Raw genomic sequence first — 123494 nt, forward strand, 5'->3', positions numbered from 1 at the left:
TTTGTTAGCCAACATTAAAAATGACAGTCTACAAACGTACAATTACATGTATTCAAAGGAAAAGTTATAAATACTCAAAGTCCATCACTGCCTAGTCATGTTACATTTTTCTGTCTTTGTGCACTTGAGGTTATTTATGCCTATTGTGCATGTATGACACAAATTCTGAGTAACAGTCTGCATGCCTCCAACCCCACACTCAGCAGTGTCACATTGGGCTTGACGTTGGTCATGGCAGCACCATTTACACCAGAGGAATTGGCAAATGCTACTAATCAGACCTTGGTTTATTGTTTTGTTGACCGTCCAGACTTAACAAAGTGATGGAGAAAATGTCATTAATGCAAACTAAATTAGGAGTGTGTGTCATTGTTACCTTGTGAATCACACACACACACACACACAAACCCTGAGTATTTGAAAATTATTTTCCAACTCAACAATGAAGCCTCTCAAGTCATTGAGCAAGTGAGATTGTGACCTGCCTTTGTTGTTTCACTTTTATTTTTTTCATTAAAATGTCAACCAGCATTCACACCAGAACAACATGTTTGTCAATTGCAATCATAGGTTCGCTACAGATACAAGACTCTGGCAAACATCAGTGAAAGTGTTTTGTGAACATGGGCTATGTAGAATTTACAATAAAGAGTATTATGTATTTTATTATTACTTGTAAATTGTGCACTACCCATTCTTTATATCAGTAAAATTTATAATCAACTCATGTGTGTATATGAATGTACTTAGCGACCCCTCTGGAGAGTTTGTTCTTAAATGTCTACTAGCATATCACTGGATTCAGAGAGGGGAGGCTTCAGAAAGGACTGAAGTAGTCAAGAAGAGCACGTTTATGGAGGAGGTGGGGCTTCCGGGGTGGGGGCAGGGAAGCAGCACGATATTCGCATCTGCAGTCAAATGCTCTGCCCCTGAGCTACACTCCCGACAATATTCCCGTCTGGAAGAGCAGCAGGAGCAAAAGCACAGAGGTAGGGAAGGCTGGGTCTGTGCATGAAGCAGTAAGGAGCCTGCTAGAAGGAGAGGGCCATGGGGAGATCAGGCTGGAAGGGCTGGGAAAGGCTGAGTCCTGGGAGCCAATGCAAGTGAGGCAGAGAAGCTGGCTTTATTTAGCAGGCAACAGAGAGCCCCCTCCGACTCCTTACAAGGCGAGTGATGAGAAGTGAGCAGTGATTTAGGAGGACGAATTGGGCCATGGTGCTCAGGATAGCTTAGAAGATGGACAGCCTGGCCCCATCCCTCTGGAAAGCAGAACAGAGACTGCAAAGGAATTCAGGACCAAAGGGATGAGGTAATGCTGCCCTCAGCCTCCTTCTCCACCCATTTTCTCACCTCCTTCCTCTCTGCCAAGCTCAGCCACATCCGCCTCCCCCAAGCTTCCCCTCCAGCTGCCTGTTTTCTCTGGGGTCTATGATTAATTCTCTCTTAAAAGTATCTGGTGTTAGATCCAAGGGGGCATTTCATAAATTCTGCCTCATTATGTGAAGCCTAGTTTAAAAACTTCCTTTTGTCTAGATCAATTACGAAATAATAAAATCTGACCTGAACCTAAGCCTTCATCTTTCCTTTCTCTGAGAAAAGGATTCAACGATGATCAAAAAATACAAAGAAGGAGAGTATTTGATCCTGTAGTCATGGGAGCCCAAGAAGTAAGTAGCTAAATCAGCATTATTGAATGTTCTTCAAGATCAATTGTATAGATTTCTTCTCTATTCACTCTCTGTATTTGTGTGTCTGGTCCTCACACACATACACACAATGACACATGCACACAGACTCCCACTATTTAGCAATATGTCAGTTGGCTGTCTAGAGCATTACCATTCCTATAAGCTTGGGCTACTTAGAACAAGAATGCTCAAAAAGGGTGATAAAACAAAAAAATAAAATATCTGCCATTTACAAACTCCTCAAGGATGCTGGTTGGTTTTAAGACCATGGTGTGGCATCTAAAGCATGATCTTGTTCAGGAATTATACTTGCTCTGCTGTTTAGATGGCCCAATACTACCCATCATGCCCTCTGAGGTGGGAACAATGTCTGGCTAGGAATTCCATGGTGCCATATTGGGCCAAGCTTTGATTTCATGGTCTTTGGGTCTTGAGGTTGGAGTGGTGCCACTGGTGTCAGTGAGGTACCCGTGGCTCCTTTGACTTGATGGTGTCTTATCTCAGCTTTGACCTGCCTGTTGTCCAAGGACATGGTCGGGCAGGTACAGAAAAAATGCTCCCACTACTGAAAAAGAAAAAAATACCCAAAGTGAGTAGTATTCTCATATCTTTTTCCTTTAGAAATATGACCTATTGCAAAAAAATTAGGTGCCCCAGTATTTTATTTTCTTTCCACATTTTCTTGTCTAGAAGTCATCAGCATAGGCCCTTAAACACATTCTTGCTGGTGCCCACACGTACACACAATATTTCTATCCTTCCTTCAAAATACCATTCCTGCAAAGATGTCTACCCAAATTCCTCAGACACTTACACCTGCTGTTTTCATGCCCCATTCCTCCTAGTTCCCTGTTGACAGCCCAATGGGCCTGACTCCCTAATATTTCTCCCTACAAAGGACAAAAATAAGAAGTCATAAATGCTAGACATTTCAAGGGCCTAAGTCAGCTCCTTCTCATGGGTGACTTTTATGCTGGGCCCTGGCTGCCATCTGATACTCAGCTGCATGGTAGGTCTAAGGCCTACTCATGCCCACACCTAGGGAATGAAAGTCTGGCAGTCCATGGCAATCGGTAAGCCCTTGTTTTTTACACTGAGCTAGGCATATGGAGAGATTCAAAGAGTATAGGTGTGTTTTCTGCTTTCAAAGGGAAGGGAACTAACGTGCAGAAGCATTCAAGAATAATCCAGTGCTAAATTGGGTGGCCCTGGCTGGAGGAGATAGTGCAGTATTGTCAGCAAGTGTTAGATTCAAGGGCTCTTTCTGCCAACTTCCTTCCCCTCAACACACAGACCTCGCAGACCCTCTCTCTTTCACAACTCCAATCCAGTTCACTCCTTGACCCATACTAGAATTTCCTGAACTGGGAATCAATAAGATTCAACATAAGTGTAGGAACAAAGGAAGTAGGGTTGTATTTAACAAGTAACAGAATACAGGCTATTCTGGGTTCCATTTTCGCAGCTCCATCTGTTAGGGTGGTGCCTCTACTCTGACCAGATGAATAAACTGAGGACCCAGGACCCTGACTGCCAACAGGACCTAACACTGAAGCACAGGATTTTGACTGGGTTGTCTTACTCTGGGTTGAGTGGTTGGCTTGTTGTTTGTTTGTTTTGGTTGGCTTGTTTTAGTTTGCGACACAAATAACTTTTGAAGACACCCAATTCTCAGTAGTTCTTCAATATCAAAGATTCTCATCAATGAGTCTTCAAAGTCCAAGGACTATATGAGGTTAGAAAGCTAATTTATTTCTTCCCCGCTTCTGAATTCATCCTTTTTTTTTTTCTTTTTTTCCAGAAAAAAGAGGCTTACAGTCTCTCTCAATGCTTTCCTAGTCTGTCATTTGTTGGGAACTCATTGCTTGTGGTTCATCCGTATTTCACTTCTAAGAAATCAAGCTCATTTTCTTTTTTCAAATATTTATTTATTTTTTAATTTTATTGAAGTATAGTTGATTTACAAGGTTGTGTTAATTTCTGCTGTACAGCAAAGTGACTCGGTTATAACGATATATATATATATATATTTATTCTTTTTCATACTCTTTTCCATTATGGTTTATTACAGGATATTGAATATGGTTTCCTGTGCTATATAGTAGGATCTTGTTGTTTTCATTTTCCTTTAAGTTCTTTTTTTTTTTTTTTTCGGTCTAGCTGTGCGTCATGTGGGATCTTAGTTCCCCGACCAGGGATCAAACCCGAACCCCCTGCAGTGGAAGTGTGGAGTCTTAACCACTGGACCTCCAGGGAAGTCCCTTAAGATATTTTTAAGAAGAGATTTGCTCATTCATTTACGTTCATTCAACAAATATGCACTGCTGGCCAACGCTGGGTGAGTCCTGTTCCGCACACCTCTGCAGGTACCCTACTGTCTATAACCCAACAAAATAGATGAAGTCCCTCCAGGTGCCCAGTCCCTGGAGACAAAATGAAGAGGTTCAGTCCCAGTTTTCCCTACATGAGGACCACGGTCACAACTTGGAGGATGATGATACAGCTCCTTAGTCGTGTGTGCGCATGTGTGTGTACCAGCATCCCATGAGCTGTATTAAGTAGTAAACGAACACAACTGTAAGAAAATAACATTAACAGATTTCATTTACTGAGTCCTGACTTTTTTTCCAGGCAATACACCAGGCACCCTACAAACACGGATCCTGACAACAGAACCATGTGGAGCTACTATTATCCTGCCCACCTCACAGACAAGGAAACCAATGCTTAAAGAGCCCACGGAGACAGATGTGCATCCTCGTAGACCCACTGTGCTCTTGCATTCTGTTCTGCTGCCTTGGTGCTTTTAGCCTGTGTTTTTCTGCAGTGACTGTGGCAGGCCTGCTGCATGGATTTTGAAAGATGTGCTTTTTTGTATCTAATATTTCATGAGGTCACGAATGCTCCTTTGATCTTCACACCACGCAGAGGTCACTGACTGGACCAGAGGGTCCCCATGCTCCTGCCGTCCTGCAAACATTCTTCATTGGTTGAGAGAAGTACCCAGGGCCGACGTAAGCTTTCAGAGGCCTCAGGAAACTCCAAGCACTGACCCCACCCATGGCCAGGCCTGGGTTAAGCATTAGGCATAGCTCATTACCTGGAAAATCTCACTGTCTACCACAAAATATGGTGGAGAGAAACGTAGGCAGAAAAACCAGTGGGTTTCTTACGTTCAGGAGGCATCATCCTAGCTCTACCAGGAATGGTAAGATCCTGTCCTTCTGTCTTAGATCACAGTTCTGCCTATGGCCTTGTGTGACCTTCATAATAAGGTCTGTAGAAAACAATGAAAGGAAATGTGGTAAACCAAGACAACTCCTTAATAATGCCATCTAATTCCCAGGCAGACACTTAGAACAATAAATCAGAAGTCCACACTGGTGTGAAGGCAAAGATGGCATCCTGTCCCCAAATTGTTATCAATGCCACATTTATATTTATAAATATATCATTTATATTTATAAAACAAGCAGTTTTATAAATAGCACTGGACAGTGCGCATGGTAACCCACGGCCCCAGGATGATCACCCGTCACATTCCGCACAGCTTCACTGAGGGCTGTCCATGCCGTGTGGTCCAGCACCCATCCTACCCAATAAGTCACCATTTGGAGCACACATCACGTGCCAAGCATCTTGCATACAGCATCCCTAATCCACACCACAGTTCTGCAGGACTCGGGAGGGAAGAGGGAGAAGATCAGTTCTGACTGTCCAGAGCTTCACAGTTTACTGGAATGTTATCACACCTTCAGTAACAAATGATGGTAAGCCCAAACTGGCCTAAGATTATGAATTGATTGGCTCACACAACTAAAACCCTGGGGCAGTTGGCTTCAGGTTCAGTTGGCTCCAGGAGCTCAAACAGTATCTTTCTCTATCTTTAGGCTCTGATTTCTTCTGTGTAGCCTCCATTCTCAGACAAATTGCCCCCTCATTGTGGAGGCAAGAAGGTTGGCTGCTGGTAGTACAGGCCTACATCTACACAGTTCTAAGTCCAGCAGAAAGATAAAGACTTTATTCCCAACGATTCCATCAAAAGTCCTAAAACTATGTCTGTGGATCTGTTTCTGTTTTGTAAATAAGTTCATTTGTATCATATTTTAGATTCCACATATAAGTGATATACGGTATTTGTCCTTCTCTGTCTGACTGACTTCACTTAGTATGATAATCTTTAGGTCCATCTGTGTTGCTGCAAATGGCATTATTTCATTCTTTTTTTTAAGGCTGAGTAATATTCCATTGTGTATATACACCACATCTTCTTTATCCATTCATCTGTCAGTGGACATTTATGTTGCTTCCATGCCTTGGCTATTGTAAATAACGCCTCTATGAGCTTTGGGGTGCATGTATCTTTTCAAAGGTACACCTGAAACTAACACAACATTGTAAATCAACTATACTTCAATTTGTTTTTTTGTTTGTTTTGTTTTTGTTATTTTCTTTTAACTATACTTCAATTAAAAAATGTTCTAGAACTGAGTCTCTTTAGATCTGATCCAATCACGTGCCCATCATTGAACAAAGCCCGGTGGCCAGGAGGGTTTAATGCTCTATTATCCAGGGTTGAACCACAGTCCACAAGCAGGTAGGGTCAGCTCTACTCATGGTATAGAATGTGAGAGTGGCTAAGGGGGTTTACCTTAAGAAAACGGAGGTGTTAAAAGAAGGAGGGGAAACAGATGTTGGAAAAGCAAAAATAATACAGGTCCACTAGGGAATTCCCTAGTGGTCCAGTGGTTAGGACTCCGTGCTTTCACTGCTGAGGGCGCAGTTTCAATCCCTGGCCAGGGAACTAAGATCCCCACAAGCCATGCAGCCTGGCCAAAAAAACAACACCAAAAAAAAATACAGGTCCACTACATTGAAGTCTAGGATGTACACAACACACTCATGGATACATACTTCCTCATGCACTTAAAGCAGTAACATATAATGAAGTGAACATTAACGTGATACAAACCAGTGACCCAAGACTTAAGAGAAAGGGTGAAAAGGACCATCATTAAGATGGAAAGGATCATACCACCTCGTTTCCACGTGCTCACCATGACCACTGTCGTTATCACCATTAATAGAACAAGTCAAGCCTCTTTTGCCACAAGAGCACTGCAATGGGCACCATGCTGATAGAAGGAACTAGAAAAAGTTTCTTCCTTTTAACAGCTCACCTTATAAAATAGTCAGAGCGTGAAAGATCTGTATAAACAAATCGAGAGCAGATTTAAAGACATGGAGCTGTCGACTGAAAAAAATTGCACAACCTAAAAGTTGAGAATTAGGTTTTATTTGGCGGACTTCAAGCCCAGGAGACAGCCTCTCAGGTAGCTCTGTTAGGAGTTTTTGCAACAAAGACCAGGTAGTTGGAACATCGAAAGATTACTGTTAGTTAAAGAAAACCAGATATCTCACGTAGATGAATATAGCACCTTTCTATGTATGGGAAGATGCAAGAGCCTGGGTTCCTTGAAATCCTTCCTTTGACGTGCACATTACCTCTCTATGACCAGTATCCTGTGCTTTCCCACCGCGAGTCCTGTCAGGGTGCACCGTCGGGGTGGCTGCAGGGGCTGACGGCTTGATGGTGGGCATCCTGTTTCCATCCTGAGTTTCGTCAGCGCTCACCGTCGGGGCAGCTGTAATGTGGTGGCTTGGTGGCTGCAACATCCTTTGCTGACTGACATGGTGGCAACGTTTCTCATTCGCAGAGCTCATATAAGAATGGACATTCATAGAATAGTGGAACATTAGTTCATTCTCTCTAGGCGCTCACGTCGTATCGACTAAGTGCCAGGTGGCACTCCATACCCTGGGGACACAGTCCCTGCCCCTAGGGAGCCAGAGGTCAACTTTTCCAAAACTGCATCTTACAAAGGAGGAAACCGAAGGCCAGAGAGGATAAGTAACATAACCAAGGTCATGAAACTAATTAGGGGCAGAGTTAGAACCAGAACGACTATCACCCAGTCATGTACACTTGGGGGCCGTGAATAGAACGTGAACTTAGGGTTCAGTAGATCTGGGTTGCAATCTTGGCTCTGTTGCCAGCTGTCTCTAAGAAGCCCACCCACCTCCACCTTCTCCGGATCGCGTGCTTGGTGCCACCTGCAGGAGTGAACCAGGTGAGCTGTGCTGCCTCTGTGGACCTCTGCTTTGTGAACTCGGGAATATTTCACAGACATGTTTCCCCTGATAGGTTTATGGATGGTCTTGGCTCAGTGCCTTGAAAACACTCACCATGTGATGAAACAACAATGTCATTCTGCCTACTATCAATAAACCACGTGGGCATTCTCGCCTCCACCTCAACATCACCCTACCCATGCTCTTCACCTCCCCACCAGACCATTCTCTCCCCACATCCCAACGATGCCCAGATCATCTCATTAGGAAGTGACACCCAGCAGGATTCATTGCTCTAGATCAGAAGCATGGCCAGAGCTTGTCTTACAGACACTTAGGTTTTGTGTTAAAAGCTGGAATTTGAAAATGGCAAGATACATCTAAAGGGAAACCAGGGAGCATGTTTGAGTTCAGGCTAGAAAACCCAGAAGGTGACCATCAGAGGATCATAACAGACCCTAGAACAAGAAGATCTTATTTCTTGCCTGAAAAGGCATATAATAGACTTGAAAGAGACCTGTTCTCTGGATTCCATCCCAGGAGATTCAACCCAGGGCTTTCCCTACATGGTGGAAGAGTGGGTTTCCCTGAAGAAATTGCATGTGGGCTTGAGTTTCTGGGATGCAGGGTGAGATGTCTGCCCCCTGGGCTGAATCCTCACCACAACCCTGAGAGATACTGGGCAGGAAATAAAGGTTCAATGAAGGCGTCCAGGAGTGTATCAGAGTACTTTCCTAGCCCCTCCATAAATATCATATCCACCCCTTCCCACCATCTTGCCCATTCCCCTTGTCCAGGACACAGGCCCTTCCAGAGGTGGAGAGAAATATGATCCCTGAAGAAGCAGGAAAAGATATTAAAAGGATAAAACACAGAATGGGAGAAGGGAGTCAAAAGAACCAAATCTCCAGTTTAACTTAAATAAGCTCTGGGGATATAAGTACGGCATGGTGCCTGTATTAATAACACTGTGTTACATATTTGTACGTTGCTAAGAGAGTAGATCTTAAAAGTCCCCAACACAAGAAAAAAAAAGTCTTTGGAACCACATGTGGTGACGGATGTTAACTAGACCTATTGTGGTGATCATTTTGTAATATTTGCAAATATCAAATATCATTATGTTGTATATCTGAATCTAATACAATGTTGTATGTCGATCATACCTCAATAAAAAATGAAACAAAAATTTTAAAAATTAAAAAAATATAAGCATGGAGAGCTCTCAGAAAATCATCATTCACAAATATTGCTGTTAAACCACATGTCATTAAATGAGATAATCACTAGTGCTTTCTATCTTCTTATTATTGGGTAGTCATAATAAGAAAGAATACTACTGTATACCTATACCTATCTATCTACCTGTCTGCATTAGAGTTATTAAGTAAAATAATCAAATGTATTCCCACTTTCCCCTTCCTATTAGTAGAGATAGCTCTATGATCATAAAAGCAATAAAATTATATTTTTTTCCAAAAAAGAGGATATATAGCACAGGGAACTATATTCAATATCTTGTAATAACCTATAATGGAAAAGAATCTTAAAAAGTATATATATATGTAAAACTGAATCACTTTGTTATACATCTGAAACACTGTAAATAAACTATACTTCAATTTAAAAAAAAGAGGATAAAGCTCATCCCTATGCAGGAAGGGAAAAAAGACAACAACATCTTGGAGGGAGGAGTGAAATGTTGTGTGGGTGACAGAGGCTGAAAGAATGGTAAAGCCAGGGACTCCCAGATTATTAAATTACCAATGCTGTTTTGGACTAGGACTCTTAAACCACACTCTCTCCTATCCAAGCAAACGAACATCCCATCCTAAAAAAAGCTGACGTAACAGCAGAGCGGTATGGAAAAGACTCTGGTTTGGGAATTGAAGGAGGAGGTCTGGCCTCCCAGCTTCCCCCACTTGCTCCCTCTGGGACGTTGGGCAACTTATTTCACTTCTCAGTGTGTTGATCTGTCACCTGCGGATAATAATACAACTCCCCACGATGATTGTTTGAAGCAAATAAAATGATAGATGGAAGAGGATTCTTTATTCACTGTAAAACACCATCCGAGCTGCAGTCACTGTTATTTCCTGTCCATTTCCCATCTATTTGATCCCCTTGATATAACTGTGTGGTTATGATTTATCTTCCATTTAGATTTCATGTCCTTTGAGGGAGGGGCTTGCATTTACCTTTGTCTAACAGGTGCTCAACGCAAGTTTCTGAATGTGTGTAGAAGGAATCATGGACAGTCACGGATTCCTGTCCTCTGCCTGCCATTGCCAGGACCTGGGAGCACAGGCCTGAGTCTGTGTCAGGTCAGATCTGGCTGACCAATTGGATGGGGTCATGCCGGGCTAGAGTCCAGCAGAAGGTCTTTGCTCTGACTGCCCATCTGTTCTGCCACTGAAGCCAGCACTAAACTTAGCCCTAGTGACTCATGAACACAGAGCCGTCCCAAGCCCCACAAGTCATCTCAAAAAGCCTTGTGGCTGCAGCCAGTAGCTCTCCCCATCCCCTCATTTCTTCACGAGGCTCACTGGGCTGGTCTCCAGGGATGCACGGCTGGGAGACAGCACTCACAGGGGCAGCCGCCCTATGGCGATGCTCTTCTTTCCCAATTCACGGTGCCCCAAGCAGAGGTTATTTCACAACTCATTGAGCAAATGTTCAACGGCTCGCTTGGAGAACCGTTCCCTAGGTGGATGGCATCCTTATGGAGATGGCATTGCTGTTTCAGCCAGGGTGAGATGGCGGGTAGGGGGCGGGGGAGGCATCATCTGGAGTATGATGGAAACCGCTCGGCAAGTACTGTTCATTTGTCCATTCAGTGTTTCAGTCCTGCGTTCAGTATATCTTCCCTGTGCTCCCCAGTGTCTGCATGGTTTCAGGGTAAAATCTCAGATAAATGGAGTCCATGACCGCTTAAGTGGGCAACCAGAGACGTCTGGTCACATTCATTCTGGTTTGATTCATTGTGCAGTGAATCGGAGCTTCACCACTTGGTACGTTTGCATGAAGCGCACAGAAAGGGCTGCAGGGAGTGGTCTGCCCTGGGTGCCGGCAGTAAGGGGACGCACTGTGGACACAGGATTTAAACACAATCATAAAATGGATAAAAAGTTGATCTGCTTTTTATTATTGCCATGAGCTAAACAATCTAAAAAGGTCAGCGATGCACACCGCTATATTTAGAATGGATAACCAACAAGGACCTACTGTATAGTACAGGGAACTCTGCCAATATTATGTAACAACCTAAATGGGAAAAGAATTTGAAAAGGAATAGATACATGTATATGTATAACTGGGTCACTTCGCTGTACACCTGAAACTAACACAGCATTGTTAATCAACTATACCCCAAGATAAAATTAAAAGTTTAAATTAAAAACAAAAAGGTCAGTGATGAAGCAATCCTCCCTTCTGGGGTGCGTGGCTTCCTCCACTCCCCACCTCACCTCGATACGCCCCTGAACCACACTCTTCATGAATTCATTCTTTCATTAGTGCATTCAGCCAGTCAGTAATTAACACAACTCACATTTTTGTAGCATCTATCAGGAGAAAGACATTGTGCTTGATGTGGGGGGATACAGAAATGGCTAGGACACAGCCCCGGTTCTCTGAGTGGGCTCATGGGATGGGGGAGAAAATCAAGGCTACCAACAGCTACAACAGAAAACGTCCACTTCCCTGGACTTGTCAGCCTTGGAAGGGAGAGTCACTCTTCAATTCAGTATTAAAGTACCATATTTCAACAGTTCTGAGCGACACATTTATTCACATTTAGATGTCTAAAATCAGAATCCATCGTACAGTTGATGCCTCATAAGTGTAAGTGGCAGCATTTTTCTTTCTTAGCGGTGCACAGAGCTGCGGTCATCTTACAATCATTCGGGATTTTAGAGTCTATGTAGGATGGTAACACAGCAAAGTCCCAGGCTGTGTGTCTGCGGGAATCCAGGCTTTGTCAGGTTCTCTTCCTGAGGGTCTCTGGAACACCCCAGGAATCATACGACCAGCATATCTGTCCTGCTTGTCACCTCTGTCTGGGTTCTCTCTGCCCATATTCCATTTATCGGGGCTCAGTATCGCTTCTCAGGCTACTTCCCCTTCCTCTCACTGCTTTGCCCTTAATTCTCCAAGTGAGAACTAACTCTGGGCTGTAACAGACGTATCTGGAGGGCAGAGCAGAAACGGATAGCCTGACATAGGTAGCAGTGACCACACCCGCTCAAGCACATCCACCTCCCCCTTCCAGTCCTAGGCTGTGACTCCACCCCATGACACCTTCTCTAGCCTTACTCCCCAGCCCGGGACTCAAACCCCCAGAGAAGCAACACTTTCACAATATGATCATGTCTGCTTCTCTGGACAATCCACGCTAAACAGTTCAGCTCAATGCCACCACTTTTCCATTCCAGAATAGGATCTGACCTATAACCAAAGATGTGTTAAGGAGTTTTTCTTAATAGAATCACGGTCTTCCAGGACTTTTCTGGACCTCTGCTCCAGGAGTCCTGCCATGGCCCAGAGAGTAGGGGTTCCTGAAACTTACTTGTGCCATAGACCCCCTTGGCAGTCTGATGAATCTATGAACTCAGAAAAAAAATTTTAAGTGCATGCAATATGTGGGATTTAAAAGGATACCAGTTTTATTGAGAACCAGTTGTCAAAATAATTTTTAAAAACCAAATGTGTGATACAATAATAGATGAGCTTTTTTTTTTTTTAAATAACACATTAAATAACACGATCTACAGCCAGGTCTAAAAATTACTACAATTTTGAAGTAGCGAAGAATATAAAGCATCTTTCCAGATATCTGCAAAATCTGGAATATACATAAAAATATCTTACGGATGGCAATGTCACAGTTACTGCTAATTCTACCTTGGCTTTTTGCCTATTTCATAATTGAAGGAAATGCTGAATTTCAGTTAGCGTTTAGTGAAAGCAAAGAATGTCGTTTTTACCAACTCAAGTTCACTGATCCCCTGAATTATATGGGAAGATTATGAACTTCTACCCTAGAGCAGCAGCCACTAAATACTGGCAGCTTGAGGGTTCCATTTTTCAGTGGAAACTGCTACACGTATACATGCCATGGTGGAGGTAAGCATGAGAAGCCTGGTGTGCTGGGGAGCCTCTCTTTGCCCCCCAGATCCACTCTCTGCCAATCTGTAGCATCTCTGTAGCATCTCTGTAGCATCTCTGTAGCATCACCCAGACTCGCGTGCCACCCAGCTTCCTACTGGTACCCGGCAATGACGGTCCTTGTCTGGAGACTGGAACACAGGAGAGAGGTTGGAGTGTTCCTTCCCCAATAGCTGAGTCTCTCCAGGCTTGGCTGGATTCACTGGGCTCTGGTACCAGAATCAACCAATGGATTTGGAGTCAGAAGACTCAGGGGAGTCCAGCTCTGCAACTCAGTAGCTCTGTGAACTGGGTAGGTCACCCTGAAACCAAATCTCAGTTTCCTCTTAAGTTAAATGGATCCAGCAACCTCTGTCCCACCTACTTGCAGAGCTGCGGGGAGGGTCAGCTCGGATAGTATAAATTCAGCACAAACGCAAATGTTATTATAAAGAAGTTTAGTGAATACAGATGGCAAAGGCAGGGGAGGGTGCTGGGCCTTGTGCCATAGAAGAGGCAAGAGGCCCAGAGGGGGAGGGCTGTCCCCCCTCCTCTCCTTATCTCTTGAAGCTGCACGTGCAACTGAGAAACTCAGTTCAGTGACAAACTACGGTCCATCCTTCATGCTGATGGCGGTAGCCTGCTTCTGCCCAATGCTCTGACTGGCTACTGGAGAACCAGAGCAGGATATAGAAGACCCCACTACCCCTGAGACCCCATCCTGCAGCTGTCCAGGAGGAGGAGTTACGCTGAACTCTTCGGGGGACCAAGGAAAGAACCCACCAATCAGTCAGCCTTACCTTTGACTTGGAATTCTGAGCAGTGGAGGGGGGGAACAGAGTGATGGGGACAGAGAGATAATGTCTTTTGCTTCAGACCCAAGGGTCAGGAGCCAGGTACCAAGCAAGAAAGCCTGGCCTCCTGAAGTACCTTCTTATGTGATTCCCTGCATCCCACACTTCCTCAATGCCATCCATTCTACAGTTCAGATGAATCTTCCCTAAAAACCCTTCCAACACACCATTGAATGGCTTTAAGTGCCTCCTCTTTATCATCTGTAAGAGGAGGCTTCTAATCCAACCTCATTCCTTTTACAGAAGAGGAAACTGAGGTCCAGAGAAGGGACATGATTGGTCCAAGGTCATGTGGCTGGTTAGGACAAAGGAAATCCAGACTCTTTAGCTTAAGATACAAGATCCTTGAACTATTTCTGTCTTTCCATCCACCTCTCACTCCGTATTCCAGTAGACTAGACTCTTTACTGTCCCATGCACGACACAACGTTGTCATCCTGCAGGTCTTCTATTTTTCATCCCCTTCTAGGTTGGTTAACTGGATTAAAGTACAACACCCTGGGTAGACATTTCTTCAATGGGAATAGAAGCAGTGGAGATTCCCTCTCCTGGGAATGGTCTGCCCAGCCCCTCAATGTCACGGGACCGTCTCGCCATGTTTTGTGTATGACCAGCGTCTTGGAGGAGTTCAGGGAAGAAAATGTCAAAATAGGGGGGAAAATGCATCTGTCCAAAGACCATAGGAAGTCACTTGGTAACAGCCAACAGCAGGTATAGGAACAAATATTTCCTTTCCGAGTCAAAGAAAACTTTTATGTGGTAGCTGGCTTTAAAAACAATGATGTACAGAAACTAACACACCACTGTAAAGCAATTATACTCCAATAAAGATGTTTAAAAAAATGACGTGTTTCAGCCTGATGGGGTTGGGTTTTTAGACTTTTTTTTAATGATCTCCAGATGTCACACACACACACACACACACACACACACACACACACACACACACACACACACTTGACCAAAACAATAGCTATGGTTCAGGGTTAAGCCTTGGGTATGAGTCTGCAAATCTACAGCAAGCACGCAACGGAGGACGTTCTGAATACTCAAGACATTGCTATCTGTGCATTCATTGGCTGCAGCAGGATGATCACCAATTGAGGCTTACAGGGCTTATTGACTGGAAATAGAAGAGAGGAAGATTTTCTGTAATACAGAGATGAATTCACGCCTACCCTTGAAAAACTCCAAATCCAGAACAGAAACCAATTAAGAGTGAAATCTCGGATCCTATCTCTCCAGAAAGAATTGGCCTTTATGCCCCATGGAAGCTTGCATCCATGTCACCACTGCAACTCTCAATGGTGTGTACTTCTTGGACCCATCTCCCCTCTTTACACACGTGCACTCCTGAAGAGCAGACACTGGTCTACTTGGCTTTGATCCCGTGTTCCATGCCATGCTTGACGTAGCGGGAACTTTGAAAACGTTGCTTAAATATATGAATAAATGAAAATAAACTTCAGTAACTTTTCTGGCTAATTATTTGGTAAGAAGATTATCTGGAACTGTGGTCTTTCCTACCTCAATTTTCTAACCATCTTTGACATCATTTGCTTATCTATTTTTCTCTTTGTAAGGGAACTAGGAACCGAGGGAAACTGTTATCAGTCTACTTCTATCTGTTCACAGCTCTTCTTAAGCTATAAGGGGAAGGAAGAGCCCATGGTTACATCATCTTACTGCTATGAGATTATGGGTGAGTTTTAGTTTTACAATGTGCATCTTCTCTTCCTCAATTTAGTAACACATAATTGTGTGTTTTTTATTGGGAACCATATCACACCGTATACCTGACCAATTATTCAAGTAGGTTCATTTTGGTCAAAACCCTAACTAAAAATTCAGATAAACACAATGGTCACAACCAGATTTTTGCTTAGTCCTTTGAAATAAGAAGCAATATTCAGAAGAATGTCACTGGGTTATAATAAGGCCTTTTTAACTCATCAAAGAAACTTTTAACCATTTTAGTGTAATTTTAAGTATTGTTATTTGCTCTCATGGTCCCTTAACTAAGCCACCTATTAGATGGTATGATATAGACAGAGGGACTCAACACTGTGCCTGATACATGACAATTGCTCAAACAATGATTATTGAAGCAAACAATTTGGGATAAATGGCAGCATTTAAACCTGTTGAATAATGGTTCTCAAATTAAGCATAACCATCACCTGGATGGGTTATTAAGACACCAATTACTTGTTAATTATTGTTAACACCACCCTCAGAGTTTCTGATTCAATAGGTCAAAGACGGAGCCCAGGATCCTGCACTTCTAACAAGTTCACAAGTGATGCTGAAGCTACTGGTTTGGTGACCACACTTTTAAATCCACTGCTATTGACTCCTCTGGACTATATGAAACACCTCTGGCTTCTATGGTAGACACTCCTGCTGATTGCTTATCCAGTATTCATTTCCCCTTTTACTTACAAATAGACTCTGACTTTATTCCAGGCAACAATGCAAATAATACCTTTCCCAGCTTCACTGCTGCTAACTGAAGCCAATAATACGGAAGCAGAAGTTGTCTGACAGGACTTATAGAAGAATATCTAAAAGTAGTACAAAAAGATGACACAAGCATTTTTGCCCTTTCCTCCTTTCATTTATTGTAATGTGGACATAATGGTTGGAGCTCCAGCAGCCATCTTGGACCACGAGGCAAACTTTAACAGGGGAGCCATATACAAAAGTTTATGGAACAGAAGCACAGAATGAGCCAGAGTCCTTGATGACAACATGGGGCAGTCATGCCAGCCTATTAATTGTTTATCTCAGATTTCTTCTCTCTGAAAGGAAAACAGATCTCTAAAATTTTAAACCACTGTTATTTTGGTTTTCCATTTTATACAGCAAACCTAATCATATCATATCTGATTCAGCTTCCAACGTACTGTAGTGCTCTCTTTGTCCTCCCTCTTCTCAAATTACTCCTTTTGGAACCTCTTCCTCCTCCTTCTTATCTTCTCCAATTTCTTTTCTCTTTAACTTTTCTCTTTTTCTTTCTTTTTTTGCCTTTTGAACCATAGCTTATCTAAAGATCTGACCTCACCTCTCCTTTCTTTTCTACTCCATTCTTCTCCTCTTCTTTCTCTGGACTTGTTTTTGACAATCTCAGCCAGCTTGATTGCTCTGATTATAATCTCTATTCTGAAGACTCCTGATTTTGAAACTACAAGCTTGCAATTGCAGAAAAAGAGCTGCTATACATGTCTACCTCGATAGCCCAGTGGACTGACACATTCAGTGTTTCCAAAGCTGAATATCTGATCTTCCCTCCAAAATCAGCTAGTTTTCTTTTGTTTCCCATTTTTCATAATAGATTCCTCTGATTTCTCCCTCACCATCTGGAAATGTTGAAGTCATCTTGAACTTCACTTCCTCCCTTGGCTTGACAAATGATCAGTGATAAATCCTACCAACCCAGTATCTGCAGTTTATCATCCAGCCAAACTCTCCTCTCCATTCCAACTCTTATTGATGTCATTCAGGTCTTCATCATTTCTTCTGGGCCACTGAAAAAGTATAATAAATGTTCTTCTTTACAACTATTCCACTCGCCTGTGTCTGTGAGTGTTGGGTGAAGGACCACACTTATATTCTACTCCTCGGCAGCCACCATAATCCACCAAATACGGTCCACCATCTGATACCAACACATCTTCCCAAAGACAATTTCCACTACTTCCCATCATATACTTTACCTGAACTTCAACTTATATAATTTACCATCCTCAATATTTAACCTATAATTCCTTGTCACTATTTTATCAGGTTCATTTGCCAGTAATCTCTACTACTGCCCACGCTCTCATGCCTGAATCCTCTTTAAGCCCAATGAAAATGTCATCTTGAGACCTCACAAAGCCTTCCATGTCCTCTTAAGCTGAACGTTCTCTCCTCAAATCCTATATTATTTTATTTGTACATCTTGGGGCAATGATTTTCCTCTTGGTATAGTAGTAATCAGGATACATGCTGTATCTTGTTAACTAGTCCTGTCTTATTCATCTTGCTTGTCCTTCACGTGCCAGTATGCCAGGTGCTCAGTAAGTATGTTTACTTGTTGCGTGCATGAGTGAATACATGTGTTAAATGTTTGACTACTACTTATAGTCTATCATTTCATTGCCATGGACACGGCCTCCTCCACGTCCGCCTCCCAGGCTTCACGACTTTGGATAAAACCCACAAAGAAAGTAAGGAAAAGAAGGTAAGGGAAGTAAGGTGAGCCAATATGTTCACTTCTTGAAAAATAAATACAACAGCAAGAAAGAGGTTAAGTTTTGATTGAGGTTTGATGGATAAGAAGAGGATTATGAATATTTTTTTGCTGCAGGAAAGACATTTTTGCTCCTTTAAGACTATGAAGACTCCCTCTGAATGCAGTCCCACTGCATGTCAGACGCTAGGGGCTCCCTATTTGCAGCCCATGTCACACACTTCACTCTGATCCACTGCAGCCCAGCTGTTCTTCAGGTAGACATGCGCCTGCTGACATGATCAATGCCTTTCAAAGACTTCCAGACGCTTTCTGGAGAGCAAAACCCCTCTCAGTTTCACTACAACACGGAGGGGAGAAGTTAAGAGCAATGAATCACATGCTGGGATGTATGAACTGTGCGTGGTGCACAGAGTGGGATGTCACGTTCTCCCCCTTGGCTGTGTGGACCACGGTGTCCCTTGCTTGGCACCCACTGCCGTCTCCCAGAGACCATACAGGCGGGTGCCCCCTCTTCTCCCAGGGGCACAGAGATAGTCAGATACAGGGAGGAACACGTGCTTGGTGTCCTGGACCCAGATTGCTGTTTTACCATGAAGCTGTTTATAGACCTTTTGGTTCTCAGTTTTCTTATCTCAATAGAACCCGCATAGTAGACCCTTGTTTACTGTCCCACAGAGAGTGATTCTAATTAAGGAGCATTTTATTTACTTTTTTTCCAGCTGGTTCACAGTCTGAGGGCAAGTACTTCTTGTTACCCAATAAGCCATGAAGATGGTGTGGTTTACACCTGTCAGATGACCAGAGGGTTGGGGTGGAGGTGGAGACTTCCTTCTCTTTCTTCTCTTGCCTTCCTCTAATCTAACAGACTCTGGGACCCAATGAAGCAGCTTCCTACTGAAAGGATCTGGTCACACTCATGCAGCCTTAGGGGAAAGTGTGGGACATGGGATTCAGGCATTAACCCCTGGCCTCACTCCCCGGTCCCCTCCCACCTCACAAAGAGGTGAGGCACCCCTCCTGCACAGGTGACCCTTCCTGACCCCTCCTGCACAGGCACCCCTTCCTGCAGCTCTTTCCCTTCAAGACCTTTTCCTTTGCTATCTCTTCCCCCTCCCCTTGCCCAGGATGTGTCATCCTCCTGATACAGTAATGAAATCCCCATCTCTACAGCCTCCTAATGCCTGAAACACCCTCTTAATCCCAATGACCTTTTTTAATACCATCTCTATTACTTTGGTAAAAAGAAGGCACAAGCTCTGGTTTCCAAAGGGTAGGAAGCGGTGGGGTGGGGAGGGAGTTCTAGACGATGCTTAAGGGCAGAGGAAGAGAAATGAGGGCAAAAGGCTTTTCTCTGGACTGTGACCGCTTTTCCTCATAAAGGATCTGAGACTAGCACGTTATCCCATGCTGAGTATTAATGTCATTCTCAAGACTTTTGTCTGGCCTTCATGAGAAATTTGTATTCATCTTAGGGGCTTGCACGATAATAATCCCACCTTATCATGCTAAAGGAGTGCGTGCCCCTTCCCTGCCCTGTGCATTATTACACGATTTCATCACATCCACTGGCAAGGAAGAGTGTCTTGCCCAGATCACTTCTGTTGAACTTCCCAGCTCCTTCTGCTATTGTGGTGGTAGGGGGGCCGTCTTCAGCCATCCACATATAAACACGGCTCTGGGCTTTAGGTAGATGATGGACCGTACACCTGTGAAGTAGCCGCCTGCATTATTAATGAGCTCCCAGATGACACGGAAGGGGCCCTCTTCTGGACCACGCTCCGAGAGCATGGATGGAATGGGTTCCTCCACCATCCAATGGGGAGCAGCCCCCAAGTCTCAGGAGATGAAGGAGAGGCTGCAGGTTCTGCCTGGACCATTTCAAGTTTCAATGAGCGTGTGTTCTCCTACAGTCACTGTTTCAGACCAGACTGTATTCATACCCAGGAGAGTTCACAGAAAGCTATTAAACCGATCATCTTTCAGACATTTCCTAAGCATCTATTAAGGGCCTACCATGTGCCAGAGCATTTAAAGTGCTTTCATGATCAGTGCAGACAGTGATGAGAGGCATGATGAGATGGGTGGTATGGACTGAAGTGTTTAGGGAAGTCTTCCTAACGCAGTGGGAACCAACATTCCATTTAGAAGAGGGGTAAACTTCATTTTCCCAAAGTCATCAAGGGCCTCAGCACCAGAGGTCCAGGTATATTTATCTTTTGTTGGTTCTCGGTCCTGAAACACCTTGTTGGATGTTTCCATAGCTTTAGACTATGGAGGAGAGGTCGCTGGGCTGGGAGGATGACAGTGCTGGACTGCAGTCTGTCCTAGTTGTGGGCCAGGCTCTGCCACTGGCTGGCACGTGACTGTCGGGCAGTTGCCTACACTCTTACAACACACGTCAAGAGTCAAACCCCGGGCTTCCCTGGTGGCGCAGTGGTTAAGAGTCTACCTGTCAATGCAGGGGACACGGGTTCGTGCCCCGGTCCGGGAAGATCCCACGTGCCGCGGAGCGGCTGGGCCCGTGAGCCATGGCCGCTGAGCCTGTGCGTCCGGAGCCTGTGCTCTGCAATGGGAGAGGCCACAACAGTGAGAGGCCCGCGTACCACCAAAAAAAAAAAAAAAAAAAAAAAGAGTCAAACCCAAGGACCTATTGATTCCATCCCAAGATTTTATCCGAAGGCATGTTTTCCCAGTCTTACCACTGTTGACACTTTGGACTGGATAGTATTTGCTGTGGAAAGATGTCCTGTAAGTAGGATGCTTAGTAGCGTCCCCAGCCTCTACCCACTAGATGACAGTAGCAACCCTGACAACAGCTTGTAATAATCACAGTCTTCAGACACCGCCAAATGTCTCACCCCTGGTTGAGAACCACTGTCATAGGACATCGAATGAAAAATAGCTGTTTGAGTAGGGAGGCCTGAGGCAGCGTTACGTATAATAGTAAAAAATATCTAAACCACTTGCATCAACAGTAAGAGAAGTTAGGAAATTGTGGTGCTTTCATTTGATGGCATATTATGCAGTCATTAGAGACAAATATATGAAATCATATACATACACAGTCATATAAAATCACATTGAATATAAAAGCAGAACATTAAATTATAAGTACATAATGCAGTTGAGTAAAAATTCTCTGAGTTATAAAATCTGAGGATTAGAAAGAACCTTGACAGTCACACAGCCAAACGACCTGCTTTTCTGATTCTCAGATTCCGTTGGAGATAATCCTCACCAAGGAGGCGTAATCCCCTGCTTGATCCCTCTGTAGTAGTCTTCTATAGCTGCTGCAAGAAATCACCACAATCTTGGAAACTTAAAACAACAGAAATGTATACGCTCACAGTTTGGAGCCAGAAGTCTGAAATCAAGGTTTCAGCAGGCAGGTCCTGTCCCCCTCTGAAGGCTCTAGAGAGAACCCTTCCTTGGCAATTCCAGCTTCTAGTGGCTCCTGGCATTCCTTGGCTTGTGGCCGCATCACTCCAGTCTCTGCTTTCTCCCCCATGTCTGGGTCCCATACCTCCCACTCCTTTCTCTTATCAGGACACCAGTCATTGGATTTAGGGCCTCCCTAAAGCCAGGATGATCTCAGCTTGAGATCCTTAACTTAATTACATCTGAAAAGACCCTATATGCAAATAAGGCACATTCACAGGTACTGAGGCTTAGGACGTGGATATATGTTTTGGTGGTGATGGCGGGGTGCATTTGAAACCGCAGTACTGACAAGTACTTCCTTCCCCCTGAAGAGGGTCTTGCATTCTTGGACAGCTTTGAAGGAGAACGTCCTTCCTCGTGTTGTATAAACATCCTCATGAATGCACAGTCATTAGACACGCTGGAGAAATGTAAGCAGCTGGAGTAGGTGGATGTTGGGACTGAAGGATTCATTTTTCTTTAGCCATACATTTCTCTAATTAAAAAATAAAAACCTGCTTTATCTTTCCTCATAGAATCCAGCCTTACAGCATACGTGAAATAGCTTTGTACAAATGAACACAAGGACGCTCACCAATGGCGTCCCCCTCATTCTGCTGATACTCACCTGTTCGGTGTGCTCTACCTGATAAGCCTGTACTTGGAGCATTGACAATGGAGGGTCATCGAAATGTACTTTTTGGAAGAAGATAATATTTGCTATTGTAAAACCTCATGAAATCCTGTTTGCTATTTTTAAAAATTCATCATGAAAAAAACCACAGAACTTGGGTGAATTTACTTTTTATTATTATCTTTATTGTTGGAATGACATGGCTGGGAACATCCTACATTTTTTGTGCTTAAGGTTTCAAAGAGCATCCTTCCAGGGGGATGTGATGGTCAAAGGCCACCCATCCCTGAGAGCAAATCAGTCAAGGATCACCCCGTTTCCCATCACACGAGAGCCAGCCACTTTTTTCTCTCCTTTCACTCTTCTCTCCCTTCCTTTTATTTACCTCTCTCTGCCTTTCTCTGGTTGACCCTTACTCCCCCACCAATTTCTCTTTCATCCTCTCCCTCTTCCGCCTCCCCCCTCCCCCTCCACTTCCCTTCTCAGCTCCACTTTCCCTCCCCCCACCCTTTCCGCACAAACACATGTCAGACATCTACGTCCCAGCACAGAGAGGCAGCTCCTCCAAGCCGTGAGGGGCTGGCTGGACACCTCACTTGCATACTGCAGAGCCTCTGAAATACTCCCCGAATCCCTCTCCTGACACACGAAACACACTTATGCTAACGCAGGCCTTCTTGTCCACTTACCCAGGTGCACTCAGTGACCACTGCCCACGGCTTTCAGGACACCTCCCACCCTATGGCCACATGGAAGGCAGCACCAGAGCCCAGGACTCAGGGCCTGCTTAGGCCAATCACAAATGTAAGACATCACTACCCGCAGGGATTGGCGGTGAGCCCTGAAGGTGGCCAGCAAGGAGGGGCTCCAGCCACCAGCAGCCATTGCACCAGCCAGCCAGGAACACTTGAACCCTTAGCTCTCTGAAAGCCAGGAACCAAAGTTTTCTTTTGGCCAAGGTTATTAAAACTTTTCGTTTGCTTACAGACATGTGACCACGGCCATCTGCTAAGGGTCTTTTAGCTAAGGGTTTCTGAACACAGGGTACTGGGTCAAACTGCGGTGACAGCAACTGGTCTTGAAAATCAGGAGAGGAGATGCCACTACTATTTCAGTTAGTCTGGAACCAGACACTGGTTCAATTGGTAAAGAAATAGGTCCCTCACTCACTCACTCACCCCCCAGCAGCCAAAAGTCTAGTTCCAGAGGGTGGAACCATGGGGTAAGTTTTCAGGGTTCGGGCCTTTTTCCTTCATCCCTATAAAGAACAAGGACCATCCCTTCCTTCTCGACCCCTTGCCAGACTGTTGTGAAAAGCAAATAAGACAGTGGATGGTAAAGCACTAGGAGATGCCGAAGCCACAGAGCTATTGACTGGGGTGAAAGGGGAGGAGATGTATCTCAGAGCTTCTGGTCTCCGTTCTCCTTCCTCAAGCTCCCTGGTGTAGGCTGAGTAGTGACCTCCAAAGATCTGTCCACCCAGAAACTGTGAATGTGACCTTATTTGGAAAAAGGGTTTTTACAGATGCAATAAGGTTGAAGATCTGAGGGCAAGGTCTTCCTGGGTTAGGACGGGCCCTAATTCCAATGACATATGTCCTTATAAGAGATGAGAAGGGGTGGAGACACAGAGGTATGGCCATGTGAAGACGGAGGCAGAGATCCCAGTGAGGCTGCCACGAGCCATGGAATTCCTGGAGCCACTGGAAGCTGGAAGACGCAAGGAAGGATTCTCCCCTAGAACCTTCAGAGAGAACCTTGATTTCAGACTTCTAGCTTCCAGAACCAGAAGAGAATCCATTTTTGCTCTTTTAATCCACTGAATCTGTGGTCATGCATATGGCGGCCCTAGGAAACTAATATGCTAACAAAACCTGGCATATTGGTGGAGAATTTCAGTCTCACTAAAACCCGCCAACGTGCCTATATGCTGTCATGGCACAGACCTGGGTTTCAGATAGACCTGGATTTGAATCTCAGCTTTCCTGCTTTGCAGCTGAATGTCTTGGGCAGGTATATAACCTCTCAGGTCACAAGGTCCTTAGCCGCAGAAATCAGAGGGTAAGACCTCCCTTCCCGGGGTGTTAGGAAGAGCAAGTGAAATGAGGTCCAGAGGGCTAGTTTTCTGCACCTTCCCCTTCAACCACCTCTCTTCTTCTCCCTGCTCAGAAAGTGCTGGTGGTTCTTTCTGGTGATCTGTCAAATTAAGCCCAAACTCCATAGTGTATGATAAACATCCTTCACGTTTTGCCTGCTACTCACCCACCTGCCAGTCATTTTTTTCTATCAAATTCTCCCTAAAAACCTCCACTCTTGGTAATAACTTTTCCCTGAAGCAGTCTTCTGCCTAACTCCCCAAATCTTTATGCACGCTCTCTACCCATGCCTCCCCCAAGCCAGCTCCACCCACCCTCCCTCAAGCATCCTTCCTGCATCTCTTCCTGTGTTTCTGGGCCAGGGCACTGAACCCTCCAAATTCAGCCATAGAGCACTAAGCTTGGGGTGATAGAGAAGACAACAGTGAGCAGCTCCTGGGGTCCTCAACCCCATTCGTTCCTCATCATCGCCCACTCATATCCCCTAACTTGCTTTCTCCGGGTATTAATTTGCTCACAACAGCTCCCCTCCACCCACCACACCACCACACAGCTCGTTCACATCGTGGCGTAAAACAATGATCACAGCTTAAATTATCGCTTCCCACAGGGACTCAAAATCCTAAGTCCAAGTAATGAATTTCCTGCGTCATCCAACGCGGAGATGCCAGGTCCAAGGGGGAGACCGGAAGGACTTTCTTAAATGACACCAGCGCCTCTGCCCTGGGCTGGACCTGCTGTTGGGATGTGTGTGCTACAGGGGCTCCCCCCACCTCACCTCCGTCTCTGTTGCCTGGTGTATCTGCCTTATTCTGAGATCCAACACCACCAGGGGTTTTCTCTCCCTGACTCCTTTTCTCGGTCCCCACCCAGCTTTTTCCTTCCTCTTTCTTCCCGCTACCTCAAGTTCTAATTGCTCCCTGGGGGGGACCATCCATCTTGTTCTCTAGGTATTCAATTAGAGCAGACCTCAGCCGCCCGTCTAGCCCCATCCCTCCCTCCCTCCCTTCCTCCCGCCCTGCCCGCCCCCAGTGTCACCCTGCAGGAAGCAATATATAACACTCTCCATCCACTATTGGCTACCCGCCATCCCAGCCTCAGCCCCCATTAACTCTGCCAAAGCAAATGAATAAATAAATCTCTGAGGGGGGAAAGGGAGAGGAGGAAAAGCTGGTTCAGAGCTAATGAAGGTCATTCTCAGGCAGGCCTCCCACTCCCATTTCTATGCAAGGAGCCCAGGACTGGGGACAGAGCTTCGTCCTCAGACAAGAAGCCGTGTGTGTGCCTGTCCATGGTGTGTGCCCCGTCTCAGTTCCAGGAGCATGGGGTATCGTCAGAGCTCTGCTGTCCCTGATCACCTTACTTTGATCTTCACACACCACGAGGTCTTGGGGCAGAAAGTCACAGTGCCTCTTGTCCAGCTCAGATAAAGACTAAAATGACCTGTGTGCACGTGACACGGTGAAGTTGGCCACTGCAGGTGGGCATATGGACAGTATTATCATTGTTCGAGGGATGGGAACAATCTCACCCAAGACTGGAGATGATGGTGAAGGCGTACCTACATGTTCCTACTCTGATTTTTATTCATCGACAGTCATATTTCTCAGAAAAGGAGACACATACCTCAGAAAGTGCCTGGCTTTATGCCAGGAGGTAAATGAAACCAAGGTATAAATGAGACACGTTTTCCTGGATGGTCAATTTCACTTGATTATAAGTAATTGGAGACATAATTTAATATTAATAATATTAATCTCATTACAATAGACATTATATACACATACATGTATATTACACATAAATACAGGTATATATTATGGAATAGAAAAAAAATTCCCATTAGCTTTTATGAGAAAACAAAGGGCAGAGTAATTTCGAGCCTGTTTTCCCTATCGTATGTGTCCCCTGGGGTACCCTATCACTCTCCCCGGACTTAGGGTCATTCCTTGATGAGTGTAATTTAAGCAGCTCTGCCCACAGTATCCCTGAATTGATCTGGTGAACAGACTTTCACCCCCAAAGAGCCCCTCACTGAGGGATTCTCAATGTGCCTGTGTAACCTGCATGTAGAACGATCACCCAGAGCCCCAGGGTGGGTCTGACCTAATTTTGTTGCCCCTTGGCCACCATACTTGTTTCAAAATCTTCGCCCGCTCTGCTGATCACCTTAGTTCATCGCCTTCAACTAGTCCTTCTCTTCGTCTCTCCCATGTCAGTTGCAGGTACCACCATCCACTAAGTCTCTCAACCAGAAACCTGGGAGAGTCATTTCTTTCTTAACTCAGTTCAGGATCCCGTCCCCTCCACCATCTCCAATCCAATCCATCACTCAACCCCAAGTGGATCACAAATCCACAACACTCCACCCCCACTCCCCACTCCGTCGTCCAAGCCACCATCATTTCTCACCTGAACCATTACAATAGCTTCTCAACCTTCCTTCCTTTTTCTCTCTTGATTCTCCCCCTCCATTTTCCACAACAGGGGTCTTAGTAAAATACAAATAATTCATTTCACTCCTGCCAATGTCCCCGTGGAGTAAGATAAAGCTCCAATCTCCTTAACACAGTCTCCAAGGCTCTCCCTGGTCTGACCTGGGGCTTCCAGAGCATCCTTATCTCCTATGGGATTTCCCCACCTGCCAAACTCCAGCTAAGCTGGTCCCCTTCCCGTGCCTTGAACATGCCAAGTTCCCGCTTGCGTCAAGGCCTTGCCAGGCTGGTCCCTCTCCCTGGAGACTTCAGCCCACACTCTTTTCATGCCTCCTGTTCACATTTCATAGCACAGCTGAGATGATGCTTATTCTGAGAAGTCTTCCCAGGTCACTGTGTCTAAAGTAAGTGCTTCCTCCCGTCGTTTTCTCTTATGGCATTTTCTTTATAGTATATATTTACTACCAGTTTTAGTTGTGGAATTATAGGTTGTCGTTACAGAGTTAAGGACCATCTCCTTCTCTAGTTTATAAACTCCTTAGAAATCAGACACTATGTGCAATTCTCTCAGCATCGAATAAGCAAGTGAGTAACCTCAAACCTGCTCCCTAGAAGGTGTCCAATCTTTTTTTCCTTCGTGAATGAATGACTGAATAATCTCTCCGTGAATGCCGCCTTGGATTGCTCGTACATTAAGTATAATTAACAGAACGGTGGGGAGTGGCTATATTCCTTGTTTGACTGAGTGTTTTAGGTTGCCTGGGCCGTCCTGTCACATAGGAGTTCCCAGCTTGGAATTCAAATGGTAGGGAAGAAGGAAGTATAGCATGAAAATTAAGATCACGAACTTTAAGTGTCAGCTAGATTTGAGCACCAGTCTTGGCTCTTCCTTACCAGCTGATGTAATCCCAGCCTGTTTCCTTATGCAGAATGCAGGAATAATAATGGCACGTATGTTGTAGGGTTCTTATGAGCATTAAATAGGACAATAGGCCTCAACTACTTAGCCTAGACTTTGCCCTTCAGTATGTAGTCGATAAAGGTGCACTATTCTGATTTCTCTTCTTCTTAGTAAGGCTCAGAGTGGAACCTGGTTTTTTAGCCCTTGTGCCCAAGACTGCTAACTGTCCCCGGCATTTATTTTCCCTTCTTTCTTTTAATAATAGAACCACTCCTCAACTCACAAACAAAATTAACTACACGCACACCCACTCATTTACAAACTACATTTCTCAGGATTTCACAGATCGAGGGAGCCTTATGACTTAAATTCTTGCCAGTAAGAAAAAGTGACAGGTTGCGAATTTCATGTCACTTGCTTAAAGGCAATTGCTTGCTTCTCACACCCTAGGGAATAGATCCACAGCATGAAGGGAATCTAGGTCCCTGTACAACCTCTAAGAGCAAGGCTTCCTGCCTGTCTGAGCTGCTCACGTCAGACTGTTAGGAAAGAGAAGACAAACTTCTATCTCATTTAAGAGACTGTATTTTCAGGTTGCCTTGTGATAGCAAATGTCCTAACGTATGTGGCTTGTTATTGGGGGTCTTAGGAAGAGAGCTAAGAACATCAGTGCTGAGACTCACAATTCTCTCAATCTAATTCTCACTCTCAAATTGTGGTGACTGACGTGGAAGGCAGGCGACGTTCCTGCTGAGGTCGGCCTAAAGAATATCTATCCACTTTAATATCCTCTCGTCGATCCATCACCAGGTACCGGAGTCCTCACTCCATCATAGCCACTGCAAGACCTTGGCCAAGTCGTCCAATTTCTGAGCCTCTGTCTGCACATCTTTAAGAATGTAAAGTATATTCTCAGATAACAGGAGATGTGTGAGCGTCATATGAGGACGGTAAACCGAGACGTACCAAGTGTGAGGCATGATGTGATACTTGTCACCCAGTCCTTGGTCCCAGTCCTCAGAGACCCTTGTGGAGCCCCATGTTTATAAACCAGTCTCAGCTGAGCTGGGTGGTCCTTCAGGATAGAGGAAAGGCAATGCTTATCCTTCAGTGTAGGGGATAAGCCGTGCTTTGCACACTTACTGTTATGCCAACTTTCTTAATGAGGATGTCGTCTCGGAGCGCATCGTACGGTGAGCACGTAAAGCGGCTCCTGGAACACATCTTCCAGGTTAAGAGCCAAGGTCTGAGATGTTCCTGGGGAGGACAAGCGAATAGAAGGAACAGAGGGGCAGGAAAAGCTTAGCTCCTGCACCAGGAATCACGAAAGCTGGGATTCAGTCCCAGCCCTGACACGGAGTCACTCTGTGACCCTTCCTTGGGCACGTCATCCGTTCTGGAAAGGGACTGGGTTGGATCTGGTTATCCAGCATTGCCTTTCTGAAAAGTCCTTGCTCAAAATCTGTGATTCTAGGCACTGTGGACCAAAGGACAAGGACACCAGGGAGTGAGGGTGAAGAGAGAGGAACTCCAACAGGTAGGAATCAATTGGTTCCTTTGCTCATTTATTCCTTCTTTCAGCAAGATGTCACCGAGCCCCTGCTCCAGGAGGGGCACTATGGAGACCAGAAAGACAGAACTGCCTGCTGTCCTAAGTCTTGAGCTGGGAGGAGCAGTATCTGCCTGGCACCCAATGAAGCCAAATCGTGTGCACCGTGTAGTTAATTTAGGGCGGAGCTGGCAGCAGCCAGACAGAGGGCTGAGAGCTGCATTCGCTGACTCATTCATTCACTTCTCCCTGCTTTTCAATGTGACCTTTAAGCGGTGGTAGCTGAGATAAGGGTCATGAGGAGAATCACCAAAGTTTGAGAATAAACCATGAAGACAAACCTCACCCTATGGAATTCCAAAGACCACAGAATTGTTGTGCCAGAAGCAAATCAGGCAGCAACACAGACTAGAAATGGGAGCTGTTGCCTGAGATCCGTCACCAGCTGCAGTATCCCTGTCACACTGAGCAAAGAGCCTGCCCTCTCCGAGCCTTCGTTTCCCCTCCTTTAAAGACTAGGGTTGAACTGGATTGTCACCAGTGACTCTCCTCGGTCCGATGTTGCCCTAGTCTGTCCCCGACTTTATTCCATAAGGTAGTGTTTATTCCCTTCTAATGACACGGCGCAGTGAAGACCCCCAGAGCCCAATGCTACACCTCTGTTCCCCCTGCCTGGCTCATTAAATTAGTGAGGCCGCGCAGCCCTCACTGGAGGGAAACTGATGGGGGAGATTTCCAAGTGCATTTCCAAGATGATGAGCGCATCATCACCCTTGGCTGGATTCTGCAGCCTCTGGAATGTTCTCTGAGCTGTGATTAAGCATGAAGTAAAGAAGTCCAGCTATGGAGAGAACAAGCCTGAAGCTTCCCTTGACAGAAAATGCTTCTCAACTAAGGGCTCTTTTACTATTTAATGCAAGGAAGTGCACCTACTCTTTGACTCGTTTTTTTCCAACTCCATAATCACGTTTGAATTACATAAAGCTACAGAAGCAAATCTGAACAATGTCTCAAGGTTCATCGGGCACCGATCAGTAGTTCAGAGTGTACGTGCTAGAGGCCGCATAGGAACACTTGGCAATGGCCTTTGAGAACCCAAAGAGGCAGACATGACGTAGAGAAGGAGAGGTCAGTGTGGCTTAAGTCAATTCTCGGGACTGAAACGTGGAAGATACAGGAACTGGTAGTTACTGAAAACCTCCTATGTTCTGTGAAAAGCACTTCATAGGTATTTTCTCTTTTTTTTACAAAACACACATATGCACACACCAACTCTTTGAAGTAGGTGTAACTACCTCCATTTCAGAGACGGTGGGAAGCAGGCCTTAGAGAGGTGAGGGAGTTGACTCAGACTAGAACATTGAAATCCAAGTCTTACTAATTCGGAAGCTTGAGTTGTTCACAAAACCAGCGGTTTCCAAATTGCCTGAGTTGGGGAGAGACCCTTTAAAATACTGCCCTTTTTCTTTGCACGTCTATAGGATGCTAGGTTTTTAAAAATCAGTCCTACCACTAATGCTTGGGACCCATGAATTTGGAGGAACTGCAGGATCCTTGTATTAGCTGTGCAAAAAAAAAAAATCCCAAACAAAAAAACACAAACAGGGCTTCCTGAGCCCAGGTAAGAAAGTGGCAAGAAGTACAGAAGTGGAGTATAAGACCTACATGACGTAGGGCATGCTTTGACCCAGGAGACTTCAAATTGGAGCCTAAATTTGATTCTTTCTTCTCTAGCCATTTATGTCTAAGAATAACAGATTCGGACTTTTCTATACTTCCAAGAAGATGTCAGAAGCTCCTTGAGAAACTCAAAACCAAGCTGCTTTGTGAAAAAATATATGCTGAGTGAATGAATGACCGCAAGCCATTCACTCTAGGCTTATTAATTAACGTCACCTCATTCAATGGGGGACCCGCTGTCTTCAGCTCTGGGTGGCTTACATGGGTTTGAGGTTGTTAGTCTCCACGCACCGAAAGACGAGCAGAGACGCAGTGCTGCTTTCTTGCAAAGTTGCACACTGAGGTGCTGGGAATCAGAATCTAAATGAGTTATCGACTGGGTACATAATGGTCAGATTGATCCATATGTAAATTATAGCATTGCGTAGAGCTCTAAGAGAACAGGTTTTCCAAAGTAGATAAGATGTCCCCTCACTATACTAAAGACTTAAATCTAATAAGGCTTCTCGCCAAACCCTTATCAAAGGAGAAATTCTGCGGCAAGCTGTCTAAAGCCCAACGTGCCAAGCAGAGTCAGCTTAAAATACAGGAAACACCTGTGGCGTCATCTAAGGAATCCCCTTCCCCTTAAAATAATCTCTTCCCCATTGGCCTTCTGGCAAGACTTGGCATGCCACCATTCATTTCATTGGGCTAATACATTTCTTTTTCTGGAATCGGTGCAATTGACATGACAAGAACTGAGATTGGGCAGTTCTGGTAGGATCGATAAAGAATTAGAAGCCCAGAGCATGAGACCCTGTTTACTTATTTATTTGTGTGTTTGTTTGTTTATTTGCAGCACCACGCGGCATGCGGGATCTTAGTTCTCCCACCAGAGAGCGAACCCGTGCCCCATGCAGTGGAAGCGCGGAGTCTTAACCACTGGACCGCCAGAGAAGTCCTGAGACCCTGTTTAAAGGCAAGCTTGGGAGAAGACACCCTGCCAGGCAGGTGCAAGCTTGACAACTGCTATCAAGAAAAGGGAGTAGAGGGGCTTCCCTGGTGGCGCAGTGGTTGAGAGTCCACCTGCCGATGCAAGGGACGCAGGTTCGTGCCCCGGTCCAGGAGGATCCCACATGCCGCGGAGCGGCTGGGCCCGTGAGCCATGGCCACTGGGTCTTTGCGTCTGGAGTCTGTGCTCTGCAACGGGAGAGGCCACAACAGTGAGAGGCCCGCGTACCGCAAAAGAAAAAAAAAAGGAAAGGGAGTAGAATAGAGGATTATTTGTGCGTGTGTGTACATGTGTGTGTGTGTATGTGTGTGTGTGTGTGTGTGTGTGTGTGTGTTTAGGCATAAGGTAGAGGCAGGGAAAACAAGGTCATCTCATTCATTCCTCCATACAGACATTTGTAGACCATCTATGGGCATCAGACACTAAGCCAGGCAGTCCTACCTTGAAGCAAAAGCTTTGTGAACTTGGTAAAAAATATATATATACTAACAAGTATAAATTGGAGGCACTCACAAGACTATGCAAGTGAAAGTGTTATGAGGACATGGGTAAAGGAACTTTACCATAGGCAGGTTGAAACGGGAACATTAATCCTAGAAAACAGTCTGGAAGTGTCATCATTTGAGGAGGAAGAGAGGGAAAAGGTCAGGCTGGGTATAACTTGGCTCCAACATCACTTTTTCCTCAAGTAGAAAAGAAGTTGGCTCCGTAAAAAGTCCCCACTCTTCCCCCACAAATGGGCTGAGATCTTTCGCCAAAGCTCAATTATGCATCGGACATTCTCTTACTATATTTATATGGGAAAGAAAGAAAAGCAATTCACAGCCTCCCAGCTTCTTTTTCTTGCTGCTCTCCATTTGTCTTTGTGGCTGGCATGTTATTTCACTAAACAGGAATGTCCTATTTTTCAGAGGTGGAAGGCAGTATGTGGGGTGGAGGTTATACTAATACGTGCTGATGTGGAAAAAAAAGACCCTATCTTGTTTCCTTACGGTAAAGGAAAACCAAGCCAAGAATCTGGAAACTCACTGTCATCCCAAAGGGATATGAAGGTCTTCAGGAGGGAAGAGATGTCTTCAGAGGGTCCCTGAGCATGTGCCCGAATGGTGATATGCAATGGACAGCAGTGCCCTGGACCCCTGTCATTTTTATTACTGCCCTAGACTCCTGGGAACATCCCAGATCTCTCTGCAGCTGGATATGCCCTTTGACCCAGAATGTGGTGCTTACATGCCAGCCCTGTACGGTGATGCCAATCCCAGATTCTTTCTGCCATTTGATATACCTTTATTGATTATCTGCTATGTTCCAAGAAGCTCTAAGCACTAAGAATTTAAAGAATTCAAAGATGAATAAGAACATTTTGCTTGTTACAAGTGTATTAGTTTGCTAGGGCTCACATAACAAATTACCACAGACTGGGGGGCTTAAACAACAGAAATTTATTTTCTCACCGTTCTGGAGGTTAGAAGTTCTAGATCAAGGTGTCCGCAGGGCTGGTTTCTCCTGAGGTCTCTCTCCTTTTCTTGCAGACGGCCACCTTCTCGCTGTGTCCTCACATGGCCTTTCCTCTGTGTGCGTGCAACTCTGGCATCTGTGTGTGGGTCCAAATTTCCTCTTCTTATAAGGACACCAGTTGGATTGGATTAGGGTCCACCCTAGCAGCCTCATTTTAACTAAATCACCTCTTTAAAGGTCCTATCTTTAAATATAGTCACATTCTGAAGTATTGGGACTTGTGACTTCAACATATGAATCTGAGAGAGACACAATTCAGCTCAAAATAGCAAAGCAGCTCCCTGTACTCATAGTAAAACAGATATCATAAGCCAATTCACATGAAAAAAAAAAACTTCAATTTTTGTAAAGGACCAACAGATTGAATGCATCTTCTGGCCAGAATAGGACCTTCCTACAAGTTTGCTGAAATGAGCTCCTCTGAGTACCTGGGAAAATCCTCACAGCTGCAGGCTCTGTTTCTTATTCCAGGAGAGATCTAATATGTAACGTAATTCCAGGCAGAAGGAACAGAGGATGCAAACGCACGAGCATGGCAAGGTCCTAGTGAAACAGTTGGGTGTGCACACAGTGTCTTATGGGGAAGGGTTAGGAGATAGAACAGAAAAGGTAGGTTGAGCCCAGAGGGTAGAGAGAGGCTGGGGTACATGTGTTATGGATCCTGATTTCATCCTGCAGGCTCAACAGCAGGAATGATGCTTGGAGAAGGGAAGCTATTCTGACTTGATGATCTTTGTTGTTTTAAGCATGTTCCTAAAACAGCAGTGGGGACAAAGGACCAGCGTGGGGAGAGATGCAGATGGAGAGCCCACTTAGGAAGTGACCACAGCGATTCAGGCCATTTTAGGAAATTAGGAAGGCACTGGGGTGGGAGCCCAGGTTGCCCTCGTTGCAAAGATATGGGATCCATTCAACACTTTCTTAATCTCTCAGAACAGACAAATGCCAGTGAGGTTAGATTTGCGAGAAGGTCACTGGCCTACAGGCACAATGCCATTGATTTCCCTTGTACTTGAGCCAAAGCCATGCTGGGGGCAGAAAGGAATGAGATCAGAGGTCCCCAAAAGTTATGGGGAGTCTCCATGGACGTGTCAGCTATTGGATAATTAAATTCCTTATTGGAAAAGTGAGATCTAGCTCCTCTCTCCCATCATAGTATTCTTGCAAGAGAGGCCTGCACCTTCTACTGGCTGCCTGGTGTGTCCCGCTGTAAATGTCAAGGCCTAGCCCTGTAAAGTGCTGGAGACCTTCCATCTGAGAAGTGAGTCAGGTGGGTCCACCTGCTGGACCAGATGAGGCTTCTTCACTGCTGGGATCAAAACCTTGCCTTCTGAGAGTGGAACATTTTCCTGTTTCAAGAGGGCCATATGACTGGATGTTTTTTCTTATATCTTTTCATTCCCTCCCTCAGCATTTGTCAAGTACCTTGTGTATGTTGGGCTAATGACAGACACTGGTGGTACAGAGATGACTACGACCCGGTCCAGAGAAGTCTCGTGCTATCTGATAGGGACCAAGCAGATACAAGTGGATGACTTAAAACGTCGTATAACATACACCCTACCTTAACTATGAGCTAAGGGGACCACAGTAGAAGAGCCACAACCAAGTGATTACTCTCCTCAGGCAGAGCGCCCCATGTTGTACATGGTGCGATGATTTACCAGGACGCTGGAGTCAAATGTATGGTTCACTGGCCTATAGGGGTACCAGGAATTCCTACATTCATTCATTAATTCTTTGGGTGAAGGCCTATTTAAATCCAAGAATGTTTTTATTCTAATCATATCCTACTATTTCAGCTCAATCACTTAGAATAACCATTCACCCAAATGATATGGAAAGACATATAACTGACAGACCATCAGTCACGCAGACATTTATCAGCCATCTGTTATCTAAAATGTACTGGATTTGGGTACCGCAGGGGGATGGAAAGGCACGTAAAGGGGCGAGAGGGAAGCAAGTGAGGGAGTTAGCCTCTGGTGACGGCCAGGCATTATACTGGAAATTTGGCATATAGTACGTTATTTATTTTTGAAACAAAGATATTATTATCTCTGTGGTATGGGTCAAGATACAGGTGACATGAGTTGCTCAAGTTCACAAAGACAGCAAGGGACATTGTCACTGTCATTCCAAAGCCCATGTCCAATTGACCACTCCCTAGTACTCTGACAACTGTGCACAGGGTATGTTTCATAAGGAAAGGAAGGGGAGAGAGAAAAGCCCGAAGGTGAAATGAAGCAGTAGTCCTGGTATCCGAGTGGGAGGGGACACTCATTGCAAAGCCCACCGCTGCCTGATTCTTGCAGCGGGGCAGGGGCAGAGCACACTCCCCGCTGCCTCAAAGCACACGGGGAAATAGGACCCTCCACTGCTGCACCTGTGGTCCTCCTGGGTCAGCATTACGGGCTGCTGAAGACACGTGTGTTTTGCACATCTACGTGCTACTATTTTTCGGGGGCATGGGCGTGTTAGGATTGTCAAAATAAACATCCCTTTGAAAGAACTGTTGACTTTATATCCTTCTGTCATCATGAATATTCTCAGTTAATGGATACTAGACAGGCAGTCACTATTGTGTGTAGGGTGTGATGACATTTTTGTTTCTTGGCGTGAAACCAGGGTCCTCATTTTAGAATAGGTTATGTGTCAAGGAAGAACTAGAGAAATTGTACGGTTTCCTCTGGTGAACCTCTATCAAGGTTAGAGCTCATACAAGCTGCCAGACACTATGATAAGAACTCTGTACATCGTCTCACTTGAGCTTCACAGCAGCTCTGTAGGTGGGTAATGGTATCATCCCAGTTTAACATATGAGAATATCAAAGCTCAGAAATATCAAGTGACTTGCCCAAGGTCACACAGCTGTTTAAGTTCTTGAGCTGAGATTTGGCCCTATTCCTGGACTTGACTGGCAGAGCCCAGCCCTTAACCACTGGCCTCTCTCCCTTATTTGATGAGCTGTGACTCTGCCTTCCTTCTCGAACTTGTCTCAGACTCCGGACTAGGACTGCCTGCCAGAATCCAGCTTCATCTCATGGGTGTGAAACAGACCCTTGAGCACATTCTCTGAGTGATAAAGCACTTTGCCTCTAAAAGTTCTTTTGAGCTGCTGCTAGAATGCTTTTAAACGGAACTATTCAATAAAAGGGGAAATTTCATCGGAGTTTATTTGTCATGCTAATGGGCTGGTGCTCTGGACATAATCATGTACAAGATAAACTATCCAGTGGAGAGAAAAGGAAATTCCTTGCACTCAGAGCCAGAAGGCACCAAGATGAAACACTGCACTGGGACTCACAGGGATTCTTCTACTATCCTTTGCGAGGGACTTTGGACCCTGAGCACGTCTGACAATTCGATCTCCCCTCTACCTCCAGTAAGTCTGACCTGTTTCCCTGGGATTAGCTCCCTTGAAATGGAGCTAAAGTTCATTTGATGCAGCCCATGGTTGCATCACCATCTTGGTTCTGTCTGTGTTCTACTGACCTTCCCACTCTGGTCCGCAGGAACTACTCATGCTGACACCCAATCGTTGAACTCCTATTCGGGTAGAATTGCCTTTGCATCGAAATGCAGGACTTGAAATTGTTGTCCTTTTCCTTCGTTTTTAATTGGATGGTGCTAGTTTTCACGTAGCATTACAGGTCTCCAAATTCTTTGGACTATTGTTTCTGCCATTGGAAATATCAAGAAATATTGCCAAGGTTGGAGTAATACACAAATTTGGAAAGCTTGAACGTTTATCTTCTTCCAAGTCGCTGATGGAAAATATGGAACACAGACAACAGTCCTCTGTTTACGTCTCTTGGGACGTGACTGCAGTTTGACCTCAACCCACGGAGACAGCCTAATTCCTTGACGACCAGCCCAGCTTCTGTAGCACATTTTCAGTGAATCCTTCCCAGATCCTAGAGACTGTCACCTTCCAGGCTAAGAACTCAAAGCCATCGACTTAATAATCTCTGGAATGTTCAGTTTCATCTATAGTGTCCTGAGCCATCCTTCTAACCTATTTTGAAAATAAACACATTTGCCCGCTTCCAGCACCTAGTCCCTTTTTCCATGAATCTCAAATGTTATAAACAATTGTCTAAGATCATAAATGCTAATTCACTTCATATGTTAATATGTAGTTTAGTGAAGCCAGAAGATTTGAATTTAAAGTGACCGAGTGTCCTCTTTGTGTGTCTTTGCCTCTTCCCCCACAGAGGCTGCAAATAGATTTGGAATCTATTTATTTCTCCCATATATACACACATGAAAACCTCTCCCGTTATCTGTTTATTAAGGAGAAGAGAAAACTCTCGTTATTCACGCAAGACCCGGGATGGGGAATGGGAAAAATGTTCCATGAGGTCAGCTGGCCGCACCATCTGATCATGACATGTTTGAAACCCATCCATCGCCTCAGAACCTGAAACTGATTGGCAAATTAAAAAGGGTCATAAAATTGTAGAACTGCGAGGGAATCTGGGGATTCTCTAACACAGCCCCTCATCTTGCAGATAAAAAGTGAAACTCACAGTGGGGGGTAGGGAGTGGCCTAATGAGTACTACATGGTGTGTTCATGAAGGAGACAAGCTTAAAACCTGTCTTCTGACTCCTAATCTCATGCTCTTTCCATTTCCAGTATCACTTTTCTAAATTCTAAGTGGCTTTTCGGAGGAAACGGTTACCAATGGCGCAAATTATTTTGGCAAATCAGTAATGGAACTTTAAGTTGTAAGTAAGGAACCAGAAATAGAAGCCAACACGACTCTTGTAGAAATTCCTTAGAATGGTCCTTGTACTCTATTCCCCACCATCCTCTGCACCCACCCAGCATCTCCCTTTTATGAAACTGAGGCAGCGAAAAAGTTCAGGCATTTCTCTAAACCTGCAGAACTGCTAAGGGATTTGAATCCAAACAGAGTGGTTCCAGAATTTGTGTTCTCAGCCATTGGGCGAAACTATCTCTCCTGCTCACTTATGGCTCCTAGGGGTACACCAACCACGCTGCCCCCCTAAAGGGGTAACTGCTTCTTTCTAGCAGACTGGACCTTCCTTACCTGACCCAGCTGATCTGCTACACTAAGCGCCAATGAGCCCAAACGAGCACAGATTGCCCCTCTCAATTTGTACTTTTGGACAGGGCCCTTCTGGAGATGATGTCTTTGCACGAACTTACTTCGACAAGCCCTTTTGGAGTATGGACCCCATGAGGGATCTATTAAAGATTTTCTCAGGAGAGTTTAATCTTGCCCTTCCCCTCATCAGCCTGGTGTGTGATGAATAACAACGCCCTGTGCCTGAGACACACAAAACCTCGAGATCACTTCCTCCCTCTTAACCCCTTACTAAAGTATCAGATGCTGAGGAAGTGCAGAGCCCATAACCTCATGGTACCTACATCCTAAGTGCTGTGCCAAGGGCCTCGCGTATGTTATCCTGCTTAATAGTCATTACCGATGAGGAAACATTGGCCCAGAGAAGCAATTACATGTTAATGATCTTGCCAAAGTTCTCCAGCTAGAAAGTGGCTAAGAAAGTTGGGATTCGAAACAAGTTTGGTTCTAAAGCTCTTGCTTTCTTTTTCCTTTTCTTTCTTCTTTTCTGTTTTTCCCCTGCCTTCCTTCGTCCCTTCCTCCCTTCCTTCCTTCCTTCCTTCCTTCCTCTCTTTCTTCCCTTCTTCCTCTCTTCTTTTTTTCTCTCTTGAATTAGCCTAAGCTCTCTCACATATATTAGCCCATTTTAGGATGGAGGTCATCCAAGATGGATGGCTGAAGGGATATCACAGAAGGAGGACGGAGGTGTATGTCAAATTCACCAAGAGTTATTGAAATTTGAGTAGAATGAAGGCTAGACTAGCAACTGGAGATGTTATATAATTTAAAACTTCCCCTGTTTCTTAATACATTTGCCCTCAAAATTAGAGGAATCAAACAAGACGATCTCTAAAGTGTAATGTGGCCATGCAGGCAGCAGAAGAGTGAGGGGTTGGAAATACCTAGAGTCAGGACAGACTGTCTTTTGTCCTCAGCCTAATCAGACACCAAAAAGATAACAAAAAAGAAGATGAGAAATGCAGAAGATAAGTTGCCACAAGTTCAATATTTCCCAAAGTCTGTCTTTTGCAAACCACATAATGATTTTCCAATATATGCATATCACTGAAACTATTATAAACTTAATTTTTCTTTAAATTGATTAATTTGTTTTATTTAATTAAATGGATGTTTCCTTTTTTACAAAATAATATTGAACTATAATATTTATGCAGAGAAGTGCCCCGATGATAAATACATGACAATAAACTTTTGAAAAGTAAGCACTCATGTAATTATCACCCAAACCAAGAAGTGATCACTAATACTCCAGAAGCCCTCATTCTGCCTCTTCCTAAGCACGACATTTTTTTGTCCTCAGAGGTAATCACTATCTTAACTTCAAAATCCACAAATTAGTCTGGCTTCTTTTAGAAACTTATTGAAGATGAAATGAGATATTATGCAATCTTTTGTATCTTTTTTGTTTGTTCATTTGTTTGTTCAACATTTTGGTAGCCAGATTTTTCTGTTTTTGCATGCAGCATTAATTCATCAGTTTGATTTGCTATAGAGTATTTCATTGTATAAATACACTACAGTTGATTTATTTCTACATTTGAGGGGCATTTAGGTTGTTTCTAAAATATTGCTACTGCATTTTTGCACGTTTTGGGGGCCAAAGTGCAACATGATTCTGTTGAGTATATACTTTAAAGTGCAATTGCTGGGCCAAAGATAATTATATGTTCAACTTCAATAAATACTTATATAATAGTTTTCTAAAACGATTGTACCTATTTATGTTGCACAGAGTTACTAGAATTATTCTTGGATACAAATGTTTTTATTCTATTGAAAAGGTATTTTTTAGATTTCATTTTCTAATCATTTGTTGCTAATAAATAATTAGATTTTGTGTGTGTGGCGACCTTATAACCACTGATCTTACTAAATTCACTTTTGAATTTAAACAGATTATCAGGATTTTCTTTTGAAAGTTATACATACACAATAATGTTATCCATGAATAATGACAAGTTTATTTCTTCCTTTTCAACCCTTATTTTTATTTATTTGTTTATTTATTTGTGTATCATCCTGAGTATGACTTCCAACTAAGCAGATAGCCTTGTTTTGTTAATGTTCTCAAGGCAAAATCTTTCAAGTTTTCACCATTAAATATGTTGTCTGCTGTAGGTTTGTAGGTAGGGGTGTGTGTGTGTGTGTGTGTGTGTGTGTGTGTGTGTGTGTAGATGCCTTTTATCAGATTCGAGAGATTTCCTTCTATTCCTAGTTTGCTACATTTGCTGGTTTCATCAAGAATGAGATTTGAATTTTATCAAACAATTTTTCCGCATCTATTAAGATGATTGTATGGTTTTTCTTTTTTGTTCTCTTCACTTGGTAAATTGCATTGATTGGTTTTCAATATTAAGGTAATTTTGCATTCCTGGAATAAACAAAAATTGGAAATGATTTTATACTTTAAAAATATCCTGGATTTTACTTTCTAATATTTCAAAGTTTTTGCATCTATATTGGTAAGAGAGACTGACTTATACTTTTTTTTTCTTCTTGTAGTGTCCTTTTCAGGTTTTAGCCTCATAAAACAATTTAGGAAGTATTCCTTCATTTTAGTCACCGATAGATTGTGTGTAAAAACGATGTTATTTCTTCATTAAATACTTACAAGTGTTTATTAGTGAAGCCATTTAGGCCAAGCGAGTTCTTTCAAGAAGGTTTTAAATTTCAGATTCAAATGTTTTAAGAGATACAGGAATATTCACATTTTCTATTTATTCTTATATCGTTTTGGGGAATGAGTGCTTTTTCTAGGAATTTGTAAACTTTATAGAAATTTCCAAATGCATCGATATAATTTGTTCGTAATGTTCTTTCCTTAAATATTTTTAGTTAAATTCTTAGAATCTATGATTCTTTTCCTTCTTGATATCAGTATTTTGTGCCTTCTATAATTTTATTGATTAGCTGTACTAGGATTAATTATAATCCACTATTAATTAGATTAGTCGTTTATAAAGACACTTGAAAGGAACAATTTTAAAATTTATTCCTTCAAGAGTAATCTTATTTTCTCTTTCCCTAACTTCAGGTCTTATGAGTACTGTTTTCTTCTACGTTACTTGCATATAATTAGCTCTTCATTTTCTAACTTCTTGAAATGATATTTAGTTAAATGATTTCTAGCTTTAATTCTTTTCTAATATGTGCATTCGATGCTACATATATTTTCCTTTAATCATGGCTTTAGCTGTATCTTACAAGTTTTGTCATATCATATTTCACTGTCATTCAGTTCGAAATATTTTGTAGACCTTGCAATTATTTAATTTATGAGTTATATAAAAGTATGTTCCTTAATATCCAAATATTTAGGTGTTTTCTCACTGTTACTGATTTCTTAGCTTTACTGGGCTGTAGTTAGGGAAAATATTCTGTATGATTTTAAACCTCAAAAACTTTTTGAGACTTACTTTATGAATCGGCATGTTGTTAATTCTGTTAATTACTACATGTGCACTTGGGAAAAATTTATGGGTGCAGAGTTTTAACTATTTGTTGTCAGTAAGTTCAAGTTTGTTACCATGTTGCATAAATCTTATATAACCTTAATAATTTTTTTGTCTATTTGACCTACCACTTATGGAGAAAGGTGTATTAAAATCTCTCACTATGATTGTGGATATGTCTATTTCTCCCTTGTGTGTGTGCATGTGTGTGTGTGCTCTATTATATATGTATAATATATATATGTTACTAGGTGCATGGAAGTTTAGATTTTAGTGTATGGAAACTTAGTATTTTTAGATGTCCCTCTTTATTTCCAGTAATGAGTCTTACCTTATTCTCTATTTTACCTGATATTAATAGAGTTACACTACTTTCATTCTGAAAACATTTTCATGGTATATGTTTTATAATCATCTTGCTTTTAAAGTTTCTTGGTGTAATTGCCATGTACTGTTTTTTTTTAATCCAGTTTGTTCTCTTTAATTGAGGTAGTTAGATTACTTTATTTCAATATATTCATTCATAAATATATAAATAGACATATTTGGGTCTAATTCCCTACTACCTTACTATTAGTTCTCTCTCACCTGTGCCATGTTCCTTTTTTTTCTCTTTTCTGGCCCTTTTTGGAATTAATATTTTTCCCAAACCCCACATTAGCATCTTCATTTGCTATATTCATTTTGTGGTTATCATAGAAACTACAACAGGTCACTCTGACTTATTAAAGTTTAATGTACATTAGTACTAATATGGCTTTCCAAAGAACACAAGAACCTTGGAACTTATACCTAGTTACAACGTCCTGCCTTTTGTGCTGTTTCTGCCATGACTTTAATTCTACAAGATATTTTGTGGCTCCATAGTGTTAGTATTCATTCACATTTGCCACACATTTAACTTTTCCTGTATTTCCTCACTTTCATATGCAGTCTTTTTCCTCATTCAGGAATAAGTCTCTTTAATATTTCCTTTAGTGCAGATCTTCCAGTAATGAATTATCTCAAATTTTCATTATCTGAAAATAACTTCACATATTTTTCAAGGATGCTTTTACTAGCTAAGGAATTCAAGATTGACTGTTCTTTTCTTCTGTACTTTGATATTCTCTTGTCTTCTGAGTCCCACAGTTTCTGTTAAAAAGTCATTGATAAGTCTCATTGCAATCGAAGGTAATGTGTCTTTTCTCCCTCTGGTACTTTTACTTTTTTCTGTTTGTCTTCGATTTCCACAGATTTATTGCAGTGTGCCAAGTGTGGTTTCCTTTCTATTTATCTTGTTCAGGTACGCTGAACTTCTTGAATATGTGGGTTGGTGTCTTTCCTCAATTTTCAAAAATTCTGGACCCTTAAATCTTCAGACATTGCTACTGCACCATTTTCTATTTCCTCTCTTTATGGGACACTAATCATATGTGTATTAGATCTTTTCTCTGTGTATCATATGTTCTTACATCCTCCACAACATTGTTTCAAGGTAGTCTTATGCCTGAATTTGTCCAGTGACTTATAGCTATGGAGGCAGTTGATTCTAATTCTGGAAATTCTGTGTGTCAGAACTATCACTTTCTCTTGACTTAAAATTTGCACCCCTGAAAATTCCATTCATCCATCCTAGTTCTATCCTTTGGGGTCTTCCACAACAGACACACTTTTAAAATTTACATCATGACCTTCTAGATATTGGGCTCTTTGCAACTCCTGTTTATTGGACGGCCCTAAGCTCCTGAGGTCCGTAATGCCAATAACAGATATTGGTGTCAGCTCTTTTACAAAGAAGGAATTAGGATGTAAATAGGAGAGCAAAGAACTTGACCCTACATTTTACTGATAGCTTTATTGCAAGAAAAAAATAAAATTAAAAATTCTACCAAAGAAACATTCCCTTAGCAAAGATAGGTACTTTTGCTGTCATTAATACAAAGGAAAGAAGATTTTTTAAAAAGATTCATTCAGGTGAGAATCCTAAAAGGTTATTTATAATGTTATTGAAAAATAGGGCTGGTCTAATTAATCCTCTCTTCAGAAAGGACTGACCTTATGTCATCAAAAATAGGAAAGTGTCCATTCCACTTCTGAAGCTGTCTTTTAACCTCTATGTGATTAAAGCTCTTTTCCATTTCCTACTGAAACCTTGCCTGCTGCATGTTAATTTTCTCTTGTCTTGCCAGTAGTGCATACAAAACAAAGACAATGAAGTATTAGAATAAGTGGAAGTAAATAATGAAATAGAGGAAAGAAGTAAAGGTAAGGAATTAGAGGGAAAAGGGGCACTTCCAGAAGGAAAGCAGGAGTTGTGTCTATTTCCTGGGGGTTGTATAGACAGAGCAGATGGAGAACAGCCTCCTAGCAGTCATGAGTTTGGGTTCCACACTCTCACTGACAAGTCTCGTTTTTTGTGTGCTCTCTGGCTGGTCCCTTCATTATCCTGAGTCTTGATAATGTTCTCTGTAAAATGAGCAATTGCACTAGGGGAATCTCAGGCACCTCGCAACTCTGAAAGTTAAGTCAATCATGCATTGATGCTACATTGCAGCCAGTCTGTTTTCCAGTTTGAGATACAGAGTGTGGACTAGTGAGTGATTCATGCTGTAAATCTCCTGCCAGTTATGAGTCCATTCCTATCTTAACCATGGATCCCCTGCTTACCCTGGGAAAAATACATGGCTTGAGGTTTATTAATATCCATGTAGAGAAAGAAGGCTGTTTCCAACTTTGTCATATATCTCTTTTGTTAACTTTATTCTTAAACTGTCCATAAAGTCAGTGGGGGGAGATCGATACAGGTGGAAAGGTAATCACAGTCGTCATTTGCAAAGTTATTCTTTCTCTTTGCGCCACAGGAACTACTTTCTAACTTTTGGACTCATCGTTGAAAACTTTTGGCAAAGGACCTTTGAAGCAGTGGGAGAAGGACCAGTGGAATTCTCTTATCCTTGTTTGGAGGCAGAGAGGCTGGACATGGTGGAGCAGTAAAATATAAATCTGATGCCTCATGATTACTTTGTTGGCAGCAGCTCCAGACTTTAAAGCTCATTCACAGGCAGGTTTTGACTGCTGGCTTGCCTGCTGTGGCTGAGCTCTGAGTGGCATTCAAGCCTGGGTCTAAACTAAAGGAGGAGATGTTTGCATGAGTGTACTTGTGACTGGATGGGATTCAAAGGAAACATATGTAACAATACATCAGTTGTCCATAATGTTCTAATCCAGCATTCTATGGTTTTGGAGTGGGAATTTACAGACTTAGTACTTATTAGAGACTCAAGGCTCAACTTTTTTCATGTATGTCTTGATGCTGTCAGCACTAGTAGTTTGGATTAGAGGCCTTTTAATCTTTGGAGCAAAGCCAATGGCCTGCCCCCTTGGAAGAATTTCATAGTAACCCGGCACTGCGTGGGTTTGTCCTGCTTACTTGGGGGATTTCTCTTACCCAAGGCTGGCATGTTGTTATCTAGGCTGTGTCCTGGCAAAGAGACCTGCTGAGGAGCTGGGAGGGTGCTGAAATCCATCTTTCTTCCAGGTACCAAGTCACTGTTCTGGAATGAGTTCTCTCCATCTACAGAGGCTCACGAAGGGCCGGGCCATGGATGGACTTGACCCTACTGTACCCTATCATCCATCTCCTTCCTTCTCTCGCTGCCCTAGGATGACCTTGAGCCCAGGAGAATTAACCCTACAGATATTGCAATGCTGATACTGCTGGTCTAGGCCCTGGACCAGCGGCAGGACACCTCACTCCCATCTGAGCTCCTCTGGATGACCCTATAGGGAAGTTGCTCATCTTCTTCTAGGCCTGTTTCCTCATCTGTAAAAACACCACCCTCTCAAGGTCGGATGGTGTAGAGGTGATGAGCGGTTAGGGTTCAAACTTCTGTTTTGCAACTCTTTCACTACCTAGGTATCCTTGGGCAGGTTATTCTTTACACCTGAATATTTTAAATCAATAAAATGGAGATAATAATCGTACCTACTTATATATTATTTAATCCTTAGAAAAACCCTACAGGTTGGCACGATTATTATCTCCACTTAACAGATCTTTTACAAATGAGGAGTAGGAAGGGATAAGTAACTTGCCTAAGATCACACAGGAGCTCAGACATGAACCAGGTTTTCTGTCTCCTTGTCCAGTTCTAGGGCATGTGATATATATATATATATCTATAACATATGAATATATGCTGGTACAGGTACACGCACATATATGTACATATACACACACACACACATACACACCCACAGTGCTTAAAAAAGTACCTGGGGGCTTCCCTGATGGCGCAGTGGTTGAGAGTCCGCCTGCCGATGCAGGGGACATGGGTTCGTGCCCCGGTCCGGGAAGATCCCACATGCCGCGGAGCGGCTGGGCCCGTGAGCCATGGCTGCTGAGCCTGCGTGTCCAGAGCCTGTGCTCCGCAACGGGAGAGGCCACAACAGTGAGAGGCCCGCGTACTGCAAAAAAAAAAAAAAAAAAGTACCTGGTATATAATGTTAATATTATTAACAGTACCTGGTACCCATTAAGCACTCAATAACCTATTGTTAATAATAATAATAATAATATGATGATGATGATGACGTTGATGGCAATCTGTAAAGAAGGCTCCCACCTGCTACATTTCTCCCTGCGCTGGGAGTTTATGGGCTCTATGGGACCCCAGCTCTATGGGACCCCAGCTTGGGTATTCTTTGTGGCTGGAGCGTTACTTGCATTCTGAATGGGGGCCTGAGGACAGCCTGCTCTCAGGGTGGGAACAGGGGCAGACCTTACCGTGAATGGACTGGTAAATATAGCAAAGCATCGGATGCGTGCCTGCAGGGGTGTGTCTGTATATATTTGTGTGTGTTGACGAGAGAAGTGGTTTGTAAGCTTATTTTAACTTGAACTCGGCTTTCCTTGGCCCCCAAGAACTGCTAACATCACTTTTGAGTGTTTCATGGGAAGTCTGGGCACAAGGTCTTTAAAGGGCTCAGTTATTAGTTCCCTGTCCTTGGTTTTGTAGACTGCTGGAGAGAAGAATGTTTTCAAGGAGACGTGGACAACAGGATGAACCTTCCTTGCCCCCCACCCCATCCTGCACATTTTGAGCCTGTCCTTTCGGTGGTGAACGAGGATTGGCCTTGGGGCTGGGAAAATGGATGAGGTGACTTTTGCTGGGTCACCCAGCCTGGAATTCTGAGGAGAGATGTACAGGAAGAGAGTACTCATAGGACATTTTATTATATGTCGCTGTCATACTCATGGCTGGTCCGGACGGGGCTCCTAATTAGGAGTAAGGAGACCTGGGTTCCTGCCCTACTTAGCCTTAAATCCTTGGGAAAGCTGTACCTTTGGATTGCTATAGATTTGCCTCCTAGACTTTCCCCGCCCCTGACTACCCAGTAAGCATAGTAAATGAAGGGTGTGGCCAGAAGACTTGTCTAATGCCTAATCGCATTCCAGTCCCCAGCCAGAGGTATATGTCCAAATGACTTCAACACCCAGTGGAAGGGATCGGGTGATGGAAAGGGCTCTGGTTTTCTAGTCGCCTTTCTAGACAAGAACCTGTATTTTGTGCCCTTTGGTCAGCAAGCCACAGAAAGTGCCAAAAGCAAGCTTCACTCCACGCTGTAGTAATGGGTAGGAACACTGCAGCCACAGGAATCAGCAACTCGCCAAGCTTTGCACAGAGAAGTCACCTGGTTGTGGCTTGGAACCAGCCGGAGTCTCACTGTCACTCGAATTACTGAAGGTGGAGGAGAGCAGATAATACGAAACTTCCACTGTACCCCAGTCAGTGTGTTTTTTTAATTTTCCTATTTCTATTCCCCATTATACAAGAAAGTGAGGCCAAGTCCCTTGTATACATGGTAAAACCAAGGAGCTGAAAAGTTCAGTGAATGTGAGCTTTGTGAGCTCACAAAGTCAGTGACAGTGTTGCTTTCTCTCTGTTGTTCCTGGATTCCCTGGATTGTATGTCTTTCAGGATGAGCCAACATTCTTTCAGCATAAATGGAAACTTAAGCTCCTCCTACAACCTTCCATGTCCTCCTAAGCCTTCACGGGTTCTTTAGCATCCAGGCACTTCCCCAGATGAAGTAGCAGTGAAAAGACCACCAGGCTGGAGGTTTGGAAATCGGACATGGACCCTGTCCATTCAACCCGTGGACCCCAGCCTTCCCCCGAGGCTCACAGCCCTGCTCCAAGGGGCTCAGAGTCTATGCTGTCACATATGCATCTCCATCTCTTGAAACATCCAAATTGACCCTGTTTTTCACTTCCAGCATTTGGTGATGTCTAAATACCCCTTGGAGGGCTCAAGAAACAGCTGGCTGGTGAGTGGGCATAGCTCAGCTGGTGAATAGTTACTCTCAGAATCTGTAACTCTGTACCTGGACCAGAAGATGCTGGCTCACATAATGAGGGGAGAGTCTAGCGAGTATTTTATTGTCTGAAGATGGAATTAATGGCAGTGCCATAGCTATGTCAAACCCAGCTAATAAAACCTTATGAGTTCTTACCCATGAAATATTTTGTTTATGTCACATGGGTCTAATCGAAGGGTTTTTTTTCTCTTTCTTCACTTCCCTGCCCCCTTTGTCTCCTGAGGCCTATGCCCTCTGGAAGTGCATTAGTTACCTAGGAAACCTTCATGTCAATTTTTTTTATGCATGGAGTTTGGTGCAACGTAAAGCTAATTTATAGGGTGGTGAGGAATTCATGTCATGACTGGTGAAATAGGAGACTTTATTATGATTTCTATATCCACCTGTGTGGTAGGAATCCATACCTTCCCTCTATTACTCTGGGTAATTTTTTGAAGCATAATTATGGATCTGCATGCTATTTCACAAAATGAGTTGATCAATTATTGTTCAGTGTAACTCATTATATTGTTCAGTGTAAGCTCTAGAACATAATTAGCAAGAACAACAAACCGAGAACATACTAGGCAAGCTGTTGAGAGTTAAAGGACACTGTGGAATTTCCTTTAAAATGAGGTGATTCTGTTTTAGAGGCAAAGAATGAAAAGATGCGATTTTTAAATTCTTCAGCTATGTCTTCCATGCTCATTGAGGTCCATATTAAGAAGCTATTAAAATTCTAAATATGTCCACTACTTCGTTCTGCTGATTTCTTTCTGTCTTCGTACAAAGGGGAGAATATATACCCATGGAGTTACGTTAATGAAATGTTTAAAGACAGCTTACGAAAAACAGGACAGTCTTTCTAAAGGCTGATCTGCCACCAGTGGGGTGGCAGGACTTCAGTGCAAGCACCATTAGATTGGGAGTTGGGGCTTACATGGTACCAGGCACTGTGCTGAGTGTTTTAAATAAATAAGTTCATTTGATCCTCATAACACTCCAATGAGGCTGGCACTGAGAAGCTCAGCACCTGCCCAAAGACACACAGCTGTGAAGTGAAGAAGGCCGCATGAAACCTGGGTTTGGATGCGTCCAAAATCCCCTCTTTCAATGAGTCGTAGCTCCTGATCTGTCACCAGGCCTTTTCTATTTCCCTGGGGAGAGTCATTGTCAGGCTGGAGCCTCAGTTTCCTCAAATATTCAATGCGGGGTGAGGACACACAGAGGCTCAGAGAACATGACCTCTGGGATCCCTGCTCCGCCAGACACCAGTGCTGATAACAGAAAAGCCGCACTTTCTCGAGATAGAAATTTTAGGGAAGACCTGGGCACACGGCTTCTATGGACAGCTGCACCTACTTTGCAAAAAAGAGTAATGCCTCACACAGGACTCTTCAGGGCCTTTGGGCAGGGTTGCTAATGGGCGTGATGTTCACATGGGTGTGATGTTAACAACGCTGTGGTTAAGACCTGTGCAGTAATGGTTGGGCAGCGGGGAATCTTTTTTTTTTTTTGCGGTACGCGGGCCTCTCACTGTTGTGGCCTCTTCCGTTGCAGAGCACAGGCTCCGGACACGCAGGCTCAGCGGCCATGGCTCACGGGCCCAGCCGCTCCGCGGCATGTGGGATCTTCCCGGACCGGAGCACGAACCCACGTCCCCTGCATCGGCAGGCGGACTTTCAACCACTGCGCCACCAGGGAAGCCCACGGGGAATCTTTTGAGTGCCAGGAGCCAAGGGAGTGCACGGTCTTCCCTGACCCTTAAATTCCCAGTCCCTGTGCAAGCACCTTTTGCATTCGCTTAATTGTTTCACAAACGGAGACTTTCAGGCTCCCTTAGCAAAGCAGCAGTCTGAGTGAGTCGGGGCGGAGAGGGACAGGGTAGGGCCCAAGAAAGGAGTCACGGGCATCCTGCCAAATTCTCCGCAGTGCCCTCCAGCCGCAGACGATACAACCTGCAAATATTTGAGGATCAGATGAGGTGTGGAGGAGGGATCTCCAAGGCAGGACGAAAAACAAACAAACAAAACAAAACAAAACAAAAAACAATGAGAGAAGACAAATGTTCAAGGCTAGCTAGCTGCTCATGGGGAAAATCGCCCTGCTTGTCTTTGCCACGAAGGGTCACAGAGGAAAGGGTCCTTGGAGGCCACTCAGCCCAATTCTCTTATTTCCTGGGTCAACATGTCACAGTGAATTAACCACAGGCAGCTAGAGCACAAGACCACACGCTGGGCATCCCGCCCCGCCAACACACAGTCCACTTAACTCAAACATCAAGGCCATAAGTGCTGCTTTTTACAAGGGAAAGGCACACTTCAGGCCAACGTTTTCATTCTGTTTCTATTCAGTGTTTCAACCACAGAGTGGTGCTGTTGCAAAAGAGAAGAGTGGGCAGGAGGCTAGCTCTAGAAATTTGCTTTAGGAGAGAGTTTTAAAACGACCTCCAAACATCAGATCCAGTCCCCACTTTCACAAACCGCTTTCAGGAAGAGGGCCTGACACCCAGATACAGCCAGGAGAAAAAGAAAGTTCAGCAACCTAAAAATACAGTCAACAGATGGACAGCTAAGGCCCAGGCTGCGACCACAGTCTCAACTTGGAGAAAGGGATCCAAAAAGACCTAGTTCTGGATGGACTGCCCTGGACCCAGCACCGCCTTTGGGGCACGAACTCCCCAGCTTACTTCCTAGCTCTGTTTTTTGCTTTAGCTGTCTGCAACACTCAGATCTGTCTCTATTTCGAAAAATGGATTTGCTTAGAAGTCACAATGCTTAGCAGTTCTAAAACGATTCCATATTATATGCAATAATCTTTTACTCTATCTTTTAAAAAAATACACCTTTCTACTCCTTTTTCTGGCCACCCTGTTTCTCCATCACCTGGTCACTCTCTTGGAAGCCAGAGGGAGGACCTGGATATCAGTCTTTAGAGGTGGGGAAGAGGACACTTAGCTCTGAACTAGAAAGGATAGCAGTAAGGAAAAGGCAGTTTGCCTGCTCCAGGAAAGCAGGAAAAGGGTCTTCCACAAAGGAAAGGACAGTGGCTCTCCATTTGGGAAAAAGTGAGCAAAGGGCATCTTTTGGCCTCTGCCAGTTCTCTCCTCTTCCTCTCTCCTCCCTCAGCCCCTTCCTCCCTTCCCTCCCCCCTCCCCCACAAGGCACCACGCATATTTGGCAAGATTAAGGTGTCACCTCTCATATTACAAGGCGTGTTGATTGCACTCAAAGACAGACCCACCAGCTCAGGACAAAACCCCCTCGAGTTGGGAAAGGCACAAACTTTTCCTGGGGCCGCCTAGATCCTGGCAAAACGAGACAGACAGTCAGCGCCTGGCATCTGCAGAACAAATCGGTCTTAAACTCCACGCTGCCTCGTCTTCTTTTTTTTTTTTACCTTCTGACTTTTTTCACATTTAAGTTTGCCCCCCTCCCTTCCCCTCCTCCCTCCATCCTGCTGGTGACCGAAGAGCCGCAGGCAGATCAGCCGGGACAGGTTTTTAACCCATTCCTCGCTGCAGCGGGAGCCAAGCCCCTCTTTCCTTGCAGCCTTTGGGTTACCGGAGGACCTGGAGCTCCAGAGAAGAGCCCCTAGAACTTGGCCAGTGGGCCTGAATCCCGCCTTTGACTGCACGGCAGCGGGGGTGGGGTGGGGGGATTGGGGTGCGAGTGCGGGCAGTGGGGGAGGGCAGGGGGGCGGGCCAGAGCAGAGCGAGAAAACCGGGACCCAGCAGAGCACGCCCAATCCAGACCTTCATGGTGCCGTGCTCCGGGTGGAGGGGACATCTCTGCAGCCTAATCTGGCCCGGAGGAGGACCTGAACCTTTTGGCGCGAGGGCAGCACGGAAGGAGGACCCTACTCTCCCCAGGGACCACGGGAGGTGCCGCCCCTGGGCCTCAGTAGGCGCTTCTGGCCGTTTTCCATGTGGCAATCTCCAGCAGCCAGGATAATGATGAGGCAGGTACAATCTACCTAGTACGCAGCCCCCAGCCTCCCCATCCCTTCCCACCTCCCCTCGGACCTGCAGCCTCCTCTCTGCGTCGGGTTCGGCCTGATCTGGTAGGTGCGGTGCCCTTATTTCTTGGTGTTTGACTAAATTCTCAAACAAGTCAAAGGAATTTGGATGTTTTTGTACTTGGACGCCAACTGAACTGCTTATTAGACGCCCGGAACGGCAGGGCCGCGGGGAGAAGCGATACCTACTCACTCCCCTCCCACAAGCGCGCGCACGTCCAAAGGTCCTGGAAAGAGATGGGGTTAGGGGTGACTGAGGTGGCAGCGAGGAAGGAGTGGGGGGGAGGGCGATCGGAGATGAGATCCCCCCACGCCACGACCCGGGGAGCGGGTAGGAGGAGGACAGGAGGGCAAAACTCCGTTTCGAGGCTCTGGATTTCTCATTGACCCCTCAGTGACATTCCCCCCCACCACTTCTCTTGACGGCAAATGGGCGAAAGCAAAATGCATTAACTAGGGTAAATTTAGAGAGACCGAGCTCACCACAAGCGGGGTCTAATGGGCGGCTAAAGTTATCTCGAAATAAGAGATTTTGCCCCCTGCACTCCCCCGTCCTTTCCTCGAATAATCTAAGGGTGGGGAAGTGGGCGTCACCCCTTTCGGAGCGCTTAGAAAGGTTGGTCTGTCGCTTGCCTTTCTGCTTCCCGCGCTGTCCCCGCGTGCAGACTGGTGGGTGCTGGGCGGGAGCTTGGCTGCAGGGCCCGACCCTCATTTGGAAGGAAGGGGCTTAGGAGAAGTTGAAGGCTGCGTGGGGTGGGAGGCTCCGATTCATCACCCTCCTCTCCCTTCCAGCTCACACACAAGCGCGAACACACACCCGCCCACCCCCCCCCGCCCCGTGCCCCCCGCCCCCCCGACCCCATACCTCTCTGGTTTGATCCGCCTGGACCGCCTGCAGCGCCTTGGGTGCTGGTCCCGGAGCGGCGGGCAGCCTGGGAACGGTGTCCCGGGGCGTGCTCCGGTGGTGGGGAGAGGGAAGGACGGACGGGTGCTCTTGGTAGCGGCGGGTGGGGAGAGATCTGGAGCTGAAAGGGTCGAAGGTTCAGAAGAGTTTGCACATTCGACCCAAGCCTCCCGAGGCAAGGGGCAAGAAAGGCCCTTCTTCTTTGTAAAGAAAAACCTTAAATGAAAAGCAAAAAGAAGATCAAAAAGAGATTTTTCAAGGAGAAGAACAAATAAGACAGACTAAAGGCATGAATGTGTAAAGCGCAGTGAAAAGTTAAACATTTCGTTTTTTCTTGGAGATGGAAAAATCGGAGATGGAGGGGCAAACTGAAGCATACTACCGACTTGGAGGTTGGGGATATTTTTATTTAAGAAAGGACAGGGGAAATGACCCGGTGCCCCCAGTGGCCCCCGGCCCCAGCCGGAGGGGCGCTGGGGCGCAGGCTTGCGCGGCCGGCGGGGCGCGGGGGCGGGCGGCGCGGCGCCGAAGGGGTTAAGGCGCTGAGCGCGGAGCCATCTGGCCGGGTTGGCTGGTTATAACCGCGCAGATTCTGTTCACGGGACTCAGAGTTGAACGCTCCTCTCCCCACCGTAGCAGCTCCGCGCGAGGCCCCCGAGAGAGCCCGGCGCAACTACTTTCTTCCCTCTCCTTTCTCCTTCTCTTTTTGTCCCCTGCTGGGGGCTGGCGGCGGCGGCGGGGTGGGAGAGACTTTGAATGACCGAGCTCGCGTCCACCTTTCTCTTCATGTCGACGTCCCTGGAAACAGTCACACGGATGCCATGGTCACTTCTGCCACGGTAAGCGGAGGCGGGCACGCTGGGCGGGCAGGTTCGGGGCCGGGGACCTGCGCGCAGCCCGGTCCGCACCCCGCCCTCACCCCATCGCGCCGCGCTCCCGCACTCTTCCCCCGCTCGTGCCTTCCCGAAGTTTGCGCCCGGATCTGCCCAGGCCGAGGTGCGATCACAGCCACCCGCCCGCCCCCGCGAGCGGACACTCCTCCCCACCTCCTCCCTCCCGTGCCTCGGCTGCTGGAGAAACCGCCCAATATCTGGGAAAGTGATCAGGTTTAAGGGACCGGGATTGGAAATGGGCGGGGGGGGGGGCGCGGAGGCGAGGGGAAAGGAGCACGACGGAAGGGCAGGAAAGGGCTTCGGGAAAACCGCCGGCCCCTCACCAACGCAGCCGTCTACTCCCGCAGAGAAGGCTCCTCGCGCATCCCGTAACAAAAGGGGGTGGCAGTCATATCCGGGGCGGCGGGGAGGCGAGGGTGCCGCCGTCGTTCCCCGCACGCGCCCCCCGCGCCCCGCTCGCCACCTCGCCAAGCTCTCCGCTCTCCTCCCCCTCCCGGGCCGGGCGGGAGCTGCGGGGGGAGGGGACGCAGAGCTCCGGCCCCCGCGGAGAGTCGCTTCCCAGTTTCGGGAGTTGAGACTCCGTGCGTGGAGTGGCTACCTGCCGGAGTCCCCCTGCCTCCGCTCAAAGCTTTCTCGGAAGCAGCCCCGCACCCCGGGCTCATCCTGGTCGGCGGCCACCCCACCCTGGGTCTCTGCGCAGATGCTGGAGCCGTGCGCGCGGCCCGCGCGTCTGGGTCGCCGCCGGGAGCGGCGGACACGGGGGCCGAGCGGTCCCTGGGGAGCTCCTCGCGGTTCCTCCGGGCCAGCTCTAGGAATCGGAGGTACCGGGAGGCTGGGAGGCCCGGGGCCCGGCGTAGCTAGGTCGGACTTCAGAGGACCCCCAAGGACCCAGTTTCTCCGTGGCCCCTGAGCTAGAGCTCGGGGTAGTAGACTCACACTGCCAAGGAAATTTGGAACGCTTGGGAGTTGAAGGTTCGGGAAAGGCGGGCCTGGGGTGGGGGAGGGGACTCTGCTTGTGGCTTTCGGGCGCGAGTGGGTGCGCGGCGAGGAGACGCTGCTTCTTTGGGGAACTTTGGCTGCTGCGTTCCTCAAAGGTACAGCACTGAGACCCCCGAGCCGCACCGGGTGAGGGCTGCTGACTAGTAAGGATCCCTCTCGTTGGATCCGTGGCCGGGGGCTTCCAGGTGGAGGAAACACCGAACTAGACAGCCTGGTCTCGACCTCTGGCGGCGGGCGGCACGTTCAGAGTCTCAGTGCAGGCAGCTGCCTGGCCGCAGCCCTAGCGCTGAGCTCGGAGCTGGAGAGCTGGCGACTACACGTCTTGGACTTGTTTATGTGCGCCGAGGAGGAGGGGGCGGGAGCTGGGGGGGGGAGGGCGGGCTAAAAGGGGGTGGGTGTCACCCCGGGACTCTAGTCGCTTAAGGACTGTGCTGGGCAAGTGCTCTTTAATGAGGAGATGTCCTCTCCCGCTCTGCAGAACGGAGAGCCAGGGACACATCTAAACCCTCTGCCCCAAATGTCAGGATGGAGAAAGTTGGAACGGGAAGGAACTTTGCAATCGGTTCTGTTTTCCCGGCACTGAGAAATTCTCCCATGTCCTCAGCCTGCCCCCCTCCCGCCCCCGACACAAAGAAGGTGGAGGGGTAGGATTCAGGGGATCGAATCCAACCGCCTCTGCCTTGGGCTCAAACGCTCAGACCTGGGTTTGGCGTTGGGAGAGGAGGAGATGAAAAGAAACCAAGCTCTGAACGATGTTGGGGGAGAGTAGGAAGTCTGCGGGGTTGCAGGAAGGAGCGTGTAGGGCTCTGTGCTGGTGTGGACTGTTTTGTAGCTGGAAGTGGAGGCTGTGGCTCTGTGTGAACGGGTCTGCCGGCCTGTGGAGGGCGATCAGGACCCCTGGGCGCTCTGTTTGGTCAGGGAAAGAGGTTTTTTGGAACGTGTCTGCATGAGGGTGTGCAAGGGGGATGGCCAGAGTGCGGGAGCGCCCCCTGCTCTGTGGGCAGGTGGAGGTGTGTGTTTCTGAGGCTCTCTAGCACGGGCCCCAGGTGAGAGCATGTGGGAACAGAGGTGTAGCTGATGAGAAATCTGTGCCTGCGAAGGGCGTCGGAGCAGGAGAGGTACGGTGTGTTGCAGCAGATGGCTTGTGCGCGCCTGCACAGACACACGGAGTGGGTGTGGCATGGGAGGGCGCCCGTGTGGGGGACGTGTGTGGAAGGTTAGCCTAGGCGCCTGCGGATTACCGAAGGGATGGGGCGGGGAGATTATCTGCAAAGAGCAGAGCGTGAACTTTATGAGTGAGTTATGGGAAATTTGGCCAGGAGGGCACTGGGGTACGTGGGGAACAGAAAAGTGTGGGCTCAGACGCATTATGGAGAGATGGGGCATCTGCAGAGAAGGATACTGTGGTGGTTTTTGCCTTCCCCCCCCCGCCCCCGCCCCACCCCGGCACCTCACCAGAGGGGAGGGAATTGGAGAAGGTTTAGGATGAGGGACGTACATTTAAGGGGAAAAGTCCTCTGTGTGTTGGTACCGGCTGGGGATGTGTGCGAGTGAGATCTGAGTGAGTGGAGAAATGTGTTTTGCATGCCGAGTGGCAGGGATGCGCATAGTATTATATTGTATAATGGGTTTCTTATTGAAGAAATAAGAACTGGAATGCCCACTGGACGCTCAGCCCATTGCTGGGTACTGGGGCGTGGCATGGTGCCCTGGAACAATTTCTTCCCAGGGCTCAGCGGACTGCCGCAGTTTTGCCAGGAGAAACAAGGAGAGCTCGGTGCTAGTCGAGGTTTCTTCAAGAACTATAATTCAGTTTCTAGAGATGTTTATGGATCTCAGAGGCCAAAGGGAAGCTGATTTGAAATGTACCTGTGGTTTTGTAAAAAGGGCGCAGAAAGATGGGGGTGATGGATAGTTTTGTGTGTTGGGAAGGGAGCTGAGGGCTGTTACTGTTCCTTGAAGGGGGTGTGGGCTGGGAATGGAGGGTGCAGCAAGCCAGGTCAGAATGCAGGTGCTCATACGCTGGAGGCTTGAGTTTCTGAGAGCGTGGCAGGGACACGGCTTCATACATGGAGCTGGAGAAGGGGCGAGGCAGTGATGAGGAAGATGCCAGGAAGATGCAGGTTGGGAGTGTTTGTTAATCTTTGAGACTTCTGGGCTGTGAGTGTAAAGCTAACGTGTGTGTGCGCGTGCGTGTATGCATGCACACACGCCGTGGGTCTGGAGTGAAGTAACTGGGGGGAGGCTAGCTTGGAGGACAGGAAGGGTGTGTATGCTGTCTCTAGCTTGGAGGACAGGAAGTGGAATGTATGTTTTTGCAGGAATTCTTTGTGGCCGAGGAGGGATGAAAATCATCTTGGATGCTCAGATGTGTATCAAAGTTTAAAAGGTATAGATAAAAGAAGGGTTGCAGGTTTATTAGGAAGCATTTGGGGAGGGAGGGGCACGTGATGTTGGTTGGGTTCATACCAGCAAGAGCTGGGGAGGTAACTGGGACAGAGCAGGGGGAGGGGTGTGCTTTGGCCACACACACCTGCTGACCAGGAACCTCATTTATTAGGTCTCTTCGTGTGAGGGCATATGTTTGGGGGGAATAAACCTCATCTGTTTGACCCATGACACTTTTGATTTCCTGAAATGATGGCTGTGCCATTTTGAGGTTCTGCCTTATTTGTAGGGGAAATTCATCCGTGTGAGAGTGTTGATAGAGGGTCTGACCCTTGGTCAGAGGATCTTGCGGCGGTATTTCAGAGGATGGCGTGGTGGAGATGGAAGGTTTCCCATTGGGAATGGCTCGGTTCTAGTCCAGTTCTGCCACTTTGGAGCAGGGTGACCTCAGGAAAATTTTCTAATCTCTCTGATCCTCCACTGTTTCTCTGTGTAAAATGGTGTTGTCTGCCATGACTCAATGAGAAGGAAAATTCACTCTGCTTCCCTCCCCTTCACAGCTTGGTGTGTTTAGGGGTACAAAGCTTTACTCGAAGGTGACGCCGAGTTGAATACAGGCGCTAGCATGGACGTGAACCATTGTAGAAATGGGTCCTGGACCTCCTTCTCTTTACAGGGCAAGTTGGTAAAACAGTCTTAATGCCCGCTGAGTGTCTACTGCTCACCCATGGTGCAAACAGAACTTTCTATAACTGCCTCAGTTTACTCACCCATAAAATGGAGGCAGCCAAGGCTAGATTACCGTTGATGGCAACCTGTTTTCGTAACAGGTCTTTGAACTATTCAGAAGAAAGGTGGTCCACAAATCAATGTTATTAACTGTCCGACGCGGACGTTTCCCTTTTCTGCAGGCCACAGTGCCTAAAGAAATGTGATTTGAGGACAGAGAAAATAGTCATGTCTTCGGCGTGTTAGAATAAAAGAAGAGCAAAGTCCAGCCAACCCGGCTTACTACGAAGGTCTGTTTTTCTCTGGGCTACGCGTCCTTGGCAGGCAAGAGCCTGCCCGTAAGAAGAGGGCATGGGCTTTGGATGTTTGCAGACACCCAATGCAGCAAGTTGGTGCAGCCACTTCCCCAGAGACAAAAATGGAGACCAAAAAAAGAGAGGGACCAGGAAACCCACTCAAGCCTCCGAGTCCTCCCAGAAGTCAGCACATGCTGTGAACTGCTGGCTCAGAGTCAGGCTCCCATCCATCCTTGAGTTCAGTGGCCATAAATAGTCAGGCGCTAAGCTATTTCCATGAGGCACTAAACCAATTCTGCTGCTTTTCTTGGCGAGATTGGGCCAATTAAGTTGATTGGAAGAGGTCACTGTTGATGGCTCTCACATTCCCCAGGCGGGACAGGCCAGCAGAGTTTAATTACATAACATTTCCCATCTCCGCAGCTCCCCTCCCAGACAGATCAGATGTGCAGGCCTCCCCCTCCGCCCCTCCATCCAGGACGGCAAATGCAGCAGGCAGCTCCTGCTTCAGGCTTCTCCAGACTGTTTCCTGAGCAGTTACAGTACTCCCACCCCAACTGTGAGGAATGTAAATCCAGTGTTGGCGGGAATGAGAGCGGGGAGTCAGGCCGACACAGAAGATCCTTCAAACCCACCACCCTGCTTCCCAACCTCACCAGCTGCTCTTTAATGAGGCAAGCAGTTTCTGGTGGGGGGGATGCTGAACTAATGACCCTTGCTGGGGTTTTCCATTTAGTTTTCTTTAAAATTGAGTTTGTTGGAGAAGGACCAAATCTACCGGAGACCAGCCTAAGACCTGTGTGGTGCTGTTGATAAGCTCTGTGGATGTACTTTGTGCGTGGATAGGTGTGTGCAGAGAGAGAGGAGAGCAGGGCTGTGTGTGTGCTGGGGGACACAAGAGCACAGGAGGGGCCCTGGGTGGGCAGGAGGCGTTCCTAGAGCTTGTGTTGTGGGCGGCAGGTATATGGGCACCTGGTTCAGACTGGACCGCCACCGTACTGTGTCTTGAGGAAGAGCCAGCTTGTGGAAGGAATTGGGAGCAGCTTTTATTCAGACCATTTGGGGATGGAGGATGTGTGAGCTTTTAGGAAGTCTGAGGCCAGTGCAGATAGAACCTCATTCTTGCCTGAACAGATTTCTATTAAAATCAAGGCTGGGCAAAGGAAGCCTTTCAGAGGACTCATTTTAGAACCTATGAAAGCTCATGTAGAGGGACCAAGGTCTTCAAAGTCTTTTCGTGTTGTTGACAGTTTTCCGCAAGTCAGCCTCTCCTTCTACCTCAAGACACCAAGGGGCTAAGTGTGCACGCACCTCTGGGTGGTGAGGATGTGTTGGCTGTTTCGTGTCCACATCTGTGCCATGGTCCTTCTCAAGCAGTCCTAACTGGGAACCACCAGAGGCTGTCTGTGGCTCTGGGCATCCCTGCAGGACTAACCTCTGCTTGTCAGTGTGGTTCCGCTGGAGAAGGATTTTGACGTGAGCTTTGGTGTGGTCTGTTGTGATTGCTCACTTTTCAGCAGCATCTCCAGGAACGACTTTGGTTGAGCCCCCCAGTCTTCTATGGATTTTGTTCAGTCAGAGATTTTTTGAAAGGGTTGAGCTTCTTTCTCATTCAAGACCAGAGCTGTAGGCGTAAGTGGCAGCTTACTGATCTCAAAAGATCCCGGGCCCAGGTCATCTTCAACAGCCTGGGGCAGCAGAAAGCCTGCTGACTTAGAGGTGGGGCACCAAGCTTGCCACTGAGTTCTGTGACTAATAGGCTGCTGTTGTGTGACCCTGGATGGTCTCTCCAGGCCTTGACGTACCCATCTGTAAATGAAGAACTTGAACTAGGGGATCTCAAGGTTCCATTCCAACTGCACCATCTGAGGACTCTCCAGTAGCCCCATCCTCCTACTCGCTCCGCGCTAATATGCTTTGCTTGGACTGCATCTTGGCACACCCTCAATGAGCTCCTGTTTTTATCTTTGGGGAATGGCTGAGTCAAAGGCAGAAAGGCATGCAAAGAATTTGCCATGGAGTTTTGTTTTTGGCCAGGAATACTCTTGAAGTTGGCTTCGCCCGCACAGTGTGTACAGAGCTCTGAGGGGTGGGGTTTGGCTTTCTGGTAGACCCGATGCTACTCATCCAGCTTCCACATGAACGCCTATTAGTGTTTCTGACTAAGAGAAGGACCCATCTTGAAGATGATCGATGATGGTGATGGTTAATGTTTGAGTACTTACTGGGCGCCAGGCATTACTGTAAGTATCACATGGTGTTATCTCAGTGCCCAAAATAATCTCTTTTGCAGGTGGGGAGACTGAGGTTATGTGAGATTAAGGGGTATGTTTACGGGTACACAGCTAGATCTCGATGTGCTGACATTCTAGCCTGAAGCCTGTGACCATCCCAAGTCCATCACCTGCCAATCAGGTTCTGTCTCTGCATTCTGTGATGTCATCCAGATGGGAGATTGCTTGATAGCCCTCTCCAAAGTCTGTCACCCCACAGGGTAACCTGCTCCACGGGAAGGTTCATTTTCACGTGCAAGACAAATGCTGAGGCTTTCTGGCCACCTGCTCTAAAGCATGTGTCAGATCTGTCTTAGCTCCCAACGCCCTCCCCCTTTACTTCCCGTCCTGTTGACAAGGGAATCTGCCCTTCCAGAATGGGGGTGTTGATTTAAGTCACAATTGCCTCCTTGTAAACTCTGTAAGATTGGAGCTGGACATCTGGTTTTGATCCACTTGCCCACGAGAGGTGGTGGGTCCCAGGGTTCTTGAGTCCTGTGGTGAGGGTTGCACAGAATCAGAGTAAAAGAGAATGGAGAATGTGAGGGCTCTTCAGAATTTGGAAAATGGCTTTCCTTGAAAGGCTAGGGAACTCCCTCCATGTATACAGGGGCCATGTATTTCTTGCTGAGAGGTTGAAGGCAGGAGTTGCTACCAAGGACTGGGGTCCCCAGGCTCTGTTTGACGCAGAGCAGAGCAGTTTTAGAGTCTCCCAGCCGTGGCACTTGCTAGCTGTGTGCCCTTCTGGGCAATACCAGAAGTAGGGAAGCCAGAGGTGTTCTTGGGTACATGTTGCCACCATCTCTGAAGGGTGTGACTGAAGGCTCTTATTTTTTCTCCCTCCACTGACTTTCTCGTCACCACTACCACACATACATCTTCAAAGCAATGAATGAGAATGACTTGGTTCTATTGCTGGAAAGTATTTGCAATGTGCTAATAAATGGATAGCATTAACCTAATGCCTGTGAAATTGTGGGTGCTCAAAAGATATGTGTTTGCTTTGTTTAAAACAACATTCCACGTGTAGGGTGATGCTTTCCTTCTTTGTAAGAGGACATAGCCCTATTATTATCATTTTTTTTTTTATGATAGACCGGTCTTGCCCTGCCCCCCCCTCTGTTTTTAGGTCGGAGCCCCTGACATTTAAAAATATCCTCCCCCTCTGGCTCCAAACCATCCCTCAGGGAATATAGTTCAAGATCTCAGTCTGGGATTATTTCCATTCTGTGCCTAGCAGATCTACTCCTGATGGATCATGGGGCACATCCGTCCCCTGCTTCCACTGGGTCCAAGAGGGAAAGTGCAGCTCTGGAAATCACCTGTTTCCCAACATGTGTGTCCTGTAATTGGGAAGGAGCCCAGCTCTCCTGACACCCAGATTTTGCTCCACAAACTGCTCACCTCACCACTCTTTGCAAAGGACTCAAACTAGCTGTGCGACCTTGAGCAAAGCATTCTCCCTCCACGGGCCACTGTTTCCTCTTCTGGAAAAAGAGGGAATAGGATTCACTGGAAAGTCAAAAGGACCCTGCCAGTTCACATATTCCATGACTCTGCTGCTCCCTAAGCCTCACCGTGGCCCATGCCTGGCATTTCTGGGTATCCCTGCTCCTCTGGAGGACTTATGTGCAGAGATGTAGAGGGGGTGGAGGAGGAAATGAAGTTATATGATGCCAGATAAGTTCTTGAACAAATGGAGGAGTGCATGTTTATAAAGTGCTGAAGAAACAAGCTTGCCAGATTGGTGGCAGATCTTGGATTGGGAGTTGAAAGCACAGGGAAAGGTTTATGTGGGATAAATTTCTCTTTGGGTAGCTGAATTTGGTGCGTGAAATCAGAAGGATCCTGAACTATGAACAGAGATACCAGGCTCCACCCCAAGCTGTCCCAGAGCCTCACTGTGCAATTTGGGGAGTCTCTGCTCCATGGAGAGTGAAAGGCTCCTGGCTTAGATGATCCCCCATCAGTAATTTCCGGACTCACCAGTAATTATGGGAATCGAGGGCTAGTAGAGAAGCCTGGATAGATGGATTGATAAGGGGCTTGAATGTAGAGGGAAACGTCCTCTGACTGCAAGAGGGTAGGAGTAGCAGAAATATACATCTGTTCTTGAATTTGAGATGGTCACGGAGGGCTTATTCTGTGTGTATATTGGGCTTAGAAAGCTCTCCCTTCTTCACCAGGGATATTGAAAGCATCCTTCACACCTTTGCTTCACCATTACCTTCTCCTGGAAGCCTCTCTGCATCCTCCAGGGAGCCTGCGGCTCCCTCTCGGTACCCCTGTGTTACACCACCCAGTATTCTGTCTTCTCACTAGAAGACGGGCTCTGCAGAGAAAGGGACCTGGTCTTTTCATCTCTGTGTCCCCAACACCTTGATATGTGTTGGGTGAGTGAATGCATGACAGGTGAGTTATCCGGGAGTCCAGCGGTGAGAGGCTGGGCTCAGAGAAGTGATACTCCTTCCCAAGGGTCCAGAGCCATATGTGTTCTCTGTGTCCCATTTCGGCCTGTCCCGAGGCTGATGTCATGAAGCTCACTGCCGGCCCACTAGGAAAGCCTGTTCTTGATCTCTTTAGAGACCCCCTTCTCCCCTGTGTCTTAGTCGGCCAGGTCTTTTTGCAAATGTGGGTTTTGGTCATGGGAAAATTGGGTGTCACTGCACATGAATTAGGGCCATCTATCTCCAGACATTCAGAAAACACACGTTTAAAGATTGTTCATTAAGCATCCTTTTGGTGGCTGCCAAGTCTCAGGCCCTGTGCTCGATGCTGGAGAAGATGCAGAGATGAACGCTGAGCTCTGAGCTCCAGGGTCTAGGAGCTGGTGAGGGCAATGGGCCAGTTACATCATTGTGCTCTAGGGAGGGGCCGTGTGAGCACGGAAGTTCAAGCACAGGGCTCCTGGATGGAATGTTGTGTGTTGGTGTGAATAATGATGGGGAATCCTCTGGACCAGAAGCGGGCTGGAGGGTCCATGAACTGCCTTCACTTTTTCTCATCCCTGAGTTCCCAAGGCCTGACCAAGCCTCTTGTGATGGATGCTCAGAGCCCGTTGTGATGGGAGCCATTGGTTCTTCCCAGAGAGAGTTTGGGGAAGGGGCGTGATGTACAGGTGTTAGGTCTGGGTGGATGTGTAGGTGTGTGTGCTTTCCAGAAGTAGCCCTGCTCTTGGCTGTAGTCAGCCCAAAGGGGGGAGGTGCGTCTGCCCGAGGCTTTTAAGCGCTGCTTCTCCCGCTGCACTGTGTGTTGTGTCTGTGACCACTCCTGACACAGGGACAGACTGCCATCTACTGTCCACTCTTGTCCTCTATGAGTCCTTCCTGCTCAGTGAGCTCCTCGGCATTTTTTTCACATCCTGTTTCTAATGGGTCCAGATACCAGCAGAAAGAGAACAGACATCAGGTCCTTGTTAAGTAACTTCGGTGGAATTTGGAAGGGAGCCTTTAAAAAACATAACACATCTGTTAGATGTTTTTCTTATCTGCTTAACGAAAGTGTTATTTGAAGGGGGCCTCGTGCCTCTCTTGACTCTTCTTAATTACCATGCTGGGTACCCGGGTACCGTGTAGAGTGCGAAGACCAAGAAGGCTAAGTCCTGTCTTCAAGAGCCTTGCAGTTGGAAGTCGGGACAGACCTGCAAGGAAATAGACCATAGGATGTGGCAAGATATGTTTGGTATGTGGCACGTGAGTGGCAGGGACCCCCAGAGGCTTTGGGGGTTTGGGGAAGGAGGAGTCCTTGTAGACAGAGTGATTGGTAAAGACAAGTATGAGCGCCTCCTAAAATCGCTGTGTGGTATCGTGGAACAGGCTCTGAGCTGGGAGTTTGGGGACCTAGAAGGTCCCTGTGACCCAGGGGGGCTGGTTTCAATGTCCTAGGGCCCACCCATCCCTGACCCGGCATCGCATCCCACATCTGCATGCAGAGGGAGGTGGTTCCTTGTTTCCATTTTGTCAAGGACCAGTAGAGCCGGAGTCCCTCTTGCATCCCCTGCAGGGAGGGCATCTCAAGGTGTGTCCTGCCCTGACAACCCCACACACAGTGGGAGGGAGGGAATGTCCCCAGAGTAACCTCAGGTGCTGTACAGCTATGAGGAGGTGTCTGCCTGCTGCTTCTCTCCGTATCTCCCCCTGGACCTTCCTTCCAAAATACATCTGCATAGTGCTTGAGTCAATGATAGTTTTTCCAAAAGAAACTGCATTAGTATCCTAGCGTAGATTATAGCTCAGGTCTAGGATTCCTTCATATTCGAATTCATTCTACCGTTGCTTTTGTGGAGCTTTTTAAAAAAGTATCTAAGACTTTTGATGACTGGGGATTAAAATGGGGGAAAAGTTGCTTTTCATAACTCACTCCCATTCTTTCTTTTTCTCTCTCTTTCTTAGCATTTAAATGATCATCAAGGAAACCTTCAGTGTATTTATTCCATGTACTTGTCTTCTGGTGCATGTGTATGTGTGTGTTTGTGTGTGTGTGTGTGAGAGAGAGAGAGAGAGAGAGAGAGAAAGAGAGAGAGAGGGAGGGGAAAAGAGAGAGAAAAGGAGGGAAAAAGAGAGAGAGGAAGAAAGAGATACAGCAAGAACAAGAGAGAAAGCTATTGTAGACTGTGGTCTATTAGCGAGTCTAGGAAATCAAGTTGAATTGGAGTTGGGTTACTGGTAGAGAGACCTCAGATTGTCACCCTAAACCTCTGACATTTCCCTGTTACTTTTTGGCTCTTGTATGAATCAGGAATGTCTCTTCCCAGCCCCCCTTCCGTGTTTACATCTCCTTTTGGGGCTGCTGTATTAAGTTACCGTCTGTCTGCAGAAAGTCTCCTGAATTCTTGGGGGACCTCTCAACAGAGGCACAGTCAAGGATGGAGCCATTAGAGAAGGTCTGATTTTTTACTATGAGGGGGAACTAAACCCTTTTACTAAAAGGGTTAGGGGTTGTTTATCATGTGTTTTCCTGTGGCACAGTGATGTCTGTGACTCCTGCCTAAAGAGAGAGAGCGAGCAGAGGCTGGGACAGAGATGGAAAGGGAAATTCTTCCAAGAGCAGCCAATGTGGAGGGAGAGACTCAGTTCCCAGCAGTTTCGTGGGAGGTTTTCTGATGGCCTGTGACGTGATTTGTAACCGTGGGTGAAAGTAGGAGGAGATGGGGGGAGGAGAGTTCCAGGTGAAGGTGCAGATGGAAAGAGGGTCCCAGGTGAGGGAAACCGGGGGCTAAAAGAACCGAAAGCCGCCCGGGTTGTGGTTCACGGGGAGCCGTGTGGGGTGATGTGTCCAGGGAGATGGGAGGAAGGAGGGCCCACACTGAGCCCCCTCCCAACCTCAAGGGCAGCAGGAGCCAGTGGAGGTGGCACAGGGGAGGGTACAATCAGTCTTTTGTTTTAAAAAAAGATCACTCTGGGGCTTCCCTGGTGGCGCAGTGGTTGAGAGTCCGCCTGTCGATGCAGGGGACGCGGGTTCGTGCCCCGGTCCGGGAAGATCCCACGTGCCACGGAGCGGCTGGGCCCGTGAGCCATGGCCACTGGGCCTGCGCGTCCGGAGCCTGTGCTCCGCAACGGGAGAGGCCACAACAGTGAGAGGCCCACGTACCGCCAAAAAAAAAAAAAAAAAAAGATCACTCTGGTTCAATATGGGAGGTGGCTTTTCCGAAATAGTTGTTCAATGGGAAAAAGACGGTTGGATGGACGGAAGAATGAATTAATGAGCGAATAAATGAATGAAATGCAGGGGGGACTTGATCAAGCCAGACTTGGTCACTGGTTACTCTGACCAGTGCTGGCTCCAGGGGAGATGAAGGACAGGACGGGCTGGGGGGATAGGCGACAGGTGGCTCTGGCTGTAGGGAAACAGGGACCAGCATAGTAACAATGCTGAGAGATCAGCTGGCCATGAGAGGATCTCCCAACCTGTTTGCATTTTCTATACATTTCTATCCAAACTTAATTTCATTCCGGATCAAAAATGAAAGTGGCTTTTGGAGTTGTACCCCAGAAAATCTGAACCTGTGATGGTGACTTTCTCCAGAGGGGGCTGCTTGCTCACAGACCTTTTCATAGGCTCAAAGTGGGATGTGGACAGATGGTGAGTTTTCTGAGGCATCTGGCAGGTCTCAGATTCTGGGCATCAGATCCATCTATTGATGATTCCTATGGATTAGTGTGTGTGTGTGTGTGTGTGTGTGTGTGTGTGTGTGTGTGTGTGTGTATTTCAAAGTCTCCTGAAAATTACCAAATTCCACAGAACCTCTTTTGCTTGTAGTGGATCCCTATAGAGAGTCACTTGCAAGGTCACGTAGGTTAGCACAGATAAGAAGAGTGTGTGTGACAGTGACCTAGACAGACACCTGGCATGCCCTCCAGCGACTTGGCCTGGTAGAATGCAGGAATCCCCCTTGGTGGAGGCAAGGGAACCAAAGAGAACGTTCTGTGTCATCTCGAAGGTCTCTGCTCAACAAAGACCTCACTGTGGAACCCCCCTCTGCACTGTCCCTGCCCCTCTGTGGCTTTGCCGTGGCATCTGTCCCATTCAGTGAGGTCCCCATAAACCCATCATAAGTTGAAAATATTGTTGGTCGAAAATGCATTGAATACACCTCACCTAGCGAACATCACAGCTTAGCCCCGCCTACCTGAAATGTGCTCAGAACACTTCCATCAGCCTGCAGGTGAGCAAAATTATCTCACACAAAGCCTGTTTTATAATAAAGTGTCGAATATCTCATGTAATGTATTGAATACTGTACTGCAAGTGAAAAACCGAATGGCCATCTGGGCACAGAATGGCTGAAAGTGTATCGTGATCGCGGGGCGGCATCACGAGAGAGGATCTACACATATAGCCAGGCCAGGGAAAACGATCAAAATTCGTGATCCACCAAGTACGGTTTCTACTGAACGCGTATCACTTTCACATCATCGTAAAGTCCAGGAAGTCTAACTGTCATGGCGGGGGCCGTCGGCCCTTGCTCTGAGGGCTGCTCAGCTCATCTGAGCTAAATCTCCTTCTCCCTACTCATCCGGCATCTGCCTCGGAAAGTGGAGACCAGGAAGGCAGATCACAGGTGCTCAGCAGATTCCTAGGTGCAGCTCAACTCCATCTACTGAAGGCGGTGTTGAGGGTGAGGGCAGGGAGCAGGGCAGAGAGAGAGGGACAGAGACCAGTATTCCTAGGGCCTGAATGCTGTGCAGGTACCTTTTAATTTTTTATTTCATTTTGGCCACACCGTGTGGCATGTGGGATCTTAGTTCCCCAACCAGGGATCGAACCCTCACCTCCTGCAGTGGAAGTGCAGAGTCCTAACCACTGGACTGGCAGGGAAGTCCCTGTGCAGGTACCTTTGTACAGGTCATCTCATTAATTCCCCCCCCCAGCTGCCCCCGAGAGACAGCTCCATCGCAGGCTGGAGGGCATGGCATCCACAGTGCTTGCAGAGTGCAGAAGTGTTTGTGGTCTATGCGTGATCAGATTTCCTGCCCTGGTTCTCCCTGGGAATCTGCGTACCAGTAAGAGGCCCTGCTCTTGGTGCAGTTATGGAGCAGGTCTGCCGTTGATGTCCAGCACCGATGGCTCAATGGGAAAGTCAGCACCTTTCTTCCCTCTCGGGTCCGGGGGATCCACCCAAGCGCCAGGCTTAGGACGACAGCGCTCCCAAGAGGCCTGCCCTGAGGACCCGCTTCAACCAATGGGCCTCCTTGGCAGAAGGCAGTTGTTTTCTTGCTGTTTTCCTGTTAGGGAGCCAGGACTTGCAGGAGGGCAGAGGAGTGGAGGGTCAGAGAAGGAAGCTGAAAATCAAGGTCTGAAAAAACTAGTGAGGTCTGAAACAGTTGTATTGCCAGCCACATGTTCCCAAATCGTAAAGTGGACCATGTGGAACGGTCGCAATCCCTGGGTTTCTCGTTACAAGAAGTTATCCCTGTGGATGCTGGCAGTCGTGCTGGGGCTGGATGTCCAGTGCCCGTGGCTAAGTGCGTGTGTCTCTAAGCCTTTGGATTTGGGATTCTCCGGACTGCTGAGTGGCCTGAGTGCAGTTGGAAGCTATGATGGAGCGAGCCGTGCCGACCAGATGTAGGGCCCGGGATGGTGGTTCCCCGGGGCGGGGTGTGCGGGGGTGGGGGGTGCTGGGTGGTGGTGTGGGCAGGTGTGGGGAGGTCTCGTTCTGCACGAGTCACTGCTGGGGGATTCCCCATCGGAGACAGAGACAAGCCCTGCAAAAAGCAGTGGAAGCAGAAACCCACAGGGCTCTCTGTTCATATCCTGCAGGTGGAACTGAAGTCATTCCTGACAACAGGTAGGCTCCACCCCCCATCCCCCGAGCCTGCATCACACAGCCATCACCCTCAGCAATGCCTTTCTGCTTTTAACTCAAGGGACAGTAGTATTTCAAGGAGTGTGGCAAGAAGTGAGCTGAAGCCTTTATAACTGGGTTCTTTTTGAAATTTTTTATTGAAATACAGTTGATTTACAGTGCTGTGTTAGTTTCAGGTGTACAGCAAAGTGATTCAGTTATACATCTATAAATATGTATATATATATATCTATATATTCAATTTCAGATTCTTTTCCCTTACAGGTTATTACAAAATATTGAGTATAGTTCCCCGTGCTGTTCAGTAGGTCCTTGTTGCTTATCTATTTTATATATAATAGTGTGTATATTTTAATCCCAAACTCCTAATTCATCCCTGCTCCCCCTTCTCCTTTGGTAACCGTAAGTTTCTTTTCTATGTGTTAGGTTTGAAACTGGTATATTCTGATGCTAATAGCACATTGGCCTTTTTGGTAGGCAGCTCTCCTCCAAGTCAGTCTGGGAAAATGTTCCTTAAAAGACATGCTACAAAAAAAAAAAAAAAAAGACATGCTACAGCACTGAGAGTTGGGGAGGGAGCCTTCAGGGGGCACCGTGGGAAGAAATGTTACAGCTGTGACTTGGAAGCATCAGTGTATTCCTTTACCTGTTTCTGATGACGTCGTCTGGGGTGTAGGCTCACGTGAGGGGCGGATGGGACAGCATGTTGGGAGCGGACAGGCATGAGGCATTCAAGATGTGGTACAGGAAACTTGAGGTTACATTGATGTGGGTTCCTCATCCCTTCTCCGAGGCCATCCCCCGAGTTTGCCTCCAGCTGCTTGCTCTCATTATACTCTGTCTGCACCATTATATCTGCATCTGCGAAACGGAACTTCCCTCCCAGCAGCGTCGTGGATCTGGTTGCAGAACTCATAGATGACCTCCCCTGCCTTATTGTTTACTGTCTCATCATTATGCAAATACCCTTGAAACACCCCTATTCTCGTTGTGTGGATGCATCGCCTTATATCTTTGAGATTATGCAATATTCAAGGTCCTTTTCTCTTCACTCTTTTAACTGCCTCCTGGGGGTTGAGTTGTTCCAGTAGTAGAGTTTGCTGTTTCTTTCCATGGTGCTGGTTTTCCTCGGAGGGTGGTTGGTTATTCTGACTGCCAGGTTATCTTCCCTGGCAGATTCTTCTACATTCCTTGCACGTGGATTCAGTGCTTGGCTTCAGCTTCTTAAATTATCTGTGGCTTTGTGAACGTGTACCTTCTTTTAGGGCCTCCTTACAGTTCCTAGCCAATGAAAGCCTCTCTTCCTGTTTTCCAGCCTAGGCAATGTATAACTGCCTAGGCTGGAAAACAGGAAGGGAGTTTTAATGTGTTTTCTGTTGTATGTATGGACTTGATATAGGAGGAGGAGGAGAATTGAAGTGGGTACTCAGTCCGCCGTCCTGAAATGGGAATCCCTTCAAAGTTCTTAAGAATCCCAGTGAAACATTTAAGCCTCGGTGGAGATAATGGTAACATAACTCAGACCACTTCACACAGTGCCTGCCCCATAGCAAGGGCTTATTGTAGATAGAACTGTTCTGTTAGCTGCATATTTTTGTAATTAAAATAGAGCCTCAGCCTGGTTTTAAATCCCATCTCCGCTTCGTCTTAGCTGTGAGATCTCGACAGTATTGCAAAGATTCAGTCAGTTCCCTTAAGTGTAAAAAGATATTACATTGTTTGGAAAGACTAAATAAGTTACAGCATGTAGACTCAGAGAGTCTGGAACATGGTCAAGGTTCAATACATGTTAACTGATACTATCATGATATTATTAATTAACCCGAAGGGGGAAATAACCAGATACTGTGCCATCTTAGGGAATCCAAGGGCAGGAACTGTAGCCACGCTTCATAAGAGACTAACCTAGGAGCCTGGAGGCACTTCTCTGTCTACAGGACCACATGGCCCTGTTCTCTCTGCCTCTGAACCCCGCTTCCCCACTTCTCATTCTAGGCCTACCAACGGATTCTCCCAGGGCTCCCATTTCAAATTCCTTAGGGTGAGATCTGATTGGCCCAACTGGAGTCAGAAGTTCATGCTAGCTCATTAGTTGGGGACCATTGGGTATGGTCATGTCATGTGGCGCGTAACTTCAGAGTACTACCCTTTCAACAAAGGTGCGGCTCTTCTCAGAGCACAGGCCTGTGGGCTGAGCATTCACCCCCAAATTATCAAGCTTCTGTGAGTGTGTGTGTGGCGGGGTGGTAGAGAAGCGGTGATCAAAGGGCAGACTCATGAGTGACAAATAAGCAGGGCTCACGGAGCACCCCCTTAGGATGAAGAGGACAGGTTTACGTGTCCCCACGAGACTCTGTGTCTTGCTGAGTTTAGGGCATGTTCGGCACCACCCCTGGTCTTTGTCTTTGGGTAACAATCCAGTGAGGGTCTTCACCAGAGTAGACGGGCATGAGATGAATTCTGCATGCAGTTTGGGGAAGCATGGTGAGGTCTGGTTGGGGTACTCTCACCTTCCCCACATGCCCTGTGTAGCTCAGGGAGCCCGGAGCATGCCTGCCATGGAAACGCCACCATCCCTGGCTCAGCTCTTTTCCCCAAGTGCAGATCTGAGGCTCTTCTCTAAGAACGCACCCCCCAAGCTGTGCCTCTTACATTCAGAAAGTGAGATCCTCATGGTACACATGCAGGTCCTGGTTTGTGTGAGCTTTTTCCCTTTAATTCTCTGCCTTTTCCAAGCTGAACCCAAGTTTAAACAATGAAGGCCTTAGGAATATCTGAAATGGTGAAGATTCAGATCCTTAAATCCCAGGCAGATAGAGAACAAGTTTCTGATCCAAGAGGAGTGCTCTTAATGTGATGATTTTTAAAGATTTGTTCAGGATTTATTGGCTCGTTTGTTTGCATGTGGGGTCATGACACTGGGTATTATACTGTGCTTGGTGCTTTAGTGCACAATCCCATCCCCTTAGCCACTCGGCAAGATAGACATAATTTCCCCCATTTCACAGATGAGGAAACTGAGGCTCAGGGAAGTTCAGCCGCTTGCCCAACAGAGCCTTGATCAGCAGCCAGAGCTCCCTAACTCTACAACTCACGTGTTGCCCACAGACACCACCTTTCCTCGTCTGCCCAGGTGCCATTTATCTTTCCTTTAAAGATTCTAACTGTATCCACCAGGAGCTAATACAGTGCGTAAGAAATGTTGGTTACACTGAACTGAACTCCAGTGGCATGAGGGGTCCCAGAATTTGGCAAGGCTTTTCCAGCACTGATGGATCTGTCTCGGTTGAGTGTATCTTTAAAGCTGCGTGTTTTTTTTCCACGGGAAATTTCAGCTGGGTAACTTGAAAAAGCAGCTGCTCCATTCCTGGCCAGAACTATAAAGTCTTGGCTCTGCCGGCAGGTGATTCTTACATCAGTGTCCAAAAAGAGCATTCTATCCAGAAATATTTAGTTAGCTCCTGCTATGTGCTGGGACACTGTTGTTGCTGCAGGAGACAGAGCACAGAACGAGAAAGGTCAACCCTCTGCTCTCAAGGAGCTTAGATTCCACTGGAAACAGTCTTCAATGCAGAAACAAACAAGTGGATGGATGGATAGATAGATAGATAGATAGATAGATAGATAGATAGATAGGCAAATGAAATTTTCCTATGGGGATTAGTGCCAGGATGGATAATAAAATCAAGCGATGTGATAGACAGTGGGAGAGGGTATTTTTTTTTACCTTTTTATTTTATATTGGAGCATAGCTGATCAACAATGTTGCATTAGTTTCAGGGTACAGCAAAATGACTCAGTCATACATGTACATGTATCTATTCTTTTTCAGATTCTTTTGGGAGAGGGTATTTTAGATCGTTATGTTCATGACACAGCAGAAGGCTCGTGTGGCTGGGACAGAGAGTGAGAGAGGCCAGCTAGATCGTGTAAGGCCTTGTAGACCACTTAAAGAATTTATTCCTGTGATGAGTTGAGGTGTGTAATTAGAAGCCACGCCCCCCTCCAAATATGGTGGGACGCCAGAGCTTTTCCCCTGCGAGAGTATTGGGAAGCCATTGGAAGTTTTGGAGCAGGAAATAGTGTCATCTGCTCAACATTTGTAAAAGGCTGCTCTGCGTGCTTTGTCGGGGGCAGGCTGCAAAGACAGTGAGACAAGTCGGTTGCCAATACAGCGGGCAAGAGAGAATGGAGGCCTAGATTCTGTGGTCGTGAGGGGGTGTTAAGGAACCAGAAGATTTGGGATCTGTTTTGGAAGTAGGACTGGAAAGAATTGATGGACAAGTGAGAGAAGAGAGTGTAAGAAAAAGAAACCTGTCAATAGAAGGAACAATCCAAGTCCGGGAAGGGAGACATGCCATTGACCTTGTTGGGTTCCTAAGACCCGGGAAGGGAGACATGCCATTGACCTTGTTGGGTTCCTAAGACCCGGGAAGGGAGACATGCCATTGACCTTGTTGGGTTCCTAAGACCCGCAGAAAGAGCTGACTTTCCAGCCTGAACTCTGTGTGTGCTGTGGCCAAGAGCACAAGAGAAAGAAAAATAGAATGTTCACTATGCTTCTTTTATCTAAGCTGAAAAACGAACTCAGGTCGGTGACCTAAACGGGCATAAACTCCGGTGTTGAAAAGACCACTCATCCAGCCGCTAGCTCCCGAGCACCTGAGTGTGTCGGGAGTAAGGCATTGTGTCCTTGCTGATGGGAAATACAGAAATTCACGGTTCCTCACCTCCATGAACTCATGTTATATCTGGGGAGATAAGACATCCCCAACTAAACACAACTCAAGCTAGAAATGATTAAGGCCATGGGACTGTTACCCACAGAGGGCAGTTGGAGTCCCAAAGACTGCTGGTGGGTGATGAGGAAACCCCCTGGATTGGGCAAGAGAGTTAGCAGGTAGCTCTAGATGGCGCAGATGGAGGCACAGAGGTGGGAAAGGCATGGAGCCTTTGGGGCTTGACTGATGCCTGGGAGGGAGAAAGTCTATGCAGAGCAGTAACAGAAGCTGCAACTCAGAGCAGCTTCCTCCCCCACTCCAGGGCATCGTGGTTTGGGGGAAAGTCTCTATTACGTCCCCTCATGGCTCCTCTTCCCTTTTGCTGTTTTTGGTTTATGTTATTTCCCCTTCAGAGCATTCTTTGAACTTTCTGGAAACTCCCCTTGGCGGTCTCCTCGTCTGTTCCCAGTTTAACCCTTTGCTCCATCTCATGGGTCCTGCTTTGTAGGTTGTAGTGTTTGAGATGCTGCCTTCCTGAAGTGTTTCTCTGAATTAGCATCGGGTACCTGTTCTGCTGTTTTGTTGCCATCCCATTACTCAGGAAAGGAAGGACTCCCTTCGGTATAGGAGCAGGGCTTCAGAGAAAAACCTAACACTTCCAGCTCCTGAGTTTACAGGGCTCTGCCAAACCTGGTTTCGTACAGATGAGGAAAAGCATCACAAGTTATCTTCTTTGGTGTCAAGTGCAAACAAATCCCTGAGCCCCTCTGAGGGGCACAAAAAATAAACCACTGGTTTGTAAAGCCCCAGGATAATCCATCTGATTAAAGCCTTGCATCCCATTACTTAAAACATTCTCGCACAAGCATTGGCTGGCACGTACATGTACAAATTCACACATCTATCTCTTCGCGCCCTTTTCTGGCCTCTGATGACTTCTTTCCTCTCCGGGAGGCTGGAGTCCGAGGCTTCTAAAGCATGACTCCTGGAAAGCTTTTCCTTCTGCCTAACCAAGATGACATCTCTTTCCTTCTTCTCCTGGGGAATCATTGGCCATTGGACAGTGGTCAGGGCATGGATCAGAAGCACCCTTGATTTCTGGGGGTTCATCCCTAACACCTGGGTGGGAGGCTGCATTGTGCTCTGTCATCTGGCTCCACCTGGCTTTTGTTTTTTTTTTTTTGTTTGTTTGTTTTTTGCAGTACGCGGGCCTCTCACTGTTGTGGCCTCTCCCGTTGCGGAGCACAGGCTCCGGACTCGCAGGCTCAGCGGCCATGGCTCACGGGCGCAGCCGCTCCGCGGCATGTGGGATCTTCCCGGACCGGGGCACGAACCCGCGTCCCCTGCATCGGCAGGCGGACTCTCAACGACTGCGCCACCAGGGAAGCCCTCCACCTGGCTTTTGGAGAACGCCATTTGAGTCTTTAATGATCTCATGACTCCCAAATGGCCCTGGGAATGTGTGGGCTTAGAGAAGCAAACAGCCTCCTTTCGTCCTGGCCTCTGCAAGAACAGTTTGCTATGTAGCATCCTTAGGAGACACAGGAGCAGGTGAAACTCTCCAGATCTTGTGTCTTTCGTTAAACTCTATCCTGAAGTAGGAGAAACCAAAGAACAGATATTACCTTTATCAAAAGAAGGTCAGGGATTCCTCTGACTTCTTATGAGGTTGGATACAAGCAAAGGCAAGGAGAATTTTGCTCTTTGTTTTAGCCATTAGGAAACCCAATACCACAATGTTGTTGGTTTAATTTTCCCTCGTCACACGGGGTTGAATCCCCTTTGCTTCTGCAATTTCTGAATGGTAGCAATCGTTTCTCATGATACTCTTGTGTCGTCACTCAGAGTAGAAGAGTAGATTTGACTCTTAATCTCAAAAGAATGGTGACCGTTAATATTGATTGAACTGGGAACCACGCTCAGTACTTTATGCGCGATCTCAGGAAATCTCCCCAGTTCAGGAAATAGCTGCTTTACTTCCATTCCATTTTGCAGACAAGGCAACTGAGGCTCGGACAGGGTTTCCTACATTGCTCCTAAGATCATCTGAGAAACTGTATATTTCACTTGTTTTTCTAATGTATTTTCTTACTCTCCCTAGTATTAACAAATCCCATGGAGTGTAGGGCTTTTTTGTATCCTTGCTGCACTGCCGTATCTCTAGCACCTGAGATGCTCTGCGGCACGTGGCACTTGCTCGGTTAGTATCTGTGGAATGACCACCTAAGTTGCCCAAGGTTAAATGGCTAGGAAGTGGTGGCCGAGCTTGGAATCACTCTTTTCTGATTCTGGAGCCTGTGTTCCTAACCACTACTTCACACTGCCTTCTTGTTTATTTATAAACAATTCCCCTTCTCCCACTCTACCCCTCTTTTCAGTGCTTTTCACCTTTCTTGCTGGAATTGAACAGCACAGTTGTCATTTACGAGACGCAGTAAGTGGCGGTCCCCCTCTGCCTGGTGTCCTCATCCCCCTCTGCTTCTAAACATGGTCCTTGTTTCATCCTCTCTTAAATCGCCAGGCTTAGTTCACATATCTGGTCATTTTATCTAATCAGAAATGCAAACCATTCGTCTCCTTAATTCAAGAGTTTGGGCTTTTCCTAGGTTAAGATCAGGGCCAAAGAAGTACCACATTGCTGGCTGGGGTTACTCAAAGTCTGCTCTTTCCTGCGTCTGGTCAGTGGGAAACGGAAAAGATGACAAGGAACTCACATCTTTATATGTGAGTTCCCAGCTCAGCTGCTGCATGCTCTGAGTAAGACTTCACCTCTCTGAGCCACACCTACCATCCCCTTCCACATCATCCATTTAAACAGGATGCAGACCTGGGCCTCCGCTGCCCGGGGTGCAGGCAGACTAAACTGGAGGGCATGAGCAGGGCTCGGGCTCCTCAGAACTCGCCGCTGAGCCTGCGAGTCCGGAGCCTGTGCTCCGCAACGGGAGAGGCCACAACAGTGAGAGGCCCGCGTACCGCAAAAAACAAACAAACAAACAAAAAAAACAAAAGCCAGGTGGAGCCAGATGACAGACCCGGCCCAGGGTCACCCGACACACATCTATAATATTCCGTCATGTGCCATTTCTAACCGTTTCATGACTGTGGCACGTTTGCCTTTTGGCCACTGTTTTTATACCGCAGTTAGGCATCCTTTGACCTAAATGTTTATGCACGGATGTGGTTACTTTCTTAGAGGAGATTTCTAGAAGGTACGTTTCAGCAAAGCGCATGTGTCACGTGGTGCAGTGGGAAAGCGCTTGGGTGTGGGAACCAGGCCAGCTTGGCTTTGAATCCCAGCTCCCTCACTTACTAGTGGGGTGACCTTGAGTAAGTCATCTATCATCCTCAGATTCCCGTGGAATGGGAGTAAAAATCGAATTCATCGAATTGTACAGGATGAAATGATCATATCATGCAGAATGCTTTAGACAATGCGTGGCACGGGGGAAACCTTTAATAAAAGGCAGCTTTAAGGAAATAAATTTTAAGCTGGATAAATCGACAACAGATTATTATGATTCCTATCTATATTCATATTGTTTTGATGTCTAAAGTGTCGCAAGGTTGTCAACACTCTGGCACGTGTGGACTTACTGGCCAGACGTTTCCTCCAGTCCCAGGACAGCTCTCTCTCTCCTTTCCTGTCCTTCTATCCTTCCCTCTCCCCTTCCCTGAGACACTGTTGTTTTACAGAGTGTGGCTTTTCTCAGGCTCCCCGATCTGCCCACACGTGTTTGCTTTGCTCTCCCATCCCATTTGGACTTTCCCTCCTTGTCAGTTTATTTATTCCATTTAGGAGGAATTGGAGCCCGGCCTCAGCTTTCCAGTTGGCTTTATCAGTGTGCTGCATTGTCAAACTGTTCTCTCCATGACTTAGCAATCTCTTCGGTCCTTGTTGAGCTGGTATTTGTTCTCCTAACAAATGTTTGGGGTGGTTGGAGGAAGCCTCCTGCCCCTTCAAGCTGCCCTGCTTGTTTGGAATCTTTACCTGGCTGACCACAGACCAGGGACATCTGTCCAGAAGGTCTCCCTTGCCCGGCAACACTGAGAGTTGCATGACGACTGAGACTTCCTGGGGAGCCTTCTTGGCAGGAGGAGTCGGAGGGGGGGATGCTGGGGACCCTGCAGGGTCCAGTTTGAGTTCCTAGACACGGTCCGGGAGCATTTTCAATCCACAAGATACATGACTCAGCTCATCCTCTGTGGCTTGTTAACAAAACTCAACCTTCCGTCATCTGCTGTGGACACGAAGCTTCGGGTATGGCAGGCAGCCCAGGAAGACCACAAGGGTGGGGAAGCATGTGAGTTTCCTGGGGCTTCCATAACACCCTGGGTGGGTAAAAACATGGGGAATTATTGTCTCACAGTTCAGGAGGCCAGAAATCCAAGATCAAGGTGTTGGCAGGGCCACACTCCATCAGAAGGCTCTAGGGAAGAAGCTGTGTCATGCTTTCCTCCCGGGTTCTGGCAGCTTGAGGTGCTCCTTGGCTTGTAGACAAATCCCTGGAACCTGCCGCCTCACCTGCCTCCCTCCCTGAGTGTTTTCACATCGTCTTCTGAGCGCCTGTCTTGGCCCAGGTTTCCCCTTTTCATAAGGTCACCAGCCGTCCTGGATTGGGACTCACATTAATGACCTCATTTTAACTTGATTATCTCTGTAAAGACTCTATTTCCAAGTAAGCTCACATTCTGAGGTCCTTGGCAGGGTGGGGGTGGTTAGGACGTCAACATGTCTTTTTTTGGGACACACAGTGCAACCCAGGGCAGGAAGGCAAGGCACTGGGGGCCCGTAACCCCTCTGTGCGCTCCCCCTGGGCAGTGCAGGCTGTGTGCAAACACGCAGTCAGCTCTTTTCAGCATTAAGATGAATGGGGCCAAGACTTTGAGTGGGGTCTCTGTAGCAGCAGTGATGGCCAAGGAGGACGATGTCTTGCCTTCCTTGTCTCAACCCAGACATTTGTATATCCCACGTGACCTCTGCCTCTGTCTCCCAACACATTGGGAATTTCTGGGGTCCTGGGATCTGGAGAGAAAGCAGCCCAGCCGGAGGCCAGCTGGTCAGGAACGGAGGAAAGGGATGGCATCTGGGAGGGCAGAGTGGAAGGGGTGGTGGAATCAGGAAGGGATGTGATAGAGCACCAGGGTGGTGGGGAGGCTACAGGAGCTTCCTCCACAGCCGCGAGTCATGCCCCAGCTCTGCCCCTCGGCTGTGTGCCCGTGACCTGGGCATGTAGCTTCTCTGGACCTCAGCACCTCCACGGGTGAGGCTGGGAGGCTGATGGCTGCTCTCTAGGCCACCTTTCCCTCCAGAACAGAATTAGCTAGAGCCTGATGTGTGGAGCAGATGGGAGCTCTGGGGCTGGGCCCCTGCAGGGAGAGCAGCCCCTCTTCCTGTGGAAATATCTTACGTGTGGGACCCCGGCCCAGGGTCACCCGGCACACATCTGGCTCCTAATTCCCGCTCCACACACACCCCCCTCACCCCCCGTCCAACCCCTGTCTCTTCCCACATGGAAGCCGGCTACTCCTTTTCATGATTCCTATTACTCTTGGGCTGCACACATCTGCCTTCCATCGTTGTCAGCCCTGGGAGGCTATTACAAGCTTCTGGTACACAGCCCGTGTCTACCTGGGCTGGACCCCGTGAGTGAGCTGGGAGCACGGAGGAAGATGCCTGCAGCTGGGGCAGGGGGCTGAGGGCCTGGGCTCTTACTCTACAAGTGCTGCCCTAACAGATTAAATGAACCTTTGGCTCCTGATCGCCTGCGATCGCCTCAATACCGAACACACACACAGACTCACCAAACACACACACACACACACACACACACACACACACACACACACCCTCCCCTGTATTCAGAGGAGCCCGAGCCCTGCTCATGCCCTCCAGTTTAGTCTGCCTGCACCCCGGGCAGCGGAGGCCCAGGTCTGCATCCTGTTTAAATGGATGATGTGGAAGGGGATGGTAGGTGTGGCTCAGAGAGGTGAAGTCTTACTCAGAGCATGCAGCAGCTGAGCTGGGAACTCTGCTGACTCAGAGATGTTGATGGGCAGGAGGCTGTCTCTGTTCATTCTTCTACTGAAGTCCTTTCCATGATTGACAGAGAGGGTGAAGGGTACCCTGGGAGAAGGTCCAGGCATAAAGGTCGATGGTAAGAATCACACGGTCCACAAAGGCTAGGCAACACCATCTGTGGCAAGCTGGGGGTCATAGTGGCCCACTGGATAAGGCTCAGTGCTGCAGGGTCCAGTGGAGAAAAAGAGGGTGGCACAGGGCAGGCAAGCTGTTTGCTTATCGATGACGTCTTCCTTCAAGTATCCTGGGAATTCTGCAGTCAGTGGGCGGTCTCAGGTGTTCAGGAGGTGCTGTGTTTCTCTTAGCAGGGATACTGTGATCACTTGCACAGGATGGTTCTCTCGGGGGTTCGGGATGCCCTGCAGGCATTAACTTCTAGTAGCCTCTTCCCCCATCAATCACCATGAAAACCAGGACCGCCTCCCCCTATTTCCAAATGCCCTTTAGGAGAGGCATTACCAGCCCTTTCTGAGAATCACATAGACCCACGTGGATTAAGCGAGTCGAGAAGGAACGAATGATATCCTCCTTTTGTGATTTTGCAGCAAACTCCAGCTTCCTCTGCCCCAGGTGGAGCCTCGCCACCATTATTGAATCTATCTCCCCGCTGCTGGGGCCAACTGCACCCCACCGCCCCAGGCAGGGCTGTGCATGCTCTGCAGAGAGCTCGCTCGCTGGGCAGAGGTGGCCCTACTTCTGCTTCGGTCCAGCTGGGAACTCTGGGGACCCACCTCCACCTCCACCCCTCCCTCTTGGAACGGTGATTCGGGGTTGGAGCCCCAGCATTATTCTGCTAAGTGTCTGGCTATTGGAAGAGAGGTTTGTGTAAGATTCCCTCTCAGCAGCTCGGCACAGATGGATTGGCGAGGACCAGATTCAGTTTCTGATACTCACCAGCCTTTTTACCAGGCTTCCCGGAACAGACAGGGAAACAGAGTGAGTTCCTTTAGGTCAAGTGATTTGGACCCAAGTTCCCCAGAGTCCCCGAATGACCCTGTTGGTGGCCCAGTGTGCCGAGCACCCCGCAGCTGCTAGTCGGAGAGATGGGTGCTGCGGGAAGAGGGCACTGAGCTGCCATCCAGCCCTGCCACCCACCCCTGGGGCACAGCACTGCCTCTGCCTGGGTTTGCTCACCTGCAGAATGGGGAAGATGGTCATCTTGCCACTTTTGCTACACAGGCATGGGATGGGAGCAAAGGGGAAGTACTTATGAAGCGTTTGAACTCCAGAGAGAACAGGCGCTGCACGCATCCATGGTATATTAGGATGTGACGCAGGCACGGTCAGAAGGAGGAAATGAACCTAATCCAGTCGTGAGTGTCATTGCCAGGAAGATCCAGGGGTCTGCGATCCCGGTGCCCCTGTCGCCACCCTGGGAGGCCTCCCTTCCCACTCCTGCCTCTGTCCTCTTCACGACCAAACTTCTTTCACAAAGGTGTCATCTCCGTGATGCTCAGGCACCCTGCAACCTCGCTCCTACCACCCACATGCCCCAGAGCCTCCACGGCCCATGGCCTCGTCTCTAAAGCCAGAGAGGCTGGCCTCCTCCTGCTGGGCCTCCGAGCACCTTTCCGTGTTGTCACCTTCTTGAAATTCTCTCTTCCCTGGATCTCCCACACGGTCCTGCTTTCCACCCTGCCTCTGGCAGTCTCTTACCACTTTTCTTAGCTGACGTTTTCTCCTCTGCCTTGGGCTCTGCTCTCTGCGTGCTCTCCGTAGGCAATGGTCTCTCTCAAGCATTCCACTGGTCTCTCACATCTGCATGGGGCTGACTCCCAAACATACAGGGGTTTTCTTGTAAGCTACAGACCCATATACCCTGCTGCCTGCTAGATACGCCACCCAGACGTCTTGCGGGTACCGAAAGCTCGGTGTGTCCCAAACTCCACGTGGGGTCCCTCTGTGCTACAAACCGCTCTACCTCCAGGGAATGTTATCCGTGTTTCCCAGCTTAGTCAGTGAAACCACCTGCTGCTGCGTTTGGTCGAGTCAGAGCCTGGGCACCATCCTCAGCTCGTCTCTGCTGATTCCCACGATCAGGCAGCCCCCACGTCATCTGAATTCTAATCTCAGAGATGGCTCTTGAGTTCGTCTAGGTCCCCTCATCTCGATGCCACAACCCCAATCAAAACCGTCTTCATCTCTTGCCATTTCCCCACACTTTGCAAAGCTAATTGGGTCATTTTTTCCTATTGAAATCTTATCATGGCTCCCCTTGACATGACCTCCATCCTCTTTGTACTGCCTTCTCTCCCTCTCCAGTCCTCTCCCCTCCCTTCCCCTCTCTCCTTCTCCCTGTCTCTCCTTCAGCCTTACTGGATTTTGTAGTGGTTTCTGAGGATACACCATGTGCCATCTTGCCTCTGAGCCTCAGGACTTAGGTATTGGTTCCTGCCACCTGGAACAATCCCTCTGCCCACCATGCCTCTTGCCTACTCTTGTCACCCTTCCGGTGTCAGCTTCAGCACCACTTCCTCTGAGAGGGTGTCCCTAATCCCCTGTCTTTCACAAGGGCTCCCGGCCACGTGCTCCCAAAGCACCCTCGACTTTTCCTAACACCCCATGTTTCCTATTCTAACTCCTGGTTCCACATCATTCTTCCTATAGACTCCTTGAGGGCAGGAACTCTTCGTAACATCATTTCCGTCCGCACTGAACACAGGGCTTGGCTTCAAATAAACAGTCAATACACAGTTGTCGAATGAAAGGGTGAATGAACAAAAGGGTTGCCCGGCAGAAACCTGGAATGGGATCAGAGATCAGACCTGGGATTAAGAAACCAACTTCCTCAGCGTGGCATTAGGCATTCCCAGCACAGGTGACTAACCACATTCACTTTATCAACAGTCCGTCCATGCCACACAGCCAAGTAAAATGTCGAATGAGGTTTAATCTCTGCCCACAAGGAGCTTGTTCCTTTTTCTGAAAACCTCTGAAAACAAGCTCTGAAATGATTTTGGCAGTAGACGGACTGGTTCCTTCTTTCTCTGTGACCAGTGATGGAGAAGAAGGGAGTGTGCGGCACACACACACACAGACACACACAGACGCACACAGACATCGTGCCCACACGTGTGCCCATGCCCAAGCCCTTCCTCTCCCTGATGAGACCGTACTCACTCTTCTGTCTGGGCTCTTGGCATGCCAGGGAACATCCCATCAGCCCGTGAGCCGGGGAAGCAGCTGTGACCATGGCAGTGAGGCTGTAGGTCAGGTTTGCTGGTTCCCTTTATGCCCCCCCACTTCTCATTTGGTGAGCGCTGCTGTTACACTGTCCTTCCCCCCAAAACTGGCTTTCTGTGCTTGGAATTCATCTTCGCGTCCTCTTCTGGATTCTCAGATGGGATGAAATCAGAGGATGGAGACTGGCCACACCCTTCCTCCTCAACCCCCATAAAATTTCTTGGAGGCTCCCCAGAGGCAGCCAGTTCCTGCTGGTGAAGGAGCATCTGACAAGAGGCCTTGGGAAGCCCCCAGGCCCTGTTAAGGATGCGTCTGCCCTTCATTCTCAGAGACCTTGCTGTCATCCCCCTGCTTGAGTGGCACATGGGCACTGGCTCTTGCCTTTACACACTCCAGCAAGTGGCTATTTCCCGGACCTCCTAGAAGTGATTCCATCCTCTTTGGAGCTGTTTCGTAGTTCAGTTATCTTCAGGGAGGAGCGTATGTCTGGGATCTTTGCCTGGCTGTGAAATTTCATTTCCATTTCTTTACACCTGCCGTTGCAGCATGAGAAGACAGAGCCCAGCTGATGTCCCAGACAAGGTCCTTTTTTTTTTTAAATCAAGGTGCTTTGGTTGTTGTTTCCCAGAAGGGGGCTGCGGTCTGAGAGCTGACTTCATCAGCAGGGCGCTTGCGGGGCCACCTCTTTTCCCTTTGGGGTCTTGGCCTCTAATTCTTCTTCCTGCCCAGGCATGAGCTCTTGGTTTCCGTCTTTAAGGCTGATGTTGAAAAGATATTTGATTCGCTGCTCCAGATGCTCATTTCAAGTTGCAGTTTGTCCTGAGGGGCCAGCTTATCCTCTGGCTTTTTCCCTTTTCCTGATCCCACCTGTCAATTCCCCTTTGGGACCTCCTGAAAACAGAACTGGTCTCCGTTTTGTTCTTTTGTCACCACAAGGCCTATGATCCAAGGGATTTCTCCATCTTTATGTGTTCCTTTCTACCTCCCCGTGGGCCAGTGCCCGGCAGATAACAGATGCACATTTAGCGATCATTCCCTCCCACGATTGGGGCCATCTTCCCAGGGACGACAAAAGAGGGCAAAGTCGATTCCAGTGCCCCGCCCCTGATTTAACCTCATTCCCTCTTTCTACAATAAACTGGATCAGAACCAACAGCCCTGTAGAAGTACATTTCTTTGCCTCAAAACCAGGCCCCAGAGAGCATTTGATTCCTTGGCAGAGAGGGGGAGGCTTAATTAATTTTTCCCTTTGAACCTCTTGGAATACACACACATACTCACATTCATGCACAATTGGGTATAGAAGAATTTTAATGGCAGGTGCTGTTAGCAGTTCTTTTCCTCCTGATATGACCAGGGTTTTTCCATCTGGACTTTTTAGCAGGACCTAAGAATATTGACTTTCTAACCACTTGGCTTTGGGTGGAGTGAGCAGAAGGGGAAGGGGGGGGGGGAAGGTTCAAGGGGGAAATATGCTTATATATAAATCACATGTGAAGGCAGTTTTGAAGTCATTATTGCTTCAGGATGTGTGAACCGTAATTATTTTTTAAGGTCTTGATTTGCCCAATGAGCTTTCCCAGGGTTGCTGCTCCAAGCATGACGTCGTTGCTGTCAGGGTGTCCGGCCTGGTCTGATAGGAGTTTAATCATTTTAAAGGGGGCCCAGGGTGGGATCTGGTTTCTCCCAGTTCTCTGCTGCGGTCAGTTCTGCCTGCAGCGTGATGTCCACATGACTTTGACGATTAAGACAAAGGAGTTAAAATGAAGAAGAGGCGTTTTCTCCCTCTCTTTTCCTGCTGATTTTTTTTCATGGTTGGCTGAACAAGGCACTGCCTCACTTCTAGGCTGTATGGCTATTGATCGTTAAACTTTCCCTCTGCCTTCATCAGCTCCCCGCTCAAAACAGGCAGTGCCGTTTTGCCTAAGCTCTGAAAGCCACTTCTCAGCTGCCCACATTCAGCCTTTTGGCCCCCGAGGCTGGTCCTGCCTTCTCATCACCCCCCTCCCCTGTCGGCACACCCACTCTCCCAGCCTCCATTCCTCGTGTCCTGGCAGCTGCAGCCCTGCATCAGTAATGGTCATCCCAGGTAATAGTTGTCAAGGGTCATGTAAAACATCCCCCCCTCTGTGTTTTGAGAAAGTTTTCCATCCCCAGAGGGCCTTTCTGGATAATGAGGAAGGTCGAACTGGGGCAGCCTACAGGAAGAAGCCTGGAGAAGGGAAATCTGTGTCCGTAAGCCATGCTGATCCAAAACTTATTTTTTGGGCAAGTCACTTAAAGAGAAATGTGGAGAACTCGGAAGACCTGGGGGAAAAAAATTGAGAGAATGTTGAAAATGTTTGAGGCATATGTGCATGGGAACACTTTAAAGGCTGTGGTGAAGAATTAGATTTGTGGTAAAACTTTGTAACAGAGTAACCTGTTCTTTCACTGAAGTGTGCTTTAATGTGAGGGTGACAAATTCAGCACATGTACTACCATTCTACACTTTGCCCAGAGCAGACATCACTAATCAATCACAGCACTCCTTCCCATTGTCAGTTCTTTGCCCATAGCAGACATCACTAATCAATCATTACACTCATTCCCACTGAGCTTCCCAAGGCCTTTTAATCCTCAGCACAGGTCTCCAGGGAGCCATATATCAATCAGTTGGGTTCGGAACTTAGACTGAAACCCATTTGGCACCTCTCATTTAATGGAAAGAACATTAGGCTTAGAGTCAGAATACCTGAATTCTACTCTGCAACCTACTACTTGTTGGTAATTAATTATTAGTAATGATTATCTAATTTTAGTTTCTTCCTCTCTAGTAAGAAAACAATGGTTATCACAGAGGTCTGAGATGAGGGTTAATTAAGGTAACACGTAACTTGCAAGATAATGTATGTGGTTGTGTCTAGGACAGAGCCTGGCACATTGTAACAGCTCAGCAAGAGATGACCAAATATGAGTTTGCAGTGGGACGTGCCCCCTCTCCCATGTGGAGGACAATAGATAGTACTTCTCCCACCCTTGCTGCTACTTTGAATGTCCTCGGTGAAGGCAGACGGGGAACAGCTGGGGCTCTGTCTGCCTCCTTTAACTTCACATCGTCAAGACTCTTATTAAATCTCTCTTTTGAGAACTAATATAATGGTCCCTTGATACCCTGGGAGGACAGAGTTCACACCCGGTGTCAGGACCTGCCATGCTGCATGTGTAGCTGTGTGCCGACGCCAGGCCTGCTTTAGACCTTGGCTGTGCAGGGAATCCTCACTGTGACTAAGGAAAGCCTTGGAAGAGATCTTGGTTGAGATATTTGTACAACTCATTGTCCTAGTGTTCTGGCTAGTGGTGATGACGGAGAACAAGGGACCCATGGAGGTGGTAGGACAGGCTTTTTTGGAAGAGGTTTCACTGTACTTCAACAATTCCAAGGTCAGAAGACTGCAGAGAGGTGTGTAGGGCATCCCAAGGGCTGCCTTTTCCAACGTGATGTCAGACTGGCACTGGATGCCGCCTTCAGACTGGGGAGGCGTTATTTTCAGAGCAGCAACCTCAGGGGACATTCTTTGAGCAAACTGAACCCTTAGGGTCATAAATTCACACATCCTGAGATGTCAGTGACTTCCAAATGCCTTTCTCATTATATATATATTACACATAGTGCACTTTACTTCCCATTCTACTGATTTGCAATGAAAAAGGCGAGTGGAATAGATCTCTTCCATGTGGCTTCAGATTCTCTTTGGACTTTTCCTTGTTTATCTTTCCACTCAAATGTTAACAGTTCAAGGCCATCAGGTCCTTCTTCTTCTGGAATGAAAGGGGCAGGATCCAGATCCCTGCATCAAGGCAAGATTCATTGTAATTAAACAAATAGATATTGATTACCTGCGTGTATGCCAGACAATATGGGAGGCACTGAAAAGTGCAAAACGTAGTCCCTGCCCCTATACAGCTTAAAAACTGTCATGAGGGATAAAGAAATACACAAAGGATGTGGCAAAATAGAAGATCATCAGAATGTCCTGGGAGTTTGAAGGAGGCAGGTCCCCAAAGGCTTCGTGGAGGAGGCGGCAACTGTAGCCCTTGAGATCAGTCTTGCAGCAGCTCTAGATGAATGGGCCGGGATGGGGCAGGGGTGGGGCAGTAGAACTGAGAGGGAGGAGGAGGCACCAGCATGAGGATGCGGCCATAAGAGCCCTGAAGGGTGCAGGTTGTCCTGAGGATGGGTTTACATAAGGGGCGTGGCCTAAGAGACAGGACTCTTTCTTTTGCTGAGCTCGGGTTTCAGAAGCAGAAGTCAGTACATATTGCTTTCAGAAGCGTACGTATGTGTGGCTCTAGGACAAGTCCTGTGTGGGATCTTGGCAGGTGTGTGGATGCTTGGATAATTGCAGAGCTGGCTTAGTCCCTTTTCCATTATACCGTGCTCCCAGGGGACCAACTTGCTGTGAGGACTTGTCAAGCTACTGCCTTTCTCTGGGCTTCAGTTTCCACACCCGTAAAATCAGGAGATTGATTTAGCCGATTCTAGGTCTGACATGTATGATTTTGTGATGATAATGAAAAGGTGATCGGAGCATCTTTTCCTTCTTTCCTCCTCCCTTCCTTCCTTCCTGCCTTCCTTCCTTCCCTCCTTCCTTCCCTCCCTCTTTCCTTCCTTTCCTCCTCCCTTCCTTCCTTCTCTTCTCCCTTTCTACCCTTCTTTCTTTGTCAATCATGCCTCTTTGAGATGGGAGTGGGAACAAAGTGACATCCGACCCCACAAGGAAGTCAGGGGTCCAGGTCTGGGCTTGGTCTGAGCTGGGCTTGGTTTTTTCCTGCTCTGACACAGGTAGTCAGCACAGCTGCTTCTTCCCCATGGGAGGTCCCAGTGGGGTCTATATGGCAGGTCCACCAACTTGGAATTTCTGCTCAGTTCAGCAGACACTTTCTGAGCAGTACCCATGCTAGGCGTTGTGTGGAGTTGCGTGGGATAGAGATTCCTGCCGATCTCAAGGCAGACAGGTCAGCCTGGAGGGAGCAGTGGGTCCCAGACCTCACGCTTATCAGAGTCACCACGGAGGAGTTTTCTTAAGCGTAGATTCTTGGGCCCATTCACTAATGATGTTGCCTCAGCAAGCCTGGGGTAGGGCCTGAGAATCTGTAATATTAGCTGCTTCCACGTGATCGTGATGCTGGACCGAGTTTAGGGAGCTCCAGTCCAAGGAAGATGCTCAGCTGTCGCTACTCAGAATGACTGTGTTCTACCGTACTTGTATTTATTTGAATTTATTCAGTATTTGTTGATTTTTTCCTATGCACTTGATACGGACCTCCACATCCCAGAGGTGGGGGGTGTAGAAGGACACTCTAAGTTAGACTATTGTGAGACCTCCGCTTCTGAGCTCCTACACAGCTGACGACCTCATTAGGAAGGCGAGTCATTCACATGAGGTGATGTCATCATTCCCATCCTCACCATTCTCTTTAGTATTCATATAAAACTCGTGAGATTTATCAGTTGAGATTGGAGAGAGCCCCCCTAAGGTGGACAGGTTAGGTGTTTTATCTCTTTCTTTTCAATATGGAGACCAAGGCTCTGAGAGGTGAATCGATATATCCAAACTCACAGAAGTAGCAAGTGTAAGACCCAGGATGCAAAGCTAAACTCCTCCCTCAGTTCATTGCCGCTCCCCACTCCCCACTGAGAACTATATTCTCTCCCCCCAGAGCACTGGATCCTGGAGCTGGGAGAGGCCAGCGTGGGCTGGGATGGCTGGGGAAAGCTTCGGGGAGAGCTGAATTCAAGGTGGCGGAGGACTCTGGCTGGAGCCTGTCCCAGGAGCAGGGGCGCTGACACAGCTTTGATCTGGGATGGTCCAGGCTGCTGAGAGAGTGACAGCTCTTTACATCCGCCTTGTAAGGCAGTAACGCCATGACAACGTATGTTTACGTTATTTCATCTGCGCAGAATTCATGTGAGGCAGAAAGAAGGCAGGGCCTGTTACCCCGTACCAGTGGGAAAGTTTAGGTTGAAGACAGACATTTTCCTAAATGAATGGAAAGACTATTTATCGAACGCCTACCACGTGCCCTCTGGGTGTATGTCATGCAATGCTTCATTGATTCCCGTAACCGCTCTGTGGGATAGGCGTCATCAGCCTGATTTTACGGTTGGAAAAACTGAGGCTTTTACAGAAAGTGTGTGAATTACCCACAGTCAGACGGCAGGGAGATGGCAGAGCCAGGCTCTGAGTGAGGGTCTGTCTGACCTCCCAGACCACCCGCTTGCCCCAAAGTCCCCTCTGTACCACTCACCTAGCGGAACTGAGCTGAGGTTGAACCAGTGGCCCCACTAAACTTCTCCATCAAGGGAACCCTCGTGGTACGCCGGCCGTGTCGCTCGGGCCAGCGTCCCTACTTATCTATTAGGAGCTGTGCACCAGGTGGGGCTGCTCAAGAAGCATTGTCACAGGAAACTTAGCTCCCTGTTGAGGTGACAGGAGTTGCTCAAGACCATCTGACTTGTAAGTGGCACGGCTGGGATTCAAAGGCAGGTCCCTGACTCAGCGGTTGGCCCATCGTATGCAGCTCGGTCTGCCTAAAGGATGCTGAGCATGGCAGGCTGTCTCCCAGCCAAGGTAGCCAGAAGCAGGGCCTGGCGGGGATCTGTGGGCATCATGGGGACCGTGCCCCAGTCTCCAGGCTGAGCTGCCTCTAGCCTATGCCAGGCAGGGGTTGATACTAGAGCTTCATACGTCTTGAAGTGAGTTCTTCCGAAAGGCCAGCCCAGCTCTGTCCTGGCCAGTGGTGAGATGCACGTGGTGAGGCCAGCTCTGGGTAATCTTTCCCGCTGCCCTCCCTGTGCTTCAAAACCCAGCCTGCAAGGATAATGCCAGAAGAATGTACTGCCAGCCCCAGGAGGGTCTTTTACAACAACTTCTGGTTCCCTCATAATTCTTCTGACAAATGCTCCTTTTGATCCAGACTTTTTTAGCCATCAGTTCATTCCAGAAGTGACGTGTATGCACACATGCTTGAGGGGGATCCAGGAAAGGGGATAAGAGGAGAAACAGGAACTCTAAATCTGCTCAAATGTGGTAGAGAAACCTATCCAGAGAGTGCTGACTGCTCACCGGAATGTTATTTGCCTTTTTTTGTTCTCGGAGTAGTCTCTTGTTCAGACTTGAACGTGGAATTCCTCCACTTCAAAATGAACAGGGGAGAAAGCCTGCAGGTTGGGATTTCCCAGGAGGACTGGCGGCTGTCTGCCCTGGGACAGAACAGGGAACTTGAACTCTCTGTACTTGTTTGTTTTGTTCATGGGAAGCATGGGGGAGGGGAGAGAGCAGCATGACTGCACTTTTCCTCTGTGCCCTCGAACTGGATGGGGGCCAGGCGTGGGGTGCTGTCCACCAGGCTCCCTTTTTGGAGCATCGGGAAGTGTTAGGAAGAGTTGGTCCTGGATTTGGGGTCTGTGATCTTCCTCAGATCATGTCACTTGTCCTTCCCTGTGATGGGGATAAGAGCATTGTAGCCAAAGAGAAGAGTTTTGTTCTCCAAGTGTCAGCATCCTAGTGCCTGGAAGGAAGAGGGCTTTCATGTGCTGGTGGGTCCTCCTCCATATTTAACTCCCCTATTCTTAGGCCATATTCGCTTGAGTGTCTTCCATGGTTTAATCGATCTGTTGAGGGTTGCAAAGTTGTCACAAGAGCAGCACAAAATTTGGGAAAAAAACTTTAAAAAAACGTAGAATCTTATAATTGGGGGCACAAACCCCAGTTCTGGCTTTACCATTAACTGGCTGTGTAGCCTTGGGCAGCTCATAACTCCTTGGCCTTGGTTTTTTCATCTGTGAAATGAAGCCTGAGGGCTTAGATGATTTCCAAGTTCCTCTGAATGCTAAAATCTTGCTCTTGAGGACTTTGTTTAAATGTCACCATCATTTCAAAGCATGTATTTGGGGAGGTCCCCCAGGTGAGCATGGCCTTGTGTTGTATCTGAAGGGGTCAGTCTTTCGGTCCGGCTGTGGTCACCTGCTGCTACGGGGGCCTTGGCTCATTCAGAAGGTAGAATTCTGAATTCTTCAAGGGATTGGCCAGATGCCAGACTCTTCCCTCTCTCACCCCTCCTCCAAAAAAGATTCTTTTGATGCTTCCTGCTAGACCTGTCCATTAATCTTGCTTCTTTCAAACCTCCATGTGATGAATGTCCATCCTTGAATTCTGACAGTTTGAGATGGGGTATGTTTCACTGTTCAATCACCAAATTGGAGTGAATTTATTTCCCAGCACGCGGCTGCAGAGGGATAGACTGGCCGGTCCTTATTGGCTGCCTTTCCTCCCCTCCCCCTCCCTCCCTGCCCAGATTTTCTTTGTCCGCCACCCTCTCTGCTGGCTCCATCATGCCGGCTACGCTGTACACCGTGAAAGTGGAGAGATGCGCCCTTTCCTTTCCACTTTCCCAAACTCTGCCGTGAAGCCACTGCCCCCTCCTCCCAAGCCTGCTCCCCAGCCCCCAACCACAGTTTCCTCTGGTGAGATTTCCTCTCTGAGGGAATATTTTGGTCCCGTTCTCTGTTCCCAAACAAATTCCCCTGGTTCTTTAAATCTGGTTTCAATCAACATAATCACAGTCTGTTCGGTGATATCAACTCTGCCTTGATTTGTTCATGTAATTCACGCTCTGGCCTCCACCCCTCAGGCTGTTTTATATACACACACTCAAATGCATATATATATGTATATATTACATATAATATATGGATATCGTGTATTGAAAGAGGGATACATTTTCCATCAGGCCTGTAATTTCTTTTCATCCTTCTCCAAGTCAATATCTTAATGCACGTCACCTCAACTGGGCTCATTGTGAGAATGCTAGGGGCTCTTTTTTATTTTTTAAGAACAGCTCTGTAAATCTGGGTCACAAACACGTTACAAACCGAGGGCAGACTTCTTTTATCTGCCAGTGTAAATCCCATCCGCATAACGGAGTCGTGAAGAGTGAGGTGGGAGATGTGCTTGTCCGTTTGACACACACCTCCCCGATACCACGGAGCATTTTCTCCTAAGTCTTCATTCATGTTTCTGTTATAAGTCCTTTCTGTATCTGGAGGAAGAGAGGTGAGGAAGTCCTGGGAAGGCGTGACGCACGGAGACCGTAGGAAACAACACAGATAGGAGCTCAGAACTGGCAGCTCAGGGGTAGAATCTCAGTACCCCTCACATACTGAATTCTGCTAGCCTGCTAATTAATAATAATTAGCCTAATAATTAGCCCTGTTAATTCCAGGAGGCAATGAAACGGGACACTAGTCTGGGTCATGGTGAAGCCCCCCTCCCCAGAACAAAACAAAACAAAACCTATTGGGTCATTAACCTCAGAGAGGAGGGTGGAGGCCACCTAGAAAAGAGAAGTCTATTGAATCGCTGAATCAATGTTGTAAATCCGTAACAGACAATAATGGCAAGCCATAGCTTTTCATTGCCAGAGTAGCCACTCAAGGGAGAAAAGTTTTTGTGAATACTGAAAATTTAACTTTACCCTCTTAGAGCCACAGTTTAGAAGATTCAGAGCATAAGGACATCAGAGCCACTTTCCCAGACAGCAGGCTGGGAGGGGAGGGTTTGGAGGGGAAGGGGCAAGGCTTAGATGGGGAGAGGCTGGAGTCTTCAGAGGCCTAGGGAGGGGAGGCTGCACTGTGGTGGAGTCAGGGATGCTTCCGGGTGCAGCGATCATCTTAGAGTACGCGGGACAAAGGGGAAGCTTGCACTTCTTCGCTGGCTTAGGCATGAACATAGAATGGGATTCTACAATTAATCTAGAACTAACCCTGACCAATAAGGCAAAATGTAGAGACATTGGCCAAACTTACCTTGAAGGTCACAGAACTTGCTGAATGTGTGTCTCTTTCACACTCCAAAATAATATAAAAATAATTTGGGAACCGTGCATTTAATTTCTTTTTAAATGTTGAGATAATTTTAGACCTGTGCCATCGATTATTTTTTTAATTTTCCCTGTCTTTGATTTATTGAGACTCCCCCGTATTTAAAAACCAGAATGAGAGGAACCCCATTTCCCTTTGGTGCTGTTACTTGTTCACAAGTTCATTTTAAGGGGAGACTTGTAGAGGTTTTCATGGGGAAGAATCACATGGCTGGGATTCTTCCTCTCCTCTGATACGGGGACAAGAGCTCTTTCTTATTTCTACTGTGAGCAGGAAACTGGATTAACGGCCACGGGCTCCAAGAGTGAGCAGCTAGTACATTCAAGTTTTGCAGCCGGAAAACACCCCCTCAGCCTGAAGTTTAATTGCTGAATCCTGTGTCACATCTGGATGCCCAGGTGGAAGCAGGGTCATCCATGTTCCTGGGGCATTCTGCTTGGAGCCTGAGTGGCCATTTGCGCAGTGGATAAACCTCCATCACCACCCACCCTCCCTTAGCTGCAGGGCAGGGGCTGTGCTCTCCTCTTTACTCCTGTCCTGGAGAGCACGCCCTGCCTTCTCCAGGGTCCCTGGTGCAATGGCTGGAGAAGGGGGAGCCGGGGGCCAGAGATTCATCTCGACACCGTCCTTCCTTCCCCTGCCTCTGCCCACCCCCACCCGACCAGCCGCGCTGTGAGACCACAAGCCTCATCTTCCCCTCCCAGGCGAAGCCCCAGACATCCTGCAAGCACGCCACCCAGCCTGGAGGCCTCTCCCCCCCGCAAGTCTGGCTGTAAGATGAGCGTGTCGCCCAGATGACTTCTGATAAAGGCTGTTATTTTGAAGTGCAGAGTTCGCGTCTCTGGCTGCTGGGGTTCACAGGAGCTGGGCATGTTGTCAACACCTGCTTGGAGCCGCTTCCGTCCCCACCCTTCCTTCTGGCAACGTGAGTTGCAGTTCATTTCCTCCATCCCCAGGCTCCTCACCGCCCCGTGACTGTGTCCTGCAATCGACAATTACATAGTTATTCAGCCACTGGTATAGTCTGTGTCGAGACTCACTGACTTGAAGGCACTAAAACTTCCTCTGGTTTTTATAGACCGTTTCACAGGCTATTAATGTGGAGCAGACGGCCTTCGGAAACAGCAATTCACAAGGGTTCAGGACACCTGGATTCATCAACTGGGGAGGGACCTTAAATGGGTCACTTTCTCATTGGGCTTCTCATCTCTCGCCTAGAGGACCTATGTGAGTTTGGGAAACTCTCATGAAATAGTGTATTGAAATTAGAAACTAACGCTGAAATACAGAAGCATGATCGTACCCAAAGAAAAGGGACTAAAAGTTGCAGTCGGAAGATTTGGGATGGAGGATGGGGGAAACCTCGGTGCACAGGGGCATGGATGGCTGATGGTAGCCGTGGCCCTTTCCAGAGGCCTTTCAGAAAAGTCAGCTTCGGTATCGGCTGTTTATCACGTGTGCTTCCTTCTGTGGCCGGACTGCTGGGGAGCTCTTCTTGGAGATACGGAAGAGCGTCTGGTGGAGGCTGGTGGAGAGGGTAGGAAGTCTGCCCAAAGAGGCATTGTAGAGAGGGGAATAGTGTTGCATGAGACTTGGATTTGCTCCCTGGGGATAGATCTCTGGATCTCTATAGAATTCCAGGATGGATCTCCTGGTGGGAAAGTCTCTGCCTCCTAGTGGAAAGAAAAAAGTGAACTTTAGGCATCCTGCAGGGCATGTCTCGGTCGTTGGTAGGAGGGTCGGAGAGATGGGGAAACCCTCTCCCCAGTGCAGCGCACGAACCCTGCAAGTCTGGTGCAAGAAAGCGTTATGTACAAGGCAGAAAACCGAGCTGGGGGCCTGGAGCTTTGTCTTCATATTGTCAGTGTTCACCTGGTATCATTTTGATAAATGTGATCTCTGAGATCCTGTCCAGAAAGCATCACCTCGCACCTGACCTAAGGGTCAGGTTGCCCTGTATACGTAATCAGGCTCTAAAGAGGGAATAACTTGAAAGTATTTTTTAATATCATGTAATAGGTAAGAATCCCAGGACTGTGTTGACGGAAAGAGAGCTGGGGGTTGGTGTGGTCTGGAGGCCACACACGATCGGGCACAGAGTGTAAGTATTTAGGAAAAAGAATAATGTCAGAGGAGGCGGATGGAGGCCTAGCTCTGTCACTTAGCGGCTGTTTGCCATTGGACAAATCATTTCATCTTCCTAAGATTCAGTTTTCTTCAACGGAAAATAAAGAAAATATTGCTCCTTATATCTCATTGAGCTACTACAGAACAGCGTATGTGTTCGGAATTGTTATTGTGACATCTGGAGCCCCCAATGCCAACGCCCTCACTTTTTCCCTTTAGTGGTTACTTACTCTCTGCCCCTCTTTCTGGTCAGTTCTTCTGTTACTATCATTTGAACCTGCCTGGGGTTGGGGAGGGGAGGTGCCGCTCTCCCATGATGCCTGGCGACTGGGCAGTTTTTCAAGGCCAGCGTGACCATCATGGCTGGTCTCTTTTCCCATTTGTACCTGTCTTTTCCCCGCTGGTCCCAGGGTTCCTGGGAGGCTGATGTTGAGGGAGAAAGCCACGGCAGTGGGAAGGGGTGGGATCAGAGACCAGGAGTTGGTCTCAGAAGTAGGCTTTTGCTTTCTGTTCTAGAGGATCAGTGACCTCAGATTTCTATGTTGATGCCTGTGTTAATTTACCCCCGGAACTGTTATTCAGTGAACTTAAAAAAAAAGTTCTCCAGCTTTGTTTTCCTCTGGGTGGCGAGAGCACCCTCTCTGAGGTTCACTTATCAGGTGTATGTATTCCTGGGAGGGTCCAGCAGAGTTCCTGTCCTGCTTAGTTCAAAAACGGTCTCCCCTCCCCTCAGAGCTCTTGCTAAAGACATGACCCTGAACCTTCTTTTTGTCACCATGACGGAGTCAAGCCTGCTTCCTCTTTACCTTTTGCTTGGCCAGCTCTCCCCAGATTCTTATGTGTCTTTTGGGAGTAAGTTCTTTCTGATCCACGCATGTCATCCTGTAGCCCACATTGTTCCAGGCACTGTGTTAGGGGCTGGAGCTGCAGAGCTGAATGAGATGGGCCCTGCCCTCCGGCACAGTGCAAGCCAGTGGTCATGTAGAGCCCCACGGGGGCCCGTGACCTGGTCGGAGGGCCTCCCAGAGCCTTGCCCCAGCCGGGACTTGGCCTCCGTGGCAGCAGCTTAAGGGCATTTGGGGCCAGCCCTAGTCTCACCTTCATGAGTCCTGTTGGGTGCTGGTTCCCAGGTGTTTTTATTTGCAGGTTCTCCAGTCTCGTGCATTCTCTCCAAGCCCCAGGAATTCCCAATCTAATCCTGATCCTGCCAGAACTGTAGGTGGAGTGTGAGAGAGGAGACGCAGGTCCAGAGGGGCTTCGGACTTGCGTCCCTTCCCGTCTTGGTGCAGGAGTCCTTCTCTGTACCTTCCTGCTCACCTCTCCTTCCTAAAGAGAGGCTGCAGTGCTGCTTCTGGGCAGTGGGCCGGGACTGCTGGAAATGAAACTGATTTTCCTCTTCAGCATCCGAATCCTTCCTTTGCAGCGGCTGGCACACAGGTAGTGTGAGAGATCACCCGTGTCATCAGCTCGCAGGACGCCCAGGAACTCCTTCTCACTACCCTCACGGCACCCTCAGCTGAGTCGTACTAGCCACTCTGGTGCTCTTGACTCAACAAGTATCTTTAGAGGGTGCAATTAGTCCATGTTAAGGGCCTTTGGAGACAAGTGAGCATGAAAGGGAGAACTAATAATAATTATACCAGGACAAAATCATCAATGATCACACTTCTTAAGAGGTCCATCCCTTTGATCCATTGACTATGTTTCTTGGAATCTTTTACTGAACACCGACTGTGAGCCTGGCACCATTATAGATACTCAGGACATCAGACTTAGAAGGAGAGCTTACAGTCCGGTGCGGGAGAAAGACAAGGAAGCGGAGGGTTATAAAAGAATGTGCTGAAAGGCAGTGTCTTTAGGAAGGTGGTGTAGGAGCAGGGTCAGAGGGACACACAGGAATCAACCAGGTAAAGGGCGGGGGTGGGAGGGATACTGCCGGCAAAGGGGGTCATCAGAGATCCTTGAAGAGGTGAGAGCACTTGGCGGGTTTGCAGAACTGCAGCCCTTCCTGGTGAGACACGCACCCAGGACCAGACTGGGAAGGGCCTCATGCCAGGCTGAGGAATTTGGGCTTCACCTCGAAGGTTTTAGAAAAGAACAGAAATTTCTCCAGCTGGGGAGCGATGCAGTTAGGCTCCACTTTAGAAGATCCTTCCGTTCCCGTGTGGAGAGGAAATGAGAGGGAGTCTGGGAGAGGGTGAAAGTGGGGTCTCAGAGACCACCTAAGGGTCCCCGGGTGTAATCCCGGCAGGAGAGGTAGTACGGACCGTAGGGAAAAGGGGCGTTCATTGTGGGAAGTAGGAGGCAGAATCAACTGGAATTTAATGGGACTTCCCTGGTGGTCCAGTGGTTAAGACTCCGTGCTTCCACTGCAGGGGGTACGGGTTCAATCCCTGGTCTGGGAACTAAGATCCCATTTAGTAACGGCTAGACGAAAACTGTGGGAGAGCCACAGAAGCTGAGGGAGGCGGGCCAGGAGGCTAAGGAAGGAAGGGCTGCAAGGCATCTACCTGATTTTCAAATGAGGGACCCAGGGCTCTTCTGGGAGGGTTGCTTCGGGAGGGCCCAGTGCTGGTGGTGAGGATGGATGGACGGAATTCTGCCCTTTTCGAGGGGGTGGAGGAAGTGGAAGTAACCAGTGCAGGTGCTTTTATATGAAGCTGGACTGGGACCAGCTAGTCGTCCTTAGGGGAGAACTATTTTCTTTTCCTTGTTTAGGGTTGGTAACATGCGAACATTATGGGCACACCTCGTTTTATCGGGCTTCGCTTTATCGCACTTCCCAGACATCGCCTTTTTTACATTTGAAGGTTTGTGGCAACCCGGCCTGGAGCAAGTCCATCGGTGCCCTTTTTCTATCCACATTTGTTCATGTCTCTGTGTCACATGTGGGTAATTCTGGCAGTATTTCAAACTTGCTCATTATTATTTGTGATGGAGATCTGTGATCAGTGACTTTTGATTTGACGATTTTGCAAAAAGATTACAACTCGCTGACGGCTCAGATGACGCTTAGCATTTTTTAGCAAGAAGGTATTTTCTAATTAAAGCATGTACATTTTTTTTAGACACAATGCTACTGCGTATTTCATGGGCTACAGTATAGTGTAAGCATAAATTTTATATGAACTGGGAAGGCAAAAGAATCATGTGACTTGCTTTATCATGGTATTTGCTTTATTGCAAGTGGTCTGGAACTGAACCCGCAGGGCAAGCAATCTCTGAGTTCTGCCTGTGTCTACTGAGGAAAGGAAACCTGCAGAGAGGGGCAGGTTGAAGACAGGATTGGGATGGAGGTCCTGATGGAAGGAGGCTTCTGAGTGACTGGGAGGCGGTGGGGCCAGCGTGTCACTGTAGATGCTATTGGAGAGACAATGTGACCAGGACAACCCAGACACTCAGAGGAAATTATGGCTGGACTCGTGTGAGTGTGGAGTCCTGGTTGATCCAGGGCAGGCCTGCCGTGTAACCATTACCCCAACCAAATGATCAATAGCATCCCCTTTCACTTTCACAAGTTTACTGGTTAGGGTGGCCACTTCAGCTGTGTGCATTCAAGGAGATGTGTGTACAGAGTGAGGAGTTCTTACCTGGGGGACCCTCTCTTTTTTTTTTCTCTGAAGTAGAAGGCAAGCTTTCTGTGCTCTGAGACTTCAGGAGATAAATGTGGTTTTGAGAGAGCTGTTGTGAGGAACATAAGAAAGACCTGACATAGGAAGAATAGCAAAAAATTGATCTACAGCAAGGGCTGAGACAAACTTGAGAACATAAATTTGCTTGGCACCAAACAGTGCCCATGCCGCCCTTCCCCATCTCCACAGCCCGAGTATCAGCCAGAGAAATGGGTGCTTGATTGACCTGAGGCTGGGGAGGTGCAGGGCAGATGTGACCAGGGCCAGGGTTGGGGGGGGGGGTAGAAGAACGGCTGAAGCAAAGGACTGTGGGAACAGCTCAGACCTACAGTCACCTCTGCACAGGAAGATGTCTATTGCAGCATTATTTATGAGAATGGAGAATTGGAAATAATACATTTCCTACAAAGGGGGTGTAATCCAGTAAATTACAGCACTTTCTGGGATGGAATATTAATTATGTAGCCATCAAAACTTTGTTTATGTACAATTTTAATATGATGGGAGAATGCTTAGATTATAAGATTAAGTAAGTCAGTCGAAGAAGGATGTGTATTCAACAATCTCAACTTTGTAATGCATAGAAAAACTTTGCACGTGTTTAGAAAAGGCTGGGTACTGTGGGAGTTGATAGATTTCTTTATGTATTTTTGTATTTTTAGAATGCTCTCCAATGTGCTCTTATTACTTTTATAACACGGAAAAAGAATCTCTAGAGAAATTTATTTAAAATTCTTTAAACATAAAAAGGGTGTATGCAACCACGAGTTAATTTGGCCTCCGTATTCTCTTGATCTCTTAGATGGGAAGCATCACCCAGATAGCATGGTGTTTGAGAAATGAGTTTTGGTGTCAGACACACCTGGGTTTGAACCCCAGCTCTAGTATAGCAGTGGTGTGATCTGAGACGAGTTGTTTTCTCTGGGGCCCTATTTCTTTATTTACGAAGTAGAGAGAATAACGCACTCCTGCAGTCTCTTCTGTACAATTCCAAAACCCACAAAGCTCTGAAAACCCAGAGTCCCTTCTTAAAGTTTCAGAAGATTTATTTGGCCGCAAAATATGACCTGAATTGGCATAATCTTTCTCTCTCTTAAGTATCTATAATTTTGCAATAGAAATATTACCTTGTGTAATCATGGGGGCTGCTCCAGACCCATGGAGAGCGTTAGGTAACGTACAGTAATACACAGGGTTTCAGATAAGTGACTGTCGACTGTGGGACCTGCCTCAGAGGGTTGTTGCAGAATTAAATCTTAGCGAAGTTCCAGGCAGGAGCAAATGCTATCATCATGATTGATATCATAATTATTCTTGAGCCTTCGCTACGTACAGAATGCTTGATTTCTGCTTGCTTTCTCTTCCTTCTGTTCCTTTCCTTTTGCGATCTTTGAGAAGAAGACAGACGTGTCATTTTTTATGGGCACTTAGGTTGACATTGTTTAGGACACGGGAGTGGAAAACATGGGAACTTCCAGCAGAAAATTCTCCTGCCTCTTTCCTTCTTCCCAGTTTCTAGTTTCCTGAAGAATAAGCCATAAGGAATAATGCATGTTAACAGGGCACCCAGATAGTTGAAGAGCTCATCAAAGGATTAAGTCTTATTCTCTTGGTGAAGAATTTAATGTCAAAGCACATGTGTTCATTGTGGAATTGTGATACATTCACAGCGTAGTTGCTCTACATTTAAAGATGTACTTTGCTTTAAGCTAAAAGTAGTCTGATATATATATATATTTTAATGGAAGAGTGGTTATTTACTGCTTTCCATAGGAATTCACAGTAAGATTTTTTGTTGCAAACCCTCCTAGTATCTTTAAAACACAAATCAATTCACAGAAATGTGATTTGCACTCAACATTTTCAGAGGCATAAGTAGGGCATAAACTGAGGTCATTCCTTCCTGTTCTTGGATGAGTTTTGCTTCATAAATTCTGTCAGTGTGGCACTAGCCAACTGCGTTATTGACATCACCAAGGGGAATTAAAACATAAAATGTTATAGGATCAAAAGTTCCACATTCCGAATCAATGCCAGTATATTTCCAGACCCTTCAGTTTGACTACAGTCTGCAGCCATCCCCTCCTCTCCACCATGTGACTCATCCACTTCAGGGTGGAGGTCATTGACTGTTCCCACACATCGCTGTGGCCCCATCAACGTCCCCATGGTGGAGCGTTTTGCCTTTACATAGAATCACAGAGCCTCAGGCCTGGAAAGAACTGTTTTGCAATCCTCTCTATTCAATCCAGTGAATCTGGCCATTTCGACGGCATGCCTGGAAACTCACCAGAGCCTTCTTTCTAGTAAACCAAAATAGATCTCCCTGAAGTAGACGGCTCAAACTCTGCAAATTGGTTCAGAGGCAGAAGAGCTGGTCTGTTGGCTAGAAATGACGGCCTGTCCTAAGGTCTCCAACCCTTTTCCACTTCAGCTCATCAGGTCCTCGGTGGCCCTCCTACTGCGCGCCCAGCACAGTGTCAGGACACATTCCTGCACATTCTTGGGTTCCAACTTACCCTCTATGTTAATGCATTCATTAGCACCAAATTGCAGGGGTCCTTGCCAAAGCCCTTCAAGCGTAATTGGAGCTTCTGAAGTGAGATCCCCCAATTATATTAGTTCAGTTGTCTCATTAGTCTCAGGCCCATCATCAAACACATTTTCCTTCACGATCGTTGTCATTTTCTTAAAACAGGTATTGTTGAGAAAGATTGTTTTTAACACAGGCTTTTGCTTAACCAGTTGTTTGATCTCCAGAATACAATAAATCTTCAGACAAAATAGAGCCAGGAATGGAGGAGGGGGGACTGGGGGAGGCTTAGAAAGAAGTAGGTGCATAACTTGAGCCAAGGACTGGCCCCACCCATCTCCCTGCACAGCCAGAGGTGGCCCACCTTTGGAAATGATCCACTTTGGTGCATCAAAGAGGCAGTGGGCCTAGAGAAAAGTGCAGTCTGCATTTTGTAGCTGTAGGGACTCTCCCAAAATTCACAGAGAGCTGGGGGATCTGTACGTCCTGGGCGGTCCCAGGTATATGGTCTGTCCTCTGGATTCTTCAGGGCTTTTTTTTTTTTGTGGTACGCGGGCCTCTCACTGTTGTGGCCTCTCCCATTGCGGAGCACAGGCTCCGGACGCACAGGCTCAGCGGCCATGGCTCACGGGCCCAGCCGCTCCACGGCACGTGGGATCTTCCCGGACTGGGCCACGAACCCGTGCCCCCTGCATCGGCAGGCGGACTCTCAACCACTGCGCCACCAGGGAAGCCCTTCAGGGCTTTGAGAATAGAGAGGTTATCTTTTAGGAAGAGTGCTGGATCAGGAGTCAGGAAGCACGGTTCTGGTTCTGGCTGTGACAGCTTTGAACCCATCACTCACTTGTGCTGTGCCCTAAATTTCTCAGCTTTAAAATAGCAATACCCTCTCTTTATAATTTTCCTAACTTCATGTCCACCCAAAAAGCTAAAGACAGTAAGATGTAAGTTTTAAGTTGCAGTCCTTGGCATATAGTAGGTGCTTAGTGTAGCATCCTTCCTTCAAGAGATCAGGGGGTTCTGCCATGTCCCCAGATGTTTTCTGCCCACGCCCTGTGTCTGTGAAAGCTTCGAGCCTCTTGTTGGATGCTTTGCCCACTTCTCCTGGCTGTGTTTGTTAGATTAAAGGGTTGCCTCACTGCCTGTCTCAAGGTAGCCTCTGGTTGCTCTCCAGGACACCCATGGGGGCCTGGAGCCTTTAAGTACAATTGTGCTTTTGAGGAAGAGGAGCTCCACACAGCTCTCAGGCTCCCTGGTGCTTATTTGAGGTCACCTTCAGCCTTTCCAACTCAACCCCTCCAGAGAGGTGAAGACCCACCTTCTTCTGTCTTTTGGAAAATCCACCAAAACTAGTGTGAAGCCATGCATTGCATTTTTCAAGAGTCAAACTCAATCACCAAAAGGTGCATCAGAGGGGGCGGGGGTTGTGGGGTAGAGGTCAGGGGAGGAGGTATGGAAGGTGTGCTCACATCCCCCCCATAAAGCATTGGAAGTTGTGTTGGAAAAACCCTCAGCCTTTATTTACCACGGTGGGTAGCCACAGGAGGGGGGGAGCTGGGTGGGAAAGGAAAACAATAGAGGGCTGTGTGCTTCACTGCAGAAGCGCGCTCTCACCAAGTAACGTGGCAAAGCTGGGTCAGCGCTGCTCACTTGGCCCCAGAGCTTAAAGGAGGGTCTGGTGCAGCTGTCGGTGGTGGTGGGCAGGGTGGGGCCAAGGCAGGCCCCCTCCAGGCACTTGGAGGCAAAGCTGCAGGAATCCCCATGTTCAGCGGGCTCCGACCTGCTGGAAACCCTCGCTACCTCTTGTTCTAGGGAGAGGCTTGTGGGGAGACCACAGAGGAGGTGACCAGGAAAGGGAGTGCTCACATCTCATGCAGAGAGTGACCGACATATGGAACATGTTATCCGGAAGGGTTACAGGCTGGAGGAGCTCCTAGACTTTTCCAGGGGTGGGATGGGGGAGGGGACAGCCTTCAGAAACCCAACAAAAGGAATTTGAGAAGGGTTGGAGGAATAATGAGAAATGCAAACTTGACCCAGAGTTTCTCTTTCTATCTCCCGGGCTTCTCCCCAGCCTGTCCTTACATGTTTCCAATTCCTGGGGACCCGAGAGGGCCACTGGGGCCATGTGCCTCCCTCCTTACATGGGCAGATTGGCGGGGGGTGGAAGCGGGGTCAGCAGGACCCCAGAGCCGTCTCCCACCCCACCCCCCTTGTCCCTGGGGACCAGAGAGAGAGCAGGGAGCCCAGAGCCTTGTCTCTGCCCGTCTGTGGGTAGGCAGACTGCAGACACTGCGAAGATCTTAGGATGATTTGCCCGGATTCCCTCACTTTGTAGAAGAGCAAACTGATGCCTGGGAGGTGGAAACAAGGCTTGTCCGAGGTCCCGTGGAGACTGACTGGGGAAGCTGCAAGGCGCGCCCAGCCTGTGCTCCTCCAGCCCTAGGGCTGTCTCCCCTCCTCGGCATCCCTCTCCCAACACGCTGCACACACGGGCACACAGAGACACACACACACAGATGCACATGGACACACGCACAGACACACACACTAAGACACAGACATACACACACACACACTCAGACATACACACTCACATACAGACACACACACAGATACACATGGGCACACACATAAACACACACTCAGACACAGACATACAGACCCAGACATACACACAGACACACAGACACACAGTCACGCACAGACATACATATACACACAGACACAGCTATATACACTTGCACACACATACATACACACACAGACACAGAAATATACTCATTCACACACAGACATACACATTCACACAGGCACACTCACAGATATTCACACACACACACAACTAAACACATTATACACTCACACACACACACACTCAGACACAGACATACATGCACACATACACGGACACACACACAGGCACACTCACAGATATCCTCACACTCACACGCTCTGCCTGCCTGTTTCCCAGCAGCTCGTGTCCAGGTTGGAATTCCTCCTCCTCCTGCTCTGCTCGGATGGCAGAGAGCTGTAGGCACTGCCCCGGCCACTCTGCGACAAGGTCCCAGTGGCCGCAGGGGCGTGGCCTATTCTGTGTCACCGCCAGGAAGCCCTCTGTGGCCCTGAGTGCTCATACCCTTGTGCTTGTGTCCGTGTCCCTGGCTGCTAGGAAGAAAATGTCAGCTGGGGTGGGGTTAGCCAGCTCTGGCTGCTGGCGGGGTGGAGAGGCTCCTAACATGGGTGGGTCTAGATGCAGACACCCTCTAGGCGGCAGTCGTGGTGGTTTTGGGGGACAGTCTCTCCTCCCCCATTTTTCCCTAGCCATTTTTCCAAACGCCACCATGCAGGGGCCTTGGACTCAGCTGAAATCCTCTTCAAGAAAGCCTTGTCAGGGCTTCCCTGGTGGCCCAGTGGTTGAGAGTCTGCCTGCCGATGCAGGGGACACGGGTTCGTGCCCCGGTCCGGGAAGATCCCACATGCTGCGGAGCGGCTGGGCCCGTGAGCCATGGCCGCTGAGCCTGCGAGTCCGGAGCCTATGCTCCGCAATGGGAGAGGCCACGGCGGTGAGAGGCCCGCGTACAGCAAAAAAAAAAAAAAAAAAAGAAAGCCTTGTCTGCCTTCCTCCCTCTGTCCTCTCTTTCTCTCTGTGTCTCCCTTCCTCCCTCCTCCTCCCCAGCCCCCCACAATCACTTGCCCTGAGGTCCCCAGGAGCAGAGGTGGCTCTGTGTCGCCCCTTTGTAGTCAGACCCTCGGCTGCGGGACCTCAGGTGCCTGATGGCTAGCCTCTTCCGTGGGGACGGTCCTATTCTTCGTGGTTCCCGAGGTCCATTTTAGACCATCCTCCGGGAATGTACTCAGACTCTTCCGAGCAAACTTAGTGAGATGTCATCACTGTCACTAAAAGGTGACACCTCTCATCCTCTGTACTTTTTCCAGCTCTGGGTGTTTGTCCATCTTTCACTGTGTAAAAACTCCCCCAAACTTGGTGGCATAAAAAAAAAACCACTGTTTTCTCATTTCTCATGATGTTGTGGCTCAGGGAATCGAGTCGAGCTGGGTTGGGCGATTCTTCTGGGTCAGGTAGCCTTGACAGAGGTCCTTGGTGGTTTTCAGTTGACTGACGGGCTGGCATGGGTCACCCAGGCCAGTTCACCCACAAAATGAGTGCCTTGGCAGCACTGGCTGGAAGGCCATGGTGAGGGGGGTCTCCAACATGGTGGCCTTGAATGTCAGTGCTTCCCATGGCAGCTCGGGGCCCCAAGAGCAGGCAGAAGCCACACTGCCGCTTACAGCCTAGCCTTGGAAGTCACATAATGTTACTTCCTCTATACTGTATTGATCAAAATGGGCACAGGCCACCCACCTACAAGAGAAGGGCACATGGACCCACCACTAGGTGGGAGGAGTGTCAGAAATCAGCATGTTTTAAACTAGCAACCTGCTTGTGCACGTATCTGATCCCAGTGTATCTTCTGGCTACAGTCTCTTCCAGAGCAATGAACTTATGCACTTTTGCCCTCTGATATAAAAGAGAGCCTCTACTGGTGCTTAAGCCTCCTCTCTCAGGCTTCCGGGGTGTCCCCCTGGGCCATGTTCTGTGGCTGTCCTGCACCCCTCCCTCCTCCAGCTTATCCTCCTGAGACAGTGTGCAGCCACGCCCACACTCATAACGCCAGTCGGCTGGAACGCAGAGAAGCTCTTCAGAAATGGCAAGGTTTTCAAAGACAAGGGAGAGCATTGGTCTTGAGTACGCTGAGGAAAGGGAAACCAAAGGGATGGAAAAGCCATCAGGTTGGAGGTGAAGTCATCCAGCGTGGTGGCAGGACCAGAGATGGAAGAGAAAAGGCATGACATTCCAAAGCTCTTGAGGAGTGCAGATGTCACTAGACAATGGTGCTGACGCCACACAAATATTTGTAAAAGGAAGGGAAGGGTTCTGCCTCATGGGCTACCGTTTGAGCCGAGTCAGGCTGCGAGGGCTCCAGCCCTCTCACAGTGTAGCGTTCCACATGCCGTGCCGGTCCTGATTCCGCTGCACCTCCCGGAGAAGCCCTTCTGCAACCTTGCGGGCAGGTTTCCCTCTGGGTGTCCTTATATTTATGGTTCTGTGTTGGTTCCAGCTGGGCAGCACAGCTCTGCGCCTCTGGAGAGCCGGCTTCTGGTTCTGGCTCTTTCAGTAATTGATGGTTGCATTTGGGGCAGAGGCCACTTTCCTGCTGTAACCTTCCCATTGTCCGAGAATTCTAGTAGATGAGGACGCCAGTGCCTGGCTCTGTAGCTTCAAAAGGACACAGAAGGGCTTCCCTGGTGTCGCAGCGGTTGAGAGTCCGCCTGCCGATGCAGGGGACGCGGGTTCGCGCCCCGCTCCGGAAGGATCCCACGTGCCGTGGAGCGGCTGGGCCCGTGAGCCATGGCCGCTGGGCCTGTGCGCCCGGAGCCTGTGCTCCGCAACGGGAGAGGCCACAACGGTGAGAGGCCTGCGTACCGCAAAAAAAAAAAAAAAAAAATAGGACACAGAAAAGTAGGAAGGACCAGAAAACGAGACCAGTATTGAGGATCATCTGTCTGGTGAAGAAATGGCCCAGGGTTAGCGGAGGGTCACAGAAGCACAGGATATTAAAGCTGGGAAGAAGCTGTGAAAAACTGTTTAGTTCAAGAGCTCTTCACCGAGGATCTATGGGTCTCTGGGTGAGGCTTTGGGGAGCTGGTGAACTGCCTCGAATTTTTTTGCAAACTGTTTCCGATATGTGCACATGCGTTTTTTTAGGGGAAACTTTCTTTAGTTTTTATCACATTCTAAAAAGGGTCAAAAACGGCTGAGAACCACTTTAGTCCACCAGCATTATGTTATGTGATTCTTAACCAGGAGGGATAAGGCCTCCCCAGATGGTATTTGGAAAAGTGTGAGTGCCTTTTTTTGGTCGTCACCATGACTGGGGACATGATTGACATTTAGTAGGTTGGGGGCAGAGCTTCATGTGTGGGAGACAAAACTGAATAATGAAGAACTAACTCTCCTGCCCAAAATACCAGCATCAGCCCTATGGAGAAAGCCCGTTAGGAATTGAGACCCCAGGATGAGCAGTGATTCTCCCGTAGCCGCAAAGCTGATCAGTGGCAGAGATGCTTTTCATTCATAAATCAAAGAGGGAGACGTGCCGAGAGTCCGCATTATTTTATTTCTCCTTGTCAATATGCTAAAAATCTATGAAAACCAAAGAATCAGAAATCTGTCTCGCCTTCAAAATTCCGACAAATTTCAAAAAGGATCCCTGGGTTCTTGGTCTTCTTTACCATCCAATAAGGGACAGAGGAAAGGAATGTGTGACATTTGGGGAAACTAAGGCATAGATAAGTGAGCCCGTCAGCCCCGTGTTGCATAGATGTGCTTCTCAGCCACTGTGAATTGGCGATGCCCAGCCTTGGACGGTGAAATGTTCCCTTTGCACTTCAGACCACCTGCCTTGGAGATCTCTTTCTCAGAACAAGGAAAGAAGCATTAATGTATCAATGTGGGGCTTGGTGCCTCACTCCCTGCAAGCAAGTGAGAGGTGCCTTCAACTCTCTGGAACGAGTTGGGAGGTGGTCTGCAGTACTGGCTAAAAGTACAGCCTGGGGGCCACACAGGGGTCTGCATCCTGGCTCCACCTCTCAAATGATGCGTGATCTCGGACAAAAGAACTTAATCCCTCTGAGCCTCAGTTTCCTGAGCTGACAAGTGGGCATGATAATCGTATCCATGAAGATTAATTGAGACAATCCACGTAAAGTCTGGAGAAGTCCTCAGCATATGGTGCGGCTCAGTAAATACTAGCTGTTATTACAAGCGGTTATGATGACTGTGTCTGTGATGAATGACAGTTTTGGGTCCACAGTGTTGGTGCCAAAATTCAGAGGACAAACTCTGGGTTGGTTTCTCGTCTTGCCCAGCTGCCCAGAGCGAGAGTCGGTAGATGGTTTGGGATTGGATCATAATGTTTATGAAGTGCCTTCCACACACTTGGGTTCGGGTGGAAGATGGATTTTCTTCCTGTGTGTCCATTCCAGCCTCCCTTTGCAAGGGGGCTCAAAGAGGCTCAGGAAATCTCCCCTGCAGACGCCTCTCCTGCCTTGCTTTCCTGGTGTGGCAGGGGATTCAGGTGAAGGACGGTGGCTGGGTGAGCCGTGGAAGGAGGCTTTGGCCCTCCGAGTCCCCAGACAGCGTGGTTTCCTGGAGAGGGTGTCCAGACCAAAGGCAGCCACGGACCATCTGCCAGTCCGTCATCCTCGTGGAAGGAGGCTGGCTGTGGGCTGGGGGAAGCGTGAGCGGGAGACACAGGCCCCCATCGCCAAGCCTGGAGGAGAAAGGCTGCCATCTGACCACACTCACTGTGGCCAAGTCCTCGTGGGGCCAAACCAGAGTGGTTTGGGTTGACCCCGGCCTCGCTGCCGCTGCCCTGGAGGTGCAGTCCCAGGTCTGGGCGTTGCCAAGCCAGCTGTGGTCTTGGTTTGGAAGAGGCATCTGGAGAGTGAATGGGAGTCCTGATTTGGGATTTCCCTTCACTCCCAGCTCTCAAGATAAAGCCAGCTTCCTTATTCTGCCATTTTGAGAGCCATCCTTGGCTGGGTGGACAAAGTAGATAATTGATCGTCCTCATGATTATTTATTACGATTATTAAAGATGGAAGGTCAGCCTTCTGATGCAGTTAGCTTACAGCTGGGTAGCACTTTACGGGTAATACGTATGCTTGACCCATCAACCCAACTCAAACACTAGGAGTACCTCTAGGACAAGAAGTTTCATTTGCTTGGGGAGGTTATTCTCTGACGCTAAGAGCTGAACGCCAGCCATACCCGCAACTGTCTGTGTAATGGAAGCAACCTTCCCTTGTGTGTTTCCACACTTGGAAAAATGGAGTTAACCCAGATGCAGAAAATGAAACCCATACCCGCAACTGTCTGTGTAATGGAAGCAACCTTCCCTTGTGTGTTTCCACACTTGGAAAAATGGAGTTAACCCAGATGCAGAAAATGAAACCAAAATCAAGACGTCTCAGAATATTAAATGATATAATAATTTGGAAATAACTCGATGCACGCATGCACACACAAGCCCACCACAAACCCATACATGTACATCTTCAAGCACAGTGGTGAATGAACATCAGTGCCCAGAACAAAGAAAATGGAATTTACTAGATAAACACAGTTATGGCCAGTAGCTGGATTGACTCAGATTCTCTCTGCAGATCCTTCCTTGTCTACCCACTGGCCATGAAATGAGAGTTGATAGTATGTAAAGGATAAAGTAAATCTGGGTTTCCTGGGGCTTGTGTCGGCATACCAAGCTCCTTTCAGATCTCTCTGCCAAGATGGGGCCAAGCCAGAGGGTTCCCTGGCCTGGGGAATAACTGCACTACCTTCTTCTCGGAGCTGTGGTGCACATTGTTTTGACATGTGCCATACCTTCTGTCTCTCACTACCTTGGGGCCCAATGAGTGGATGCTTTGAACGATGTAAAATTCCTCTTCCAACAGCTGTGAAAAAGAAACTCTCAGCTTTTTACTTCCAGCTCAGGGTGTTTAGCTTCCTTTGGGGAGACCGGCTCCTTGTCATTTCAGGGGTCTCTTGTCTTCATTTTCTGGCCTCCAAGAGGAACCAGTTTCAGCAGTTCCTTTCTGAGGGAGGTGAGTCACCCTTCTGAGGTCTTTATTTCATTTTGTTTCATCCTAGAACACACCTTCCTTGTTGATAGGTTGTCTTGTTTCCACTGGGAAGCCAGCATCCCCTGAAAACCGAGGACCTTGTCCTATTTCAGATCTTGGGCCAAGCGTTGTCTGTGTCAGTCGGTTTCAGAACCCTGAGTTAAGTAAGTTTCACTAAGAGGAACTATGCACAATGAGGGGCTTTTAGAGAACAGGGAAGGAATCCATCTCCCTGCCTCTGCTGTCACCTGTATGGACTCTATGTGAGGCAGACCTGCCCAGGGATCAGGGGTCTCAGATGAGGTCTCACCAAATACAGCAGAGAGGTGATGCTTTTTGGTTGGGGGAAAATTTAGACCATGCTCACCGGCATCTTTGATGACAGTCGTTGACTAGTTCTCTGATCTCGGCTCGATTTCTTACCCTCTCTAAAGCTCAATGTATGTGTTCTTGTTCTGCCTAAGACAGGGAAGAGTGGCCACCCTCAGAGGTGCAGTAAGAGTGAGTGAGGTGTGTTTGAGGGATGCATGCAAGGCCTTCGGGGGAAGGGCGCCATGAACACCCACACAGCCCAGTTCTGGTGAGTTTATTTCTAATCCGCTCCTTCCAGACACCCCAAGTCGCTCCTTCCCTCCATCCTTTCACAAGCGTTTCCCTCCCTTGTTGGTTTTGGATCCACCAGTGAGTTAACCTATGTGTTTCCAGTCTAATCTCACCCTGCTTCTTCCAGGCTGCCCGCCCACATGGGGGCTGGGGAATAATTGGTTTGTCCTCATCGGTGTTTGTAGCGCCTTCCCTTCAAGCGCCATCTGCACGTTTCAATTAACCTGCCACTTTTTCCTCTCTCCTGCTTCCGGATCATTATTAAAGAGATTAACCAAAACCATAGCAGTCCCCAGCGGAGGCTCCACCGGGACCTGTCTCTCCCAGCCCCCAGCCTTGTCAGGGGTCAGAACATTTTCATGTGGCCCCAACTGACTCATTTTGAGGCCTCAGGACCCATATTCAGAACAAAGCCAATTTGAATTAATTTTGCAGTTAAGACAGGAGAACAAGCCTGGCCAGTCCTTTTATGTGGCCTTGGTTTAATGTTTCCACCACATTCCTCTCCTTTTGGTCATTCTGCTTTAAATCTTTCGCCTCCCCACCTCTCACTCTTTCCATTCCCTGAACAAGATATTAGGGTTATCTGGCAGGATGTGGTCTTTGGACATCTTAGCATTCATCAGAGACCAGGTCATCGCTGCAGAAATTCTCCAAAGAATTAGGTCCTTATGGCTACAACTGGCCAGTGTCCTCGAGTGCACTTGCCCCCAGCAGATGTGGCTGCCCTGGACATAATGAAATCTCTAGAATTTGCATATTCAACACTTGGCAAATTAAAAAGTGCTTCCACCTTTGCTCTCACACCTCCTCCCCTAGGAAAGCTAGAACAGAGCCTTTATGCCCTCTGTGCTATTCACCCCATTTTCCAGTGCTGGGGCCAAACCCAGGGTCTGAGGTGGTACATCCTGTGCTCTGTATGAAGCAACGCGTGGGACAGGCACCTGCAGGGGCCTGACCTTGGAGGGCATCAGGCCCAGGAAGGACGGGAGGAAACTGAATTGTGTTTCCTTTCATGGGGAATCTGAGAGGAGGAAACAGGAGTGGTGGCCTCAAGCCCCTGGAAACTGCTGAGGGGTGCCTAGAGGCTTCTTGGGGGGATGCTCAGCCTGCCGGGTTGAGCTGTCCTGGCTCCAGGCTTGGAACCAGTCTGGGCTCTGCTCCTTGTTAGCTAATTATTAAACCTCCCCATGCCTAGGTTTCCTCATCTGAAATGGGAAATGTAACTACCTACCTTCGAGGGGTTGTTACCAAGATGAAAGATGCAATGTATGTCATTTCCCTGCAAGAACATTTTTGTGCTTGGTGACCCCACTCTGCCCAGGCTACAAAATTCACTCGGTACACATGCAACAAGCAATGGCTGGGGGTTCGTGGCCAGGCGGTGGCTCGCACGTGCCAGGGAGCTAGTCCTAGAGCGGTGACTTGGAACTCAGCGGTGACGGCCCCCGTCTCCTGCGTGCGGCAGGACAGACCCTGGTTGCTGTGGCCTCAGACCCTGTACCACCGTCCTCACCGGCTTTTCTTCCATTTCAGCTGTTCCTCCCAGACCCCAAACCCTCTGTGTGTATTGTACACTGAGCCAAAAAGGAGGAATCAGAAATTGCTCTCTTTTGAGTATTTTGAGGGATGGTGAAACCTTGTAGGAATGTTGCTCCAGGGACTGGGAAAGCACCATATGTGGGAAAGCATTTCTAAGCGAGCAGAATAGCATCTGCAAGCTGGTCAGGATCTTGGACAACGCTGAGCGGGGAAACGGGCACTGGCGAGAGTGCAGGAAGGGGTCCAACGGAGGTCTTTAACAGGCCTTTTTCCAATTATAGCCGAGAAGAGCCTGGGGACCCTGGCCTGCTTCAGAGCCAGGCCTGTATTTTCTTTGGGAGAAGAGGCAGAGTTGATTGGCTTCCAAACCAGGCTTGGCAGAAACCCAAACAGAATCCGAGGCCAGGAAGCTGTGTCTCGGTAGGTCTTGCTTGTAGTAGGTGCTCATTCAGTAAACGGACCTGGAGACTCGACAACAGCGCAGCCCTGTGCCAGACGTCAGAGACGGGGGGATGAGAAAGACGTGGCCTGGTCATGCGGGAGGAGCCATTCAGACAATGCTAGCTCAGTAGGATCGTTGCTTAAACGGGGGTCTCTATAAACTGCAGTCACCACCAGCGAAGGAGCATAGAAGTCTCTCGAAATTGAAACATTCACTGATGCACCTTCCTGGTACTGCCTTTCCTCTTCCACCGCCCACTCCAGGGAACTAGTCCTCTGCTACCTGGTGTGTGTGCACGGGGGGCAGGCGTGCAGTATCTTCTGCTGCCACAGATAACTGAGGTTCATGTTCGCCTAACCTGTCCAGTGGATCACGATGTGCCAGGCACGGTGCTAAGTGCTTTCATAATGATGTCACTTTTCACCCCTGACAATGACCTTGATTTTGCACCGGCCATGCGATCTCCGTTACATTTAATCACCGAGGATCCCCTGTCGCTCTCTGTGTCATGTAGCAGTCAGACCTCACACGGCTCGCTTTACACTGCTCTGGGTCTCAGTGCCCTTAGTGGTAAAAATGAGGTGGTTCCCTATGGCCCCTTCCAACTTCAACATCTGTGTTTGGGCGAATTTTATTAGCGACATTCTTGGGCTTGCTCTGAAAACCTGAAAGCAGATTATCAAAGTGGAGTCTGCAGGAAGCCTGCTGGGTTTAAGGCGGCCTTGCAGGTATCTAGAAACACTTACCAGCTTGCAAATGATTTACTCCCAGGACTTATTCCAAAGCATCATGACGAGTTTTTGGACTTGATGGTAAGCAACCATCCAGATCCAGAAATGGGTAGGACCCAGGCTAAGGGGCATTTGGGAATTTTTTGTTTTTCTTTTGCGGTACGCGGGCCTCTCACTGTTGTGGCCTCTCCCGTTGCGGAGCACAGGCTCCGGACGCGCAGGCTCAGTGGCCATGGCTCACGGGCCCAGCCGCTCCGCGGCATGTGGGATCCTCCCGGACCAGGGCACAAACCCGCGTCCCCCGCATCGGCAGGCGGACTCTCAACCACTGCGCCACCAGAGAAGCCCTGGGAATCTTTATATAATTCATTTTGTTCATTCGTCCCACCGCACCACCAGCAGTGCTGGCCGGATGCCTCTGTGCTGAATTTGCATGCTTGGGACCCGAGGGGTTACTGGGGTTTGCCTTGGGGCTCCACAGGTAGATGGGAGGGTAGGAACAGTCCAACCTCTAGAATCCTCTGTAGAGAATTGAAAAGCAGTAATAAATCAACTACAAGTCAGTCTGCTTCGTATGATCTGATCGCTGTGCTTTGGTGATTCTTTGCAATGTCAGTGATGAAGCCTTCCTCTCTGACGATCCTGACCTCTCCCCCAGTCCCCCCCGCCCAGGGGAGCAAGGAAGGCGGTCTCAGGAGCCTTTCTCATTATCCACAATGCCGGGCCCTCCCTGCCGGGTTGCACTAAAGTCACAGCTCCCGTCCATGGCCCTGCACGCTGCACCCTGTGGGCTTTGCACATCCCTTTTGACCAATGATAACTTTCCGCCCTTACTTTCAAACAATTTCACCAGGATGAACTGTCTCAGTTCCTGCAAGCCGGGGCATCACACAGAGTCTGGCGCTCAGAGAGGGGACCTCAAACTCAAGGTGTAATGCTCTGTGGTTACCATCTTGAAATTCGGAAGAATTTTATTTTTGACTGTGGGTTTTCTAAGTGAGGTCCCATAGGACCATGGAGCAGGCACCTGGGGGCTCCGAGCATTGCCTCAAACGTGGTCACGCCTCCTGCCGCCATCCTGCCTGTGAGAAATGTTTGCCCTAGGCCCTGCAGACTAGGTAGCCAGTTCTGTGCATGCAGGGCAGGCATTCCAGACACCCTCGGTCCATCTCTGACTCCCTGCACCCACTTTGTATTCACTGTGGTGTGGACTCAGGGGAGAGGCAGACACAGACAGGAAGGAAGGGGTTCCTGGCCTTGGAGGAGAGAGTCTATGGAGTGAACCACGTCATGCCATGTGACACCTGCCAGCATGCCACGGAGATGCAAAGGAGGCCAGGCTGCCGCTCTCGGGGGAGCATCGTGGAAAAGTTAGCTTCTGAACCAGGCACTGAAGAATGAGCAAAATTTCAGCAGGAGAGGAGGCTATGAAAGTGTGCAAGGTGAAGGGTCACATGGACCATAAAGCTTATTCAAGCGGTTCATGTACAGTGAACAGGGCTGAAGGGTGGGGTGTGAGAGCCCGATCATGATGTGACAAAAAGGAATGCTGGACCCGGAGTGCGGAGCCCCCCTCTCTGCCCTTGTGTGCCTCTCCTCTTCTTTAAACTGCAGTTTGGGTTTTCCTCATCTATAAAATGAAGGACTTGGATTAAATATCCTTCTCCTTCTTCCATCCTTTGGTTCCATATACAGGGCACCTCCCATATAGCAGCCCAATCCATCAACGTTCTCCCTACCAACTCACCCTTGCAATGACCTTACTAATCTAGGCGTGACTCTTACTGGACCTGGGATCTCCCTCCACTCACCACACTTGATTGATTTCCCTGTGAACAGGTAGCCTGCTTATTCTTAGTAGATCGTGGCTGGGCTTTTGGGGGGTTTCCTAAATTGTTTTTCGATAGCCTCTCCATCCCAAATTATTTTACTGCAGCTGTACTCTATTTTGGAAGCGAGAAGGGGGTGTAACTCTAGTTGCATGTACACCACACTTTTTGTGTTCATCGTTGATTTTGTTGGGCCTGCAAGATTGAAGGGGATGTCACTCTTACGCAGAGCTGGGGGGGAGATCAGTTATCCTGTGGGAACCATTTTCCCAGGATAATACAATTCCTGGAGGCAATCTCTAGAGGTGGGCAGCACGGCTAGAATCCTTCTCTCAGCCCTGACCTTGAAGGAGTCAGTTGTCCAGAGAGTAGTTCCCATGCAAGGAGAACGGTCCCCTTATCAGAGAGACAGGCTGGGCGCCAGGAGGAGAAAGTTGGAATAAAGTGACAGCAGTGCTGTTGGCCTTTGGGGACAAGAGCACAGTTCTTCCAGCGAGATGGGGAAAGAGGATGCCTCTGAGTCCCGGGAGCGAGTTAGCTCGGGCAGGCTCAGACACGGGTACTTGGTAAGCAGGGCTGATTTTCTATGCCTTGTGCCACATTTGTTTATTTCCCTTCTCTTCTCCCCCTGGGTTTCTCGAAATACCAAAGGTGAACCAAGGGAAGGATTTTATTTTCCATGCTTAGAGCTTTAAAGAGGAAACGAGAAAGGCCTGGGGACCGTAAGGTGGCTTCAATGGTGATTACAGAATGAGCACCTCGAGGCGAGTGGTGTGAAGCACGGAGCACAGGAGGGGTCATTAGTGCAGCCAGCCCTCCCCACCGGAAAAATCTCCGTCCCGTGCCAACCCTCGGAAAATAAGGGCTGTGCTCTAGTGAGGGAGAGACCAGCAATGAAGGTATGTCAGGATCAGCCCTCTAATTCCCCAAGGACTCAGCAGAAACCCCAGGTCGAGGCTCTACTATGGCAACAGAATGAGAGCGTTGATAGGTAAAGATGCCATTGAAACAAGGAGACAGCAGAATTAGAAACAGAACCATTAAAAGGAACGTTTCATAGTGGAAACTTAAAAAGTCAAACATAAAAAATTAACAGGGAATCTTGCACTTCAGGGCAAGTGTAGCCCATTAATTTGAGCTGTGTCTCCATCTTCTACAGGTGGTGCTTTGGGGGGGCCTGCTGTCTTGTGAAGAGGGTCTCTGGGGATCAGGTGGGCACCTTGGCGAGCATGTCCATTGGAGAGGTCGGCAGAGCACCTGACACTCAGGCCCTCTCACAGCATAGGTCGCAGCCCACATGGTCATTTACAAGGGCAAGAGAACAGCTCTTCCAGGCTGGCCAAGAACGAGCCATCTTTGATGCTATGGATATAGAAGCAACTGGCCCAACCCCCAGCCTTGGGGTATCTGTTCCTTTGAGAGATCTCAGGGGCTGCAGTGGAGGGGGCAACAGAGCTATGATTCTTGAGGCAATTGCAAAGCTACTGCCACTGATATTTTTTTAATTAAAAATGTATGTACGCATTTATAATTTTCAGGTTCCCTTTCTTTGCGTTTTGTCGAGGTGGAGCGGGATGTGATCTTTTCAGGCTCAAGGGACCTTTAAAGGCGTGGCTGGAGACGTCCCTGGCGGTCCAGTGGTTAAGACTCCACGCTTCCACTGCAGGGAACACGGGTTCCATCTCTGCTTGGGGAACTAGAATTCCACATGCTGCATGGCACAGCCAAGAAAAAATTTTTTTAAGAAATAAATAAAATAAAGAAGTGGCAGGACGTCATCTACACACAGCAGAAGGCTGCAGATGGTAGATGTCAGGTGCAAAGGTGACAGGTGCTATCTGTCCAGGAAAGAGATGGAGGTTGAAAGCCTGGAGTCAAGCACACCTGCCTCTTTGTGACCCGGGTCTTCGGGAAAGACCTGACTCTTCTAGGCTGTAGTCCTTCCGGTGATGTTCTTGGTTTCCTTGTGAAAAAGATGAGGGCTTCCCTGGTGGCGCAGTGGTTGAGAGTCCGCCTGCCGATGCAGGGGACACAGGTTCGTGCCCCCGTCCGGGAAGATCCCACATGCCGCGGAGCGGCTGGGCCCGTGAGCCATGGCCGCTGAGCCTGTGCGTCCGGAGCCTGTGCTCCGCAACGGGAGAGGCCACAGCAGTGAGAGGCCCGCGTACCGCAAAAAAAAAAAAAAGAAAAAAAGATGTTTTTGCCCTCTCTCTTACACACACACACACACACACACAAACACACACACACACACACACACGCCTCTTTCCCTCTCACACAGCCATGATGCTGGAGGAAAGATTGTTGTGGTGAAGGCACTTGGACATCTAGGAGAGAAAGGAGGGCTCGTAAAAGGCAGTATTTCCCAGGGGAATGGGAGAGAAATAGACAGCCTCTGTATCTGGCCAGTACAGGGGCGTTTTGATGCTCCCCTAGGATGGTGGTACCCTGCTGTCTCTCTTGCCTCACAGGGATCCTCAGCCTCTGGTTCAGGATGACAAAGACCCAGCGGCCACCACCTTCTGTTAACACCTATGTTTCCTTTTCAGATCTTACAGGTGAACAAGGTGATGTCCATCTTGTTTTATGTGATATTTCTCGCTTATCTCCGTGGCATCCAAGGTAACAGCATGGATCAAAGGAGTTTGCCGGAAGACTCGCTCAATTCCCTGATTATTAAGCTGATCCAGGCAGATATTTTAAAAAACAAGCTCTCCAAGCAGATGGTGGACGTTAAGGAAAACTACCAGAGCACGCTGTCCAAAGCAGAGGCCCCCCGGGAGCCCGCCAAGTCGGAATTCCAGCCCATGACGGCCATGGGCCCCGAACTGCTGCGGCATCAGAGACGCTACAACTCCCCCCGGGTCCTGCTGAGTGACAGCACCCCCTTGGAGCCCCCTCCCCTGTACCTCATGGAGGATTACGTGGGCAACCCCGTGGCGACCAACAGAACGGCGCGGAGGAAGAGGTACGCGGAGCACAAGAGTCACCGAGGGGAGTACTCCGTGTGTGACAGCGAGAGCTTGTGGGTGACCGACAAGTCATCGGCCATCGACATTCGGGGACACCAGGTCACGGTGCTGGGGGAGATCAAAACCGGCAACTCTCCCGTCAAACAATATTTTTATGAGACGAGATGTAAAGAGGCCAGGCCTGTCAAGAACGGTTGCAGAGGCATTGACGACAAACACTGGAATTCTCAGTGCAAAACCTCCCAAACCTACGTCCGGGCACTGACGTCAGAAAACAACAAGCTGGTCGGCTGGCGGTGGATACGGATAGACACATCCTGTGTGTGTGCCTTGTCGAGAAAAATCGGAAGAACATAAATTGGCATCTCTCCCCATATATAAATTATTACTTTAAATTATACAATATGCACGTAGCATATAAATGTTTATATTGTTTTTATATATTATAAGTTGACCTTTATTTATTAAACTTCAGCAACCCTACAGTATATAAGCTTTTTTTCTCAATAAAATCCGTGTGCTTGCCTTCCCTCAGGCCTCTCCCATCTGTTAAACCTGATCCTTGTAAGTTGGCTCTTGTAACATCTCTGTACACCAGTATTTTGCATTCAGTATTGTCAAGGCCATGACTGTCGTTTTAGTAAACTTGTTAAAATCGGCTGATGTCAGAGTTGTGTGTAGACACAGTTATATCCCCCCTTCCCGGATGCCTCATGGTTGATTCATTACCTAAAAGAACTGTTACCGCCTCCGTTGCAGTGATGCTGGGCAGCTTGGAGCCGCACCCTTCATTCTGACCAACAAGCTCACTGCCCAGAACCTACTTGCCTTTCTCTGCTGCCAGTTTTGCCAGTTAGAGTTACAATGTTCCAGTCCCGAAACAATAACAATGAACCTGGCAATTTTTGTTTTGGAAGTTTCTTTTCAGCACATTTGTTGTTTGGGGATTTGAGATTGTTAAGGGTTGAATTTTTTTTTTTTTTTTTTTTTTGGCTTCGGTTTTTGTTTTGTTTTTTTAAGTGGTCTTCTGAGGCACATAGGAAACATGTTTTAACTATTTGTAACAGAAATAATTGTATGGGGGCTTCCCTGGTGGCGCAGTGGTTGAGAGTCCGCCTGCCGATGCAGGGGACACAGGTTCGTGCCCCGGTCCGGGAAGATCCCACATGCCGCGGAGCAGCCGGGCCCGTGAGCCATGGCCGCTGAGCCTGTGCGTCCGGAGCCTGTGCTCCGCAACGGGAGAGGCCGCAGCGGTGAGAGGCCCGCGTACTGCAAAAAAAAAAAACAAACAAACAAAAAATAATTGTATGGCTACCCAGAAGCAGAAATGGATCATGAGTCATCCGCACACAGAAGAGAAATGTGCTCCTAAGAGATTCTCTTGGAGCCCCGCCTCCCCTTCTTCTGCTGATCCCTCTTGGTGCTGCAGGGGGAACTGAAAAAGGCTGGTGCTTTGGAGTCAGACCTAGGTTCAAATTCCAGCTACCCCCTGTGACTGTGGGCAGGGTTTTGAAGGCTCCCTGAGCCCAGGTTTCCTGGAGTCAGAGATTCAGATGTGGGTATGGGTCTTGCCTACCCCACAGGTTGACATGATTCAGCTATATTACTGCAGTAGGCGTCCCAACAGAGGGTAGATATTCAAGAATGGAAGTTCCTTATCCCTTCCCTCCCTCTCCTTACTTAGGTATTGTGTTCCTCTGTATCTTTTTTGGGTTTTGGTGGGGTTTTTTGTTCTCCCGCCACCCAGCTTTATTAAGATATGATTGACCTATAACATTGCATAAGTTCAAGGTGTACACTGTGATAATTTGACACACGTATATATTGCGAAATGTTTACCGCAGTAAGGTTAGTTAGCACATCCTTCACCTCACACAAGTGCCATTGTTGTTCTTATGAGAACATTTAGAAGCTACCCTCAAGGCAGCTTTCAAGTGTACAGTACAGTATTGTCGTCTATAGCCCCCGTGCTGTACATTAGCTCCCCCAAACCTATTCCTCTTAAAATTTGAAATTTGTACTCTTTGTACAGCATCTCCTCTTCCCCCATCCCCAGCGCCTGGCAACCAGAGTTCTACTCTTTGCTTCTGTGAGTTCAGCTCTTTTAGAGTCTACTATACATGAGCTCTGTATCATTTTTGGTTGATTCATCCCCTTAGATGTAAAAACCCCAATTGGAGGGAAATTTCCGGGTGCCTACTGATGCCAGGAGGGGTCCACAACAGCCGAGGGGTCACTTGGTGATGGCCACACCTGTCCTGCCAAGGCAGACCCTAGTGATGCCCTCCAAGTGCTTTTCCCCTGGGAAGCAGTTCACCCTCCAGGGTCTGGAGCCTAAGGACTCCCATCTCCCATCTGGTCAGAGACACGAGGTACCCACCATACCACTATGGACCCTGCATTACTGCCCTGAAACCCTGTCTGTTCGCTTCTCTGGATTGCCCTGCCTCCATCCAAGGCCCGTGTGTGCCCTCAATATCTGGAGCAGCCTGTGCCCGAGATCTGGCCTCCCATAAAGGACACACATGCCTGATAGCGTCTGTGTCCCTTATGGGATGTGGCCCTTTTGAAACAGGCTCAGCAAACAGCCGTGGCTTTGGTGATGAGCATAGTCAGATGGCACTCTATTCTGCATGCCCAAAGCACGAGGGCAGGAAATGAGGAATTTACCACGTACCCACCACATGCTGGGCACTTTCAAATGCTGCCACCCACCGTAAGTTGTCACAGATCCTTTGAGGTAGCGATTGTCATCTCTGGTTTACAGGTGGCGAAACTGAGGGTTGAGGGTTTAACCTGCCCGTGGCCACTGAGCAGGTAAGTGGCAGAAGGAGGGTGGAAATCCCTGTTTGAGTGCTGACGCTGTCCTGTCTCCTCCTCTCTAGTACCTTCCCATCCCCTTCCTGCAGCCTCGCATTTCAGAATGAACCACACAGGCCTAGGGAAATGGAAAGCTTCGTTCTCTGTGTGGAAACCTTTGGAAGCTCCTGCTTCATGAGCCTATGTCAGGAACACAGTAGACCTGCCAGGAGGATACTGGGAGTCTTATGATGGACCCAAGCCCAGTTCTCAGGTTAGAGTTAAGGAGCCTTTATGTTCCTTTTCTGGAACTTCTACTCCAAATGCGTTTAGGGCCTGTCTGGACGGTCTGGCTGCCTGGGGAGACGGGCTTGGGTGACGGAGACCCCCAGAGTCCAGCCTGGGAAGACATAGTTCCTAAACAGCAGGGCTGAGTCCTGGACCCCACCTGGAGCAGAAGGCATTTGCCTACATGTCGAGAGCGAGTCTGGAGCAGCTTGCTTCCGGGGTAAGTGCAGCTCAGGGGAGAGGTGAACCCGGGGATGATGAAAACAGGCCTGAAAGGAGCTCCGGGCTTCAGGCTGTGGGGCAGCTCTGTTTCCGTCCCCGTGTTGGGGAACACAGTTCCCTTTCAGCAGCTATACTGGCATAAGAGGGCATCCAAGGTCTGCCAAAGCCAACGTGTTAGACTCACGGGCCAGGGCAGAGCCTTCCACAAGGTCCGCAGGAGGCCTTTTGCATCTGATGCACACGTTTGCCATTGAGATGATTGGCAGTTCAACTTATCTCTGGGACAGGAGGGCCTTGGAGGGCAGGTGTCTGGCTCCTGGAGATGTACTTGCTCTCTGTCACCTTCCCTTGTTGCCTGGTTTCTTGCTGGAGCTTCGCTAAACAGAGAGGTGTGTTGCCGGGTAAGGAGCCTGGCTGGAGGGAAGGCAGGTTCTGGCCCGACTTTGTTGCCAGTGGCGGTGTGACCTTAGCTAAGTCACCTGTCCCAAAGTGGGCATTTCAGCATCCCGAGCTCCTACTGCAGAGAGGGGCAGTGTCCAGGCTACCAGTCCTCTCTTCCTGGATGGATGCCATGTTCAGAAGCTCTGTTGGCCACTGGTGCGGGCTTCTCTCTGCCCTTTCATAAGGACACTCCCCTCTACAGGCTGTGTGAACTTGACCAAGTTACTTAACCTCTCTGAGCCTTTGTTTCCTTGTCTATAAAATGAGGATAGTGCCTACTGCATAAGATCATTTTGCAATGTAATGAAAATATCCAGTTCCTGGCCCCTCAGAAGCCCCTTTAAGGTTACCTCTGGTGGTTAGGTTCGGGGAAATTTTCAGGAGCCTTCACTCTGGAATTCCGGTAGGAATTTCCCAACTTCACGCTGGAGGATTGATCCTAATTAAAGAGTCTTAATCACCTACCCCGTGGGAGGCAGTCCCCAGTTCACCCAGTTCCCTTCCACAGATCTCTTGAACCCTTCTCAGCAGAACTACTGGCAACGCACGTGATTTTCTGAAGAGTATGTGTATGGGTGGCTACGGGGTTTGCTCCTTCTTGCAAATTTATGGGACAGCTTCGTTCTTGTATTATAGGTCTTTCTGTCTGTCTGTCTCTCACGTCCAGCAACGCTTTCTCCAGGTTGGTGTTTAGGGTTTGGCATTTTTGAAGATCTTGGTTGTTTTCCCCTCCCCCATCCATGCATGAGCATGTCTGTGTGTGTACGTCTGCTTTTTATTTAGTTCATTTAGTCGGCGTGGAAATCCTCCATCAGGGCTTGGAGAAACCATATGCGTGTATGTTATCACCTCCGAACATGTGTGCAGGGATGAAATTCGTGTCATCACCTCCCAGCTACCTGGAGATTGGTCTGACTTCGCCAGGAAGACGCATCCCCCAGGCTTCAAACTCGGATGGCCCCGGCCGTGCAAAGCCATGCCGGCTGCCCCGTGAGGCCTGGCCTTGCTCTTTTACCACAAACCCAGGAAGAGCCGCAGCCCCTGAGGACTGATTCTCTGACCTGGAACCTTCTTCTCCAGCCTAACTCTCGTCCTCCAGGTTCCCAGCCCCAGATCTAAGGAGACCTCCCAAACTCCTTGCACTCGCTTCTCAAGTTACAGCAGGCCAGTGGGCTGCTCACGAGGCACACATGTTTCACCACAGGCTGAAAGGCAAGCGCCTCTGGGTTGACGGGGACGCCTGGGGCTTTTGTTTGGTTCCAGATGGAGGGTGGCCCGGCTCGGACGAGCTGAACCATGGCGAGGACGCAGGCCCTCTGAAGGACCACGGGTTTGTTTCCTTCCATCCTGGACCTGTATTTGGTATGAAAGGCCGACAAAATGAGCAGAGATGGGCTGGGGTGGGGGCCAGGGGTGGGGAAGGCCCATGAGGTGGAGAGGCGAAGGCCCAAGCATATCGAGAGAATTTTCTAGAGGCGGGCTAGCGCTGCAGAGTTTGGCTGAGTTGAATTGGTGCAGGGGTCCGTAATGACATTGCGTGTGCTGTGACAGAAACCTCTGTGGCAAGAAAACAGAAAAGTTTACTGGGAAATGGTGAAGCAGAGCTTAATGAGTTAGATGGCTTTTCACATGGAGTTGTAGGGACGTGGGTGGGCGCCCATGAGCGTGTTTGCACGTAGTCGTGCGTGTGTGTGTATGTGTGTGTGTGTGTGTGTGTGTGTGTGTGTGTGTGTGTGTGTGT

General features: G+C 48.0%; 1 protein-coding gene across 3 annotated transcripts; it reads left to right on the top strand.

Annotated features, from left to right (window-relative positions):
• Nucleotides 1-53722: 53722 nt before the first annotated feature.
• On the top strand, nt 53723-118660 carry NTF3 (neurotrophin 3). Of its 3 annotated transcripts, none has more exons than XM_029204090.1 (2): nt 53723-53952; nt 117581-118660. In XM_029204090.1, exons 1-2 carry the CDS (start codon nt 53935-53937, stop codon nt 118358-118360), a joined length of 798 nt encoding a protein of 265 aa, XP_029059923.1. In that variant the 5' UTR covers nt 53723-53934; the 3' UTR covers nt 118361-118660. The 3 variants fall into 3 exon arrangements, with proteins under 3 accessions (XP_029059923.1, XP_029059924.1, XP_029059922.1); XM_029204091.1 differs by lacking the exon at nt 53723-53952 and adding an exon at nt 54044-54109 and having other exon boundaries at nt 117581-118624; XM_029204089.1 differs by lacking the exon at nt 53723-53952 and adding an exon at nt 115489-115597 and having other exon boundaries at nt 117581-118624.
• The last annotated feature ends 4834 nt before the right edge of the window (nt 118661-123494 follow it).

The sequence above is a fragment of the Monodon monoceros genome, unplaced genomic scaffold, assembly GCF_005190385.1.
Source record: "Monodon monoceros isolate NGI ecotype Baffin Bay Population unplaced genomic scaffold, NGI_Narwhal_1 Super_Scaffold_6, whole genome shotgun sequence".
NCBI lineage: Eukaryota > Metazoa > Chordata > Mammalia > Artiodactyla > Monodontidae > Monodon > Monodon monoceros.

Bases quoted from the DNA above. Each gene is read 5' to 3' on its own strand.
- NTF3 (XM_029204089.1), top strand. From the start codon at position 115,529: ATGGGGAAAGAGGATGCCTCTGAGTCCCGGGAGCGAGTTAGCTCGGGC. The intron at 115,598-117,580 runs GTAAGCAGGGCT...TTTCCTTTTCAG, and splicing joins GGCTCAGACACGGGTACTTG to ATCTTACAGGTGAACAAGGT.